A 144,179-nucleotide genomic window follows, 5' to 3' on the forward strand; every position below is an offset into this window, starting at 1 on the left:
GAAAATATAATTAAGAAAGAAATTTATAGATAGGTTGGAAGTCAGGATTTGCAAGAACAGAAAATGGTAGGTTTTCAAAGGAAACACTAGCAAAATTTTTGTATTACGATGGAAATACAGCTCAATTCTTATACAAAAGTAGATAACAAGGAGAAGAGAGTTTTATATCCTGTACTGAAATTTGATTGATTATTGTACCATCAAGCCCATATTGTTTTTTAGGGAACCGCATAAATAGATTTTTTTTTTCCAGGACAGTCTGTCCCATTTGCTCCTTTAGGTCTTTCAGTGGTATATGTATAACCACTAAATTGAGTCAGTCCAGCTAGCTGTTGGTCATTTTCTCTTTTCTTTTACTTATACCTTTGCTAGAATTATAAACTTCTCAAAGGAGCTAAGACTTCACATCATGTGTGCAAAATATAGTAATCTGAGACTGGTTATTTGGGCTTGGGTGAGATTCTGTCCTGCTAGTGCTTTTCAAAAATAGTCTCTTCCAAAAATATGTCTTGAGTTTTGGGTCTTTGCAAAAGTGAGTCAGCAAACTCTGCTTCAATAAAAATTGCTGAACGAACAGCCAAGGTCTTTCAAGAATGGAAAGAATAGGCATGACAGAAAATGAATGAACCACTTCAGAAAATAGATCAACTTCCATTAAATGTTTATCCAAGCCTCTGACATGTAGTAGGACAGATATAAAGTTCAAAGAAATGATATCTTAGGTTGATGTGGGCAGGGAGGAGCTGCAACAATTCAAACTGTTTTCTGGCATAGGCATGGTAACAGGCCTCAACATATGCATTGCCTGTGTCACAGACATCTATTGCATTGCCCCCAGAATCACAAGGAAAGAGTTGGACTGTTTAAAATACTCAAGACATAACTCTTTAAATACTACTGACCAAAGCTGAAGCAAAGAGTTGCTTAACAAGATAACAGTATGATTGGCTATTATGGAAGATTGCTCCATAATTCCTAAAAAGAGGATAAAAAGTTAAGGGGTTTTATTAAAGGTAATTTATTCAAACCTGTACATATGGGTCCTGCTCTTGCTGATGCAGACAGGGACTGCAGCCAAGAAATTAAAAGACGCTTGCTTCTGGGGAGGAAAGCCATGGCAAATCTAGACAGCACACTAAAAAGCAGAGACATCAACCTGCCAACAACAGTGTGTATAGTCAGGGCTATGGTCTTCCCAGTTGAAATATATGGCTGTGAAAGTTGGACCATAAGAAAGGCTGAGTGCCAAAGAATTGAGGCCTTTGAACTATGATGCTGGACAGTCAGTCCTAGAGGAGATCAACCCTGACTGCTCTTTAGAAGGTCAGATCCTGAAGTTGAAACTCAAATACTTTGGCCACCTAATGAGAAGGAATGACTCACTGGAGAAGAGCCTAATGCTGAGGAAGGTTGAGGGCAAGAGAAGAAAGGGACGAAAGAGAATGAGGTGGCTGGATGGAGTCACTGAAGCAGTAGGCGTGAGCCTAAATGGACTCCAGAAGATGGTAGAGGACAGGAAGGCCTGGAGAAATGTTGTCCATGGGGTCATGATGGGTCGGACACGACTTCGCAACTAACAACAACTTGCTGAGTACAGATCAATTAGGTATAGAAGATTCTCCCAGCCATCCCCAACAATCTGGGTGTTAGAAAGACACTTTGGTACTAGAAAACAAAGTTTTGTGGAAGGAGAATGGACAAGGAAGAAGGGTCATAAGGTAAGATTGATTCTTACATAATAGTCTATTCTCCATTTTCCCCCCACAGTAAATTTCCTGTGACATAGAGTGGGAATGAGGTTAGGATGTTCACTAGGTTTCCATGGATGGGGTGAACTTGAAGCTGAATCTTGCTGTCTCTAGTCCAACTCTAACAATTTTACCAAACTCACTCTCTTTGCAATTAAAGAATATATAGTTGTTAAACTGAAATATATTTTGGAAAGTATAGCTATTAAATTCAATGATACATTTACCTACACCAATTAGAACTAGTTCCATTTAAAATACAGCACACAGAACATTTAATCTTCATGTATCATTTTTTGTTAGAATTTACATGTCAACAAGATTTATTTCTTAATACACATTTAGACAATAGGTATTCTTTTGATTAATCAGGCTGCTAATTGAGTGCTGAATGTACATCTACAAATACCCTCTAATAATGTTCTCAAGGATAATCACTAAATGTACAGTGTTTAGAAATAACTAGTATGCTTAAATAAGCTTTAAGCTCATAAGTAATGTTTTCTTACAATTGTATTGGGAATCTATGGCTCTGGTGTATAAATCTTATCAGTTAGTAAAGGAGTCTGCACCTACCATTATACACTATGCTCTGTTCTAAGAAACATACGACTGCTTTCCTGATTGACAGCACTTATCAGCCATGAGAAGATGGAAGAAGATGCCTACATTACAAACATTCACACAAGTGGTCAGTATTAGTAAAGCTACATCAATCATCTTTTTGGCATCATACATATGGTGCAAAGTACTTTTTCACCATGTTTGGTGTAAGATTTTTTCCCCTCATGACATCTATTTGCATATACAGTATAAAAGAAAATTCATAACAACACCTGTGCAAAAATTATAAAAATTATAATTACTAGTATAAAAATAAGTTCCATTTAAATGTTTTCAGGATCAAGAGTTGGCAATATATACCTAAAATGGTTTATTTGATAGTGTGTCCTTAAGGTGAAGGGCATTTTGTGGATTAACCTCACAGCAAAACAGATATCATGTTAGAAGCTTACTATGAGGTCTGATGAGTGGATTGCTACTGATTTCAGTGTAAAAATTACTCACTATCCATACAAAGTATATTTAAGAAACATAGTTCAGTTATAAGACAAAAGGAATGTTTATTACTTCAGTGTGTATTTAACAAAAAGAGTGCTCGCTTCGGCAGCACATATACTAAGATTGGAACAATACAGAGAATTTAACAAAAATAATAAAAATACTAAAAGAAATGAGACAACACAAAGTCTTTGATAGCACATACATAAATCCCAAGTCTTTGAATTTTACATCTGATTCCACATCAATATGCATATATGACTTGGCCAAGATGAGAACAATCATGTCGTTGTAGGAAAAGAAACTGTATATTTCTACACCTCCAGCTCTGTAAGTGTGTCCCTCTTGGAGTGAGTATGTGTGTTTGTGCAGGAATTCTTCTTGTCTTCTTAGTTTAATTGATACATGTCATTAGCAAGATCTGCATGGGTGATAGTAAAAGCTGTTTATCCCTAATAGCTTCAGAGGCATCTTTTGTTCTTGAAGACTTTTATTTTAGGAGGCATATAATATGACTAGGTTGTAAACAAGCAAACAACAGAGACTTTGTTTCTTCCAAGAATTGGTAACGTCTTTGATTCAACCAAATTGTTTATTCATTCTCTTAGTGTGCCTCTTGCCTGGCTTAGCTATGAAAGGCTAATTAATTGTCATTTTCTAATATGTATTATGGCATGAAAAATATTTCTAACAGTAGTCAGTAGAGTCAGTTATCTAGGGAGCTCACACTTGAATAGTAATAGGCAAGGCAGAACTGTTTTATTTCCCCCTTTTTCCCTGTCAGTCCCTACCTCATATATATCTCTTCTCACTTTGTCAGATTCAACCCAGTTCTTTTCCAGGTCAAATTTAGCTCTCAGCCCACTTCCTCTGGGCTAGTCCCAAGTCTCAATTTTCCCCTACCAATATTAACATAGCCTTTTCCTGTGGCCTTTCTTTTTCTTCCCTTCTCCCTACCTCTCTTTCTTGATGTCTGCTATCAAACCTATCCTGACCAATATCAGAATAGAAATCTCACACTGCAACAGCCTCCAGAGAAGCCAAAGAGACAAGATGGTAGATGCAGACATACATTTTAATATAATCCTTCTTGTAACTTCTGTCAACACTGTCAACACTGAATGCAAGATGTAGGACTCTGATCAGAATGATGCAACTGCCATTTTGCTTGTTTTAATCTCCATTGCGCTATTGCCCTATATTTCAGGATTCAAGGATGGATTGATAACTTCACGCTTTGGGGAAGGAAAATGACTCAAACCTATGCATTTTTATTATAGTAGACCAGTCTGATCTCAATCTATTTGCTTCTGGTACTGCCAGGTCTAGCCTTTATATTAGTAGTGCTTTGAAGCAAACCCTTTTTTCTTGGAACACCTACTATCTTTATTTTCCAAAAATCTATACATGATCCATCTGGGATCTAGGTACAGTGAACCAATCAACAATGGCAGGCTGAGCATTCTATGAGCATGGAAAAAGGTCTGCATCAATTGCATTGCTAACTTACCTTACTACCTGAAAAACATAACCGTGGTAAGATTTTTCAAAATATATACTGAACAAAAATGAAATAAATTGCTGTTTCATAGCTAGATCTCATTATTACATTACTTTGCAGTTGTGTATCACATTAACTATATTATAGAATCTATGCTTCCTTCCTTATATAAATTTCAAAATACATGAGAAGATGCATTTATTTTTATACAAACTGTTATGGTCAAGAAGGCATTGATCCTTCTTTCATGCCAGAACTCTATTGCTAATATGAAATTTCCATTTTCCTCTTATTTGGTCCTTTATTGCCTATTTCTAAGTGGTATGACTGTAAGAAAATGTCAGTTATTTTAAATTATGTTATATCCCTGAGCTTGAGTTATAACCTTAAACAAGGCACTGAAAAACTCGAGGGAAAAATGAATGAAGAACCCAGTGGATTATGTACCTTATCAGACCTTTGTTACAAATGTACATTTTCAGGAAATAAGTTCACCGTATGGCAGCATTCAAGCTATCAAAACATCAATAGAAAGGAGACTGAATGGAATATGCAATGGCTTTGCTCAATAAGAAAGGTAATAAAAAAAGCTATTGCTGGCAACCACCCATTTTATAAGGTAATGTGGCTGCTTGAGAGCTGAGTGTTTTATTTTTCTCTCTTTGTTGGAAGAAAGTTCCCTGCTGTTGAGTTACTGAAATTAATTACTCTGTGGCAACATTTCTACTAATCTTAGACCCTTTTGAAACTGTATTCTACTGAGTTTTACGTAGAATAAGCTGAACATTATACTTCAAAAGCTATATATGAAATGGGGAGAATTTATTTTATGCTTGTCTGCTTGAAAAGGAAAAATTATGAAGTGACTGTTCCAGTAGTTATTTAAGTAGGGAATTGCCTTTTTATTGCTTATGCTTAATAGAGGCAGAACATGGGGATATGGTATAACAATGTGCCTGCTAGCATATTTCTAAACTGCTTCAAGAAATATCTTCAGTTTTTTTTCTTTTTTATATAAGAAGTTCATATGTAGAAATTCACTTTTTATGATTGATCTCATAGCATACCTATATGACATGCTGTGATGTGTGTTAACAATATGTATTAACAATTACCAATCATCTTTCATTTCATGCCTGTATTCAGTTATCTCATGACAGCAGATCATATCTTTGATCTCTAATGGTTCTATGATGTCTGTGTTCTTGCTTCTCCTTTGACTATTTTGCCAATGCAGAGCAGTCAAATGTGGCTATCTCAAGGTTAGACATGTGATATCTCTACAAACATCTATTTGTAAGATTCATACATTTTGGTTTCTCTGCTGTACTCCTCACAAAAAATAATCAGTCTAACAACTTTTATTTGCTCCTGTCAAAGACTTTCAAATATATTAACTAAATGAATGTCTTCCAAATATTTCTAACATAATCCAGAATGATTAGTCCTATATTGCATAAGAGGAATACTGAGGTTGTGAAAATGGTTAAGATTACTTTGCATAGTGACCACAATTGGAGCTGACAACTTCCATGGTCACTAAGCAGAAAATCATGTGTCTACAGCAAGCTTGCCATGTCACTTCCCATTTAGGAATTAAGTGAATCATTGCAGTCATTAAGTAAAACATCACCTGCTGACAACTTGCAATTTTATTGCTGGCTTCTCCATTACTTCTGCTTGTCAGAAGCTAGTTTTGGAGCAAACAAATGGTGATCACATGACCACAGGACACTACAATTGTTGTAATTTTTTTATCCCATTTATATCCCGCCCTTCTCCGAAGACTCAGGGCGGCTTACAATCTAAGAAGCACAAATCAATGTGCTTAGCAATAGCCTTCATTCTATGTATATGCCTGCTTATTAGGGCTTTCAGACCCCCCCCCAGCGGCATTTTTACAAAGTCAGCTTATTACCCCCAATAATCTGGGTCCTCATTTTACCTACCTCGGAAGGATGGAAGGCTGAGTCAACCTTGAGCCTGGTGGGGCTCGAAACTGCACTAATTGCAGGCAGCTGGTGTTACTTAAGGAGGCATTAGCCCACTGCTCCACCAAGGCTTCAATTGCAAACTGTCAAATGATAATCTTGTGACTGTAGGATACTAGATGGTCATAAATATAAGGATTGTTGCGAAGCATGTTTTATACCATCATAACTTTGAATGGTCATTAAATGAAGCAATTGGTAAGTGAAGACCATTTGTAGTATATCTGTGAATAGCCAGCAATAAATCTACCCGGGCAAAAGTCAACATTAATGAAATATAAGGATTCCAGATATAACTTTCTTCATTCTGAAGAAAGCAGAACAATGCAAAAGCTGAAAGAGTTGCATATAGTCGGGCTATTTCAGCACTAGTGACATGTACTAGTAGCATCTTCACAGCATCACTCCCCTATTGTTAAAATGCTACAAAGCCTATCCTCGTTACTGTTATTTTGTCAAGATAGTTGGATGACTATAGAATATAAGTTATTGTTGGGTAAATGACCTCAGCTGGCCTCCACATTTTAGTTGCATGATATCTCATTATACAGGGCCTGCATTGCTATTCCAGTCTATGTTACACTACAAAATGTTTTGCTGAGAAACAAATCAGTCTATTGATGGCACTATTTCAATTCCCTGTTCCATACCATCAACTTTCACTAATAGCCAAGGCAGGAGAGGCAGATTTCAGAAATTGGAATATATTTGTCATCAGCCTATTGGAAAGTCTTAGGCTTCTTCATCCAGACTTGTAAAACCTCTAAACAAAGCAATAGCAGCACTAAATTCTTAGCTTAGTGAATTATTTAGCAAAAACTTGTATCTTAGGAAATAACTTTTGAAATCAAATTAAATTTATTTTATAATATGAAATATTTCCAGTTCACACCTGAAGCAGATGGAAAGGTAACTAGCTCAGTAAATCAGACCTTTCAAATTACAGAGGTTTATGAAGCTCATCTACATTTTAATCAGTCATAAGGGGTTTATTCCAGGAAAACCTCAAGAATGCCAATTTTTGCCACCTGGATATACATGGGAAAGCTCATAGTAAATCAAATAAAATATGTTACCCATTTTCATTTTGCATATATTTCTCTCTTGAGCATATTGTATTGTACAGTTATGGATATCAACAGATTTTACTAGTAGTAATATAATACTGTCAAAACTAGACATGAAGCTTATTTTACATTCTTAGAACCCTTAATTGGAGTTAATACTATTTCAATTTAAAAATATGTATATGCATGTTGAGTTCTCATATTAACATTTTTTAAAAACTAACCAGCTTTTGTAGTATCTTTAATCTGAGTTTGGAGAGGCTGGTTTCATATAATCTGAATATATAAATTTTTCTCTGTTATAAATGTGAGTTATTCATATTATGACAACATATTTTTCAATTGGGAATCAGACTTTCTTATTGTATCAGCATTGCTGAGGACACGTACTATATATTTCAGTCCTATAAGCAGGGTAAATATTCTAATAAATTCAGTCAAATTAAATGAAGCTCCCCATCATACATAACTTAATGTAAAATATAACATCTTATTATCTGTGATCATGTGTCAAATAAAAAAAACACTAGCAGCTTAAATTAAAAGTTTAAATTTTTACTATAACCATGTGAATTTCCACTGACTTGACTCTTCCTGGTTTTAGTTGCACTTCTATTTATTTTTCCCTACTTAAATGTATGGGTGTCAAAAATATGTATTAATTAATTATTATTTTCCCTTTTTATGAAATGGTGATGCCTTGCAAAATGGAATCCTTCATAGCACAATAAACCACCTTGAAGCATTTATCATATGAAAAAATATACAGAAAAAAATCATGTTTGAGGGTTATAAAAAATAATTGTGAAAACTGTATACAAATAGTATGCACCAAGAGCCTTGGTGGAGCAGTGAGCTAATGCCTCCTTAAGTAACACCAGCTGCCTGCAATTAGTGCAGGTTCGCATCCCACCAGGCTCAAGGTTGACTCAGCCTTCCATCCTTCCGAGGTAGGTAAAATGAGGACCCAGATTGTTGGGGGCAATAAGCTGACTTTGTAATAATGCCGCTTGGGGGGGGGGCTGAAAGCCCTAATAAGCAGGCATATACATAGAATGAAGGCTACTGCTAAGCTTGTAAGCCGCCCTGAGTCTTCGGAGAAGGGCGGGATATAAATGGAATAAAAATAAAAATAAAAATAAAATATTTGGGGAAGCTATAAAGGAGAAAAATGATGTTACATTTTGGGAGAAAAGACTAATAAAGATACATGGAAACAGGGTTAGAAATAATTCTATATTCAATACATGTTAATATTAAAGCTACTTAATTAGTCTTTTCTCTCACAATGTAACATAACTTTTTCCTGTATAGGAGAAAACCTTTTGTAGGAGCCCCACTCCATTAATTCTCTCTTGACAACTTTCCAGCTGTGACCTCCACTGTGGACTAGTTAAATGAAAAATAAAATACCCACCAAATTCTACTTCCTCCTGTCATTTCAGGCTAGATGGTAACAAAAATGGAATTTTTGTCAATATTACATAAAAAGAAGGATTTTTCAGAAGGAATTATGGAAAAAATAATGCATACAATTCACAAGAGAATTTCACTTCATTTATTTCCTCCTTTTTAAAAAAAGGAAAGTATTATTTTTTCCTGAGAAACTGAATGAGTAACATCCATCCATCCATCCATCCACTCATCTACAGAATCTATTATAAATCATTTTTGGCCCATACTATAAATTTATATTCCGACATTTTTAAGTTACAAAGTGATATGTCAATAATCTTAAATAAGGTTATGATTGGGGAAATGAATTCAATTTGCTGTTATGCAGCAAAGAGAAGCAAATTTTTCTGGCTCTGAATTTTTTGTTTGGATGTCACTATCACCTCATTATCAAAGTGTTTAGAAATGCTGAGGTTTAAATATTTAATGCTAATAATCACATTAGTCAAACAAAATTAAAGGTTTCTATGATGAAGAACAAAGTCTGCATTTATAGTTGTATCAAAAATGATAAATGTTCTTGGTCATTTTTGCTATATACTATTTTATATCGCTTCATGCTTGGGTATGGTTATATGCATTAAAAAGGCTTTAGGAATATTGTAAAGAAAAGTATAATTTTCAGCCAACAAGACTCACAGTCAGTACATGTTAGTAGTAGATTCCTGACTGCCATTGGCAACTTTTCTCAAGCCAGATGGTTATTAAATGTATGAAAAACAAAGCCATATGCATATTTGGTTTCCCAATTTTTCTTTACTAAGAAAACCAAATTCATATTTAGCAGATAAATAACTAGTAGATAGATAACCTTTAAATAATTGCAGAAGAGACTCTTTAGTAAAATTGAGTCATGCCACTACTTTAACACAGATGTTATGAGTCATAATAAGCAGCGATTCTCCTATATCCAAGGAATGCTCAGCATGCTGATTAGTATGCATCCTTGAGTGTGAAAATGTTTCTAGAATTGGTTTAGATAGATTAGGGAGATAAAAGAATATCAACTTGGAATTAATATGGAGGTTTTATCCTGAAGAAAATTATGTTAGTAAAAACAAATAAGCATTATTCTTTCTTCCAGAGAGGAAAATAAATCCATGGAGTAACTAGGGAAGTAGCATTTTCTTTGGAAAAATAATAGAGTGGCTAAAGGATCTTTCACAGGTATTTTTTTAATATTAAAAAGCCAGGGAGCGAGCTTCTTGATTTGAAGTACAGTTAGATATAAGAAACACATACAATGGAAACCTCTCATCAAATATATGAGTTTTTTAACCTTTTAACAAATCTTCTCTATGTGACAAATTCATTAGGTGTCCTTGGGGAAAACTGTACTTATCTTCACATTTAATTCTCCACTTTCACTAATGAAAATAATAATTCCTCTAAAGTTTAAGGTAAAAGGTAAAGGTTCCCCCGCACATGCGTGCTAGTCGTTTCCGACTCTAGGGGCCGGTGCTCATCTCCGTTTCAAAGCCGAAGAGCCAGCGCTTGTCCGAGGACGTCTCCGTGGTCATGTGGCCGGCATGACTGGACGCCAAAGGTGCACGGAACGCTGTTACCTTCCCACCGTAGTGGTCCCTATTTTTCTACTTGCATTTTTACATGCTTTCGAACTGCTAGGTTGGCAGAAGCTGGGACGAGTAGCAGGCGCTCACTCTGCTACGCGGCACTCGGGATTCGACCCGCCAAAGTTTATAAGACTGTAATTAGATAATGCATGTGAAAAATATTGAACATATGGAAATACTATGAAAGTATAATTGTCCATCATCATCCAAATATTTTCATCAATGTATACAGTATGGGTCCACTTCATGTCCAAGGATAAGAAGATGGGACATCAAATATAAAGAACATAAGATAAGGATCTCTTGTCAACTGTCCCAGCCAGTCAGGAGCAAAGAAAGATTCTCAAGGCAATGACTACAAAGAATACAGTTTACTAAGCCACATTGGTTAAAGCCTAGCAAAGTTGGTTCTGATTTTTTGCGCCCAAAGCATATGGTTAACTTTCCCCCTTTCTCCCTATCTCACTTTGATTATCTATGGTCATCCAATTACATTCAAACACATTGTTTTGGTAACAGTTCCTGGGCTGATGGGCAATATTGTCTTGTGTTCCATGATGTGACCTTGGCACTCTCACAGGATGGCACAGTGAATACTTTTGAATCTAGACCCCCCTGCAACTCCCTCCCCCCATTACTCTTGGCAGACACTGGCATGTAGCAAAGCATAGCAGGTTCAGCATGGCGATTCTGACATCTCTACTCTGATATTTAAAAAGAAATGGCAAAATTAAGAGTGAAGTCCCAATAGATAAGAATAAGAGCCTTCTTCAGAGTCCCAAAATAATTTTTCTTAATAATAGAGGTAGTTCTTGATTTAGTACCATTTGTTTAGTGGCTGTTCAAATCACAGCATTGAAAAAAGTGACTTAACAACCAGTCCATTGCAGCATCCATAGTTATGTGATCAAAATTTGGGCATTTGGCAACCTGCATGTATTTATGATGGTTGCAGCATCATGGGGTCATGTAATCCGTATTTGTGACCTTCCCAGTTGGCTTCTGGCACACCAAATCAATGGAGGAAACTGGATTCATTTAACAACTGCATGATTTGCTTAACAACCATGGCAAAAAAGGTCATAAGTCAAGTGCAATTGACTTACGAATTGCCTTGCTTAGCAACAGAAATTTTAGATAGATAACCTTTATTGTCATTTTTTACTGTGGGCACAATGGCACACATTAAAAATGAAATTTAGTTGCTTGCTCTCAAAATGTACACATACATAACACACATTTAAACATACTATATACAACATATATATATAGACCTACGCTGTCCATCTTGAATACATAATGGAAGGAGGAAGTTTCAGAGTTCACAAGGTTAATACTGTCAGGCACAAAACTGTGACTGAATCTGGATGTTCTGCTTCAGATAAAATGGAGCCTTCTCCCAGAAGGCAACAAGAAAAACAGGTCATGAAAAGGATGTGTTGTGTCCCAGACAAACTTACAGACCCTGCTCAAGCAACACTTATGCGCTATGTCCTGGATGGAAGGGAGGGAACTGCCAATGATCTTTTCAGCCATGTGTGGGGATGCATTTGAGAAATGGCAAATAACTCTTTAAGGGAGGGATAGTATTTCCTGAATAACTCAATCCAGCCTTTTCACATATTTGCTTTTTTGTGGATGGTTTGAAGAAAGTTATGGGGCTTTGGTCACAGATGGTCTTAAGGGAAATTGAGTTTCTATCCCCTTACAGTCAGATTTCTGATTTTGACAAAGGACATAAACAACTTTGGTCAACCTGGTGAGTGACCCTTTCAGGGTCAGGATGGAGGTAATTGACCTTCTGACTTTTATTTGACTTCTCAGAGGTATTCAAGATCATCAACCAAGGTCTCTAGATTAGCAATGAGAGCTGAAGACTGGGTAGACAGTTTTGTAGTGGATCCATTTCTTCCTAAGTAGGCAGTTCCAGTTAAGTAGGGTGGGGGGAATGGTTGAGCCCTTGGTTGCTTCAATTTGGGGCATATCAGATTTCAAATCTCTCCCTTTACCTCCCAATGTGCAAAATTTCCATAACTTCCTGGCCTTCAGAAAGATTTGTAAGGCTTCCGGTTTTGTGGAGTAGCATGGCACTGAAGGATCACGGGGCTCCACACCCTATGGCCAATTTCTGCCTGCTAGGGGACCCTAATGGGCCTGAAGTCACCCCATAGAGACAATAAGGAAAGAGGGAAGTCTCTCTGAGTCCAGAGAGATGGCATTCAATCTGATCAGTCTGGGAAAAGCCCTCCAGAAACCAGCAGGAAGACTCTTTGATTCAGAGAAACATATTGATCAGGAAAGATGTCTGGCAAAATAAAAAGGCTAAAGTGAGAATCAAGAAATTAGATGATGGTATCTATCAGAGGGAATATTTTAAAAATTAAACATCTGAATATGGTTAAAGAAATAGAAAGATTTTGGGTATAAATGAATTTTAGTTTAAGAGGGATGAGCTCCTCAATAATATAGTATTTTTCCTTTCTTTTTTTCCTTTGTGTTTTGTTTTTTGACATGAGAAATATAAAAATGTTGGAATGGTTTTTATAAAGGAAATGTTTTAGATATTTAAATGAAATTGATTTTGAGAAAACGTTGAATGGATAAAAGTGCTTTGATTATATCTAAAAGATTAGATAATTGGATTTATTTAAATGGAACACTTAAAGATTAAACATATGCTTGAATATGGATAAAAAGAAGAGAAAAATTCTGGATATAAATGTACATTTGTCTAAGAGGGATATGTATTTTAAGTAGTATACTATCATTACTTTTTTTTTACTTTTTTTTTAAGATATGAGAAATGTAAAAGAGTTGGGATGGCCTGTATGAGGAAAAAGACTTAAATACTTAGGTGTAATGTAATACTTAGGTTAAGTGAAAATCTTAACCAGTAGGAATGTTTTGAATTTAAATAAGAATTTTAAACAGGATCTATGATAAGGCAATCAAAATGATCAGTTAGAAAAGATGTTTTATATCAATATGGTTATCATTTGCAGAAATGTTAGAAAAATGTCTGTATTTAATTGTATATTTACCCAAATAATAAGAATTGTATTAGTTTAGTTAGTTTTCTTTTATATTATGTTGTGCATATCTATGGATGTTTTGTTTGTTTAAAAGTAAGCAGTCTAAAAAAATTGGTAGTGTATAAATATTTCTATAAATAAAGAAATGAGTATAACATCCATATTAGATCTGAATTGCCTACCTTACAAATAGTTTTACAGTTTCCATTTTCATGGACAATCACTAGATGGAAAAATAGGACTGTTTAAAATATTATATTTTAAAATTTAAATAAGTAAAAACCTTTTAATACAGATGCAAATCATATGCTGGTGTTTTAAATTATTGCAATCTGGAAACTTAAATGGCATATAGACAAATATTCTAATAAATTGCACATGATTTGTGTGCAATTTACTGGAATATGTGAATAATTCTTTGTGATTTTGATTTTCTGCAAGAGATCTAATGATGTTGAGAGCCTAGGTATTGATCTTTTTCTTTTGCTAAACAAAATATGTTTAGCACTTTTTAGAGAGGTAAGAAATTTGAAATGGAAAAGGCTAATGGAAAATACTAATGGTTTATTTGATTAGTATACAATCTGCAAGGTGACAAGAGTTCACTGCTATATGAACGTGATGCAGCTCTAATTGCTTCCACTATTTTGTACATAAAATATCAAACTCTGTAGTATTTCAAATAATCACATTTTTCTGGTCAAGAGGGAATAATTGGTTATTATCTTATTAACAGATTTCAAGGCAAATAATTGCTTAGTATAAAATGAACAACAGGCACCATTAGTAGTACCTTTTAAAAAATTCTGTATATATGATTCAAGAGCCAGTTTGGTGTAGAGATTATGAACTGAGGCTAGAAACTGGGAGACTGTGAGTTCCAGACTTACATTAGGCATGAGGCTACTGGATGAAAGTCTGTAAGGACCCACTTCAAATAACCACTCAAGAAAGCAGAACTCTTGAAACAGGCATTGTCTCAAAAGGATAGTTTTATTAGGGGTCAGCGACAGTAGGGAAGTCAAGGTGAGATCTGGGGAAAATCCCATGCAAACAGTCTGGTTAAGCAAGCAATATTCCTCCTCCCACCAAAGTCATAATGTCCATTTGAAATTCAGCCAATCCACAGGTGGTATGATGTGCGGGTAACTGGCACAGTTGGTATGCATCTCAAGGTCTTCTCCAGCTTTCATTTCTCTGTAACTGTCTCCCTGATAAGGGAGACACATTCCTTTCTCAAGGATGGAGGCAGGAGAGGGAAAGTAGAAAGCAAAAGTTATCCCAAGCTCCCCCTCCCCCCAGCAGAATGGCAGGCCACAAAAGTAGAATATATATGTAAAGGAAACAGAGGTTTGGGGGACCTGACACAGTCACTCTCTCTCAGCCCTAGGAAGCAATTGCAAAATTTCTGAAATCTTCCAAGAAAGCTACAGGGACTTATCTAGACAATTCCCAGGAGTTAACACAGACTCAAAGGCAACAAACAAAAGAAATTGAATTTGCGTGCAATTTTAAGATTTGTTCTCCCATGGACCAAAACCTATATAGATAAGTTGTACATTGGATTTGATCATGCCATTGAAATTCTATTCCTTCCTTTGTAGTTTCATTTTTATATGCTCCACAAATAAATACCTTAATTGTCTCTATCCTATATTATGGAATACTCAACATTTAATTATGAAGAATGTTTACAAACTCATATTGAAGAAGTGATGAACATATCAATATCTCAAAATAAGAGTAGAAATTTCCAGTTTGAGAAATATAGGAATTAACTTCAGCAACACTTTGCCAAATCAAGACATTAAAAGGTTTGTTGCAAAAATGTCTTTATTCAGGTCACTATATTGTTCTCAATGAGAAAATTGGAAAAGAGCTATTTTACCATTTCTTAAGATCAGAAAACTGACAGAGGGGCAGGACAAAGAGTATTTGTCTTTTTTTTTTTTGCTCTTAAAAGAAAACAAGAAAATATACTTCCTTTATAGTTGAACTATAAAGTAAACCCTGTAAACCGCCCTGAGACCTTCGGGAAAGGGCGGTATATAAATATAATTAATTAAATAAATAAATAAATAAATAAAAATAAATAAATAAATAAATAAATAAATAAATAAATAAATAAATAAATAAATAAACTTTTCTATCTTCAGTCAAAGAGATTCCTGTATTTATGTAATTTTTTGAATAAGTTATATACAGGTAGTTCTTGACTTACAACTGTTAATTTAGTGATTGCTCGAAGTTACAGCATCACTGGAAAAAGTGATTTGTGACCATATTTCACACTTACAACCATTGCAGCATCCCCATGGTCATATCATCAAAATTCAGATGCTTGAGAAGTTGTTCATATTTATGATGGTTAGTGTGTCACAGGATCATGTGATCACCTTTTGCAACCTTCTGACAAGCAAAATCAGTGGGGAAGCCAGATTCAGTTAGCAAGCATGTTACTAACTTAACAACTGCAGTGATTAATTTAACAAGTGCGGCAACAAAGGTCATAAAATAGGGGAAATGTCACTTAACAAGTCACTTAGCCACTTAGCAGCATAAAGTTTGAGCTCCATTGTGGTTGTAGGTTGAGGATTACCTGTACTAAGTGTGTAAGTTCCCTTCAGCTGAGCTGCTCCCTTGCACAAACAATTGCATCACAGTGGTAATGGTGATATTCTTTGTCTTCATTTGTTTCCATTTTCTTTAGCTATAGACTTTTTGTTTCTCATAATTCTTCCAAGTAATTCTCCAACTATTACAGGGGCAAGTTATACAGTCTGAGCATTCTATAATCATATATGTTCCTTGTGTGCTTTAAAATTATAGATTTATATTCCTGAAATTGACTTTGCAAATAGACCTTACACAAGTCTGTGGGGTTTTTTAGCTCTCAGTGTGTTTTAGTTAGTGCTAGTTCAAGGATTTGTGGCACCCATAAGTCACTGACTGCTAACTCCATTTCTCACTAATGTATATAATTTTATTTTTGGAATGATTTGGAAGATGTTTCGGGGCTCTAGGTGAGTGTGTCCACTCAGTCTTATTATTAATTGGCCAATTCCACTCATACCTTACTCAGAAGTATCTGCAGCCCAATATATTGCTTAGATCACACTAAACAACTTCTTAAAATTTGCATTTTTTTGAATCTTTCAAAAAAAACCCACAACACTTCTCTTATATTTACAAGAGAACCAGATTTCTATATCTCTAAGCGTTGGGGCACTTTGGACTAGACCAACAGCTTACGGCCTGCAGCACAATTTCATTAAGGGAAGGCACAGACATGTATCGCTTGACTGCTTTAGAATTCCAGTTAGAATGCCACACATACCAGATCAATCAAATGTCAGTAGTTCTATATCTGTCCTTTTCTCAGCTATTATTTTTCTATAGCCAGAAGTTGAAAATATTCCCAGAGAACTACTTTTGTCATAAACATTGGGCTCAGTTTAGTCTGCCAACAGATTGATCTACCAGTTTCAGGCTTTAATACTTCTTCCATTATTCTGAGAGTTAAGGCCATCATATTAAGAATGAAAATCCATATTCTTTTTTCTTCTTTCAGGTTTGAAAAGTAAACTTCATAAATTAAGAACACAATCCTATGAAACTTTTTTATTCTGAATGAACTTGTTTGAAGAATTTAGCAACATAAAAACAATTTAAAATTATTCTTTCATTTACTACTTTTCTACATAAAGTGGGACCCACAACATTGCAAAAAACTTTGACCTATTTTTTCCAGCTGCATACAATATGTAAATTTTATAATCCATATGGATGAGATGGGTAAGCTAAAATAAATATTAATAGCTTGAGAGGGAAATACACAGATGGACCCATGGATATGTTTATGCTTTGAATATATAATTTTTACTCTAGATAATTTACTCCATTTATTGTTTCCAGATGGATTCACCAGAATGAATATGAATATATTCAGGAAACTATAGTCTGACTGATTTTCATCTGGCTATAGTTGCTTTAAGCTGCGTTTGACAGTATGAAACTAATTGAAGTAAGCAATGCACAATAGGGTATCATTACAAATTTCTAAGGAATTATTCTGTAATATGGTTTGGAAGATGTAATGGGAAGGTTTTCAGGCTGATCACTTGAATTTTTAGTTAAAAATGCATGGTGATATACTATTATGTTATAAGGTCTATGAACTAATGTGTTTTTAATATGTTGCTTTTCCTTTAATATCCTGGGAAATGATGCAGCCTTCAAGGCTTTTTATGATATTATGATTCATCATATTGTATATTCCTTATATGATGAGGAAACTATCAAGAAATTTGCTTACTGGAGAGATAATACATACTGATTACCTAATTCTATTATTAGCAGGACAAAATTAAGATTTCTCAAGTCTTATGTTACACAGAGCACTTCCTCGATTTTCCAGTTGGTTCCAGTATTCTCAAATAATGTAATGTTATGTGGGAATGACTTTGGGAGACAGAATGAACAGCAAACAATCATCAAATAAAAAGCAACTTTGCAGTAGGAATGTGGTTGTGACAAGCAGCTCAGAAGAACCCTCCCTAGTTTCATGGGTTGTAAAAGGGACAGAGGGATAAATGTTCTTTCAAACTGTCAAGATTCTGTTAATATAACTTTACAATAAAATAGAATTAACTCATTTGGCCATGTTTCTTGTCTAGTCTACTTTACAAGATTAACGAATAAGTAGCACTGCAACCAGATATTAAGAAACAAGGGGAAATATTGAGAGATTTTACTGAATTACAAAATTGTGTCACATATAATGCTGAATATTTACTGAATTCAATGTTTGATCTGCTAGTGCAGTGATGGCGAACCTTTTAGAGACCGAGTGCCCAAACTGCAACCAAAACCCCACTTATGTATCATCGGGCGCCGGATGGGCATGGCCCTTTGGGTGAGTGTGGTCCATTGGGTGGGCGTGGCTGCAGTGGTAACAGCAGACTGGGTGTGGCTAAAAAGTTCAATCAATCAATTCCAACTTTGAGAGATCTTTTTTTCCTGTGAGGCGACATTGATTGATTGATTGAACCTTTTTTTTTTCTTGCACACAGCAATGGAGGCCTAAAGCAAAAAGGTTTTACAAAACCCAGCTGAAGGCCTAGGACTGGGGCGATGGCCCACGTGCCCACAGAGAGGGCTCTGCGTGCCACCTTTGGCATCCATGCCATAGGTTTGCCACCACGGTGCTAGTGAAACATTACTTAGAACATAAACAAATCAAAGATTGTTCCAATATCTCAGGGGCTGTCACAAAGAAGAGGGAGTCAAGCTATTTTTCAAAGCACATGAAGGCAGGACAAGAAGCAATGGATGGAAACTAATCAAAGAGAGAAGCAACCTAGAACTAAGGAGAAATTTCCTGACAAAACAATTAATCAGTGGAACAACCTGCCTCCACAAGCTGTGAATGCTCCAACACTGGAAGTTTTTAAGAAGAGACTGGACAGCCATTTGTCTGAAATGATATAGGGCAGGGGTGTCAAACTGCTGGCCAACAGGCTGGACATGTCATCTGGAAGTCACGCCCACTCCATTGCCAGCAATGGCAAAATAGTCCCGATATGTCTTGCAACATCACGTGACATTGCGAGTTTGACATGTCTGGTACAGGGTTCCCTGCCTAAGCAGGGGGTTGGATTAGATGATCTCCAAGGTCCCTTCCAACATTATTGTTATTGTTATTAAGTGGATGCAAAATTTGAATATAGTTATAAAAATGTAACAGTGGAAATTTCAATGCAAAAAGAATATTAACTTTTACCTCAAATGTTATACTTAGGGAGAAGTAGAATAAGATGTTTCATCCTTAGTATATTACACTAGACATCATAACTAAGCTTAATAGCTCCTTTTCCCAAAATTACTGAAAATGGAATGAGTAGAAAAGTTCTTCATATGTGGTAGCAATATTGCAACATTCAAAATATTGGAAATTAATTCATCGTAAAATGGAACAAATTTTGAAAATGATAATTCCCTTTCAGCCTTAGACATTTTTAATCAGCTTTTACCAACCCACACTTTGCTTCAAAATATGTGTATGATAACAGCTGCAAGGATTTTACTGTTTGCATTTAAAAACCACACTGGAAAAAGTGTCTGATCCCTTCTGTAGAAAAATTGTAAAACTATGTGAATATGCTTTGAAGTATAATATAACTTGAAATCTAAAAAGTAAATCTGATGCACAGTTCGTTGTTATTTAGAAATAATTTCTAGATTACAGTTCTATATATGGAATTGTACATCTAAAATTTGTGTTCTGTAATATATAATTTAATCTGAAATATAATTTACACATTATTTACATTAGTTTTCAATGTATTGTATAGCTTTTTTGTATAGCTTTTTTCCCTTTATTGATTTCAGTTGTGCTACTCCAGGGGTGTCAAACTGACAGGCCACGGGCCAGACACGTCACCAGGAAACAGTGCCCACCCCATTGCCAGCAATGGAGGAAAAAGCTCTGATATGTTGGATGACATCATGTGACGTCGCGAGTTTGACATTTCTATGCTATCCAAATAATTTTACAGTTCAGTAGAGACATGTCTTCACAATAAATTGGGAATAAAATGGTTTATAGTAATTGACATTGTTAATAGTTTATTTTAATATATTAGCTATAAGATATTAGAACAGCTGGTTATTCAAGATTTCTTGGTTATCCAAGTGTTCAATTATTATATTACTATATTTTCTTTTCCGATGCTGTAAAGACTTTTTCTCCATAGGAACCTGGAATGTAAGATCCATGAATCAAGGCAAGCTGGACGTGGTCAAACAAGAGATGACAAGATTGAACATCGACATCTTAGGAATCAGCGAACTAAAATGGACAGGAATGGGTGAATTTAATTCAGATGACCATCAGGTATACTACTGCGGGCAAGAATCCCTCAGAAGAAATGGAGTAGCCTTCATAGTCAATAAAAGAGTAGGAAGAGCAATACTGGGATACAATCTGCAAAATGACAGAATGATCTCAGTTCAAATCCAAGGCAAACCATTCAATATCACAGTAGTCCAAGTCTATGCCCCAACCACCAATGCTGAAGAGGATGAAATTGACCGGTTCTATGAAGCCCTACAGCACATTATAGAACTAACACCAAAAAATGATGTCCTTATCATCATGGGGGATTGGAATGCTAAAGTAGGAAGCCAAAAGATAACTGGAATAACAGGCAAGTTTGGCCTTGGAGTACAAAATGAAGCAGGGCACAGGCTGATAGAATTTTGTCAAGCGAATACGATGGTCATAGCAAATACTCTTTTCCAACAACCCTAGAGACGGCTCTACACATGGACATCACCAGACACTCAACACAGAAATCAGATTGACTATATACTCTGCAACCAAAGATGGAGAAGCTCTATACAGTCAGTAAAAACAACACCAGGAGCTGACTGTGGCTCAGACCATGAGCTTCTCATTGCAAAGTTTAGGCTTAAACTGAAGAAAGTAGGGAAAAGCACTAGGCCAGTCAGGTATGAATTAAATCATATCCCTGTTGAATATACAGTAGAGGTGACAAATAGATTTAAGGAATTAGATCTGATAGACAGAGTGCCTGAAGAACTATGGACAGAGGTTCGCAACATTGTACAACAGGTAGCAACCAAAACCATCCCAAAGAAAAAGAAATGCAAAAAAGCAAAATGGCTGTCTGAGGAAGCTTTGCAAATAGCTAAGGACAGGAGGGAAGCAAAAGGCGAGGGAGAAAAAGAAAGATATGCCCAATTGAATGCAGAATTCCAGAGAATAGCTAGAAGAGATAAGAATGCCTTCTTAAATGCATAGTGCAAAGAAATAGAAGAAAACAATAGAATAGGGAGGACCAGAGATCTTTTCAAGAAAATTGGAGAGATGAAGGGAACGTTTTATGCAAAAATGGGCATGATAAAGGACCAAAATGGCAGGGACCTAACAGAGGCAGAAGAGATTAAGAAGAGGTGGCAAAACTACACAGAAGAACTATACAAGAATGAGCTTAACGTCCCTGATAATCACAATGAGGTGGTCACTGACCTCGAGCCAGACATCCTAGAATGTGAAGTGAAGTGGGCCTTAGAAAAGCTGAGCAACAACAAAGCTAGTGGAGGTGACAGTATTCCAGCTGAGCTATTCAAAATCTTAAAAGAAGATGCAGTAAAAGTGCTACACTCAATTTGCCAGCAAATTTGGAAAACTCAACAGTGGCCACAGGATTGGAAAAGATCAGTTTACATTCCAATTCCAAAGAAAGGAAGTGCCAAAGAATGTTCAAACTATCACACCATTGCATTCATTTCTCATGCTAGTAAAGTTATGCTTAAAATCCTACAAGCTAGACTCCAGCAGTATGTGGATCAAGAACTACCAGGTGTACAGGCAGGATTTCGAAGAGGCAGAGGAACTAGAGATCAAATTGCCAACATACGCTGGATCATGGAGAAAGCTAGAGAGTTCCAGAAAAACATCTACTTCTGCTTCATTGACTATGCTAAAGCCTTTGATTGTGTGGATCACAACAAACTGTGGGAAGTTCTTAAAGAGATGGGAGTGCCAGACCATCTCATTTGTCTCTTGAGAAACCTATATGTGGGTCAAGAAGCAACAGGGAGAACTGGACATGGAACCACTGATTGGTTCAAAATTGGGAAAGGAGTCTGGCAAGGCTGTATACTGTCACCCTGTCTATTTAAGTTATATGCAGAGCACATCATTAGAAAGGCAGGGCTAGATGAATCAAAAGTTGGAATTAAGATTGCCAGGAGAAATATCAACAACCTAAGATATGCAGATGATACCACTCTAATGGCAGAAAGTGAAGAGGAACTAAAGAGCCTCTTGTTGCGGGTGAAGAAGGAGAGTGCAAAACTTGGGTTGAAACTTAACATTAAAAAAACCAAGATCATGGCATCCGGCCCCCTCAATTCCTGGCAAATAGATGGGGAAGAAATGGAGGTAGTGACAGATTTTATTTTCCTGGGCTCTACAGATGGGGACTGTAGCCAAGAAATTAAAAGACGCTTGCTCCTCGGGAGGAAAGCCATGGCAAATCTAGGCAGCACACTAAAAAGCAGAGATATCACCCTGTCAACAAAAGTCCGTATAGTCAAGGCTATGGTCTTCCCAGTTGCAATGTATGGCAGTGAAAGTTGGACCATAAAAAAGGCTGAGCGCCAAAGAATTGAGGCCTTTGAACTGTGGTGCTGGAGAAGACTCCTGCGAGTCCCTTGGACTGCAAGGCGATCAAACCGGTCAGTCCTAGAGGAGATCAACCCTGACTGCTCTTTAGAAGGCCAGATCCTAAAGCTAAAACTCAAATACTTTGGCCACCTAATGAGAAGGAAGGACTCACTGGAGAAGAGCCTAATGCTGGGAAAGATTGAGGGCAATAGAAGAAGGGGACGACAGAGAATGAGGTGGCTGGATGGAGTCACTGAAGCAGTAGGTGTGAGCTTAAATGGACTCCAGAAGATGGTAGAGGACAGGAAGGCCTGGAGGAATGTTGTCCATAGGGTCGCGATGGGTTGGACACGACTTCGCAGCTAACAACAACAAATATTTATTATTTTAAATGTGTATCATTGTTTCTTTTTCTTTTATTATAATTAGTTAAATTATAGTAACAATTATTTTTTAAAAAATAGTAAGAAGGGTCACTAGATTATTTTCATGTGCTGAAGTATCTCGGCAAGGCAAATAAAAGATTAACTCACTTAGGCATAGAGCTGAGAGTAGATGTGATGATTCTTGCTTTTCAGACAGATATATTCTAAACTTTCTCTTTCTCTCTCTTCCCAATACGTGCATGCTTTGACTCCTCAAATAAAGGAATAAAGCATTATTCTTTATCTGCCTGGCTTCAAAACAACTTGGCCAATTTAGTGTTCAAGAAATCTGGTGATGGTCTTCTCACATTCACAGAGAGTGAGGATGAACATACTAGATAACCCTATGTATTGTTCCTTGGGGTAGCAGAAAAAGTTGATTATTTAGCACAAAACCAATTCTGTTTGTATAACTGATTCTCTGAGGTGACAACCTGGAGTTTTTTGTTACTTAAAGCTATCATATCTGGAGTCAAAATCAAGGTGCCTGAACGATGGCAGGCTAGAGAGATTTCTGTTTTCTCTGACTTAATTGCCCTTGTTGATTTTTCTAGCTAAAATGTTTTACATCATCTCCTAAATTCCTGAACAGAATTTATTTCAATGGCATTTTTATTTCTGAACTGTTCTCAAACCACAAAGCATAAGCCGTGTCATTGCTGCCAAAGTCTAGGACAAGTAACATTCAGGGTAGGAAGATTTTTTTTTTTCTGGCAGAATGAACATCTGCCATATTTTCTTAGATTTTGGTAGGGTGTTTTGGGGGAGACTTTTTATATATTTATTTTAGGCAAAGATTATTCCTATCAGGTCCCATAGACATTGCTAAGCAATGTAATTGATTGCACTCTTTTACTTTCTTCAGCTGAAGATAACTAAGCTGGAACATTCTATCTGGATCACAAATTAGGTGCTCTGAATTAATATGCCGTGCAGACATCTTTGTTGTGTATTACATTGGGATGTGCTCAGTTCCCTATTTGAAATCTCATGTGTTCTTATCAACTGAAATGTACTTTTGTCCTTATTTCCCAGTGACTGAAACCCTGTGTAAAGTTTGATTAATATTAGCCCCTGGTTTGTTTGTTTGTTTGTTTTTTTATCTCTGGCTTTCACTCAGACCATAAGAAAGGCCCTGCAGGTTTTCATTTTCAGAAAAGTTCAAATGCCAGCAAAGCCTTCTAACATTAATGACACTTTAGAGGAGAAACTGATTTAATACTGCTGGAACTTTGAGTGCACACAAGGGAATTCTCAGAAGTCTTTCATCTGGATTGATAGTGTGTTTTCAGAGAATTTAGAGACAGCATTATGTCCTCTAAGGATTTTAAGATGTGTAAGTCCTCTTTACTATTTATTAATATCCTCAAAGAGGCAAGCCCTCTCATTTAGTATTTGTGCCTTAAGCCAAGAATAGATTGGATATATATTTTGTTCAGTTGCCACACTTTTCTGATCTTTGTTGAGTTTTCAGCTGAAAAGAAAATGCATGCAATGCATGCAAAAAAAAAGGTGACCTTTAGGGGGAAAAATATGAACGTCATTAGGAAAAATTATGTTTGCAACATTTTGTCTCTAGAGATGCCTCTGTGTTACCAACATTATTGTCCATTGGGCATTAATGGTACTTTTATTTCCTCAAGGCTTTCTAATGTAAATTAATGCATGTTTTCCCTCTTTTGGTAGTTATTTTGTTTACATGCTTGATCTTATTTTTAATAATAATAGAAGTTGTATAAGTAACATATAACCATTTTGTATGTGTGTCTCTTTCGCTGTGTGTGTGTGTATGAGAGAGAGAGAGAGAGATTTATGACATTTTTATTGTCTGTTTTGGCAGATTGGATTGAATTAGATAATTCAAATTAACGGTACATATGAAAGTGAGTCCACTCATAGGAATAACTATGCACAAAAACCAGCAATTGACTTTATTTTATTAAAAATATATATTAAACAGAGAAACAACACTTGAGGGACATGCAAATGGACATGGCAGAATTGTTATTTGAACAAAAATGGATGAAATTGACACAGAGATGCACGGGAAAAGCAGTTTCATAAATGGCTCTGTTTCCAGGTATAGCAGTTGAACAGTGAAATGCTTTTTTTTCTTCCTTTCTTTCATTTAGCTGGGTGAAATTGATTAGAATTCTGCCGCTTTTTCCTACAACCAAATGACAGGAAGAACTGTGAAACTGCCTCTCGCCCCCTCACCCCATCCTTAAAAATAAGCTCATAGAAGGAAAGCAATTGGTGCTTTTCTGGCATAAGTGGGTGGTGGTGGTGGGGAGAAGAAGTAACAAACCTGTCAATCAAGGGCTATGTTAATTGTGGCCAGTCATTTTGGCTAAAGTGGAACAAGAAGCTAAAACGAAGAAAGGGATATCTCAAGCATCTTCATTTCCAGCCAATATACATACAGAAAGCAAGCAACTGAATGCTGCTGAATAGAAAAGTCCTCAGTTACTTAAAATCTCCCAGTAAGTATTTTATCTACTGCATGCTGAGTTCTGCCCATTGCCCTTAGGATAACTCTCTGAAGGCTTATAACCATAGAGAGGCCAAGAGATAAAAAGATCAAAGAGGTGAAGTCAGATTACCATCCTCTGAAGGACAGTAATCATTTTAGGGAGGAAACCGCACAACGTTTTCCTTGAAATGTCATAAATATAAATTTGACATTTGTTCAAGTCACAGCCTGACTCTTTATTTTTGTACTAGCTTATTTAATCAATTAATTATCATATTTGTATACTACCCATCTCTGAGTGGTATACAATATTTTTTTTCTTGTCATTGACTCTATTCCCAGATAAATAACTCTCTGTGTAAACATTGTGATGAATCCTAACAGTTACTTGGAGTCCTTGAAATTGTTGAGCTTGGTTGTTTGCTTGCTGATGTTTTGTTACCTGACTAGGTAACATCTTCAATGTTTGAAAGGAATGCACTTTGTTCTCTGTTTATATACAGTTCCTTGCCCTCACAGAGTTAGTGGCAGTGTTGTTTTCTTCTTGGTAGTTTGGGTGTCAATTTCGACGTGTTTGTCTGAATTGGTAGTTCCTTGATTAGGGTATTATTTATTGCTTGATTGTTCTTCTGATATTAATCCTTGCAAGGAGATGTTCTGCTTTTTTTGTTGTTGTTTCCTTTTTAGCTATTTTGTAAGAGCCTTGGTGGAGCAGTGGGCTAATGCCTCCTTAAGTAACACCAGCTGCCTGCAATTAGTGCAGGTTCGAGTCCCACCAGGCTCAAGGTTGACTCAGCCTTCCATCCTTCCGAGGTAGGTAAAATGAGGACCCAGATTGTTGGGGGCAATAAGCTGACTTTGTAATAATGCCGCTTGGGGTGTGTGTGAAAGGCCTAATAAGCAGGCATATACATAGAATGAAGGCTACTGCTAAGCTTGTAAGCCGCCCTGAGTCTTCGGAGAAGGGCGGGATATAAATGGAATTAAAATAAATACAAATAAAATAAAATATTTTATCATCTTTCTTGAATAATGTGCAGATGTTTTGTATCTCTATGTGCCTTTGATGGCTGATTTTTTCTGAACGCCATGCTTCCAGGAATTCACTAGTATTTTTGGTTGTAGCTTGGTTTAGGATACTCACAGTTTCCCAATTAAAAATTTTGGTTAACTCTGTACACGTGCTATGAAATTAAGGCATTGTCATCGTATCTTCTGACTACTAGTTAGTGTTCGTGGATGCACACTTTTCATTTTCTGCCTGTCTGTTCTATGTAATGGCTGTTACAGTCCTTACACTGATGTTATAGATGACTCATTTTTTTTCTTCTTCTGGGGCTACTAGGTCTTTTTGTTTACCTTAGATGTTTTATTTGGTTTGTATGCTACAGTGATGCCACTGTTGGTGATTTCTGGGATGTTTTTGATGCATTGCACTGATATCCTTTTCATAACTTGTGTTGGTTGTGCTACACTGGGTTGAGAGTTCAGGACCTTTTTTATACAGTTACATGGGTATCCATTTTATTCTGTAGGGAGTTATAACAGTCACTATGTGGTCACACATATAGCTTGTTCACACATATATCCTGGACATCTTTTAACTAAATACATTGGAAAATATCCTTTCCCATTCATTAGAAATTCACTGCAATACTTTTTTCATTCTAAGGCTTTCAAAAAGAAATTATTTTTGATTTCATTTAATGACAATTTGTAGGGTTTGTTGTTTTTCTTTTTTTAAAAAAAGATGATATAAAGGTTAGATTTGTTTTCTGGATAGTCTGAACTGGTTGAGGAATTTTGAATATTACAGAATGTACATAACGTACGTAGAGGTATAGGGATGAGGAATTTTCTGAAAGATCTTCCAAAATTTCCTCATTTCAGGTAGACTAGGCAGGAGAGCCAGACCTCAACCAAGTTATCTCACCTCTAGTCTTTGAGCGATCAGAGAGTAGGAAGCACTCAGAGGTTGATTTTAAAATATAAATCCGAAGCACATATTCATTGGAGGAGGTAGATGTGGAAGCTAAAGGGAAAGGCAGCTAAAAGATGTTGGAATAGGCTTCTGGAGGAAAATATTCATTGGCATTTGCACAGGACTAACAACTGATGCAATAAAAAACTGTATCATGATAACAAAGATGTCTTCTTATTTTTCTTTTCTCCATACAAAACGTTATTTGCTTTTCTTTTTTCTTTTTTCTTTTTTTAATGGAAGGGTTGGGGGATAAAGAAATGTATGTGACTGAGATCTCTCAGTCACAATTTATGCCACTGAAAAATAAATGTTCCTTATATCTTTCTATTTTTTTTTTCATTGCATTATCCTTGCCATTGTACTCCACTTGTGCCTTTGTGTTTTAAGCACTGATCCACTGGCTGTCTGCCAAGCAAACATTATGTCTGTGCTTGTAATAATGATTTTTAATCTTTGATTTGGTTTGTGCAGCTGTTATTGATCAGCACTGTCTCATCACCTATTTGCTTTGGCATTTGAATCCTGGTAACCATATTTGTTCAACTAGCTTAAGTGCTGCAAAAACCCTGGTGGTTGTTTGCAATGTTCATCTGTTAACAGAGCTCAGTATAGATTCATGCATCAAGTTTCAAAGAAATGTCATCTATTTTTCCCACAAACCCATTCTTCTATACCCTTTGTGTCTGCTGTTTATGTTATGATCAGAAAGGAAATACTCAGATAAAAAGTTGGCCTTCAGAGTATGACTACATAAAGGACTCATCAGGAAAGAGACATCATTATTTCATCAGAAAGTAAATGTAACCAGTTTAGAATAAAAAGGCAACATGTTAATCAATTAAAAAAATTAGATTCACAGCACAAAATTTAAATTTGATTCTAGTAAACAGAAATAATACAATTAGTCTGTCAAAATATTCATTTAATATCAAAACATTTATGTATATTTCTTAGCTGTATAGCAATAGAGTTTAAACTCTAGAAATGATGCAAATAGTTGCAATAAGAAAGGACCTAGATTCTAGAGATCTCTGAAACGCAATCCATTATATTATGTACCATCATCAATGGAGCATGAAATTGTAAGTGTGAGGTCTTGAAATTGATACTCCTGATTACATTGATGTAAGATGTTAGTATAAAGTTCTGCAGGACTCTGGATATGGCTAGTCATAAACAATATAGTTACCTGATGGAAAACTCACTTCCCATATTTCTCATAAGAATTGCAACTCACCCAACCCCCAGCCAGCATCCAACACAATGTCCATCTGTCAACCCCCACATAACTGGATAAGACTGAGGAAGCAAGAATTACACAGATTTCAGTAAGGTGTCCTTAATGCTAATGTGAGGTAAAGACAGTATCTTACAAAAATAAATTTCCCAACCTCATTTATAGTGAACTTATTAAGGTAGGGTCTCTTTGCATGACTTGAAATGCTTCTCCTCAGGTTGCTTGTATCTGGTCTAAGAATATATTGTATTGTTTATGTTCAAGTCTTTACGTGGATTTTGGACAGCTTACAAAATGATAAAAAGATTTTTTAAAAAAAATTAATAGAAAATAACTAAAATTAAGAGAATTAAATAAGAAACTGAAAATCAAAATGATTGGTGACATGGAGGTGGAGAACTTCTCTAGACCACTGCAGATACCCAAGACAGCATGCCCCTATCGGGCCCAGGCCAGCCAGCAGAACCAGGTTTTCAGGCGCTTCTGGAAGGTCAGGAATGTGGGGGCAGACTATACCTCGAACTGGACAATAATCCAGAAGGTGGCAGCCCCACAAAAAAGTCTCTTCTCCCAGATTCCACCAACTAAAATTCTTTGGCAGACAGGATCAGAAGTAGGCCTCTTCTTCTGGAGAGAGTAGGACAGAGTAGGACAGAGTAGTACCATTGGAGTGAGATAGCTCCTCAAGATATTATCAACCCATGCCATAAAGAGCTTTAAAGGCAATGGCCAACACCTTGAATTGGACCTGGAAAAACCCAGAAATGCAGCTTGTGCAACAGCAGTTACTACATAGGCCACCTGAGGGCCCTCCAGAACAGGCTGCATCACTATGTTCTATGTTGCGCTGGAAAGAACTCTTTATTAATGTTTTAATAATACCCTTTTGATTTATTTTGTTTTTGTTCTAATTATGTCTGTATTCCCTTCAATAAAAAGGCATGATAGTCCCAAATTATATGGATTAATATAATCAAGAAATCATTAAGATATGTATATATATTCATGTATACTATAACTGTGATTCTTTGAATCTAAGTATAAAAACATGTTTGGTGCATTGCACAAAAATAAAGTATATTTGCAATTCTTTAAAACCTTTCTCTTATTTGCATGCTTTGAGATATTTTTTTTAATCAAATGCTGGTTAGCCCTACCTTTTAGTATTATCATAGTTGAACAAGGAAATCTTAGGGAATGAAAAATAATCATGTTTTGCTTGGTTTAAAGAATTCAAGTGACTTATAAATGGTATGTTCATAGTATATGGTAGTCAATATGAGGGAAAAAGGAATCTACAGCTTTATTTATGAGTGGCACGAGTTCATTTCAATCACATTTGGTTTATTCACATAGTTCCATTATGAAGGACTGAATTCATTCTGATCATTTTGTCAGTGTCTAGGAAAATTGAACTCCAACATATTGCAATCCCCAAAGAAATTGCCTGGTGCTAAAGAGTTTCAAGTAATTGTTAAATTCTCATGTTCCTCAGAGGAGAAAACATGTCCATGGTTAGTAAAGCAAGCCAGAAAACATAATCACAATAAAAAGACATTCTAATGTTGAATACAGCACCCCAATAAGACCATTCTTATTAATTGATATTGATTCATTTTGTAATTACTACTGGACTTCTAGATATGGGTTGTATAGTCCTCGGAATTGCTGTTTAAATGGTATAGATTTTCGTTACTTCAAAGAAAAATGATCTTGGTATGAAGATTTTGTTTCCCCAGAATACATATTCTTCTTCACTTCTCATTCAGTTATGTAATCCAGGCAAGTCAAGAGAAAATTAAATATAATGACTTACCAACCAATATAATTTATAGCAAAAGTATTAATGAATGATAAAGAATGGTTTAGATAGTTTTGATTCATCAAGTAGAACAAATTTTTCATTTACAAATATATTTTGCTTATGCATTCCATACATAAATAGCCAAGGTATATTAAATAGTTAGGAATGAGTGAAATATTATTTTCTAATATATTTATAATTTTTACACATATCCATTCATCAATACTTTTGAGTCCATTTCTATATAAATAAACTTTGTTAAATCAATGAAAAAATATTTTTTGTGGAGTTTATAAAGTGCAACTTCTGTTTTAAGTTAAAAACAAAATGTTTGTTTGCATTTTAGTACATTTTTGGAGAAAAAGTATCACAATATTTGAAGAAATGTGAAACCCCTCCCCCCAAAAAATATTGCAATCTAACAGTTATATTGGGAAGTCAAATCAGGCTGTTCTGTTACTTAATAGACAAAGCACAAAAGCTTGAATAAACACATTCATAATGTAATGCTTGATTTGAAAACTAGAAAATGTAATATATTTATGTCATAGACTTTATAGATGCAAAATGTACATGAATTGAATTCAACTGCAGTTAAATGGATGAAATAAGCTTGAAGATGAGCATTAAAATTCATAGGAATTATGAATAGGATACATTATTTCAGATGAAAAGGGGGAAAAGGAAAAAAAGTTCTTTCTTCTTTGACTTGTACGGCCTCATTAAATAGATTGTATGAACATAATTAGATAAAGTATCCTTCCCCAGTCAGATGCTGTTCATGTACTGAACTTCAGCTCCACAACACTTCAATCAGTGTGCCTGTTTATTAGCTGCTAGTTTTTGGAGCTGAAACCCAAAACACTAGTAGAATCTAGACCGAGATAAAATAGGACACTTTGTATGTGTGTAAATTAATCACTGCTAAAGTATTATGTACTCTTGCTAATACTAGATGCCTGTTATGTAGTTGGCTTGAATCCTAATCTTGGAAAGCTATTTGATGCTTAGAATCATCTACTTTTATTTATAGCAGGTGCTAATTAGCTCCTTTTTGAGGATTTTGAAATCAAAAGCTAACGTGTGTTAGAGATGTTTTGAATGTTTTGGATTTTAGGTCACAAAACACTACTGTTAAAAAAGTAAAGAAGATAGCTATCTAGAATCAGATAAACATAAACATATTTAGGTCTTTGAATCCAATCCATTGTTCAGTGCAGGTAGGCAAATTAAGGTAATTCAAATAGATGGATGTCTAGCTTCCATTTGAACATATTAATTAATTAATTTCAATTAGGAATTTGAGAGTTATGATAAAGGAGAATCCATAATCACTCTGAGCAATAGATTCCACTGCCCAACTGACCCTAGAAAATAATTTTTAAAGTTGTTAATTTACTGGCATTTGTGAAATGTTGGTAATTCTAAAGAAATCCTTTGGTGATATTAATATATATTTGTGGGTGGGTGCCTGACAGCAAATGATTACTACATTCATACTAGCAAAAAAGAAAGAAAAAAAAGTCTATTCATCTTACTATCAGTCATCCTTTTCTTATCTTTCTTTCACCATTTCTATGCCTTCTGATAAACTGCCACTTTGGCTATCACCTCATGAAGCACTACATAGAACAGAGATGATATTGGAAGGTAAATGGATGACATATCAGAACATAAAGATATTTGAAAAAGATAAAGAGAGAACAATTAGTAAGTGAAAGATTAGTTTGTGATTTGTGATTAATTATTATAGAATTTTTTAAAGATTTAAACTTGATAAAAAAAAAGTTTTGCTTTCACAGGAGATAAATCTGAGCTGGATGTCAGCTTATGTTCTGGAAATGACCACATGATTGCTAAAGTATATAAAATGTTATTCAAGATGAATATGTCAAAGATTGCATGATAAAATGGGTAAAAACTTTGGGTACAACATAATGCTGGATAAATGAGAAAATGTATGGACTAATGGACTAAAATTTACATTGAATTATAGTTTGAAAGGAAATTTTTACAAAATGATGTATCACTGGTATTTGACTGCAGAAAGACTAGCATAAATGTATAGAGGGACTTCTCATAAGTGTTGGAAATGCAACCAAAATTCAGATACATTCTATCATATGTGTCCCAAAGATGCTTTTTCAAGAGGCAACTGGACTTTCTTGTTTCTCTTTGAAGACATTTCGCTTCTTATCCAAGAAACTTCTTCAGCTTTGACTGGATGGTGGGGAATGGAAGGATTTATATTCCTTGCAGACAGCTGATCATTTGCATTCTTTTAAAGAGTCACTGAGGCCACCTGAAGGTTTATCTGTGTCTTCAGGGTCACCTGAGTCATTGAGAAGTTGGAGCTGTGCTTTCTGCAGGATGTTTTCTGCCCTGTGTCCCCTTCACTGTTGAACATAGGTGCAGGCTGTGGGGATGTGTCTGTGTTGTCTGCTGGGCTTGTCAGCTGCAAAACCAGCACCCCATGTTCAAGGCCTAAGCACCACGTAATAGAGTGAGCACCCATCGTCATCCCAGCTCCTGCAGTTCAAAAGCATGCAAATGCAGGTACAGTAAATAAATAAGTACCACTTTGGTGGGAAGGTAACAATGCTCCATGATGTCATGCTGGCCACATGTCTATGGAAATGTCTTTGGTCACTGCTGGCTCAATAGCCTTGAAACAGAAATGAGCACTGCCCCCTAGCAGGGAGATTTGCAGAGTAAAATCCACAGAGACTCCTTTTTTAAAACTAAGAATGCTAAGGAATGCAAATAAAATAAGTATTTCTAAAATAATTATTCAAAAAATAAATATTTATGAAGTATGTACATGTCTAACATGGAATACAATAGATTTTGAAATCACAAAAACTGTTTTATGAGAAAAAGAAAAGTGATTTATTTTGAGAGCCAATTTGGTCTCTTGCTAAGGCACTAGACTAGAAACCAGAAGACTGTAAGTTCTTGCCTTGCCTTAGGCATGAAAGCAGGCTGGATGACTTTTGGCCAGTCACTCTCTCTCAGTCCAATGCCACTCACAGGTTTGTTGTGGTAGGAAAAATAGGAGGAAGGAGTATTAGGTATGCTCACTGACTTTATTTATCAAAATAATAAAGATGGGATTAAAAACAAATAAATAATTTAGAAGACCACTGTTTGCAGAATTTTTGTCTGAACTTTCAACAAACTTTGCTTAAAAGACAATAAAAATGTAATGAACTTTATGTGAAATCAGAGCAAAGGTGTTTCTGCTACCTAAAGACAATGTAAAGAAAGACGGGAAAATAGGCAGGAAATACACACAATGGAATATGGTTTTATTTTGAAAAGTTAACTACAAATTGATTTATGCACTGCTTAACCTTTGCTTCATAAAGTTCCAGTAACATTTCCATTGTAATCCCAACAAACCCCTTCTTACATAGGGCTACTAACAATAAAGAATGTCTTTACACCTGTCAATCACTCTTTTTGTACACAGAGAACAGTGCAGGAAAGGTTATGATCTTGAAAATGGCTTTTTGCTGCCATTTAAGCTGTTACAGGTATATTGGCTTCAGTATAGCTTAGAGACTTCAATTAAAATAGCCTTATAGCATTCTGACATTCCACTTCTATCACTTTTGGATGCTTAATGTTATATTTAACAGGTATTAAAGAGCTAGAAAAGTTATTTAAATTGCAATCTCAGGGAGAAGAATAAAACTCATTTTGAAAATAACAGTCATCAAAGCTTTTCCTGTTACAAAAGAAATGCCAAAAAACTGTTGAATGGTTAACATTACAAATGTCACAATCCATGTACTTTCCATTCAAACAGATCTGAATGGATTCACCTAACAGATTTCATAAACAAAGGCTGTAAGCCTAAATAAACTTGCTGGGCAATGAATACTATAGAGTACTGTGAAGCATGCCATGTAAGTTGTTTGTTAGTTTTATGCCATATTAACAAATGCTTTGTGCCTTGTACAGAGATGTACATTGGTGGAGCAATGCAATGGTGGACTTTTCTTTCATGTTTTTAAATCAGCCCTTTGATATATCAATGAAACAGTAAAAAAAAGTTTAATAAATAATATTCCACATTCCACTAGTGAAGAGATAAAACTGAAGGGTGAAATTGATAAGATATCTGTCAGTATCTCTTCTTCCTTTGTAACACCTGAATTGTCTGCAGTTTTCTTTAAGACTGGTAAATATTTAAGACTGGTAAATATTGTCTGCAAATATTGTAAATATTGTAAATATTGTCTGTAAATATTCTCTGCAGTTTTCTTTAAGACTGGTAAACTTTAAATATCTGGTTGTTCTAGCACTGGGCCAGAAAATTAAACTAGCCCTGTTGGTGGATTTATTTATCTGCTCACTAATATTGGATTGTTTTTATAACCAGGCATGTTATTTTTTATCATTATCAATATTAGAGTTCTGTTATTTTATACCTTGCAGTTTTTTATTTGCTGTGTGCCATCCAAAATTATTGATGTGAGATTGATGGCTATATAAATTGTTTTATTTAAACCTCTGTCCCAAGACTGGGGAGAGTTGTGGAAAAAGATAATAACTGCATGTCTTCAAAAACTCATAGGCATACTACATAAACAGAAAAGAATATGATTGATGTTTGTTTTCCTAGCATGGAAAACAAAGCAAGAGAATCTACCATTTGCTTTGTGATGACCATTTCTAGGCAGAAAAGCAATGTCAAAATAAAGGAGCAGGCTGAAATCCTGATAGCAATTTCTTCAGATGTTTTAATTACCAGCTGGTTTCACAATTTATCTGATGTTCAGGTGAGTCTTTTATTCTAAACCTGAAGAATACCAACTTGTCAAATAAAACCTTACTGGTAACAACACATTTTTTGCCAGTTCAAAGTGAATCTGAAGCCTATCAGCATGAATCCTCTTCATATATTTGACAATGATCATTGGTGAAGGAGAGATATGGACCTGACTCTTCTACTCATAGTAGTATGAATGAGAAAAGAGTCCTGAGTGCACAGGATCATGTCATTTGTTGCACAGTAACAACATTCAGGAAAATATAGCAATGTATTTTGATATCATCAGAATTTCACAGCACTATAGGACTTGGCATGAGCAAAGCCTGAATCAGGTTTTGACAAATGGCAAAACTATGCATGTATATAGGGCCCACATATGTACTGTTTATTAAATCGAACTCAGCCATAAGGTTAATTATCTACACATACAACTCTATAAATATTTTTTGGATTGATTTTGAAGTAAATATATGTTAAGGTTTTATTAGTTTGTTTGTTTATTCATTCATTCATTCATTTATTTATTTATTTATTTATTTATTTATTTATTTATTTATTTATTTATTTATTTATTTAGATTTATATACCGCCCTTTCCCGAAGGTCTAACATAGAACAGAAATACTTACAGGCAAGAATATAATTTTAATGTTTAGCTGCAATTAAAGAGAAGAACCCAGAAAAATAAAATAGTCCATTTACATCTTTCTTGTGAATTTTTATGTATGCCTTCTGATATACTATATTTGTACAGTGGCAATGAAGCTGTATTTGGATTTTAAAAACAACGGAATATTTAGAGTCTGCCCAAATCAATCAAGACTTCTGGCAGAGTACAACAAAGCAATACTGTAGACCAAAAAAATAAAATGCAACACATATTTATTAAGCTCCCTAATGATAGGCAGTTAAAGTGCCCTAAGGGCTGAATTTCACTGGAAAGTTATGGATTTGGCTACTCTGTGACTTGCCTATAGGATGGAGCAGTCTGTATCCCTGACAAGTGAATATTCCTTAGAATAGGGGCTACCATATCCCAGATCCCTATGGTGGAGAATCCCCTATAAATAATCTCTTGTTGACAGAACTAAATGGACAGATTCAATTCTTGTTGCCTGATATATCCCAATACTGTATTATAAAAGGCTTTAAAAGTAATATCAAACATTTTGGATTGAGCCTGGAGCCCACTACTATCCCATGCATGACTTCAGAATTAGTATTAACTTGACAGAGTTATCCTATCAGAAGTGTGCTACTACATTTTTGTACCAATTTTCAGGTTATCTCAAAAGGCAGCCCCCAATTGAGCACATTGCAGCAGTCCATATGAGTAATAATCAGGTCACAATTGGTGTGTCAAAGTTGGTCAAACCTTCCCTTTCTCACTTCTGTTTAAACAAGTGTGAAGAATCCACAAGAGCCCTCAAATCAGAAACTTACTCATTCAGGGGGTAATGTAACCATATCAGAATTACTACTAGGGGCATTTTTATTAAATTTTCAGTTGTCTTTTGATGCCAAGCAACTCCTCAAAAGTTTTAATGTAGTTTCCAGATCTTTACAGCCTTCAGATAGCAGTCTAGAACTTAAACCATCTCTGGTATCACTCAAGAGTGCTGTATAACTGAGCACACTGGTGACACCTCACTATGAACCACTGAATGCCATTCCCAATTGATGTATGAGATGTTAAATAATACAACAAATGACAAAAGGAGTTCCTGCTTTAAACAAGGAATATGGTGTGCCCAGTTTTGGAATTCAAGAATACAGTACAGTATATTCACCCTCCGGTGATGATGCACACAAATTAGGCATTTAAGAGATTCAGTGCAAGTTATTTAATCTTTACTATCAAGCATGCAACAACAATGTTGATCTAATTTATATTTTGCATTTAAACTAAAAAAAGTAAGTAACAGCAGCTGTGGTTGCTCACATAAAAAAATTAAAAATGAATATAATGGGTACTAAACTTAAATAAAAAAATGATCAGAACTGCAATTTTAATGACTGCAGATACAGGGGTGTATAAAGTTATGGACATATCTACTCTATTCAATATGCCTTTTGCAGAGTACATGTGATGTGCTACCATATGACCTCAATGTACAAAATTATATTAAGCTAAGGCTTGCTTTGGAAATGCCCTTCCAAAGAAACAAGAATTCTTCACATTTCTGAACCCAGCTTGCGATTGTGTAAAAAATAATATAAATGGCTATTTCTTTACCATTTTATAGATGGTAGAATGCTTTCCTCAATCTGATTCATATTTTAATAATGATAGCATTTTATTCACCTCTCACTGTGACATATTCTCAAATTTTCCTTTATTCTTTTCCCTCCAAGTATGTAAGATTCAATCAAACCAATAAAATTAGGATATCCTCACTTAAACATATGTAAAAGCAGAGGCTGTGAAAGCAAATAGTATAGAGATTAAAACTAATATTGTGCCAATTTTTCAAAAGTTTTCTTCGGGTTCAGAAAGACTGCTTTTGTATCTTATGTCTTTGAATTTTTTGAATAATTTCTTTGGGTGGCAGTTTTGAGCTTTACTGATGCTGCTGCTGTGTTGTTCTTTGCCATTATACATCTGTTTATCCATCTGTAACCTTCCTGGCTACTCACTCTCAAAGTCCGAGAAAGCTTAGGGAAGAAGTTCTCTTGTGATGTTTCTAAAGTGGGAGAAGTCAGGGAGGTTATTAAATTTTGGAAAATGAAACAAAATAAAAGACATGACAGTCATTCCTTCCATCTTTTGTCACCTTAAAACTAAATAAAGAAAACAATTTCATCATTTCTTTACTCATGCAAAATAAATATTAAAAGCATATTAAATATTAAAGGCATATTAATTTTTCTTCAAATTAAAGGAAAACTAGTTAGAAAAATACAGGATAATTTTTCATCATGATGATAATTATAACTTTAATCTCATAAGTAACACATTCACAAAGGTCAACCATTTTTACTGCCTGCCCCAAACCATCAAGAATACAATTAGCCAAAACTCTTTTAATAGTGTATTGCACAATTGTAACATGAGAAAAGAAGTTCTTGCCAATTGAAAGTAATAAAAAGTAATACTACCAAAGTTATCACTGCCTTTTCCTCATAGATTAAGCAATAGCTGCATGGTGCTACCGTAATTACCAATAAACCAACTTTTGATACTTTTGATACTCAAATAATTCAGTATGGATTCTCATCAACTGATTATGTTGCTAATAAATTTATGTTTGTTCTTGTTTCATTATTACTGATTCTTTAAATATGGTGGAGGGAGAAAAGAAGCATATAAAAAGTTCAGAGACGAAACAGATATGAATGTTTATTTCGTTATGATTACGGTAATACTAAGACTGTGCAGAAACTAGCTAATGTATTTTGAAGGCCAAATAGGTTTCCAGAAATACTGAACTAGGAACAGTCTTTTGAAACTTTCCTTTATAGGAAATTCTGTTCTTTCAAAGTCAGAAAAAAACCTCCTTCTTTTGGGAATATTTTTCTTTTTTGTTCTTTCCTTGAAAAAGTGGTTGGAGCTGAGCTGCTCTGATTCAATTCAATTTTATATCATCCAACCTGACCAACCAACTACACAAAATTCCTTAGTGAAAGTCTACACAGATTGAAGCCAGAGGTTAAATAAGCCCAAGTATTCCACGTTTCTAGCAAGATATAGATTGGCTATTTATATAAATAGAACAACAAAGAGTAACATCCTTTCTTCAAAGTTTCATCTTGATGCTCTCCAGGTTACTAATTTTGCCAACAGTGTCTTCGATGTTTTCTAAGCCAATTATAGCTTTTACCTTGAGTCAACCAACATCCCTCAAAAAAGTCTCATAGCATATTTTTGCATTTATACCAACCATTTGCTAAAATTACTTCACAGTAATTCTGCCCATTTTTCTAAGCTGTGCTTCCTGAGAAGCCCTGTTTTCATTATCTCTTTAACTATTCAAGTTGTTGTAACAGATGTAACAAAAGACGTTTTGCATAAAGGTCACTCTGAATAGACAGCAGGTGATGATCACTAAATTCATATTGGAGTACAACATTGGTCCTTTTTCCCCCAGGCCTGTTTTAATATTGGTTCTTTATACAATTTCACAGAAAAAGTCAGATAGTTTCTCAACATCAGCAATTTGTTTGTTCTCTGGTAGGTTACCAGTGCTCCTTTAGTTTAATAAGAGCTAGAATTTTAAGAACTGAGACATTTTTAAAAAATAATTTAGTACAGAACCAATATTTAAACATAATTTAGAAGTGACTGTCCGTATATCCATGAATGCTAAAATTGATATAAAATACAATGTACAACTTTAATTCATTCTAAAATATAAGATATTTTTTTCCATGCAGTTTTTTTCTGGGATTTTTTGCTTGTTTGGATGGGCAGCCCTAGATCCTTTTTGAAGCCAACACAAGGTGAAATAATTCAAGCACTGGGTATAAAACAAAATGCTTATTTACTGGCACAGTGACTTAACAAGCTGAGGGACATTTTGTTATTCTCATTTCAAATGAGATTAATTCCTTGCGTGACAAATCAGATTGAAAAATAATGCAATAATTAGCATAAATTTTGTTCTTGAATAACATTTGAAGAACAGAGAAACATGCAATGAAGAATTGCTGAACTGGGATGTATCAAAGTAGAATTCTTGGTAGAAATATGAAGGAAAGAAGATTTGTCTGAGAAAAAAGACTGGGGCAAGAAACGAGAATGAGGAAAAGATACTATCTAGTGGACAATTGGGAAAAAAAGTTAGCTGCAAGGACCCTGAGCCAGTCACTTTTCCTCATTCCTCTCAGCATTGGGTTCTGTAATAAGCCCACTGAAGAGTGAAAACCTCATTACATCATGCACTGGGTGACTTCATCTTGTTAACTAGAAAAGCACAATACAAATAAGTGCATAAATAGAAAGTGGCAAGCCACTTTCACTTTGTTGTGAAAGAAACAACATGGACATGTACACATAATCACTATTATTGTGAGTTTAACTCAAAGGAGAATTTTTAGGAGAAGTCATTCTTCTTGACCACGAAATATAGTAAGTTTTCTTATTTATTTATAACATAAATATCATATACAGTATACAATATATAAAGATATATAATGGTGGATTGAGTAATTTTTTTCACTTTAAAACAGCTCTATTTAAAGATATAGACTACCTTAGTGAATATGTAATACCCCCAAATGTAGTTTACAGATTTTTGCAGTACCATTCATAACTTCCCTACTATTTGAAAAATATATACCAAAAAGATGCATTCCTTAAAGAAAATTTACACATTAAAATATTGCAAATATTATTTAATTAGCATCAAGATTAATTAAATATATGAAATGCTTAATTTCTCATGTATTCAATACTTTTCTTCTGTTGTATTAAAAATTACCAACTGTTGAGCGCTGTAACTGAGCTTTGAGTGCCAGATTCAGATTTCAGCATGCAAATCTTGTTTCAATAGTTCAATAGAAGCCACTGTTTAATTATTTCTCAGGGGAACAGGGTGAGATTTAATTAAGTTCAGGAAGCTTAAACATTCTCAACTGTTGGTGGCTTCTGATCTGGGAAAATCTTTTCTTTGCTTAGAATTCTAGTATTTGCTACTATTTATTTCCACAGAATTGATTAGTTTTGCCCAATAAAAAGTAAATCTTAGCCATGCAAAAGATAGGAATTATATTTTGAATTCTATAGGTTAATACCATGTTTCTTCGATAGTAAGGCCTACCCCGAAAATAAGCCCTAGTTTTGGGGTGAGGCACACTCCTAAAAATCAAGCTAGGGCAGGGGGTTGGCATGTGGATCTGCCCCACATGCCCCGCACCCACTTACCTTGCAGCCAGGCCTCTCCTTGCTGGCCCACTTCTTCTGCGGTGTCTTCTGCAGCCAGGCCTGCATTTCTCAGTCACAGGCCCTTCTGGAAGGCCACAGCAGCCAAGAAGTGAGCTATGGATAGGCTTTCTAGAAAGGCCTGACTGCAAAATGCAGGCCGGAATGCAGTTGCAGAATGAAGCTTCTCCTTCAGCCAGAAGAAGTGGACTACCTGGGTGGGGCTGGAGGTGCTGGAGGTGAGTATAAAAGACATCCCCCAAAAGTAAGACCTGGTTCCTCTTTTGGAGGTAAAAAAAAGACCCAGTCTTATTTTTGGTGAAACATGGGTAAATGTATTACTGATATGTGCTGCTTTATGCTAAGTACCAGCAAAACAGTTGAACTAAGGTCTACTCTTGAGACTTCTCTTATAAAAACTTAATCCATGCCTCTAATTTTTTATTATCTATGGCCAATATCCTTACCTCTTCCCCAAGAGCCTCCAGTCTTGCCTACCTCAGGAGGTTCTGGTAATTCATCTCCTCTTTCAAGAAGAGTTTGATCCATAGCCATGTAAATGTTATCATCAGAATGGCCTCCCATTGCAGCAGAAAATCACACTGGGTTTCTACTACATTTTTACCATATACTTGACCATCAAAGAAGTACTGGGAATGCAGGGAGAAGACAGAATGGAGAGGTGATTAGCATGAGAAGTAAACTAAGAACCAAAATTCTTAAGGCAGAAATATCAGTTATTTGACAACTATCAATGCCCAGTTTCAAAGCCAAAATCACAGTGTTATGTAGTGGGTCTGCACAAGGAAGAGACGTCAGCCGGAGTACGAGTTCAGCTCTTTATTGTGTGGGGGGGTTTGTACTGGAGAACAAGGGCTACCTGGCCTCCTTATATACCTGGCCAGGTAGGCGGCTGTTGTGACTCAGGGCCAGCCTGTGGGTCCGGCAGCCGGCTCAGATGTCTCGGATGACTCAGATGAGGGGGAGGAGGAGGGTGTGGAAGACGAACTGGCTGATGATGGCTTGGAGGCTTCGCAGAGCCCCCAGCCGGGGCCCTCTTCTCAGCTGCGTGAGCCCGATAGTGCGGAGGATGATGACCCACAGCTGGCCCAGTTCAAGGACGCCCGACGCAGGAGGCAGTCGAGCAGGAACAAACAGAGAAAGGCTGTGGGACTCCTCGGGAGGAGGCACAGGGAGGCCACGCCCTGAACTCTAAATAAAAGGAGTGTTTGGGGAAGGGCTGGTTGCTGAAAGCAACCCTTCCGTTTGAGGATTCAAGTTCCAGTGTTTTTGTTTCTTGTTCTGTTGTTTGAGTAATAAATCTTGGCAGACGCTTTCCAGCCTCAGACGCTCTCCAGTCTCTACTGTTTGAACAGGGGTTTGCCTTATTGCAAGGCCGGTAGCAGGCTGGTTCAGAACAGCGGCTAGCCAATGGGGTTGGCCCTAGGTTTCCCGCCGAAACTGGGTTTCCCACCAAAACCGTCCAGGCCAAAGCCCTCTGGTGGCTGCTGCTATGCAGATGGCTTGTACCTGGATACATAACACCCCTCCCCCCTTAGAGAAGAACCACCTTGTAACTATAACACACACATAACTATTTACAGCACACGTGATGTATACTCGTGCGTGGATGTCACTTGCACACATAGTCTGCTAGGTATGAAGGTGTCCTGTGGGGCCTGGTGGACCATCTGGGTGTGGCTACTCCCTGGCCACACTCCTGTCTGGCTCATGATGTTCTTGCACTGGGTTAGGTCCGGCTGCCAGGTTCCTGCCACCAATGATGCCCTGCTGCTGCAGGGCTGGTTGTAGGAGGCCATCTTCCTCAGGTTCAGAGTCCGTGTGGTTTCCAGTTGGTCTGGCCTCTTCTGGGGTGTGATTGTCAGGTTGGGTGTGTGAGGTGCACTCAGGGACCCTTCCTCTGAGCTGGTCTATATGACGCCTGATGTGTCTATCCCCCTCCACCCCTATGATGTAGGATAGAGGCCCCGTTTTGTCAACCACTGTCCCTGGAATCCATGTGTGTCCTGCCCCATAGTTCCTTGCCCAAACCAGGTCCCCCACGTTGAGTACCCTATGTGATGTGGGCCTGTCCGTCTCTGCTACCACACGGTCAGGGTACAAATAGTCAAGCTTGGTGATGAGGCGCCGTCCCCATCGTAGTTCTGCTGGGCTCTTCCCGGTGGCAATGAACAGTGTGGTGTGTTGGGCGAGCAGAAATTTTGCCAGTCTGTGATGCCAGTCCCCGCTGATGATGCGCTGGAGTGCGTCCTTGGTCGTCCTTACCATCCGTTCAGCTTGCCCGCTGGTCGATGGGTGGAAGGTGGTGTGTCTAATCCAATTTGCCTTCAAGAATGCCTGGAAATCATTAGTGGTAAACTGAGGCCCGTTATCGGATACAATGACGTCGGGGAGGCCATGTGTGGCAAAGAGAGCTCTGAGCACCTGGATTGTCCTAGCTGAGGTCATGTTGGGAACAGGGACTACCTCCACCCACTTAGAGTAGCTGTCCACTACCACTAAGAACAGTTGGCCCTGGAACGGCCCCGCATAGTCAATGTGGATGCGGGACCAGGATGTGTGTGTGGCTTCCCACCTGTGTACTGGTGCGTGGGGCATTTCTGGCCTGGATCTCTGGCACATGTAACAGGCCTTGACCCATTCCTCAATGTCCTTGTCCAGCCCTGGCCACCAGAGGTAGCTTCTGGCCAGTGCCTTCATCCTAACCACCCCCAGATGTCCCTCATGTAAGGATTCCAATACCCTGCCCCGGACTGCAGTGGGGATGATGACCCTGCTTCCCCAGAGGAGGCAACCCCTGTGCGTGGAGAGCTCATGTCGCCTGGTGAAATAGGCCTGGAACTCAGGCCCCAGAAACTTGTCCTGCCACCCTGTGCAAACCCATGAGTGTACCCTGCTCATGATGTTGTCAGTGGCTGTGCTGCTGGCAATGTCCTTGGCATGGACTGTGCATTCTGGTAATTCCTGCAGAGCTAGAATCTGTGTTGCTGGTGCCGGGTCCGGTTCAGTGGTGTCAAGGGATAGCCTACTTAAGCCATCTGAGTGGCCCATCTCCTTCCCTGGCTTGTGCACCAGCTTGCAATTGTAAGCTGCAAGGAAGATGGACCACCAGAGCATTCTGGGAGACAGAATTTGGGGTGTCTGCTTGTCTGTTGTGAACAGGCCCAGGAGTGGTTTGTGGTCCGTGTAGACAGTGAACTTCCTGCCATACAGATAATCATGGAACTTCTTAATTCCTGCCACGATTGCCAGGGCTTCCCTATCAATTTGGGCGTAGTTCCTCTCTGCTCCAGACAGCGTCCTGGAATAGTAGGCTATGGGAATTTGAGCCCCATTAGGCTCAAGGTGACTTAGAACTGCACCCACGCCATAAGGGGATGCATCGCACGCAATGCATATGGGCTTTGTTTCGATGAAGTGTGTTACTGTGGACTTGTCAGACAGAAGCGCTTTTAATGCCCTGAAGCTTCGATCATGGACGGGAGTCCAGACCCATGCTGCCTTTTTGTCCAGTAACCTGTGAAGGGGCTCTGCAATGGCTGCCTTGTGTGGGAGGAATGTGTGATAGAAATTGAACAGGCCCAGGAATGCCTGTAGAGAGCTACAGGCATTCCTGGGCCTGCTCAATTTCTATCACACATTCCTCCCACACAAGGCAGCCATTGCAGAGCCCCTTCACAGGTTACTGCCTTGTTCTTGGGTGTGGGTGCCAGTTTGATTGCCCTAACCTTGGACTCTGTGGGGTGGATTCCCTTGGCATCTACCCTGAATCCCAAGAATTCTGTGGAGGGAACACCTATGCTGCACTTCTCCCTCTTTAGTTTGAGGCCAGCAGTGCGCAGCCTGGATAGTACCTCCCTCAACCTACCTGCCAGCTCTTCTGCTGATGCTCCTGCAATCAGGACATCATCGATATAAGGGCAGACTCTTGGGATGCCCCTGAGTGTTTTTTCCATAATTTCCTGGAAAATGCCAGGAGCTACGCTGATCCCAAACTGCAGCCTGTTCACCCTGAACGCTCCCCTGTGAGTTACTATAGTCTGGGTGTCAGCTGTTGCCCTGGTAACCGTGAGTTGCTGGTACGCCTACGGAAGATTGAGCCTTGCAAAAATGGCACCGCCTTGGAGGGAAGCGAGAACGTGGCTTACCGTGGGGACCAGGTAAGTGTGCGGGTTTAGGGCGCGGTTCACCGAGCACTTATAGTCGGCGCAGATCCTTATCTCCCCGTTGGATTTGAGCAGGGTAACGATCGGGGTTTCCCACTCCCCCCCATCTACGGGCTCTAAGATTCCCTGGGCCACCAGCTTATCCAGTTCGCACTCGATTTTGTGCTTGAGTGCGAAGGGGACTCACTGCGGCCTGACCCTAACGGGGGGGACATTCGGGTTTAGCTTGAATGAGATGGGGGGCCCTGTTTACCTGCCCAGCATCCCATTGAAGACGTCTGCGAACTCTTTGCAGACGGCCTTGATGGAGTCTCCCTGGATCCCATGGATCCCGGAGACTGTGATTCCCAGGGCCTCAAACCAGTCTAGGCCGACTAGGCTGGCTCTCTGGCCCTCTACCACTACCACCTCCAGGTGCTCTTTGCGACCCTTAAACCCCACCAAAACGGTAGCCTCCCCCCTTACCTTGACTGGTGAATTCTGGAAATCGGTCAGGGTTAAATTTATGGGCCGTAATTTAATCCGCTGCTTGCTCCGGCTGTTGATATAGTTAAGGGTCTCATCCGAGATGACGGAGACCGCTGACCCGGAGTCAAGCTCCATGCTGCAAGGAATGCCTTGCAAGTGGATTGTTAGTCTAATTTTTGATTTGAGCAGACGGTGGCTACCCGTATGATGGGTGGCCAGCTGGCTCTCAACATAGCCAATTCTTAATTTGGTCGGGGCCCCAGTACCTTCAAACAGCGATTCCTCTGGGTGCAGCTCATGGATTTCTTCTCGGGGGCGGCGGCTATGACAGACTGCGGCTATGTGGCCTGTCTTCTTGCAGGCCCGACACGTGGCCGACTGGAACTTGCAGAGGCTGCGCATGTGGTTCCTGCTGCAGCCTGTGCACTTCTGTGAATTGGGGTTGTTGCTCGCCGGCTTGGGCTTGTCTGGGCATCCGCCTCGGTGGTCGGGGGTCAGCTTCCATCAGAGGAGGTCGATGCTCTGCTCGCCCTCCTCGTCCTCGGCTGTGGCAACCTGCTGGTGGATGCTGGCTGCCTGGCTGCCAGTTCTGGTCTCCTGGACTGCTTGGACGGCCCCGCAGGCCGCTTCATGGGCCAGGATGGCGTCCTTGGCTTCCTGGAGTGAAACCTTCTCTTTTTCGAACAGGCGCTCCTGCAGCTGCCTGTCTCATAGGCCGCAAACCAGCCTGTCCCGTAGCCGCTCCTCCAAGTTTGAAAACTTGCAGGCGACGGCAGCTTCCCGTAGGGCGGTGATGAATTCGGCTCCAGACTCGTCGGGACGCTGGTCCCTCCTTTCAAACTGTGACCTCGCGGCCAATTTGGACCGCCGGGTCCGGAGGTTGGCGTTGAGCTTGGCAACGAGGTCCCGGTAAGAGACAGTATCGATGGCTTCTGGGGTGAACAGGTTCATGACAATCTCTAGGAGTGCAGGTCCCCCGATGCAGAGCAGGGCTACCGCCTTCGCGCCGTCCTCTGAGATCTGGTTGAACCACATGTACAGCTCGGCGTGTGCCAGGTACCGGGCCCATTTCTCGGGGTGGCGGGTGTTGAATTTGCAGGGTTGTCCGGCCCGTGCCATCGCGTGGTCGGTTGTGGGTCTTGAGTTGCAGTTGCGGTGACTGGCGTTGGTCCAGGTGGCTGGCGGTCATGTCAGGGGAAAGGAAGGAAATTGCCTTTTCCCTTCAGCTCGCGGTGCGTTCCCCCTAGTGACTTCAGCTCTTCTGTCGGCAGCATCCCACCTTCGTCGCCACTGTTATGTAGTGGGTCCGCACAAGGAAGAGATGCCAGCCGGAGTACGAGTTCAGCTCTTTATTGTGGGGGGGGGGTTCGTACTGGAGAACAAGGGCTACTTGGCCTCCTTATATACCTGGCCAGGTAGGTGGCTAGCCAATGGGGTTGGCCCTAGGTTTCCCACCGAAACTGGGTTTCCCGCCAAAACCGTCCAGGCCAACGCCCCCTGGTGGCTGCTGCTATGCAGATGGCTTGTACTTGGATACATAACACACAGGATGAAAAAAATGAACAATGGAAGACATGGGCGACACTGGCATTTGACTCAAAATATAGTACCATAGTATAAAAAAGGAATTGCATTCTTATGTTGATAAAGGGCAAGTCAACCTGTGTAATAGATTCTTTTCTATCTGTGTTGTACTGTGAATCTGAGAGCCTTAAGCAAGGCATGGCCCTGGAGAAATCCATTCAAATCTGTTGAATATCTGAGAAATTCTCCTGAATTTTTACTAAAGAACCTCACAAAGTCTCCTTAGACATAGAGTGTTTTAGCCTGTATTTTATTAATCCTTGTACAAATATGTTCAGTTTAAATAGGTTATGACAAGAGAGAAAACATATTAATCTAAACCATCATACATCAATATTCATTCATAAACTCCTGGTCTTTTTCTACTGACACAAGCAATATTATCAGTCCTAAAATAATTCAGGTTTGAAGAAGAAATTTTAATTTAAATGATGTTAATACCAGTTTGGAAAACTCTCTTGCAACTTCATACAGTTAGAAGCCTAAATATTTAAGTTTGTGATACTAGCTCTCATTTAAATCTAATTATATCACTGGCACGCTTAAAGAAATTCACTCACTGATTCATTAAAGTTCCACTGAAAAATGACCACTTAGAGAATTGCAAGTGATTTAATATCATGTTATAATTTCAAAAACCTAATTATTCAACTAGTTAGTTACTAATGTATTGCAGATATTTTCAATAGGAGTTAAGAAATACTAATTATTCTCAACTCATGAAAACTTATTCATTAAAAAGGAAATTGTCAACATATATACTGTAAATGTTTTAGAAATAATATTGTCATTTAAAAAATAATAATTCATGATTTTTAATCTACCGTATATACTTGAGTATAAGCCGACTCGAGTATAAGCCGAGACCCCCAATTTCACCCCCAAAAACTGGAAAAAGTTGTTGACTCGAGTATAAGCCGATCCGCCGTTCTGCAAGCCTCTGCCGCCAGCAGAGGCTCGATCCGCCATTTTGCAAGCCTGAATACACAGGAATACCCTGTGTGGCCGCGGCTCTCGGGGAAGCCCTGGCTGTCAGCTTCCTCGCTCCACGCTGCCATTCGGGGCCCGCGCGTTCCCCGGGCAAATCGCGGCGCCCAGCAGGCGAGGAAACACGCCCGCTCCAGTCGCCCCCCCTTCCCTCAGGAGACGCGAAGCAAGTGACCGCCCGGAGCTTACCGAGGACTTGCTTCGGTGCTTCCAGGATCGCGCGCACCTCTCCCAAGCCGCCGCCGTCCGGAGACCTGCCGAAGTTTGGGGAGGTTTGGGGAGGTGCGCGCGCACCTCCCCAAACCTCCCCAAACGTCGGCAGGTCTCCGGACCTCTGCGCCCTGCCTGCCTGCTTCTTTCCGCAGCGGAAAGAAGCAGGCAGGCAGGGCGCGGAGGAACGGACACCTGCCGACGTTTGGGGAGGTTTGGGCGCCTCCCCAAACCTCCCCAAACGTCGCCGGGTCTCCGTTCCTCTGCGCCCTGCCTGCCTGCTTCTTTCCACAGCGGAAAGAAGCAGGCAGGCAGGGCGCGGAGGTCCGGAGACCTGCCGACGTTTGGGGAGGTTTGGGGAGGTGCGCGCGCACCTCCCCAAACCTCCCCAAACTTCGGCAGGTCTCCGGACGGCGGTGGCTTGGGAGAGGTGCGCGCGATCCCGGAAGCACCAAAGCCTTGGCCGCGCACAAGTCCTCGGTAAGTTTTTTTGTTGACTGGAGTATAAGCCGAAGTGGAATTTTTCAGCCCAAAAAGTGGGCTGAAAAATTCGGCTTATACTCAAGTATATACGGTAATCTAATTTTTTTAATAAAATCTAATTTCATTTAGATTTTATAACTTTAACTGGATTAATAGATAAATTACAAGTTAAAGGTAGTAACAAATAAATTCATTTCCAAGAAATAAGTGACTATTTTAGTTATAACAATGTTTTCTTCTTCTTGAGCAAAACTCTTCAGACACCCACTATCCAGGCAGATTTTAACTGTAATTTCTGGGGGGGGGGACACAATGGTACAATGGTGGATTTAAAGGTTTCGTAGAATTTATGTAATCCATGGTACTATATACAATTCAATCCAGTAGATTTATTTTAAAGAACTATCCCTTAAATGTTTTAATGCATCTTTCATATATATGTATATACATACTTATACATACTGTACACACTCATACACACATACGTACAGTACATACACAAACTACTGGAAGGAGGAATAAATCTTATAAAAGAGATACTTCTTCTGAACAGAGAATGACAGATATTTCTGGACTATATTCCTTACTGTCTTTCTGTGTAACAGAGACCATTTTGGGAGATTACACCTATTCATCACCAAAATAATCTGGCTGGGTCAGCTGTAATACATCATTTTCTTAACTGATACTTTTTTTTCTTTAGTACTCTCAATCTACGGAGTGATTTAAATGGAAAATAAAATTAACAACTGTATTATTATGTAAAATTTCATTTAATAAAGAATTTTATATTAATTTATATATTACAGTTAAAACTCGTCTCAAATAAATAAAAGAAAAGAAAAAGAGTAGCAAGATAAAAAATAAATTCAAGGGATCAAATAGTTCAGAAAGTAACTCCAAAATGACTGAGTAAGATAGGATTGAATTAATCTTACAATTTGTATCTCCAATTCTCAGAGAGCTGATAATGCTATCCTGGCTCATTAGTATATTGACCTTATAGGATGTTGGCTCAGTGAACTCTGTAATAGTATAAAGAATCCAGTTGAGTCTAGCCAGGGCTTTTTTTAATCATAGAATGCCCAGAATGGAGCTCCAGCACCTTTTTTGGATGGAACCTTGTAGGGTAGGCAAAGTGGGTTGTATGATGTGTGTGAGTTCTGGCACCTTTTTTTTAAACAAAAAAAGCACTGGGTCTAGCGTAGCTCCAAGCAAATTCAACTTTACTTAAAACTTGTTTTGTTCATCATAAAATCATAGATCTGGATGAAGAAAGACAAGACAAGATTTTAATGTGGAGTCCTTGATGCTCTCTGAGCTTGGTTATTTACTGGCAGACATTTCAATACCTAATTAAGTAATTGGGTCGGTGTTGTTAAGAAATAGAAATCTATTGGAGTTAGAATAAAACAATTTGAGATTTAGGTGGAATGAATATTTGTGGTATGACAAAGCTAAGATTAATATTTTTTTTTTTTAAAATTATGTTGGATGTGCTGTTCTGAGAATATGGAATTAATATAAATCTAGGTTGTGTCTAAAACACCTTTATGGCTTTGAGCAAAAGAAGCATTCTATACATGAGAAACGATAAGTATAAATTATTAACTTATCATGATATACTAGAATTTTTTCAAGGTGAATCCAATATATATTAGTTTTTTGTTTGTTATTTTAATATATATTTTTTAAAAAATTGCAATAAAAATAGGATTAGAAATAATTTAATTCCTGTTTTAGTTGAATTTTCTGTTCTTTGTAGCAATGGAATTGTACTTAGACTTATATACCTCTTTAAGCAGTTTATAGAGTGAGCATATTGCCTCCAACAATCTGGGTCCTCATTTTACCAACCTTGGAAGGATGGAAGGCTGAGTCAACCTTCAGTTGGTGAAAATCAAACTGCTGGCAGTCAGCAGAATTCTAACCATTTAGCCACCTTACTGATCAATCACAGCTATCCAGAAAACCAGGCTTTCTGAAATTTATTATTATTCACATATCATATTTATATTATTTTACATGCCACACAGCTCATGGTTGATATGACTCTAGGTGACTTACAAAATGATAAAAAGATAATACAAAATGCTTAAAAGTAAGAAAGAGTATATAGAAATGACAGACCAAGAGGACAGGCACCACAGAGGAGGAGATATTCTCTCTACCCTGTTAGCCATCCTCCCAGCAATGAGCACCTCTATTGGAGTCCTATTACATTACTATATTTAACAATTTTGTCATAACAGGGAAGATTTTAAAATATCATCTTCCTCCCTTCTATGTTGTCAATCATTGCTTATCTTCCATTCTGGAAGGCACTCTCTGTCCTCTAACTATTAAGAGTTTCTGTTATGTGATTATTAATTCATACATGAGGCAAATACCCAGAAAACATGTTAAAAATTATATTTATGCAGTTCAAGCCATGGCATGTATAACATAAATGTATGTTTTTCTGACAGTATTTGTCAATGTAAAGTAAATGTCCTAGTTCTAAAACCAAACATAGAAGAGGTCATTTAAATTTATCCCCAGACCTACAAATATGGCTTTAAAAATCCTCAGATAATATTCTCTTTGTAACCAATTATGATTTGTGAACAGGTTTGTCAGTGTGTTAATTTAAAGGGTATAAGACCATAAGGACTGCATGGCATTTGGATAATTTAGCTAGTTAATGAGTCTAATACTTTTTATGGAAAACTGCATCTTAATTCCCGAAGTGGAAAGGTTGATGAGTCTATGATTCACATTGTTGCTACACACTGCATTCATTAAAGAAATGGATATTAATTATAGATAATCTTAAAGAGGAAAAAAGATGTAAGCTATGAGGAACAGACCCCTTCATGGATTACTGCCTTGTCGTGGCGAAGGGGCTTGCGTAATTCAATGAAGCTATGAGCTATGCCGTGCAGGGCCACCCAAGACGGAAAGGTCATAGCAGAGAGTTCTGACAAAACGTGATCCACTGGAGAAGGAAATGGCAACCCACTCCAGTATCTTTGCCATGAAAACCCTATGGACAGTACCAAAAGGCAAAACGATATGACGCTGGAAGATGAGCCCCTCAGGTCGGAAGGCGTCCAATATGCTACTGGGGAAGAGCAGAGGGCTAGTACTAGTAGCGCCAGAAAGAATGAAGCGACTGGGCCAAAGCCGAAAGGACGCTCAGCTGTGGATGTGTCTGGTGGTGAAAGGAAAGTCCGATGCTGTAAAGATTTTTTCTCCATAGGAACCTGGAATGTAAGATCCATGAATCAAGGAAAGCTGGACGTGGTCAAACAAGAGATGACAAGACTGAACATCGACATCTTAGGTATCAGCGAACTAAAATGGACAGGAATGGGTGAATTTAATTCAGATGACCATCAGGTATACTACTGCGGACAAGAATCCCTCAGAAGAAATGGAGTAGCCTTCATAGTCAATAAAAGAGTAGGAAAAGCAATACTGGGATACAATCCTCAAAATGACAGAATGATCTCAGTTCGAATCCAAGGCAAACCATTCAATATCACAGTAGTCCAAGTCTATGCCCCAACCACCAGTGCTGAAGAGGATGAAATTGACCGGTTCTATGAAGCCCTACAGCACCTTATAGAACTAACACCAAAAAACGATGTCCTTATCATCATGGGGGATTGGAATGCTAAAGTAGGAAGCCAAAAGATAACTGGAATAACAGGCAAGTTTGGCCTTGGAGTACAAAATGAAGCAGGGCACAGGCTGATAGAATTTTGTCAAGAGAATACGATGGTCATAGCAAACACTCTTTTCCAACAACCCAAGAGACGGCTCTACACATGGACATCACCAGACGGTCAACACAGAAATCAGATTGACTATATGCTCTGCAGCCAAAGATGGAGAAGCTCTATACAGTCAGTAAAAACAAGACCAGGAGCTGACTGTGGCTCAGACCATGAGCTTCTCCTTGCAAAGTTTAGGCTTAAACTGAAGAAAGTAGGGAAAAGCACTAGGCCACTCAGGTATGAATTAAATCATATCCCTGTCGAATATACAGTAGAGGTGACAAATAGATTTAAGGAATTAGATCTGATAGACAGAGTGCCTGAGGAACTATGGACAGAGGTTCGCGACATTGTACAACAGGTAGCAACCAAAACCATCCCAAAGAAAAAGAAATGCAAGAAAGCAAAATGGCTGTCTGAGGAAGCTTTGCAAATAGCTGAGAAAAGGAGGGAAGCGAAAGGCAAGGGAGAGAAAGAAAGATACGCCCAATTGAATGCAGAATTCCAGAGAATAGCTAGAAGAGATAAGAATGCCTTCTTAAATGAACAGTGCAAAGAAATAGAAGAAAACAATAGAATAGGGAGGACCAGAGATCTTTTCAAGAAAATTGGAGAGATGAAGGGAACGTTTAATGCAAAAATGGGCATGATAAAGGACCAAAATGGCAGGGACCTAACAGAGGCAGAAGAGATTAAGAAGAGGTGGCAAAATTACACAGAAGAACTATACAAGAATGAGCTTAACGTCCCTGATAATTACAATGAGGTGGTCACTGACCTCGAGCCAGACATCCTAGAATGTGAAGTGAAGTGGGCCTTAGAAAAGCTGAGCAACAACAAAGCTAGTGGAGGTGACAGTATTCCAGCTGAGCTATTCAAAATCTTAAAAGACAATGCAGTAAAAGTGCTACACTCAATTTGCCAGCAAATTTGGAAAACTCAACAGTGGCCACAGGATTGGAAAAGATCAGTTTACATTCCAATTCCAAAAAAAGGCAATGCCAAAGAATGTTCAAACTATCGCACCATTGCACTCATTTCTCATGCTAGCAAAGTCATGCTTAAAATCCTACAAGCTAGACTTCAGCAGTATGTGGATCGAGAACTACCAGAAGTACAGGCAGGATTTCGAAGAGGCAGAGGAACTAGAGATCAAATTGCCAACATACGCTGGATCATGGAGAAAGCTAGAGAGTTCCAGAAAAACATCTACTTCTGCTTCATTGACTATGCTAAAGCCTTTGATTGTGTGGATCATAACAAACTGTGGCAAGTTCTTAAAGAGATGGGAGTACCAGACCATCTTATTTGTCTCTTGAGAAACCTATATGCGGGTCAAGAAGCAACAGTGAGAACTGGACACGGAACCACTGATTGGTTCAAAATTGGGAAAGGAGTCCGGCAAGGCTGTATACTGTCGCCCTGCCTATTTAACTTATATGCAGAGCACATCATGAGAAAGGCAGGGCTAGATGAATCAAAAGTTGGAATTAAGATTGCTGGAAGAAATATCAACAACCTAAGATATGCAGATGATACCACTCTAATGGCAGAAAGTGAAGAAGAACTAAAGAGCCTCTTGTTGCAGGTGAAGAAGGAGAGTGCAAAACTTGGGTTGAAACTTAACATTAAGAAAACCAAGATCATGGCATCTGGCCCTCTCAATTCCTGGCAAATAGATGGGGAAGAAATGGAGGTAGTGACAGATTTTATTTTCCTGGGCTCCAAGATCACTGCAGATGGGGACTGTAGCCAAGAAATTAAAAGACGCTTGCTCCTTGGGAGGAAAGCCATGGCAAATCTAGACAGCACACTAAAAAGCAGAGACATCACCCTGTCAACAAAAGTGCGTATAGTCAAGGCTATGGTCTTCCCAGTTGCAATGTATGGCTGTGAAAGCTGGACCATAAGAAAGGCTGAGCGCCAAAGAATTGAGGCCTTTGAACTATGGTGCTGGAGAAGACTCCTGCGAGTCCCTTGGACTGCAAGGCGATCAAACCGGTCAGTCCTAGAGGAGATCAATCCTGACTGCTCTTTAGAAGGCCAGATCCTGAAGCTAAAACTCAAATACTTTGGCCACCTAATGAGAAGGAAGGACTCACTGGAGAAGAGCCTAATGCTGGGAAAGATCGAGGGCAATAGAAGAAGGGGACGACAGAGAATGAGGTGGCTGGATGGAGTCACTGAAGCAGTAGGCGTGAGCTTAAATGGACTCCAGAAGATGGTAGAGGACAGGAAGGCCTGGAGGAATGTTGTCCATAGGGTCGCGATGGGTCGGACACGACTTCGCAGCTAACAACAACAACAATGAGGAACAGAAGTTTATAGACAACTCGGTATTAATAAAGATTTAGAACAGCAGTCTCTTCTGTGTAAAAACTACAACCATTTACTATTAATTAACTTAATTGATAACAATTACAACAATATCTGGCATTTTAATCATGCAAATATGTCTTCTGCTGTCAGAGCATAAAATTAAAAACAGCTAGGAGTCTTTCATTTGCAGTGCAAGCTGGAGAGGAAATTAAAGTAGGCCAAATAATAAATGAGTGATATATTCAGTTAAAAAACCACACAGATACAGATCAGAAGGCTAAGAACAAGATACCAGGATACTTTGTAGCAAGGACTGAATGACAGTTTACTAAAAAAACCCGACAGATCTTATATGTACTATATATAGTGCAAACTATATATTCATTTTGAAAGATTTTTACTCCATGCATCATTTGCATTATAGTAGATTTATTCTGTAGCAATAAGATAGTAATGAATTTCTACCAAGTAAAATCCAATCTCTACATCATCAAGAAAACATTTTAGGGAAAGCTCATCTGTTTTTAATTAGTCCTAGAAAACCAGTATTCCTTATTCCTGTTTTGCTAGAATATGAAGCAAGAATCACTGCCAGGGATACATCTGTAAACAGAGAAGCTGAATTATATATTTCCTGCATATCCATTGATCATTTAAACAGAAAATGATTGTTTTATTGTAACATAAACATATTCACTTGTAGCTGATACAGTTGTACCGACTAATTAAAATAAGCTGCTGTAATTAATCGATTTCCATGAATCTTCATAACTTGAGATGTTCATACCTTTTTCTTTTCCCTGTTTTATATCACATTGTCATTTGTTATTCCCTCTGCTTCTAAATGAAAAGTCAGTGAAGCTGTGTTTTTCATATGAAAATACTGAAAATGCATTTTTTCCCAAATGCTTGTGTTAAAGTCTAGCTTCCTTCAAGCAAGCAATTGGACTCTTCCCCGTGCCTGATTCAAGAGGAGTGCACAGCTAATAACTTTCACAATCACAACAGAGAGTGATGTCATTGATACCATGTTGTGTGAGATACCACTTGGTATGATTCAATAGTGGGAAGGTTATCAGCTTCCAGAAATATTTGAAGATTTATGTGGCTTTGAAAACCAAAATAAAGCCATGACTCCAGATTCATGAAACATAACACAAAGTGTTACACTTATAGATACCAATCAAAATAGCAGATGAGTTTTGTAAGATCTTTAATTAGTAGGTGAACATTGGAAACAGCTAAAATTGAATGGATATAGTAAGAAATACAAGAAATGCATCCTTCTGCTATATATTGGGGTGATATAAAAGTCAGTATAAGAAAATTGCCCACTTACATGCCAATAAATAATAAAAAGGGATTTGTTGTCATATTGTGCATGATTTGGCCCTTCTATTTTCACATAAACACTTATTAAAATTATTTATGATGGTATTACTGCACTATAATAAAGTATGGTGAAGAAAGTAGGGCCTTTTACAAAGAAATGAAAGGGGTATAAAATCAGGGAAAATAAACTAGATTCTATCAAACTAATTAATATAAATCTAAAGAATTTGTCTATGAAACTTAAATGCATCTGCTTGCTCTGCCAGGAATGCTTTACATGAAGCTTGACTGGAAACAGTTCAGATTGCTCATTTATACATGAAGACTGACAAATTGAACATCCATATTTCCTGGAGGTATATTTTTCATTACAAAATTTTTTTATGTGTGTATATGTCTCTGTGTGTGTGTGTGTGCTTCCGTGTGTATTCTGTGCTGCAGTTACTATTTTGCAGGAATTTTCTTGATGTTTTAAAAGCAGTGCACTATGCATCTACTTGTTGGCCAAAAACATTCAGCTTGGTAAAGTATGCATTATATGTAGCCTGAATTATAATGACTAGAGTAGCGCAAAAATTTGAAAGTGTTTCAATTTGATGAACTTCGGTGAAATCACCCGATTGAAGTAGATTTTCAAACTGAAGCAGAAATGTGGCTTGAAGCAGGAAATTGAATAGATGTTTTTGAGACTCTTAATAACCTTTTGAGCTACTTCATTATTATTATTTTTTACTGTGGCTAGGGTTTTTCTAGACAATATGCTGTGTTCCAATCTCATTTCCAGCTAAAATGGGATTGAGTGATGGGATGATCTCTTTGACATTGTTATGAATCACCAACCACATGGTTTAATATCTCATTAGGTTCTATGTCTATTAAACTCTTTTGGGGTGGAAATATTAACATTATTTGGGCTTTGTTCACTTTTTCATCTTGAAATGAGGCCAGTCACAAGCTTTAACTTTGCTTTCTCTTGTGCTTTCAGATTGTTACATTTCTATGCTGATCTTGCAACACAACCTGGAGCTCAGCTTTGAGCATTCTAATGATGGGTTCGGGGTTTCCTTTACTTTTACATTTTGTACAACTTGGGCCAAGATGAAAACTCTTGACAATTACAGAATGAATGCCAGTATAACACAGAAACAGGACTGGAGTGGCAATGCTACAAATGCTATTTTCTCAGTGCCAGTTTTTTTGTGTGTTTTTTTCCTCTTGGCTTGCCTATCTCACTGTGCCATCCACTTCTGCTGCCTCTTTGAGCTAATTAACATAGAGTATTGGCAGCAAGAGAGACTCCAGATGCAATTGAGTCCTGCCAGTGATAAGTGGACCCTTTCCAAGAAGGGCCAAGCTTGCCAATCAATTATGCTAACCTTCCTAGCATCCCAGTGATCGAAATTATAATACCTCACAAGAACAAGTCAGTAGTCATTCTTCCACGTTCTCTCAGATCATGGATTACCCTGCCTAGCATGCTACCTTACTAGAATTGGTACCAAGGAGGTCCTTACCAGATTGCCTCAAACTTATCAACTATCAACATTGTAATTGGAGAAAGAGAGAGAGAGAGAGAGATGAAAGATAGAGTTTATTTTTTAAACCAATTTTTTAAAATTATATATTTGTGGGAGTAGCACAATTTCAGCATTAAGATTAGATAGATACATACATGTACATATTCTTTTATTGGGTAATTTGGAGACCATTGTTTTGACTTTTATTATCTCCATAATCTCTGCTGATCTATTATGGGTAAACCCCTCATAACTGAAAATTATCTGGTAAATACAGGTAGTCCTCAACTTTTAACAATTCATTTAGTGATTGTTCAAAGTTACAATGACATTGAAAAAAGTGACATATAAACATTTTTCACACTTATGACTGTTGTAGCATCCCTGTGGTCACATGATCCAAATTCAGACTCTTGGCAACTGGCTTATATTTATAAGAGTTGCAGCATCCCATGGTCATGTGTTCACCCTTTATAACTTTCTGACGAGCAAAGTCAATGGGGAAGCCAGATTTTAAAATTGCTTAATAAGTCTTTTTGGTGGTGCTTCAAATTTTTAAAGTTCTTAAACGTATAGTTAAAATTTCCTTTTGTCAAGGACTGAAGGCAGACTCAGCCAATGTTTTCAGATATGTGCATCCAAAAGTTTCTAATAACTGAAAAATAGTTAACAAGAAATTTCTAATGATTAGAAAAAGAAGTATGTGAATTCTCCTTTTTAGGATGCTGACTATGGTTTGAGGAAGATGGCTACTCCCTTGCCTCTCTGTGCTCAAAACCGCAGTCACCTCATGAGGAGCCATTATCTGGAGCACTTGTGGGCAGTGCTTTTTTTGTAAAAGAAAAAGGTGCCGGAACTCACACATGTCATACAACCCGCCTTGCCTACCCTACAAGGTTCCATCCAAAAAAGGTGCCGGAACTCCGTTCTGAGCGTTCTATGAGAAAAAAAGCCCTTTTTGTGGGTAATCTCTTCTCCTCTTTTTGTCTGGACAGGTTCAAAAAGCCGATATGCTCACTGGTTCTTTGTTTTTCACTTTGATCATTGGCTCTGCTTTTCACAGAACTGTCTTCAATCTGCCACTACTTCCTCTGGGAGGGTCCCCTGTTGAATTTTTTAAAAATATTACTGTTGTTCTTTTCTCTGGCTACTGATATTTTTAAATGCATTTTAAAATTATATACTTGAAACATTGTGTGCTACCCAGACCCTTTTCAGAATAAAGTGGTCTTAAAAATCCAATGATTAAAATAAAATAATATATAAAATTTTACTTAAAATCAGATTTATATATAAAATCAGAATTATAAATTAACTATATTTTGTCACTCCAATAATCAGTAGAAATATATCTATGCGTTTGGAAGCTAATTAAAATACTAAATGATGGCAATTAAAATGCTAAATATTACTGCAATATTTTCATTGTTAAAATCAAATACAAAACTGATACATAAACAATTTATATCACACATTTCTGTGTACTTGCTTTAATAATAATTAATTCTACTGTTATCTGCTTTCAGCCTGAAGTAGAAATAATTCATCCAGTCCAATGGCATGTAGGAATCATTAGCATGGAGAGGTGGGTGGTGAGTGGGAGGAATCCAAAACATAATTTGGTTCTGTCCAAATACACATTTGTACATTCTTTGATCAAATGGAATTTGAATTGAGTCATAGCTGATAATGATCCACACTGACAAAGAACAGAAATTTAGATATAATTGCAAGTTTTAAGTTTATTTTAAATGATATATGTTTCTAGAATTGCTACTATATAACAAAGACAGTTGACAATTATATATTTACTCTTAAATTGTAGTATTGTGAAAGATTTGCTGTTTCAAGCAATTCTTCATATTAGTTTTGCAGGGATGGTTTTAGGTAATATGTCTACATGCATATAGGTAACATGCCCATATGTCTATAGTTATTTTAGTGAAATAAAAATCACAACTTTTCTAAACATTTGATGAGATATCAGTTATATTAAAAAGAATTGACCTATCAGGAATACTCATCTTAATGACTTACTATTATAATAGAAAAATGGCTGCTTTAAAATAATAAATAGCCAATTAATTGCAATAAATATGATAACATTCTACTGATGTTATCTGCCCATGGATGATAATAGAATTTATAAAAACCCTTTTAAAGGATGAGTCAATATTAAACAAAAAAACCCTGTACTTTATGCCACACAAGTTCAGGCAAACAAAATTTTGGCAAGATCTGATGTAATCAAGAACAAGAAAAAATACTGGCAACTTTATGATAATATGAATGTTAAATAATTCTAAGAGTATACATGGTGGTGTAACAAATTTACAAATATTTCCTTCTCACCCTTATGGGTGTATGTGTCTTCCTCAATCTCAGATCTTCTTCCAGAGGCCTGGAAATCTGAGAATTCTGCACAGTATGTTAGCTGCTCCTTTTATTGAGAGAGTTTAATGTTATTCTTGGAAATATGAATATATATTCATAAATGCTTAATCATTATTGAGATGGTTAAAAGTCTTCAGTGAGCCCACAGGTACCTAAGAATATTTTAGCATCTGTTCTGTTAGATTTAGCCACCTAGGTATCAATAGATGGCAATAAAGAACAAATGGATTCATGTCAGTGTTCTGACTTTAATTGGAGCAATTTGGAGCAAAAAATCTTGTATACTACAAGGTGAATGGTTTCGCTTTAGCATGTGTCTTACAAATTCATTAAATATCTGTTGGTAAACCTTCAGAATCATACAGAACTATTATGTTCACCCTGAGATTGGGCAAACAGCATGTTATTTGTATTCGCATGAACACAAATTTATCAAGTTATTCTTATACACTTTCCCCAGGCAGTTATATTCATGCTGCAATTTCTCAGCTTACACTTGAATTCAAATATCCATATGTACATATATTCTGAACAGATTGAAAACCAAGGTTAGATCTAAAATAGATCTAAAATCTAGGTCCAAGTTCAAGGATATTTTATGAATATATCAGCACTAAGCAATGTGTTTTAACCAATGGGGAATAACTCAAGTAACTCAGTTCAAAATATAAAGATTTATTTTAGATATACATGAACATAGGTAAAGGTAAAGGTTCCCCCGCACATGCGTGCTAGTCGTTTCCGACTCTAGGGGCCGGTGCTCATCTCCGTTTCAAAGCCGAAGAGCCAGCGCTTGTCCGAGGACGTCTCCGTGGTCATGTGGCCGGCATGACTAGATGCCAAGGGCACACGGAACGCTGTTACCTTCCCACCGGAGTGGTCCCTATTTTTCTACTTGCATTTTTACGTGCTTTCGAACTGCTAGGTTGGCAGAAGCTGGGACGAGTAACAGGCGCTCACTCTGTTACGCGGCACTCGGGATTCGACCCGCCAAACTGCCGACCTTCCGATCGACAAGCTCAGCGTCCTAACCCACTGAGCCACCACGTCCCTTATACATGAACATACAGATACACAAAATAAAGCAATTGTGAAAGAGAAAGTAAATGTAACACATCTAACCCTCACTGCATGGACAGATATATCATTTTTTGTGATTCTAACTATAGAAATGGCAAGGGATAGCCAATAGGACTGCAGGTTAAAATTATGGCCAGTATAGATGAGCAAAAACTATTTAGAGAAGAAAAAATGGAAAAAAAAATCAAAGCCTAATCTACTTCAAAGTAAAACTTTTTTGATATAGAGGCAAGTAGATTTTTCCAGAGAAATTTACCAACAAAATAGTTGAAAAAAAATGAGTGGAGGATAATAATTCGAAAACAGGAGATTAGCACCAGAGTATAATACCAAGCAAGCAAGAAAAGAAACAAATTGGAATCAGTCTTGGAACCAAACTAAACAGAATAAGGAATTTTTGAGAAATAAAGAGAAATCATACCTGGGCTTAGCTTAATCTAAAGGATCTTTATTTAATTTTTCAACAAAAATCATCTTAAAAATCAGAAAATAATCATATTATTTAGAATTATAAGATATATACAAAAAGAAGTTCAAATGATACTTTGATAAGCTAATTTGGATGTGGAAATGCTATGTTATTTTATTACCAGTTTTCCAGACTATATAATCATGAATTTATTTCTGGATTTATTGGCATAAGGATCTTTGTCACCTAGATATGTTTTTCATTTTCCAGGGATCTCTGGAAACAATTGCATTAAATCTAATTTCCTCAGAGGTTTTGTTGAATAACATTAATGAAAATTGCAGATAGTATTTGGCAAGAAACTTCTCAAAAATTTTAATAAGATTAACTTCTTATAAATGTATATTTGGGAGGACTGGAATTGAATTATTTTAATGTGGATTAAAAAACAAGAAAGTGACTGTGGACTTTGCTTTTGAATAGATAGAATTCTTCCTCATGGACATGCTAACACCCATTCTTCCAGGCCATGGTCACTAAAAAGAAAATTGCTATCATAAATTTAGCTATTTGGACACCCAAGATCTAAAAAGCCAGCAGATTTAATGCAGGACAAATTATAGAATTTTATAGGTTAAGTCTCCTGACTTTGTTTGTCCTTCCAACAAATGACACTATATGGTTAAAAAAAAAGAAACCTTCTTAATATGAGCTGGTGCTGGGAGGAGCTACCTCATCAGTTAAAACCTTGTCCTGTTTTCATTCAAATGTTTTATTCAGATGCATTAAAAGGTAATCACAGAGATTTTGTGCTATTTTGGAATAGTGTTTTGGGGTCACTTTTATCCTTTGGAGGGCTAATGTGAAAACAGGGTCACAGAGAATAGGAAAGAGAGATTAAAGAAGCAGGGATCTATTCAACGACTAAATAACACGTATAATATGTCCATGCAGACATTCAGCTACATACCAAGAGAAGGAAAGAAGGGAATTAAGACAATATGGAAATAATCAAGAATCTTCAATTCCCCAAAGGCCAAGCAAGAGACAAGTACAGGGAGTCCTCCACCTATGACTACAATTGAGCCCAAATTTTCTGTTGCTAAGTGAGACAGTTGTTCAGTGAGTTTTGCCCCATTTTATGATCTTTCTTGCCATATTTGTTAAGTGACTCACTGCAACTGTTAAATTAGTAACACAGTTGTTAAGTGAATCTGGCTTCCCCATTGACTTTGCTTGTCAAAAGGTCAAAAAGGTGAACACATAATCCCAGGACACTGCAAACATCATAAATATGAACAAGTTGCTAAGTATCTGAATTTGATCACTTGACCATGGGGATGCTGCAATGGTCATAAGTATAAAAAATGGTCATAAGTCATTGTTTCATGCTGTTATAACTTTGAACAGTCACTAAATGAATGGTTGAAGTCAAGAAGTACCTACCGTATTTTCCGGCGTATAAGACGACTGGGCGTATAAGACGACCCCCTACATTTCCTGTTAAATTATAGGGTTTGGGCTATACTCGCCATATAAGACTACCCCTCTTCCAACGCACACCAAATAAAAATTAAAAAACATCAGATTGGATTTTAATATGGTAATTTTAATTCAAATGCTTATGACATGCAGGTGCTTAGTAGGAAAACTGTCACTTATAAACATAAGGCTGTTTGTCATCAAACCTGTAAACATAAAACAGTGCAAGTGGATTAAACTATAATAATAATAATAATAATAATAACAAGAAGAATAACAAGAAGAATAACAATAACAATAACAATAACAATAACAATAACAATAACAATAATAATAATAATAATAATAATAATAATAATAATAATAAGTTGGAAGGGAGCTTGGAGGTCATCTAGTCCAACCCCCTGCTCAGGCAGGAAACCCTATACCATTTCAGACAAATGGCTGTCCAGTCTCTTCTTAAAAACTTCCAGTGTTGGAGCATTCAACACTTCTGGAGGCAGGTTGTTCCACTGGTTTCTCCTTAGTTCTAGGTTGCTTCTCTCCTTGACTAGTTTCCATCCATTGCTTCTTGTCCTGCTTTCAGGTGCTTTGGAGAATAGCTTGGCTCCCTCTTCTTTGTGGCAGCCCCTGAGATATTGGGTCACTGCTATCATGTCACCCCTCACCCTTCTCTTTGTTAAACTACACATACCCAATTCCAGCAACCATTCCCTATTTTCCTAATTCACTTTTTCACTTTTCCTAATTCACTCTAAAGCTTTCCCTGCGCAGAGCCTTATGTAAAACCAGCTGCCTGCAATTAGTGCAGGTTTGCATCCCACCAGGCTCAAGGTTGACTCAGCTTTCCATCCTTCCAAGGTAGGTAAAATGAGGACCCAGATTGTTGGGGGCAATAATCTGACTTTGTAATAATGCTGCTTGGGGTGTGTGTGAAAGCCCTAATAAACAGGCATATACACAAAATGAAGGCTATTGCTAAGCACATTGATTTGTGCTTTAAATTGTAAGCCACCCTGAGTCTTCGGAGAAGGGCAGGATATAAATGGGATTTTAAAAAAAAAAGACCAAATGGGAGATCCGCTCCAGGTTTTCCAGCCAGCCCGCCCAGTTCCTGAGTCAAATGTGTCCTTAGAGCTAAGCCGCTGCTCTGGCTGCTGCCTTCCCCACCTGCCTTTCAAGTTGGGATATACTACAGCTGCTCTTCAACTTTAGAAAGAAAGACGCCCAGACCCCAGCCTGTAAAAAAATCACAGACTGCAGCTTCTTCTCCAATTGGTCCCGCTTTCCCTGCACAGACTAAATGGGATATCCGCTCCAGGTTTTCCAGCCAGCCCTGTCCCTAAATTTTCAGCACCCGGCGTATAAGACGACCCCTGACTTTTGAACAGATTTTCATGGGTTAAAAAGTAGTCTTATACGCCGGAAACTACGGTATATATAAAGTATATACATCCAAGAACTAACTTTCTACCAAGATAGTATTATATCAAATTCTGTATTTTAAACAAAATGTTACCATTCTTTTTCAAAAAAACTAGTAAACTTACATTTATAAGAACTTCACATACTCCCAACAATTGTTTTGGAATGCAACAGCAAGCATTATGCAGGCAGATGCCACTCTGGCCATATGTCCAATCTTTTCTCCAACCCAAAAAAAATGACACTGAAAGAAAATTTCAGTGTCCAAAAGGAAATTGGGGAGGTACTCAGCTGTCCAAAGTTAATGCTGGAAAATTAGATATGTTGTTAATTAGATATTGTAGGTTATTCATACAACAAGACTTGTGTCAGAAGAAAATGGGGAAACGTACTTTAAAAATGGAACAGATAAAGTTGAATTTAGGCTCCCTTCACAGTGAACTGAAGATGCAATGAAGACAATATCATACTAACATACCATTTAAAAATCTTCAGCCCATGCTTATCTAGAGGGCAAGTCCTTAGATAACTTTTGAATTATGAAAAAAATCTGACTGGAGAACATTATGACTCACTTCGTGATTTAGACCTTCAGTCCTTTACTGTATTCTTCTTTTTTAACCAAAAATAAAATAAAATAAAATGAAAACTGAATGTAGCTTGTGTTGTAACATCTACTTTCTGCAGCAATTCTGCTGAATACCAAATGAAGTGTCCCTACGTCCCAATTTCAATCAAGTTACTTCTGCTCCTTTGAATAAAAAAAGATGTGGTACCTCTCATGCCATAGAGGTGAGGGAAAAGAAGTGAGAGCAAGAAAGATGGAGGGGAGACAAATTAGAATAGACAAAAATAAAAATATGAGTAGAAAGTGAAAACTGGAAATTCTATCCAGAGATATTAACTCCCTATAAGTTGACAAGTGACAAGATCAAAAGAATAAAAACAAAATTGTTGAGGCTCTTGAATAGGAAAGTTAAGGTTATAGATGATTTTAGAGAAAACATTGATAATCAGTAAAAGAATATGCTCACAGCTGATTTCATACCTGTTTCCATACCAGCAGAGATGTCTTAGGAGTAGTAATCTTGTACATTGACAAATGCATGGCAATGAGAATATCTCAAAAGCTGCACATATCAAATCTTTACTAGTGGCTAAAATAAACCTCCATTCTTATTTTCTACCAGGGGTGGTTTAGAATTAAAATTATATTTTAAATGTCTGGAATGTGTGTGAGCCCATGTTATATATATATCTATTATTAAAGAAAATGGGTTTCAAAAATAGAGCTTTCCTTTACATTAGTTCTGTTTGACATTATTTTCCATGGTTTTTTTTTATTGGCCATTATGTAGATATGGAATGTAGAAAGTCTACAAAGATTACTGTGTGAAATCTCAGCATGGCTCTCAGTTTGTATTATTTCATATATCTGTGGCTCAGTCAAGTAATTTATGCAGAGGTTGCTTGAAATAACAATATAACACAATTTTCTATGACTTTATCTGGCAGATTTTTTTTTCTGCCTATGTGGACCTCATAAAAATGAGGTAAAGTTACTATATACCTTTTTGTACTTTTCTCATTTTGCATAGCAGTATGCCAAGTATGCAGAGTCTCACCCTTTGTTCTTGAGACTTTTGATCAAATATATTTCTCAATAAATAGGAGACAGGACAGGAAAGAAAGGGAAAGGGAGGGAAAGGGTGTGCAATAAATGAAAATTATGTCTCTTACAATCAGAGGAGGGAACGATGAGGTTTTTGAATTTACATAAAAACAAATCAGAAGATAAGTTTTCCTCAAATTCTTCAGTTAAACTCATTGAACTAATTATGCACCCAGATTCATGATTTGTTATTGTGAAAAAGAATATGCATATAATCAGCATGATGCAATCTAAATTATCCACCAGAGCATAATTAACATAATATATTTTTCATACAATAGATACAAATCTTTATTGCCTTAAAAGAAATAATTGCTTTGATAGTTGCTCACTTAAGTATTGAGGAGAGTGCAATAAAATTAACAAAGAATTTTAATCTTTATGTAAAATGGTACTGCTGCACAGTTCTAAATCTTCTTAAGGTTGAAAGTTTTAAGATTTGTGACGAAGGGTTAAATGAATGTTCTTTAGGACTGGTTTTACTTAATTTGGTTATTTACAGATATAAATAAAGCATAGAGGGAGACTGGCAACTTTATCATGAATTATAATTATAATTATCGTGAATTATATATTTTTTCATCCAGTGTTCTACATACTTCTGTATCTACACATTTCTCCTATACCTATATAAAAAAAAATCAATCATCTGCTCTATAATTTAAACTAGACCATCAATTTTGCATTTCTGTAACAAGAGACATGACATGCTTAGTTGAGCCATCTTCATAAAGATATATAAATTGCATAAACAAAGAAAATTACAGAGAGGTTGAAATGATTCTACACAGAACAAGACAAATATTTTTTCTATTGCTATCTTTTAAAGTTATCTGAATCGATGGACACAACATTTATTTGAAATTAATTCATGTGTACTTGGTTTTTAGGCTCAAATCAATTGGGATAATGAAATAGGGGAGTATGTAGAATTAAAGAGCCCATGCAGACTATTATTTTGTGCTTCACTTACTTTGCTTCCAATATCTTTGGATGCTATAGAATCAGTTATTACTTGACTTTTCATACTCTCATATAATTTTATCTCCTTAAGCAATTTAGAACATTAATAATATTATTAATATCATTTTATATTAGATTTATGATAATATGAAGCTTACAGTGAATAATTTTGACATGTTGAACACTGCAAATGTCTTGATTTGATTTTTGGTCAAGTATATGAATCCTACTGTAAATAGTCTGTTGCAGGTATGTACTTAGAAAATTTCTCTCTGATATACATTGCCTTGGTATTAATTTCTAAATAAGGATAACATTTGGATTTTTTTTTCCTTTTTAAAATATATTTATGTAAAATAGAATTTACATTTAAATTATTTTTGCAGTGCTTTATTGTTTGTGTGTTTGGGTATGTGCATGCTAAAATGTTGCCTATCTTATATTTCAAACATGCTCATAGTTTACTGGTATTTTATTTATTATTTATTCATTGACTTTGGTTTATTCTTACTGATATTGGTAACGGTATACCTTCCAATTTTAATTAAAGCTTCTTTCTTTCAGATTAGAAACATAAAAGTATTTTGAACACCTTAGAATAGTTGGCTGTAATTGTATATAAAGAGTATATAAAGTAAGGATTTTGTTGTATTAGTGTGGATAGAATTGTAATTCTGCAGTGAGATTTCAAACACAATTTCTAAGTTGTCCTTTAGGAAGATGTCCTTCAAAGCCTACAGTCATTGTTTGCATAAACAAACAAACAAAAATGATACAATTTTTTAGCTTTGTTGTGTGAGAGCTGTGTTTAGTTCAACTACATGGGGTTGGGAGTGGGAGGCACAGTTTTTCAGTGGTTCTCCTCCTACCTTCTGGGACATTTGCAGTCGATGTTGGCAGGGGGGCAGAGGTTGACCTTGAGGCCTCTCATTTGTGGAGTTCCTCAGGGATCGGTTCTCTCGCCTCTCCTGTTCAACATCTATATGAAGCCGCTGGGTGAGAGCATTCGTGGTTTCAGAGTTGGGTATCATCAATATGCTGATGATACCCAGCTTTTCATCTCCACCCCAAACCACCCCAGTGATGCCCTCGACGTGATGTCCCGCTGCCTGGAGGCGGTCCGGGTCTGGATGAGGAGGAACAGGCTTCGACTCAACCCTGACAAGACTGAGTGGCTGTTCGTGCCGGCATCCCGGGAAATTCCGATTATTCCATCTTTGGCCATGGGGGGTGAGCTATTACCCCCCATAGATAGGGCTCGCAACTTGGGGGTCCTTCTAGATTCACAGCTCTCTTTGGAAGAGCATATTGGAGCTGTGACTAGGGGGGCCTTTGCCCAGGTTTGCCTGGTGCGCCAGTTGCGGCCCTATCTAGACCGGGATGCCTTGCGTACAGTCACTCATGCGCTCGTGACTTCTCATCTAGACTACTGTAATGCTCTCTACATGGGGCTGCCCTTGAGGTCCACCCGGAGACTTCAACTGGTGCAGAATGCAGCCGCGCGAGTTGTCTTGGGGGTTTCCCGATACTCCCATGTTACACCTTTGCTCCGCAAGCTGCATTGGCTACCGGTTGCTCTCCGGGTGAGGTTCAAGGTGTTAGTGATGACTTACAAAGCCCTTCATGGCATGGGTCTGGATTACCTATGGCAACACCTGCGGCCGGCATCAACTTCCCTCCGTCCAGTGCGCTCCCACAGAGAGGGCCTCCTCAGGGTGCCGCCGATCAAAGAATGCCGATTGGTGGCCCCCAGGGGGAGAGCGTTCTCTGTGGGCGCACCAGACCTTTGGAACCGCTTACTGGTCGAGCTCCGGATGGCCCCCGACCTTCGCTCCTTCTGGCGCGATCTCAAAACCTTCTTTTTCGAACAAGCTGGCCTGGTCTGATGGGATGGGGTTGGGTTTTTATAAATAGTTTTAATTTTAATATGTATTAATTATTACGGGCATAAGGGTTTAATCACTTTTATTTTTTTGTATTCTGTTTTTTATTATGTACTGCCCTGTTCACCGCCCTGAGTCCTTCGGGAGAAGGGTGGTATACAAATTAAATTATTAAATTAAATTAAATTAAATTATTGCACAATATTTTCTAATATTTATGTATTTATATTAATCAAATTTATATGATCAACCATCTCACACAAAAATGGGGTGGGCAGTATACAACAGTCTAATTAAACAGTGAATAAATAAAACAATCATTACCTAAATAATAATTATTAAAACAACATTAAAATTATAAAAGCAGAACTCAAACAGGGAAAGAGAATAACAGATGGAGGGATGTTAATAATTACTTCTCTCATCTCCTGAGGTCTCCAGGCCTGCTAGCTTAACCAAGTGTTGAAGGACCATTGAAAGCTCAGGAGTGATGAGGCTGACATTATCTCTGGAGGGGTAAGACTCTACAATGTGGGCACCACAGCAGAAAAGCTACCACCCCCACACACCTAGGGCTCACCAAATGCAATTTCCTAGGACCTAGACAATGGAACCTGTAACATGCCCATTTCTATTGGATTTGGTGAGACAAGCAGATAAAATTAGGAATAACCTAGTCCCATGCTATGTAAGATCAATACCAGCACTTTTAATTGGGCCCAGAAACCAGATGGTAACCAATGCAGCTCATGTAGCAGAGGTGTTGGATGCACCCTACAAAAATACATATAACTGCTCACACCACTGCATTTTGCACTAGCTGAAGTTTCTGGATAATTTTTAGAGGTAGCCCCATATAGAACATATTGCAATAGTCCAATTGGGAGGTGACTAAAACATGAGTGACTGTAACTAAGGTCTAAAACTAAGGAGAGAAACTAAGGAGAGATTTTTATCAGGCTGTCCTCCAATTTCCACAGAGCTATAATTATATAAACCGAGTGAAGAGAATAGACACCACAAAATGCCAGCATCTAACATACATATACATATAAATACCATACAAACACAAACACACTGATATATATTTGTATATATTTGTAGCTCAGGGTTGAATTTTTTTTATTTTTTTAAATCCCATTTATATCCCGCCCTTCTCCGAAGACTCAGGGCGGCTTACATCTAAGCACAAATCAATGTGCTTAGCAATAGCCTTCATTCTATGTATATGCCTGCTTATTAGGGCTTTCCCCCCCCAAGTGGCATTATTACAAAGTCAGCTTATTGCCCCCAACAATCTGGGTCCTCATTTTACCTACCTCGGAAGGTCCTTGGTGCTTTCTGAGCTTCCTTGTTTTCTTGCAGACATTTCATTACCCTAACTAGGTAACATCATCAGGGCTAGTAAGGAGTGCTGTTTGTTGTGGGTTTATATTCTGGTGTCTTGCCTGTCAGTGTGGGTGAGGGCGGTCTTAGGGATTCTTTGGTTGGGCTGTTTACTAATGACTCTTTGGCAGTTTCTTGATTGGGGTATTGCTTGCTTGTTGGTTTGAAGGTGACCTTGGAGTTAATCTGTGCTGATCTGAGTGCTTATTAGTGGTGGGGAGGTGCTGGAGTCCTTTTCTTATTGGGGCTGGTTGATTGTCTCTTTTGCGTTATCTATAGTTGTTGTTAATGTCTATGTGTCTAATGATGGCTGATTTGTCAGAGTGCCAGGCTTTTAGATTTGGCCTGGTGTAGGATTGTCACATTTCCCCAATTGAAACTATGGTTAAATCTGTCCATATATTGTGAAATTAAAGAATTTTCATCATGCTGTTTAACTGCCAGTTAGTATTCATGGATGCATTCTGCCAGTCTTCTGCCTGTTTGTCCTACATAGTGGTTGTTGCAGTTCTTACACTGTATGTTGTAGATGACTCCTGTTTGTTTGTTTTTCTTCTGGGGTTGCTGGGTCTTTGGGTTTACTTGGGATGTTTTGAAGAACTTTAATTTTTTAATAAGTTTTTTATTGATTTTCCAATATTATAATAGTATCTTTAAAAAGCAACGTGGTGTCTGGGTTACAATAGTTCCATTTCATACAAATACATATTATTACAAATCTCCAATTTGTTGTAACCAATATTTCCTCTCTCTTTTCCTTTAATACATATTATCTCTTATCTAAATTAACATACTTCTTATTGTTATCCATCAGTTATTTAGTAGTTTTCTTACATTTGTCAGTACTTTTTTATATTTTATATTTTAACATTCCATCTTTAAGACATCAAACACCTTATATATTTTTCCAGCTTTAATTTTGTATTGATATTAAAGTTAAACGTTTGAAGTTTCTCATTTTTATATTTCTGGGTGACCTCCCTTCCCTTTACACAATTCTCTCCAATACCTAATAACATAAATACACTTATCTATCTCATTTCCATATCAACGTTACTAATACAATATAATATTCTTGTTTTCATTATAATTTCCACATATTGAAAATTAGCCAAAATTTCTCCCATTTCAACATTTAATACTTCCTTTCATATCACTACATCCAAGTATATTAATTACATTATATAATTCTTAACATATATACATCTTAATCAATTTCATTTAAACAGCTCAATATTTCAATTTAACTGTTGATATTCATACATCTGAGTTTTTTTAAATTAGCCAATATTTTTATCTACTCATCAAAACAATCTCTCGTAATCCAAGTACAATCCAGTCTATTTTAGTCTTTTCCGTTTCAGGCCTGTTAAATATGTCCATTCTTCTTCAATCTTATTCTTATTTTTTTCCTTTGCCATGTTTCCTTGCTTCAGGGTCATCAAAGAATTCTTGTGTTATTGTATCATATTGAAGTGACCCTCCAATCTCCATTTTTGAAGGGTTGAGGTATCTAATAAAAACACCAAATCTTCTCATTATTTTCTCCTCTTGATATAATTGTCCTGGACTGTGTATTTTTTCTTCCATCTGTTTCTCATTTTGATCTTCAAGTGTCTGTGCTTGTAGAGTAGTTAAATCTTCTGTCAATGTATTTGATTGTTCAATTTCTTCTTTTATGTTCTGTCCCAATAGATTATTAGTTGTTGTCACAATTGGAGTTTGCTTATCCAAGACGCTTAATAGTTTTTTCCCAAAAGCTCTTATTTCATCACTGGCTATAGAAAGGAACTGATAAGTTTGGCAAGTTATTTTCATCATAGCATAGATTTATTTTTGTATTTCTTCCATGGTGGAGTCTCACATCTGGTGTTCAAGGTTAGTCTTATCTTGTTTTCTAAGGTATCAGCCAAGTCCCTTCTCTCTCTTTATTTTTTTTAGAGTGTCAGATTGCAATTTCAGGTTTAGCCACTGAGTGTCCCCCAAGTGCTTAAACAATTCTTTTCTTTTCTTTTAGGGAAATATCTGTTAATCTCTTTTCAATCGTTTCTTCTATTTTAGAAGAGCAGAGCCAAATTTTCAAATAAGAGTAGGAAGTAAGGAGTAGGTAGTCAAAAGCTTTTAGTCCACAAGTTATAAAGTTCTAGTTGAGGTCCAGTTCATTTTTTCAACGTTTTTTTTTAAAAAAAACACCCCTGGAGGCTCAATCGCCGCTGTTTTGAAGGGAGGATTGAACTCCCCCCTCCCTCTCAGCAGGGGGAAAGGTACTTAGCGACTTATTTAGGTGAAAGGAAGAAGATTGGAGTATAACAGAGGAATCTTACCCAGTCTCTTCCACGCTGCTTTAATGTTGCCTGGTGGTAAGTGAGACTTTGACTGTCTGCAGCCTAGTAACCAGCCATGTTGCTATGGCCAGTCTTTCATCCACCGGTTCAAAGGGAATGCAGGCACTAACGGGAGGGTTGCGGCTTCCCTGTGTTTCTGCAAAAGCCCCTTCTTGTTGGTCACCCCTGCAGGGCGACTCTTTGGTCCTTTTAAGACCCTCCCCCAGTGATACAAAACTGGATGTGGAAGATGAGAGCCGTCCTCCAGATGTCCATAATGGCAGTGTTGGTAAACCAGAAGTCTGTTTTGAAGAACTTTAGTTGGCTTATGTGCTATGCTGATTCCATGTGGTTGTAGAAGTCTATTTGTGGTTTCTGAGATATTTTGATGCATGGCAGTGTAATTCTTTTTACACACACACACACACAAACACAGAGAGAGAGAGAAAGAGAGAGAGCTGCTGGGAAGTGCTACATTCTGTAAGTTTTGGAAAGGCTGCACCAAAAAGGTAGCTAGGGCCCTGATTGGTTTGCATTGTATTTAAACTGCATTTGGGGCCCTGATTGGATCTCCATCACTTTTCAGCAGAATTTCAACTGCTCAGAGCTGCTGGGAAGTGCTACATTCTGTAAGTTTTGGAAAGGCTGCACCAAAAAGTAGTGGCCTGCACGCCTAACAGCACGTGAATTATATAACTAAAAATCAAAAACAGCAGCGGTACATTCAGGGCAAGTGCATCTAAGATTCATTGTATCTAAGAATTTCTGGCTGCAAAACACTTGTTTTGCAGCTGTTTTGCAGCTGTTTTTCACAGTACCCTTTTCAAACTTGGAAACTGTCCTATCTGTAAACAAATCACTAGTCTACAAGGACAGATTATTTATCTAGGGTCTGTAATCTGTGCTCATCAGGCAGAAATTAGGAGTCCAGTTCAGCCCTTCTACCCTATTGAGCCTCCGTGCTATCAGCCCCCTCTACCACAAAGATCCTGCAGGAGAAGGGCAGTGTGGACAACCGTGGGATCTGGCAGGGTGAGATCTGTGAACCATAAACACAAAGCTTTCGCTGTGTCCCTGTACAACAGATACAGTGCCCTTTCTGACCTTAATAGGGACATTAAGGAGACAGGTAAAGGTATCTGTGATAATAACTCAAATAAGCAGGGGATCGTGGTCCAAGATGAAAAACTTGTTTTCGACAGGGAGAAGTGCGAATCTGGTATTAAACACCAGTCATGCAAGAACAGAAAGGCATCCAAAAAGAGAAGCCACCTTCTGGTTGGTGATTCAATTATAAGGGATGTAAATTTAGGAAAGGACACAGAGGTTTTGAAAGAGGTCAGGTGTCTTCCAGGTGCTACTGCCAGTAGGGACAAGAAGCGTATTTCTAAAATAATCAAGAATGCCAGCAAGGACTGTGATGTGGATGCTATTGTACATCTTGGCACTAACAATATGTCCCAAAAAGATGTACTCTCTGTGCAGAATGATTTCCAAAGCTTGGGGCAGGAACTTAGCAGAATAGGCTGTAGGCTTACTTTTTCAGAGGTTTTACCAGTGTATTATTTATTTATTTATTTATTTATTTATTTATTTATTTATTTATTTATTTATTTATTTATTTATTTATTTATTATTACATTTATATCCCGCCCTTCTCCGAAGACTCAGGGCGGCTTACAAGCTTAGCAGTAGCCTTCATTCTATGTATATGCCTGCTTATTAGGGCTTTCACACACACCCCAAGCGGCATTATTACAAAGTCAGCTTATTGCCCCCAACAATCTGGGTCCTCATTTTACCTACCTCGGAAGGATGGAAGGCTGAGTCAACCTTGAGCCTGGTGGGATGCGAACCTGCACTAATTGCAGGCAGCTGGTGTTACTTAAGGAGGCATTAGCCCACTGCTCCACCAAGGCTCTTTAGTATAAGGAGCAAAATGGAAAAGGCCAGCGTATAGCAGAATTTAATATGTGGCTAAAGGAGTGGTGTAAAGGAGAAGGCTTTGGTTATATTAGTCACGATGTCTGTAGCTGGTCCAATGAAAAAATGTATAAAAGAGATGGTCTGCATCCATCCAAGAAAGGGACTGAGTTACTTGGCAATAAATTCACAGCTTTTCTGGAGGAACATTTAAACTATACAATGGGGACAGTGAGTTAATTGATACAGAACATCACTGTCCCTGACAATCTAAGAAAATAGGGGAAGTCAGGCACCACACAAGTTATGCAGCAAATAAACACAGGGTCAGTCATAAAGGACTCAAATGTTTATACACTAATGCACAGAGTATGAACAGTAAGCAGGGTGAACTAGAAATTCAGGTAAATGAGGGTGGATATGATATTGTTGCCATTACGGAAACATGGTGGGACAAAAAACACAAATGGAACACACAGCTAGACGGATTTAAACTATTTAAAAGAAACAGACTAAAAAAACAGGAGGTGGAGTTGCTTTATATATAAGAAATAACTTTATCTCTACAGAAATAGAGCACAACAATGATGAAAACTGTAAACTTGAATGCATTTGGGTCAATATAAAAGGGTGGAAAATGACATTGCCATAGGTGTATACTATAGGTCGTCCAACCAAGCAGAGGAAATAGATGAACTTTTTGCTAGTCAGCTAACTAAGGTATGTAAGAAGCACATCACAATAGTAATGGAGGACTTTAATTACCCTGATATCAACTGGGAGACAAACTCTGCACCAAGTGGAAGATCAAACAGATTCCTGACAAACCTAGCAGACAACATTCTCTCCCAAAAAGTAGAGAAGGGAACTAGGGGATTAGCCATATTGGATTTAATTCTCACAAACAGAGATGAAATGATAGAAAATGTCGAAGCCACAGGAACCTTGGGGGGGAAGTGATCATGGAATATTGGAATTCAACATTCTGGAAGCACAAGCAATAGAACACAGCCAAACTAGAGTCTTGGACTTTAAAAGAGATAATTTCAATAAACTTAGAGAGACCTTGGGAAGAATTCCATGGATGAGAATCCTAAAGGGGAAAACAACTCAAGAAGCTTGGAAATTTTTGAAAAGTGAGATAATAAAGGCCCAGTCTAGTACAATACCAACAAAGAAGAAAAATAACAGCTCTCAAAAGAAACCAGCATGGCTGCATAAAGAACTCTCTGATAAATTGAAAGATAAAAAGGACAAGTATAAGAATTGGAAAGAGGGGCACATAACTAAGTCAGAATATCAGCAAACAGCCCGTGCCTGCAAAGATGAAGTGAAGAAAGCTAAGGCTCAAAATGAACTAAGGCTTGCGACCAAAGTCAAAAATAACAAAAAAAGCTTCTTTCAACATATAAAAAACAAGAAAAAAGTTAAGGAAATAATTGGTCCATTAGTGGGGGAAAGTGGCAAGAAGGTGACAAGCAACAGGGAGAAAGCAGAACTATTTAACTCATTTTTTGCATCTGTCTTTACACAAAGGGAAAAAACAGTCCAAGCTACCAAAACCAGTGCCATAAAAAACAGAATAGAAATGCAAGTTAAGATAGGCAAGAAAATGGTAAGTGAACACCTGTCCAGCCTAGATGAGTTCAAATCACCAGGACCAGATGGATTACACCCCAAGGTTCTCAAGGAACTGGCAGACGTGATCTCAGAACCACGGAACTATATTTTTCAAAGAACCTGGAGCACTGGGGAACTACCAGAGGACTGGAAGAGAGCTGATGTAGTTCCCATCTTCAAAAAAGGGGAAAAAATAGATCCAGGAAACTACAGACCTATCAGCCTGACCTCAATACCTGGGAAGATTCTGGAAAAGATAATCAAACAACAAATCAGCGAACACCTTGATGCAAACAAAGTCATCACTAAAAGTCAACATGGGTTTGTCAAAAACAGATCATGCCAGACAAATCTTATTACATTCTTTAACCAAGTGACAAAATTAGTGGACCAGAGGAATGCTGTAGATATAATTTACTTGGACTTCAGTAAGGCATTTGATAAAGTAGATCACAACCTACTACTTGATAAGATACAAAAATGTGGGTTAGATAGCATCACCACCAGATGGATTCATAGCTGGCTGACAGGCCGTACTCAGCATGTGGTCCTCAATGGAACTGCATCTACATGGAAGGAAGTGTGTAGTGGGGTGCCCCAGGGCTCTGTTCTGGGCCCCGTGCTCTTCAACATCTTCATTAACGATTTGGATAAGGGGATAGATGGGGAACTCATCAAATTTGCAGACGACACCAAGCTGGCAGGAATAGCCAATACTCCAGAAGATAGGCTTAAAATACAGGAGGATCTGGACAGACTCGAACACTGGGCGCTATCTAACAAAATGAAATTCAATGGTGAAAAAAGTAAGGTTCTACATTTAGGCAGGAATAATCAATTGCACAGGTATAGTATAGGTGGTACCTTGCTCAATAGGAGTAACTGTGAGAGGGATCTTGGAGTCCTAGTGGACAATCACTTCAATATGAGCCAGCAGTGTGCTGCAGCTTCCAAAAAAGCCAACACAGTGCTAGGCTGCATTAACAGAGGGATAGAATCAAGATCAAGTGAAGTACTAATACCACTTTACAATGCTTTGGTAAGGCCACACCTGGAATACTGCATCCAGTTTTGGTCACCACAATGTAAAAAAGATGTTGAGACTCTAGAAAGGGTACAGAGAAGAGCAACAAAGATGATTGGGGGACTGGAGGCTCAAACATATAGGGAACGGTTGCTGGAATTGGGTATGTGTAGTTTAACGAAGAGAAAGGTGAGGGGTGACATGATAGCAGTGTTCCAATATCTCAGGGTCTGCCACAAAGAAGAGGGAGTCAAGCTATTCTCCAAAGCACCTGGAAGCAGGAAAGGAAGCAACGGATGGAAACTAGTCAAGGAGAGAAGCAACCTAGAACTAAGGAGAAACTTCCTGACAGTTAGAACAATTAACAATTAACCAGTGGAACAGCCTGCCTCCAGAAGTGGTGAATGCTCCAACACTGGAGGTTTTTAAGAAGAGACTGGACAGCCATTTGCCTGAAATGGTATAGGGTTTCCTGCCTGAGCAGGGGGTTGGACTAGATGACCTCCAAGGTCCCTTCCAACTACTACTTCTTCTTCTTCTTCTTCTTCTTCTTCTTCTTCTTCTTCTTCTTCTTCTTCTTCTTCTTCTTCTTCTTCTTCTTATTATTATTATTATTATTATTATTATTATTATTATTATTATTATTATTATTATTATTATTATTATTATTATTATTATTATTTTTATTCACACACACACATTCACATTTTATTTCTGTACTGGATTTTTTGTATTAATATAATCCTTAGAAAATTGTTGAAAGAAACTCAGTTCCCTGAGAGGAAAGAAAATGGTCTGTTTAGTTCTTCAGCAATGTCTAGGGTGCTTCATCCACCATTAGCAAGCTTTTTCTGCATATAGTCATTCTATGCCCAAAACAAATTTCTCAGATGTTTTCTTCTGAGAAAGAGATTTGTGTTTCTTTTTGTTTCTTTGTTATTCTCAAAATGGTTACAAGCTGCTTTCACAATTGTTCTGCTGAAGTATAAATTTTTCATTTCTGTGACATATTTCTTCATAACTCTATAGGCTCCCTGGCATCTCTTTTTCTAAGCCTACTTGGAACATCAGGAAGAAATACATAAAGTTTTCATAATTATGTTTAATATTGCAATTTTCTTAAAATGTTGAGAGACAGAAAGATAAAAGGCCACTAGAGAGATGATTATTCAGTAATTTATAAGACTGTCTCACACACATACTTCAATCACTACTTTCCAGGTGAGTGCTAGCCAATGGATTCAAACCTGGTTTTCCCGCCAAGCTGTCAACCAATCACTACTTAAAACCAAATTTCATCCCTGACAAATTTGCTAATACTAGTTACTTTTTACATCAATTAAAGATTTTAAGAAATGTTAAATTAGTCTGGGCTTAATTATGTTGGTTTATAAACTATATAAACTTTATTCCACCCTAATGTACCATTGGGTTCATTTTTTTTTAAAAGAGCTTCAGTGTCAATATTTCCAAATAACTGAAACAATCATCTTCAAAATCTGGCAGGGGTGTGTGTCTAGTATTGGTTTCCTCACTAATGAAAAAGGGTTCCATCTAAACCCAAGGGAAAATCTTAGTATTTTATTGCACAGGGTTGCTGATTTAATAGCCATAAGACTGCAGACACCGTGCATTAGATAGGACTTGTTATTTTCTTTTTTTTCTATCTATGAAATGAAATTTAAAACTGACTGTTTGAAAAAATTCACTTCCTTATTTTATTATTATATTCCAAAGCATCATTATGACATATAATAAGAACTTTTAAGTTTAAAAGCTGGGAAACTGTCTCTTGCTTAGATTCCATTATTTGTACAGGTTTACATGGAATGTATCACACACCAAGAAAGAAATTACATTTTCTTATTCAATAATTTAAGTGAAGTCACAATCACTCTTCAGTTTATGTTAATGCTTTATCTTCATTACGACATTCATATAAAAATGTAAATTTGATACAATTTAATGCAGACAAATGATTACAATATAAAAAGTAGCGGCTCATTATTTAAGTGCTGTTAATCTATGCCACTTTACTTCTGAACTTCTATTCACTTAAGTAGAAGACAAGAAAGATCAGGTTTCCAAAAAAAAAGAGAGAGAAGGTCAACATTTAGCTAATACTTTCTTTCAAGTGTTTGTAAAAAAATTCTACAGTGTTGGTGTTCAAAATTATAAATCATGTATTTAATATACAAATCAAGAATCCTTAAAAATACTAGTGTGTATAATTCTCATTATAATGGGATAGCACAGGAATATTCCAATAGCCATTATAATATTCTGGTAATCACAAACATTATTTTGTTTAATTATTCATACAAAGAAGAAATGAAAGTCAAACTTAGAGATTCTGAGAGGTATACCCTGGGTGATTTTATCTGGGATACTTTCTTTTCTTGGAGAGGGCAGACTAGAAATACTAGAAATATTTTGTTTACTTTGGGGCTTTTTTGAGATTCAGTATGAATTTTGCATATCCTTCCTCAGTAAGCTACATATAGCTTTTCATGTAGAATTTGCTTAGCAACACAAATCGAACCCTACTTTTCTAAGAAAACCAAGATAAAAATCCAGTTCAAACAAAACAAAACGAAACCAAAAGTCCCATGATGGTGTGACTGTGATTCAAACATTTTTTTAAAAAAAACAAACATCCCGTTTCTTAAGAAACGTGATATTAAGTTCAGATGGGAGATTCCAGTTGGGTTGGTGGCGACGCACGAAGGTAAAAGACATTGTTTGGTTACTGTGGCTCAGGCACGTGATTTTTATAGTAATGTGTTAAAAGCAACCCCCCTATCATTTTTGGAAGCTGCAAAAGGATACGGTGTGGGAAAGTTTCAAGATGTTGCAGATAGACAGACAGAGGACAATGGTGTTGGAGGGGATCAAGCTACAGTCTCATCGGTTGCTGCAGGAGGCCAGAAGATGACGCGTGCCGCCCTAAGAAGAGCGAGACGAGAGCAAGAGCAAGACCAGCAGAAAGTTATGGAATCTTCAAAGTGTGCTTACAGTGAAGATGTAGGAGGAGAGCGGTCTAAAGAAGTTTTGGGGGTCATGACAGAGGTGCTCCAAAAGTTTTGGGGCGTTAAGATTGCTGATTAAATTTTTAGATTAGAATGTCAATGGAGTAAAATTATTATAGAGGAGAAAGAAAGTTTTTTTTCCCTTTTTTAATATTTTACACAATTTAAGATTGATGTTATTTGCTTGCTAGAAAAGTATATTAGGGTTATGGACTTAAACTATGTGTTGAACTAAGAGTGGGTATGTAAGCTCCTAATTAACAACAAGTTGTCTTAGAGATTGCCTAAATTTTTTTTTTATATACTCTTTTTATTTGAACTTTTATTTGAACTTAAGGATGATTTGGAACTGTGAGACATTTGGCGTGATACATGCAAGAACTATTTTTGATTATAGTTTAGTTTGGTCGGAGATTATTAAGATTAACAGAGATAAGCGCTTTTGGTGCGTAACTGAGAATTTGTTTGGAAATTAGAGAAAAGTGGGAGAATGCAAATAGCAGGTGAAAGTTTTTTTTCTTTTCCTTTTTTTTGAAATTAATATGAATAAGGACTGGGATTAAGAAAATTTATTTTGAGTAAAGATCTTTTTCTGTTTTCCTCTTTTTCTTTTCTACTTTATTTGTAATATTAATATTGTTTGTACTCATTTTATATGAGCTAGAGAGAGATAGAATTTATAGTTTATTGTTGATAACATAGGGGTGTTTATGTTTGTTTTTTTATTTTATGCCCTGTATTTAGCTCTGGGAAGTCGGGGGGGGGGAGGAGGGAGTGGGGGAGAGGGATAGGGGTGGGGGAAGGGGGGATTAAAGTCAAAATGTATTGTAAAACTTTTTAAATTAAAAAAAAAACATCCATTTTGAAAAATGCATTGGAATAGAAGAATGGATTTGCTTAATGACATAATTTGCTTTAAGATCACAGTGACTTGCTTTTTGGTTGAAAAATTGAGTCTGGTCACATTGTGCTTCAGCTTATGATCACAATCTTAGGACTGAAATTTTGAACTCCATTATGATCATAAGTGAAGAACTACATGTACACATGAAACACTTAATGGAATACTGTAATCTCAATAAGGGCTAGCAAGTTAAAACAAAGAGGAAATAATTTTTTAAAATACTTCCAAACAATTTTATCATATTAATTTTAAAAAAATTCCTGTTTTTTCATCAGAAACAAAGAAGCATATAAATACATTCCATTACTGATGGACAACAACCTTTTTTGCAGATCAGATGTAGTTTTTTCTTTCCAGTATTTATTGTGTAGTACTTCTTTTAAGCAAAGAAGAACATATATGTTTTTAACGTAATGTATAGATCCAGAGTAATTTCACCAATACTGATGTCATCCCAAATTGAAATAACAATAGAACCAGGCTAAACCATATTCATGTGTTACATTTCCAGGAGCAGGGAGATAATAGCCAATATTTCCAAAATGCTATCTGAGTATCCCATATACCTCAAACAAAGCTTTTAAAGATCATTTTAAAATCAAAGGAATTCATTACATTTATAAATGCAAACTTCCATTGTCTATTAGGACAGGATATTCCAGCTCTTTACTACAGATAAATCTGTATGCACAGGCCTTGACTTATGACCATTGATTTAGCAACAATTCAAAGTTATGACGGTAGTGAAAAAAGTGACTTACAACCAGTCCTCACACATGATAATCACAGCATTCCCCACAGTCACATGATCAAAATTTGGGCAGTTGGTAATCAGCATATATTTACAGAGTTGCAGCATCCTGGGCCAAATGATTGTCATTTATGATCTTCCCAGGTGGTTTCCAGCAAGCAAAGTCAACAGGGGAAGCCAAATACGTTAAACGATTGCGTAATTCTCTTAATGACCATGACGATTCACTTATTTGTAGCAAAAAGGTCATAAGACTTGCTTAATGACCATATTCAGTGACAGAATTTCCAGTCCCAATGGTGATCACAAGTCAACAACTATCTGTAATTAATACGGATGTCATCAGCTTTCTTAAATTTCTTATAAAGAGGAGATACTGGCTACGAACAGGGTGTCAAACTCGCAATGTCATGTGACATGTTGCAACATATTGCAACTTTTTTGCCATTGCCAGCAATAGGGTGGTCACAGATTTGCTATGATGCATCCGGCCCACGGGCCGGCAGTTTGACACCCCTGGCCTAGGATGGTGCAGATAATGCTTCCAAAAGCTTTAAGTATTTTTAATCTTAAGAATCTCATTAAGTGTTTGCGGCTAACCACAATGATGGCAAAATGATGAAATTCTGTCATAATATCAAAACTCAAGCTCTACTCTTTTGTATTGGCATAGTCATGCTACATACAAGTACAAAAGAGATTGGATTAGGGTTTACAACTTTACAGTATAAATTTCATCCCTTACTATATCCTTGCCCTGTTAACATACTTGTGAGAGCATCAGAGGCAGACATAACTCAAATGCTCAGTAAGATACTCTAGATATTGGCAAGACTATAAATGTTTTAAATAAAGTAATCATTTGACTGTATTTGTGGTTTAAAAGTCTCCTGATAAATGGAAAATTTACCAACTTGGGAAAATATTTCTTATAATTGAAGAATAACAAAGGAAGGTGCTTTAAATTAGATTGTCCATTCGGTCCAATGTTGACTATTCTGACTGCTCTCTAGAGCTTCAACAATTTCCTATCATCTGCCAGGAACTGAATTTGGGAATTTTGACACATATGAATACAGAACACCTCACTTAAAAAAACACTTACTTGAACGCTGACCATTTCCATATGTGAGTCCAGAACATATTATATGAATGGGACTGTGCAGCATTTCACATTCAATCTCCAAAACATAATTTTACAAGGCACAGATGCACAAATGAAGACCTTATCTGAAACACCTTCAACTAGGTGATGGAATAAGAACGTAGTCATTAGTACCAAAATTTTGGTGGGGGATGAGTGGTTTTCCCTTAGTTTAGTTGATTGAACAATGAGTAAAATAACATAAGAAAGAACTTGTTGTGAACTTATGTTTTGAGTTTTTAAAAGGAAACATATCAAGCAAAAATATATGGCATTTTTCTTTCTTTGTCATATGTTCTATTGCCACAATACATATGTTAATTCTGCAATCCTATGGCTTTTTACCTAAGAAGTAAATGAATCAGTCAAATTTACATACACATACTCATATATAGTACTGCACTGTTTTTTCTAGTAAAGAATACAGTTAGTGCTTAGTACCATACAATGGTATAGTACTGTTGCTTTATGACTAACATTTGGTGACTTAGTGCTACATAGCAATGATTAAATGAGAAAAAAATGTGGTATAAGCGATGAATATCTATTTAGAACAAATGATTCATAATGTATTATAAATGCTAAATCTTAAGGGAGCTTCCAAATAATCAACTTTATTTATTAATTTTTTAAAATAAAAGAGCCCAGAAGGTGATACAAAGGAAAAGAAAATAGAAAATACATTGCCAAAACTCATCTAGGAAAAGTTTGATTAAAAATTCTATGATATCAATTATCAATGTCACGAATATTTGGAAAATTGAAGCAGAATGGACATATATCCACCTGAGGGTTTTTTTCCTATCCTTTTTTACATCCCAGTTTCAGCTGTTTTCTAGCTATTATATGCCAGAATATAAATAAATAAATCTTTCTTTACTTAATTATGTGTCAGGTGTTAAATATATAATATAGACTTGAATAGAATATTCTTTATTGGCCACAGAAGGAATTTTTCTCAGGTGCATAAGGTCTCAGTATATATACAAGCAACAATGTGATAACATAAATCATAATCATAAGATATAATCATAAATCATAAGATACAACCAACAAAGTGATAGTCATAAGATACCAATAGGAGTAGGTAATAGGAAAGATGATGATGATGATGATGATGATGATGATGATGATGATAATAATAATAATAATAATAATAATAATAATAATAATAATAATAATAATAATAATAATACGGCCCTACTACTACTACTAAAATATGCTTAGATATTTAATAGAAAACTCAACCTTATGTGTTCACTCAGGGCTTTCACTCATTTTATTAAGGTATTTAAACTAAACATACCATACATGATTCTCTAATATTTCTGTTTACCTACTATGGTTGAACATATGCTAACTTGCACCTAGATGACTGTTCCTGCCAGGGCAAAAGTCATGTCAAGGCATGTATTTAAGAGGCAGGACAGTAGTATGCCGAATTACAAGAAACATCAATATTACCTGTTACCTAATGTTTTTATTTGAAAAATATTAGTATACCTTTAATATAGTAGCAGCATGGGCTTCTTTCAAGATTTGATCCAGTATCTCTTTGGCATGATAAAATTTTAGCAGGTAGACACATACTGAAACCAAAAATGTCACATCAAAAATAATTTTGAGATGAGTCTATCTCAGCCTGAATAAGTTATAATTTTCAGCCATTTGTTAGTGGATCATTTTGAACACTAGCTCCCTGACACAGAGAAAAAGGTAGTGTTTCTCATTAGTACAGGAATACTCAGTCCTTTGGTCTCCACCTATGGAACCAACCCAAAGCATGAAAGTCATCACTCACTGGCAATTTTTGACACTCCAAACTCTCATTATCTACCTCCCCAACTAGTTTAATTCATTCACAACCTTGATCCACATAACTTTCTATCAGGAAGATTAATTTAAATCACAAATGAACTGATTTATAAGAACATACTGAAACACTCAATGTATTAGAGAAAGCTTTTTAATCTTAAAATATTTACGTGTTTTATTAAACCCATTGATATTAGGTACAGTGGATAGATACTCACTCTTCAGTCAGACACAAACATAATACTCTATATTTCACAGAAAAATTCCCAGGGCAGCCAATAGGAATTTAGAGTAGTACTGTCTGCAGACTTGTTGGTATGTGTATGTGGGTGTGTATGTTTGCTGACAGTGCACTTTGTGGTAGTGTAACAGCTTTAAACCAATAATTAAAAAAATCAGAGTATTTTAATTGTAACCATGCTGCAATAAAGTGCTATCATCATTCAATTAAAAAAGGTTCCTTAACATTTTGTCTAGTGTATTTGGATCGCCAGCCCTTGAGATAATTTTCTAATATATTATTTTCATATACATGTGTGTGTGTGTGTGTGTGTGTGTGTGTGTGTGTGTGTGTCATAGTTAATGAATAGAAGAGCAACTACTTACCTTCAGGATGAAGATGCCTGATAACAATAATCCATTAAGAAACTGGCAAGGTCCTCTGATCTATCGCCTGCAAACCAGGGACTTGAGGAGAGTTACATTCCTTCCAGTCAGTCCCCAGAAGAAAATCAGCATGATCAGAATATCTCTTAAGCTGTGACACTCAGGAGCTCTTGTTACATTCTATTTACCACAGGACAGCCGTCCGGTATTCCAGGGTATACACAGTAGTGAAGATAAATGGGAAAAGCTGGAGATAAATTAGGGATGGCTAAGTTAAAATTGTGTCTCTGCTTCTGACTCTCTCATCTGCAGTCTGAAAGTCTATTTTGCTGTGGAAAAGCTAGATGGCAGGCTGCCTCAGCAAGTTGTTTGGAAGCTACAGAGAGAATTTCCAATGAAGATTTCTTCTTTTTGTTTTTTTCTTTTCCATTATCTAAGCTAATGTGACTGGAAAAAAATCTAGTTTTTCAAAAAGTGCCTCCTGGCACGGAAGTCATTTCATTGTTGCTTTCTTTCAGTTATAAAAAAAAAAAACAACAACCCAAAAGCATGCCACTGGGCTCCATATTTCCATCTGAATGGAACACTCCAACTTTTCAGACAGCAAAACTAAGGACTCACTAATGCCCTGTTTTGTTCAGTACTTTCCTCACAGATAATTGTTAAGTGAATTACTGCAGTTGCTAATTTAGTAACATAGTTGCTAAATGAATTTGGCTTCCCAATTGACTTTGCTTGTCAGAAGGTTGCAAAAGATGATCACTGCAACTGTCATAAATACAAGTCAGCTGACAAGCCCCTGAATTTTGATCCCATGACCATGGAGATGCTGCAATGGTTGTAAGTGTGAAAAATGGTCATAAGTCCCTTTTTTAGTGCTGTTGTAACTTTGAATGGTCAGTCAATGAACTGTTGTAAGTCAAGGACTACCTGTATTAATCTTTCCAGTGCAGTTTGAATTGTCATCCCTTGTGGCTGCTCACCCTTGGAGTTCGTTGCTTCCCATAGTGGAAACTTAACCTGCAAAAGACTCTGCTTCGAAAATTATGAAGCAAGCCTTCTCCTTGAACAAAAGAACTTTTACATAATCTGCATTACATACTTTATTTTTATAACAATAAAAATATAAAGTAGAATGCAGAGTGGATGATACTCAATAACATAAATAAATTAATATAAAAGAATTTCTATTTGACTACAGCTCAGATAACCCTAAAATGTGGGAATTATCAGTTATAGGGGACTCATTCATACTTCAAAACTAACAGAAAATCCTCTATCTTGGCATTAAGGCCTGAGGCAAAGGCACCTTAAGTGTTTATTAATCTGCTATGCCGTAGAAAACTTTCTTGTACTACACCCATTAGGAATTGTGTTTGGTTTTTATTCATGGATAAAGTGTGATATATATATATATATATATATATATATATATATATATATATATATATATATATATATATATATATATATATATATATATATATATATATATATATATATATATATATATATATATATATATATACTGGTAACTTTCTCCAATATATTATTCCTGTATGGAATGCTGGAATGCTTTGCTTTCTAATATATGGATAAAATATTTGTACAAGGATTGCAATATTTGAGAAAGAAACACGTAGCTAGTACCAAATACTTAGGGGAGATAATGAAAGGTAACTCATTATCATTGCTGTTATGAAACAATTGTAGGAAAACATCTCTATCAGTCTGAAACGAAGTTTGTGGCAGTAAAAAAAGTTCAGTCAGACCTTCCAATTTCTCACAGGAAAAAAAAAGATCTCGCAAAATTGGAAGGTCTGACTGACCTTTTTTTAGTCCCATAAACTGTCAGAATCCATTTATATCACATTTCATAAATGTATAGGTAGAACAATGTGCTTATTCTGGGGATTCTGCCATCTCTCCGAAGGGGGGGGGGAGAGGTCAGACTTTAGGCATCTTCAAACAACAGGGAACATTTGAACAAAAAAGGAAGCAATAACCATAAAACCAAGGAGAGTTCCCTTTCCCATGGAAGGGCCTGACATCTGACCAAATGGATGAGGGGAGGGGCTGAAATGGGAATGCTTTATATAGGATTGAAATGTAACTTTGTTAGATTCCGTCTTGTATTGCCACAATCGATTCCATCCTAGTAAACATTTTCCTTTTGGACTAAACTTGCATCCAAGAGTTCTTATTTCCTAAGATGTGGATTGAGGTGGGTCCTGACAGTAGACGGAATCTGCTTTAAGAGTCAACCTGGAAGGGAAAACCTTACCGGGGGACTTTGCAACAAATACAATGTCTGGCGACGAAGCAAGAGAGGAGGGAAGCCCCATGGAGGGGGAGTCTTCCCCCCAAATGGAATCCCAGAGACAATGGGAAGCTGAAGCAGAATATTCCCCCGGGGAAGAAGCGGTGGAGCAGTATGACCGAAAACCCCGATGGTCGATGGGCGTTGGAAGGAAAAGTGAGTGGGAAAAGGCTTCGGGAGAAGCGACCCTGAGGCAGAGTAACCACCAACCGGAATGGAGGCAAGAGATGGAGAGTTCCCTGCACGCCAGCGAGGAGGAGCGGATCCTGGAAAAGGCCATTGATCTGATGGAAGCAACCCTGAGTTCACTGAGGGAGGAGAGAGCTGAAAATCGCAACCGAGGCAGCGCCTGGGGACGCAACTGGAAAGGTAACGGAAGGGATCCAACACCTGAAACCCCGGGGCCATCCAATGGAACAGGAATTGCTGCCTCAGCAGTACCCCCCCCCCCAGAACCACAGACGGGGACCAGGATGAGGAGCGATACTGGCCCCGGTGCAGACAACGCTCCAGCCAAAGACTCCCGCCCCTGGAAGTCAAATTCAAGGGGGAGCCATCACGACTGGGATTTTTCCTAACCCAAGTCCTCAGCTACATGGAAGGGTACGGACGGGACATCCCCAGTGACAAAGCACGCATCCGAATTGTGCAATCTGCCCTGGACGGGATGGCTGCAGACTGGGTGGTGAACTTGCATGACTCCAACGCCCCAGAACTCAACAACTTCAACCGATTCATGTCATCTTTGAGGCGGCGGTTCGAGGATCCTTTGGCTAACCATAAGGCCCGGGAGAGAATCAAAACGGTGAGGCAGGGAAGGTGAGCAGTGGCTGATTATACCCAAGAATTCCGAGCCATTGCCAGCAAGCTGAACTGGCCAGAAGACATCCTCCTCAGCAACTTCAAAGACGGTCTGAACTACGACCTGTATGATGCTTGCCTGCCTCGAGGAGACCCACCCCATCTCAACGACTGGTACATCCTGGCGGAGGAAGTGGAAATAGACCTACTGAAGAGACACCGCAGAGGAAAACCATGGGGCCGCCTGCCACCCGAGCAAACACGCGAGGGGGAAAAACCACCAGCCACAGCCAAAAAATCAACAAGTTGCTTCAACTGCAGGAGAGAGGGCCACCGTGCTGCAGAATGTCGTTCAAAAGCCCCCCCCCACAAAAACCAGAGGCATCATCCTCCAAGAAGCCAGGGAAGCCCCAAGGAAACACAAAAGAATCTTCCATGAAGGGGACAGAGGCTGTAGAGTCCACATTTCCTGCCAGGAACTGGGATTGGACTCCGGCCTGCACCGCAGGGACGGTGGACAACTCAGAAGACAGCTCAGAGGCTGAACCATTGGTAAGTGGACCCCTTCCACCCATACTTAAGACAGTGACTATATTAGCTTCCCCTATGCCTGAAGCAGCCAAAATAAAAGCTCTGATAGACTCTGGGTGCATCCGCTGCCTTATCAGCCCAACGCTGGTGGAGAGATTGAGCATCCCAGTGAGGAGGTTAAAACAACCAATCTATTTTAGTCAATTAGATGGGACAATAGCAGGGGGAGGACCAGCCACCCTAGCCACTTTACCAATCCACCTATCACTGGGGCCCCATGAGGAGGACATAACGTTTATAGTGGCCCCAGGCATGGAATGCCCAATGATTCTAGGACTGGAATGGCTGAAGAAATGGAACCCCAGAATAAACTGGAGGACAGCAGAACTCAATTTCCCAAAGGGGGGGGCAGAAGAACTTAGACTCCAAAAGCACCCCCCAACCCAGAGGGAGGAGACAGCAGCGGTGGGGAAAGAGAAGGGATTACCAGAGATACCGGAAGAATACAGGGACCTTGGTGAGGTTTTCAGTGAGGAAAGAGCAGATGAGCTTCCCCCCCATCGCCCCACAGACTGCACCATAGAATTCAAACCTGGGGCAAAACTCCCAAAACCCAGGATGTACACCATGAGCCCAAGGGAAATGGCAGAAATGGAGAGATTCATAAAGAAAAACTTAGAAAGATGATTTATTGAGCCTGCCAAACCCAAAGTGGCCGCCCCGGTTCTGTTCAGGGAGAAGAAGGATGGGTCTTTTCGCTTGGTTGTGGACTATAGAAATTTGAACACAATTAGTGAATGTAATCTGTACCCCCTTCCCCTAATGAAGGATATGCTATCCCACCTATCGAAACGAAAGATTTTTACCAAACTAGACCTGAGGGAAGCATACTACCATATTAGGATTAAGGAAGGAGACGAATGGAAGACTGCATTCAACTGCCCAATGGGGTGCTATCAATTCAAAGTATTGCCATTCGGACTGCAAGGGGCCCCCGCAGTCTTTATGCAATTAATTAATGACGTGCTGAGAGAGCACCTATATAAGGGGGTCCTGGTTTACCTCGATGACATCCTTATCTTCACAGAAACCAAAGAGGAACATATCAAACTAGTCAGAGCAGTCCTGAAAAAGTTGCGAGCTGCCCATTTATATGCTAAATTATCGAAGTGTGAATTCCATCAGGAAAAAATCAACTACCTGGGGTATCGCATATCTCCAGAGGGCATCGAAATGGACCCTGAGAAGGTCAGGGCAGTACTAGAGTGGGCACCCCCCCCGCACACGGAAGCAATTACAAAGTTTCCTGGGGTTTGCAAATTTCTACCGCCAATTCATCCCCGCATTTGGCCAAATAGCCATGCCCCTCACAAATTTGTTGAAAACAAAGGGGGGGGGTCACCCGTGAAAACCAGCCAGCCTCTGAAATGGTCAATGGAATGTCAAGCAGCATTTGAGAGGCTAAAGAGACTTTTTTCTGCTGAACCTGTCCTAAAACACCCAGATCCCGACAAACCTTTTGTAATACAGGCAGATGCGAGTGATGTAGCGGTAGGAGCCGTACTATTACAAGAAAATGATGGGGGGACGTTGCAACCATGCGCATACACATCCAGAAAACTCACAGAAACAGAACAACGCTGGCCAATATGGGAAAAAGAGGCATTCTCGTTGAGGTGGGCATTACTAACATGGCGCCAATTTTTAGAAGGAAATAAAATACCTTTCCAGGTCTGGACAGACCACAAAAATTTGGAAACACTAAAAACGCCCAGGAAGCTCACTCTTAAGCAAGCCCGCTGGTCCCAACATTTTCACCAATTCAATTTCACTCTCAAACACTTACCAGGGGAGAAGAACTTCCTGGCAGATGCATTATCCCGCATGCCCCAATATAACAGCACAAGAGTTACTGACTTTAAACTACTTGTACCGGAACAACAACTGGCAGCACCAGTCACCACCAGGGCACAAGAAAAAATGAAGCCGAAGGTAGATAGCCAAACTGGAATAGAATTCAGGAAGTCTTTGGAAAGTGATGAATGGTTCCAGAAAAATAGACATGTGTGCACAATTAAAGATGGACTGCCATGGGTGGGGGAGAAGCTATATATACCTGCCACACAGAGAATCAATTTCATGCAACTGTGCCATGATACAAAATCAGCAGGACACTTTGGCTTTGTAAAAACCCTACACTTAACTAAAAGGCAATTTTGGTGGCCATCTATGAAAAAGGACATAGAAAGCTATGTGGGTAGCTGTCAAATTTGCGCGATGGCCAAAAGACTGCAAGGGAAACCGCCAGGTCTGTTACAACCAGTGGCAAACCCCTCAGCCCCATGGAAAGAAATAGCCATGGATTTTATCGTAGAACTGCCAGAAAGTAATGGAAACACCGTAGTCTGGACTGTCACAGATCTGTTCTCTAAGCAAGTACATTTCATACCTTGCCAAAAAATCCCGACCGCAAAATCATTAGCAAAACTTTTTGTACAGCATATTTACAGATTGCACGGGGTACCACAACGCATCATATCTGACAGAGGGGTGCAATTTACGTCGGCATTTTGGAAAGAATTTTTATCCCTCTTAGGAACCACCCAAAGACTGTCATCTAGTCACCATCCTCAGACAGACGGAGCTTCTGAAAGACTTAATAATATACTAGAACAATATCTGAGATGCTTTATTAATTTTCAGCAGTCCGACTGGGTGGACCTACTGCCTTTTGCAGAAGTAGCATATAATAATGCAGTCCACTCAAGCACAGGTTACACTCCTTTTCAAGTAGCTACAGGCCAGAGTTTCAACCCAATACCAGACCTAACCCCAAAAGAACCGGTTATCCCTGATCTGAAGGAATGGATTGCTCAATTACAAAATACATGGCCAATCGTTAGGAAAGCGTTGGAAGATGCCAGAAAAGCATACAAGACACAGGCAGACAAAAAAAGAACCGATCCCACACCATTTAGGGTAGGAGAGATGGTATATTTATCCACAAAATACCTGAAATCACTCCAACCCTGTAAAAAACTAGGACCAAAATATATTGGACCCTTTCCAATTAAAAGAATCATAAACCCAGTAACAGTTGAATTAGAACTACCCAAAAATCTTAGACGAATACACCCAACCTTCCACTGCAGTCTATTAAAGAGAGAACAACAATCACCACTACGAGCAAAAATCCCACCACCACCACCCCCCATCATGATGGAAGGAGAACAACATTTTGAAGTGAAAGAAATCTTAGATTCCAGAAAACACCATGGAACGATACAATATTTAGTGGCATGGAAACACCTCCCCTCCTCAGAAAATGAGTGGGTTAACAAACTCCATGTTAAAGCACCTAAGTTGCTTAAGAGGTTTCATACAGAATATCCGAACAAACCAGGCTAACATTTACGTTTTCTTTCCCCACAGATGGATTCATCTTTTTTCTGAAAGGAGAGCCGAATGTAAGAATCCATTTATATCACATTTCATAAATGTATAGGTAGAACAATGTGCTTATTCTGGGGATTCTGCCATCTCTCCGAAGGGGGGGGAGAGGTCAGACTTTAGGCATCTTCAAACAACAGGGAACATTTGAACAAAAAAGGAAGCAATAACCATAAAACCAAGGAGAGTTCCCTTTCCCATGGAAGGGCCTGACATCTGACCAAATGGATGAGGGGAGGGGCTGAAATGGGAATGCTTTATATAGGATTGAAATGTAACTTTGTTAGATTCCGTCTTGTATTGCCACAATCGATTCCATCCTAGTAAACATTTTCCTTTTGGACTAAACTTGCATCCAAGAGTTCTTATTTCCTAAGATGTGGATTGAGAAAGAAACACGTAGCTAGTACCAAATACTTAGGGGAGATAATGAAAGGTAACTCATTATCATTGCTGTTATGAAACTGCTTTAGCTAGTAAGCAGGCGAGACAGCAAGTTTAACAGTTAACTTCATTTATTCTGAACCAGGCAAAGAACAAGAGAACAAGACATCTATTTATACTTGACAGCTGCCGACGGTTTGACCAATCAGGGGTGAGTTCGTTCCCGCGCCGTTGTCTCCGCCAATCGGGGCCGTCCGGTTTTGACAGCTCGGAGCTGTCAGCGGTAGCGCGTGTTGAGCTGTCACTTGCTGGCGCTTGCGCAGTTTCGTCCGGCAGCTTTTGACAGCTGTCAAAAGCTGCCGCGCTTTTACCTCAGCCTTGTTAACTTCTGTTTAACTTAATGTGTGAATATATATATAACAATAAGTGAATACACAACACCCCTTACCCCTCCCTATGATTGCGTTGATTTTTCCCCAACTGTTTCTTTTTCGGGTTTCCCCATTCGAAGTCTTTTAGGTAGGTAGGAGGTCTTTTTATTCTGTCGGAGCGCCGGGGGGTTGTCTCGGTTGGTTGCTCCCTTTCTTCAGAGGCTTCTAGGGTTGGCTCCGGGGGCAGGGGATCTGGCTCCGTAGGTTCCGCGTCACTTGGAGCGGGGAGTTGGAATGGTGTATTCCGATCGGGGGAATTTTGGCGTGCGGGGCTTCATGGCGGTGCTTCTGTTAGCAATTCGTCGTTACCCCTTCCCCCAATGTTTTGAGGACTGCGCCGCCGAAGTTGGTCTATGTGTCTGCGGATATGTGAATCTTGTCCTATGTCTATGATGTATGACAGGGGGCCTGTTTGTTCGATGACCACCCCTGGTGTCCATTTGTTGCCCCCCCGTAATTCCTTGCCCAGACAGCTTGTCCTGTGTTAAGAGTTCTATGTTGGAGTGGTGGTTCTGGGTCTGGAGGGGATCTGTCTGGGTGAAGACGGTCTAGTTTGGTAGTTAATCTTTTGCCCCAACGAAGCTCTGCTGGGGACTTCCCAGTGGTTGTGCATGGTGTGGTATGTTGTGATAAGAGAAATTGTGCCAGTCTTCGGTGCCAGTTGCCGGAGATTATTTTCCGCAGTGCCTCCTTGGTTGATTTCACCATCACCTCTGCCAAACCGTTCGCCGATGGGTGAAAGGGAGCCGTGGTGGTGTGCCTAATAGAGTTCGCCGTGGTGAAACTCTGGAATTCGTAGGAGGTAAATTGGGGGCCGTTATCGGAAACTATAACATCAGGGAGCCCATGTGTTGCGAATAATCCCCTTAAAACTTGAATTGTGGCTGATGAAGTTGTGCTAGCTACTGGTGCTACCTCTAGCCATTTCGAATAGCTGTCTACTACAATTAAGAATGATTGTCCTTGGAATGGACCTGCGTAATCTATATGAATACGAGACCAGGGTGTCTTTGTGGTTTCCCATCTATGTATGGGAGCCTGTGGCTGGGCGGCTCTAACCAGTTGGCATGAATAGCAGCCGGCTACGTGTGTCTCAATCTGTTTGTCTAACCCTGGCCACCAGACATAGCTTCTGGCCAGAGCCTTCATCTTGACGGTACCAGGGTGCCCTTCGTGGAGGCTCTCTAACACCCTGAGTCTGTGTTTGTTGGGTATGATTACCCTGCTGCCCCAAAGTAGACATCCTTGATGGGTGGATAATTCCCTTTGTTTTAAAATATAAGGTTGGAAGTCTGGGTCTGGGGGTGTGCATTGCCAGCCAGTCGTGACATATCCTAAGACTCTGCCTAAAATCTTGTCTGCAGCGGTCGCTGCAGAGATATCTTTAACGGATAATGGGCATTCAGGCAGTTCAGAGATAGCCAGTATCCTTCCAGCTGGTGCTGGGTCTGGGTCGACTATTGGTTGGGGTAGTCTGCTTAGGCCATCAGCATGGCCCATAGCTTTCCCTGGCCTGTATTCAAGCTTGTATGAATAAGCTGACAGGAAGGTGGACCATCTCAGTATGCGGGGGGATAATATCTGTGGTGTTAGCTTGTTTACTATAAAAAGTCCTAACAGGGGCTTATGGTCTGTAAAGATGGTAAAGGGTCGGCCGTACAGATAATCATGAATTTTTTTTACGCTAGCTACTATAGCTAAAGCCTCTTTGTCGATCTGAGCGTAATTGCGCTCAGGTTTTGACAGCGTTCTGGAATAGAACGCTACAGGGGTCTGTATTCCTTCTTTAGTTAGATGGCTTAGGACCGCTCCGATGCCGTAGGGGGAGGCATCGCAAGCTAGACATAAGGGCAGCTGTTCATTAAACAGGGCCACTGTTGTGTTGCTGGAGAGTAAGTTTTTTAATAGATTAAAACTTTTGTCATGCTCAGAGGACCAAGTCCAGGGTTTGCCTTTGTCTAATAGCCTATGTAAGGGTTCAGCAATGGAGGCTTTATGAGGCAGGAAGGTGTGATAAAAGTTAACTAACCCCAGGAAGGCTTGAAGTTCTTGTTTATTTTTAGGGGTTGGTGCTGTTTTAATAGCTTTAATTTTTGTGTCAGTGGGGTGAATTCCCTTAGCGTCTATTTTAAAACCTAAGAACTCTGTTGAGGGCACCCCGATGGAGCATTTGTCTCTTTTTAATTTGAGACCAGCCTTCCTGAACCTTAGGAGCACCTTAGTTAATTTGTCAGCTAGGTCTTTTTCTGATTCCCCTGCAATTAGGACGTCGTCAAAATATGGGCAGACCCCGGGAATCCCTTTAAGTGTTTTCTCCATAATTTCCTGGAAGATTCCCGGGGCTGCAGAGATGCCAAATTGAAGGCGGTTAATTTTGAATGCTCCCTTGTGGGTGACAATAGTTTGAGCCAAAGCGGTGTCGGGGGTGACAGGCAGCTGTAAATACGCCTGCGCCAAATCTAACTTGGCAAATATGGCGCCTGACTTAATGGCCGCGAGGATGTCTTTGACAGCCGGAACCGGGTAGGCATGTGCATTCAATGCGAGGTTGAGGGTCGCCTTATAGTCGGCACATAATCTTATTTGGCCGTTTGGCTTAACTGGGGTCACTATGGGTGTCTCCCACTCTGCCCCTTCTACCGGTTCGAGGACCCCTAAATTTGTTAATCTGTCAAGCTCCGCTTCTATTCTTTCCCTCAAGGCGAAGGGAACCCTTCTTGCCTTGATTCTGACAGGCATTACATTCGGGTTTAGTTTAAGGGATACAGGCGGTCCCGTGTACTTTCCAAGCGAGCTGTCAAAGACGTCCACGAATTGAAGGCAGACGGATTCCAAGTTTGACAGCTGAATGGCGTTGACACCTGTCAACGCGATCCCTAGTGCCTCAAACCAGTCTAATCCTAGCAGACTGATTCTGTTTTCTTGGGTCACAAGAATAGGGAGGGATCCTTTAAATTTCTTGAACTCTACGGGGACAGAAGCTTTTCCCCGGAGTTTAATGGGCGTTTTCTGGAAGTCAGCTAGGCGGAGTTTGGTGGGTCGAAGGGCGGGCTGTTTCCTACTTCTGTTACAAATGTCCCTGTACGTTTGCCATGAGATGAGTGAGACGGAGGACCCAGAGTCCACTTCCATCTCACAGGGAATTCCTTGAATCCGAACGTCCACTTTGACTTTGGGCTTAAGCGTACTGTGGACTGTATATTTCTCCGCCCTCCCTCTTACATTAAGCACTAGGGTTCCGGGACTGTGCCTGGCTCTGGGTGTGTGTAGGGTCATACCTTCGGCTGTCACCTCCAGATCATGCAGGTTTTCTCGGCTCCGGCTGCGGCACACGGCTTTGAGGTGACCGGTTTTCTCGCACCCGTGGCATTTGGCACTGCGGAACTGGCACGTCGCTCTTGGGTGGTTCCCGCCGCAGCTTGCACACTTTGCTCTGTTTGGCGGGACGTTAGCGTCCCTCTGATTGTTGGCAGGCCCCCCCCGTAGTTGCGTTGCAGCCTGAGTTTCTCGAACCGCCGCTGTACCGCATCTATGTCTGTGGGGCCGTCGTCCTCTTCGGGACCGCTGAACCCGCCGTCCTCCTGGTGCACGGACCCCCTGGGTCCGCTGTCAGGTGCACGTCGGTTGTCTCCGTGGCAGTCCTCGTATGCGATGACTTCTCTCGCCACATCGGTCATCGTCATTTCGGGCTTGGCGATCAGCTTCTTCCTCAGCCGTTCGTCTTTGAGCCCTATGACGATCTGGTCCCGGATTCGGTCTTCTAAATCCGGGAACCGGCACCGACGTGCGGCGTGTCTGACCCGGGTTATGAAATCGTTTGCTGGCTCGTCAGGTAGCTGAAGTTTCCGCGCGAAGTTCACTCTCCAGTAGAGTTCTGACTTGATGGGCATGAAGTATTTGCTCAGCCCCTCGGTAAGGTCGGCGTATGAGATAGTGGCGATCGGCTCCGGGGTGAAGATCCCCACAACGGCATCGTATACGGCGGGGCCGCTGAGCCAAAGGAGGGCGGCTGCCTTGGCCCGGTCGTCCGTAATCTTCTTGACTACCAGGTATCCTTCTACCTGGCCCAGATGCGATTCCCAACCTTCTGGGTGGCGGGTATCGAATTCTCTAATGTGGCCGTGGTTCGTCATGCTGTCTGTGATTGTGGGTGCCGCTGCTTGCGTTGAATGGAAGTTCGGCTTCTAGTGACTTCAGCAAGTGACCAGCTCGGCTAAGGGAAAAAATCTCTTCTCCCCTTAGGTAGTGACTTCAGCTTAGGCAAGCGGGCATCCCACCTTCGTCGCCAGTGCTTTAGCTAGTAAGCAGGCGAGACAGCAAGTTTAACAGTTAACTTCATTTATTCTGAACCAGGCAAAGAACAAGAGAACAAGACATCTATTTATACTTGACAGCTGCCGACGGTTTGACCAATCAGGGGTGAGTTCGTTCCCGCGCCGTTGTCTCCGCCAATCGGGGCCGTCCGGTTTTGACAGCTCGGAGCTGTCAGCGGTAGCGCGTGTTGAGCTGTCACTTGCTGGCGCTTGCGCAGTTTCGTCCGGCAGCTTTTGACAGCTGTCAAAAGCTGCCGCGCTTTTACCTCAGCCTTGTTAACTTCTGTTTAACTTAATGTGTGAATATATATATAACAATAAGTGAATACACAACAGAAACAATTGTAGGAAAACATCTCTATCAGTCTGAAACGAAGTTTGTGGCAGTAAAAAAAGTTCAGTCAGACCTTCCAATTTCTCACAGAAGAAAAAAAAAGATCTCGCAAAATTGGAAGGTCTGACTGAACTTTTTTTAGTCCCATAAACTTCGTTTCCATGCAGCAAGAGAGAAATGCACCAGAGCTGGAAAGCAGGTCAGTGAAGATTTATTTATTTATTTTTTGCTTTCGGGAAGAGAGAGGAGCTGGGTGGTGGTGCACTAAACTCTACAGCAGTGCCGGAAGGAGAAGCAGCAGAAAATGGGACTGCCATTTCCAGAAGGGAGAAGAAAGATGCAGCAAGCAAGTGTTCTCCTCTCTGCTCTGTATTGCTGTATGGAGCCATTCCCCTTCCTGTTCTCCATTCTCAAGTGGCAGTGATGGAGGGCTCGCAGATGGAGGTGGCAGGGAAGGCTTGAGCCACCCAGTCATGGTGCAAGCCACAGTTGAGTTGGTGGAGGAGAAGGAGGCAGCGGCTGCCACCAGGCAGGTGATCTTGGGGCAATGCACAAAGAAAGCCCTTCCAGCAGCACACAGTGGCAGTGGAGCCTTTCACCGCCACTCCCCCCTGGATTCAAAATGGCAGAGGGCGACTAAGCCTACTCCTCCCATCCTCCATAGCATGGCAGTATGTCTCAGGAGGGGAGTGAAAGGGAAGGTCACTGAGCAAGGAATGGCCAGGCTAGGGGAGCCCTGAAGTAAGCGGGTACATGTGGGGCAGCTCCATCCCCACCTCTTACCTGCCTCGCCTCATTGTAGTGGCAGCAGCGCAATATGCTGCACAGCTTCCTGCCATGAGCAGCTGCAGAGGTGGGCTGGCAGCCACGCGTGCCCCTGCTGGACGGGGCTGCTGGTGCCACCACTGCAAGGCAAGGCAGGTGTCATGGAAAATATAAGACATCCCTTGAAAATAAGACCTAATGCCTGTTTTGGAGGCAAAAATAATATAAGACAAGGTCTACACATTTGTGATGCAAAGAGTCATATTAGCAATATAAATTATTCAGCCATGTAAATAAGGGCATGGTGGCCAAGTGGTTAAGACACTGGCCTTGTTGGCAGTTTGAGACCAAGTACTATATGATGGGGTGAGCTCCCTTTATTTGCCCAAGCTCCTGCCAACCTAGCAGTTTGAAGGCATGTAAATACAAGTAGATAAATAGGTACCAGTTTGGTGGGAAGATAATAGCATTTTGTATAGTGATGCCAGCCACTGATGCCAGTATTTGGACAATACTGATTATGACTCTGAGATAAACACTATCTGCTAGATTGGCATAGGAAAACTTTATCTTTTTTAAAATATATAAATTGATTAAATAGATATATGACAACTAAATGGAAAATTGCCACAGATAAATCCATAGATGGATTTTGTTTCCCACAAAAGGAAATAGGGAGCAACAAGGTAAATATTCAATGAGAGGAAGTAGAGCACCTCCAGTTCTAATTTTTTTCCTGTCAGAAGGATTTTTCCATGGATAAGGTAATTACTTAAACATACTGATAGCTGATTGGGAGGGAGCAAGAGGGGTTCAATATTAAAAGATGAACCATGTACAATAATCTGTTTATATTAAAATGAATTAGCCCATGCTAAACTTAGTTTTATACTCTGTTGCTGCTGCAAAATAAATTCCCAAAGCAATATTATTCTCTATACTGAAAACCATTTTTCCAGCAACTATTGACTTTGTATTTAATAAACAAAGAAAATCTGATAATGTATTCTGAATTGTAGAAAGGTTTAAATGTTAATTAAATAATAACCCCCACAGAATTTTGGCACATTAAAAAAACAATATTTAAATAAAAAGGTTCAGTATTGTCAGGGCAGAATTTAATACTTGAGTCGTTGAGAAACACATTAAGTTGGCAAAGAAGTTAGCCATTTCCTGTGCTGAACAGAAGCCTCATCTTCTGATTTAATGATGCTCTCACAACAGCAAATAAAAAGGGTCACCAGTTTGCATTAACACCATTAACAGTCATTGACAATTTATTTTCCCAAGTGACGGGATCACATAACAGCATCATCTTTTTCAATGACTCCCAATAAACAGAAGCTTATTGGTTTTCAATCTGTTTCATTTAATCTGCAACTTATTTGGAACACATAACTTGATAATATAGAACATGGGAAATTTAATTTAAGGTGCAATCCTTTGCACCACTTGCCAAGAATCAGCTTTGTGAACACAATGGAAACTCCTTTATAGTATGCACACAATTATGCCATGAGAGATATGCAGAATTTCCCTGGGCAGGAATGCTGAAAATGTCTATAAGGCATGTCAAACTGTGAGAAGTAATATTTCTATTAAGCCACAAAAGGAGCAGGAGTAAAAGTTGCTGCACAGTCCTGATTAAGTCCTGAAACCAAAGGGAGGCCAAGGCTTGGACAGGATCGTGCCTGTGGAGCCTCCATTACTTTATTGCTCCTAACACTCCCCATAGTTCGTGGAGGAGCTGTGGGTTCTAAAAAGGGTTAAGAGACACCTAGAGTGCTGCTGAAGGAAAAACAAGGGATGTATTTGACTTGACACAACTTAGAGTTGCTATTAAGGCCTATCTCACATGATAAGCATAGGAAACTCCATTATTTCTCCACCCTTATTTCATCTGTACAGTGTCACCTTGCTGCCCTCTTCAGAATCAACTGGCCTCCTTGGACAGGAGGGCTTGGGTGATTATCTTCATGTCCATGCCAAGGAACACCTGATGGACAAAGTTGCTTAGATTCATCTCCAACTGGAAACTATGCTCAATACAGGACCACTAGAAATGCCTAGGAAAAGGTCTTACCTGCTTATATTGGAAAGGTTTGAGCCTGTTGGACCTGATAAAGTGGACAGGGTCCTCAATGCTGTCAGTGCAACCACCTGTCAATTAGATCCCTGTCCCCCCCTGGCTGGTGAAAGCCTCCAAGATGGTGACAACAGGCTGCTTCAGACATGAAAAATTCCTCGCTGCAGGAGAGTATGTTTTCAGGACCTTTTAAGGAGGCCCTGATTCATCTCCTCCTCAGAAAAAAAAAAACATCTTTTGATCACACCTTACTACACAGTTTCCATCCTGTCTACATCTACCCTTTTCAGGAAGATAGAGAAGGTTGTTGCATGGCAGCTTCAGAGAGTCCTGGATGAAATGGATGATCTGGACCTGTTCCAGTCAGGTTTCAGGTCCAGTTACAGGATAGAAACTGTATTGATTGCACGTATTGATGATATCTGATGAAAGCAGGATGAGGGTAGTAAATCCATTCTTTCTCCACTTGACTTCTCAGCATTGACCATGGTATGCTTTTGGGCTGACTGTGGCATATATTTAATTTATTTAATTTAACTTGTATACCGCCCTTCTCCCGAAGGACTCAGGGCAGTGAACAGGGCCATAAATACCAAAATAACCAAAATACAAAATTAAAAACAAATTAAACCCTAGTGTCCAAATGTAAAAATAAATTTCATTAAAACAATAATTAAAACCCAAACCCATCAGGCCAGGCCGGCTTGTTCAAACAAATAGGTTTTTAGATAACGTCGGAAGGAGCGAAGGTCGGGAGCCATCTGGAGCTCCACCGGTAAACGGTTCCAAAGGTCAGGTGCACCCACAGAGAACGCCCTCCCCCTGGGAGCCACCAGACGGCATTCTCCAACCGGTGGCACCCTAAGGAGGCCCTCTCTGTGGGAGCGCACAGGGCAGAGGGAAGTTGATGCCGGCCGCAGGTGCTCCCTAAGGTATTCCGGACCCATGCCATGTAGGGCTTTTTAGGTCATTACCAGTATCTTGAATCTCACCCGGAAGGTAACTGGAAGCCAATGCAGTTCACGGAGCAGAGGTGTAATATGGGAGTATCGGGAGACCCCTAACACAACTCGTGCGGCTGCATTATGCACCAGTTGGAGCCTCCGAGTGGTCCTCAAGGGCAGCCTCATGTAGAGAGCGTTGCAGTAGTCTAACCAAGAGGTCACGAGCGCATGAGTGACTGTATGCAAGGTATCCTGTTCTAGATAGGGCGCAACTGGCGCACCAGGCAAACCTGGGCGAAGGCCCCCCTAGTCACAGTTACTATATGATCTTCTAAAGAAAGCTGTGAATCTAGGAGAACTTCCAAGTTGCGAGCCTTATCTACGGGGGGTAATAACTCACCCCCCATAGTGAGAGATGGAATGATCTGAATTTCCTGAGATGCTGGCACATACAGCCACTCAGTCTTGTCAGGGTTGAGCTGAAGCCTGTTCCTCCCCATCCAGACCCGGACCGCCTCCAGGCAACGTGACATCATGTCGAGGGCATCACTGGGGTGGTTTGGGGTCAAAATGGAAAGCTGGGTATCATCAGCATACTGATGATACCCAACTCCAAAGCCACGAATGATCTCAACCAGAGGCTTCATATAGATGTTGAACAGGAAAGGCGAGAGGACCGACCCCTGAGGAACTCCACAAATGAGAGGCCTTGAGGTCGATCTCTGTCCCCCTGCCAACACCGACTGCGAACGTCCCAGGAGGTAGGAGGAAAACCACTGAAGAACCGTGCCTCCCACTCCCAATCCCCTGAGATGCTGCAGCAGGATACCATGGTCGTGACCATGGAGCTACTCTTAAAGAGTCTGCTTCCAGGTCCAATTCAAGGTGGTGGTTATCACCTTTAGAGCCATCATAGAATGGATCCAGGTTATCTGAGGAAGTGTCTCATCCCAATGGGATTAGACTGTCACACCTGGCAAAAAAGCTGTTCTAGACCATGCTACCCTCTGGAAAATTGTGACACCCAAGGTGAGATCTGCATCCAACTTTTGGCCTTCCAAAAGGGCTTGAAGACTTCATTTTGCTAACTGACCTTAAGTCTTGGTTGAGATTAATGGATTAATAGACTAGACAGACCCTATCTCTTCCCCATGTGCACTTTGTTCTCTTTCTCTCCATCTTGGTCAAATGACTTTTAATTGACTTTTAAATTTATAGTCTTTATTCTTTTAAAGTTGTATATGACATTTTTATTGAATAACTGTAAGCTGCCCAGAGTCACTCTGTTAAGATAGACATCATAGATGTTTTAGATAGATAGATAGATAGATAGATAGATAGATAGATAGATAGATGATAGATAGATAGATAGATAGATAGATAGATAGATAGATAGATAGATAGACAGACAGAGAGATAATCAAAATTGGATCAGAGAGGCTATAGAAGGGACAGCAGTTTTAACTATCACAAGAAAACAAATTATTGGAAATGGATCTAATTATAATGTTAAAATAAATAGACATTATTTAAGCACGTCTTACCAAGTTTCTAGGAATATTTTGGTCATGTTTAAACCAGTGAAAAAGACTCAGAGCTGCTATCCAATTGCTAGCAACAGTGATGCCACATACACAATCTGTTCAGAACTGTCCTTCTTTGGCAGCAAAGCATACTGTTTCCCTGTACTGAGATGTGGCTACTGTATGTTAATGAGCTAGACCATTCATTGATATATTATATCCTTCTCATTTTTAAAAAGTCTAAATAATAAAAAGAAGGTTTACAATTTGGCCTCTACCCTATCAGAGGGGCTGGGATTCTCAACAGAATTCTCTTTATGACTGGACTGGCTAGGCAGAATCATATTTGGTAATATGGTGCCCAATATTTCCTGGTCCCATACTGTATTAATTTTTTAATTTAATTTTAATTTTATTAGATTTATATACCGCCCATTCCCGAAGGACTCAGGGCGGTTTACAGGGCATTTTAAAATCACACCAATACAAAGTACAAAAGTTAAAAGACAATTAAAAAGATTAAATTATCCCTGAAAATAAAACCCGTTAAAATTCTCAGCCTGGGCCACAGAGCTCAAAGAGCCAAGTCTTCAGGTCCCGGCGGAATGAACGCTGGTCAAGGGCAGTCCTGAGCTCCACAGGCAGCTGGTTCCAGAGGCCAGGCGCACCCACAGAAAAGGCCCTCCCCCTGGGTGTTATCCGCCGGCAATCTTTTACTGGTGGCACCCTGAGAAGACCCTCCCTGTGCGAGCGCACTGGATGAAGGGAACTTGATGCTGGCAGCAGGTGTTCCCTCAAATATCCCAGACCCAAGCCATTCAGGGCTTTGTAGGTCATCACCAGCACCTTGAATCTCACCCGGAGGGCAACCGGAAGCCAATGCAGCTCACGGAGTAGAGGTGTTACATGGGAGTATCGGGAAACCCCCATCACAACTCGCGCGGCCGCATTCTGCACCAGTTGAAGCCTCTGAGTGGTCCTCAAGGGCAGCCCCATGTAGAGAGCGTTGCAGTAGTCTAAACGGGAGGTCACGAGCGCATGAGTGACTGTGTGTAGGGCATCTCGGTCCAGAGAGGGTCGCAACAGGCGCACCAGGCAAACCTGGGCAAAAGCCCCCCTGGTCACGGCTCCTATATGATCTTCAAAATTGAGCTGTGAATCCAGGAGGACGCCCAAGTTACGAGCCCTATCAATGGGGGGTAACACCTCACCCCCCCCATCGTTAAAGGTGGAATAGTTTGGTTGGCCCGAGATGCCGATACGCACAGCCACTCAGTCTTGGCAGGACTGAGACGAAGCCTGTTTCTCCTCATCCAGACCTTGACCGTCTCCAGGCAACGAGACATCACGGCGAGGGCATCGCTGGGTTGGTTCGGGGTGGAGAAAAAAAGTTGGGTATCATCAGCGTACTGATGATACCCCACCCCAAAACCACAAATGACCTCGCCCAGCGGCTTCATATAGATGTTGAACAGGAGGGGCGAGAGAACCGACCCCTGAGGAAGTCCACAAACGAGAGGCCTCGGGGTGGATCTCTGCCCTCCCGTCAACACCGACTGCGAGCGGCCCAGGAGATAGGAGGAGAACCACCGTAAAACGGTGCCTCCCACTCCCAGCCCCCTGAGACGCCGCAGTAGGATACCATGGTCGATGGTCGATGGTATCGAAAGCCACTGAGAGATCTAATAGGACTAGGAAAGAGGAGCAAACCCTGTCCCGAGCCCGCCAGAGATCATTCACCAGTGCGACCAATGCCGTGAAGATAGGAAGCTGGAAAAAATTGTGGAACATCCATCTGCCAGACAGCATTGGGAAAAGAGAGGGGGGAGGAGGAGCAAGAAGGACAGGCTGAGATAATATCACAAGCCTGAGAAAGTGGAATGTTAAAGGTAGCACGAAGAGATTTAGCATTCTGGTGAAAATAGGAATGGCTAGTCAAAGGGTCAGTAACCACCTTAAAAGAGTGGAGAGCACGCAGGAGAGTTTGAAAAGTAAGGAATAGAGAAAGCAAGTTACGGTCCAAAAGTTGGGATACATAAACAAATACAATATGGTTAAAAAGATTGTAAACATATTGTGAGTCCACAATAAGATTAAAAGGAATTGAATCATGTAATTTAAAGGCTAAAATCACTGTAGCAAGTTTAGCACACTGAGTGGATGTTTGAGAAGCTGTGAACTTAGTTTGCCATTTGCCATGAACTTGCCAAACAACCACCCCATGGGTACGAGATCCATCTGTAAATAAAGTAATAGCATTAGGAAGAGGGGTAGAAACCTGTGCAGATTGAAAAAACAAAAGGCAATTCCTGTAATAAAATTAAACTTTGGTCCTGGGGGGGGGGGTTAAACAATACAGCTCCCACATAATCTACAAAGGCAACCACATAAGCATTAGACATTTGCATAAAGAAATCATGCTGATCCTTGGTGCAAGGCAAATTAATGACTAAAGGATCAAAGCCAGTTAACTGGAGCGCATGATGTCGTACCTTCATTAAAAGATCAGAATATAACATATCGATGGAAAACACATTTTTAGCTGGTGTGTGTGGCAAATACAACCATTCTACAATGCATATAGATTTAAGTGTTTCAGGAAAAAATGAGATAGCAGTTGGCTGTAAAGTAGTATGGAAGAGGGCTGCTGACAATGATCCTAAAAAAGAAGCTCTGTTAACCATAACTTTGTGAAGGGCAAAATTGATTTGATGAAGGCAATGCTGCATCACCGTGGAGACTGGAATCCGTGCGTCAGGGGTTAAATGAACTTGCAAGGCAATAAAAAGTGGATGCAACAAAGCAGTAGTTAACCCTAAAAATGGTCTAGCCCAATTCAGATGTCCTAAAAAAATTTGCAATTGTAGCAGAGTGAAATGAGATGGAATGCGCAGAGCTGGAACAAAAGGAGAAAAAGAAAATTGAAGCATCCGATGACCTAAATATTAGAAAGGGAGGTTTTATTTGAACCTTTTCAGGGGCAATGACAAGTCCCGATTTAGCCAAGATTTCCTGTAAAGTTAGCAAGCAGTTAACAGGTAAAGGCTTTCCAGCTAGCAAGTTATCATCCATAAAATGGTAAGCAAAGCATTTTTTGTCTTTGGCTGGATGAACTACAGCTGCAAGAGCTGTAGCTAAAAGTTCTGTCTTATGAGATTCAGTTTCAGTGTTCTGACACAATTTAATCATCGGAGCAATGGTAGTCTTAGGTTTGGAATAAATTGCTTTCAGGGCTGTTTTGCAGTCCTGATTAGTATTTTCAAATACCAATTGTTCCATCAGAATGTCAGCAGCAGTTTCATTTTGAGCCTTCTCAGGGAAAAACCCTCGGGTGAAACTGCTTTGCAACCCATTTTCTGTAACACTTCTTTTCAGCTCTTTGTAAACTGCAAATGGGACAGACTCATGGACTTGCTGATTGCTGAGCGTTTTGGACCATGGGGCAGACAGCCATTAATGGCAATGCCTCCTGGACATCCTCTGAATTTCCAGAGGCCAATGCAGACTGCACCATTTGCTGAAAAGCAGTCTGTGTTTGAGATTGTTGAAGGTCCAAATTTTGCTGACTCTCAGAGCTCCACTGCCGTGAAGAATTATTATAAGACAGTGGTGGCTGAGGGTCTGGGGGGTACAGGATTGGTGCCTCAGGAATTATTAATTTTGGAGGGAACAAGAGAGGATTGGACCACTCAGTAATAGCTTCACATCAGAGTTGCCAAGTGTGTAGTACTGATACTGGAGTGATTGCAGCCCGATGCAAATTTTTCCCAATTTCTTGCCAATCTTTGGGATTAAGAGACCCATCTGCAGGATACCAAGGGCATAATTTACCAATAATCTTAACCAGCTCCTCTACATCCTCTTTATAGACTTTAACTGTTTGCGTAGTCCTTGTCAACAAATTGCAAAGGTCAGATACCTGTTTTTTCTGTCCTGTTGAAAGACAAGTCCCGATACTTACCTCGTTGATTCCTTAAACGGAATGAATAGTTGAACATGTTCGTTTAGCTCCTGCCGAGCGAAGGTAAGCCAGAAGTTACAGTTGGCCTCACAGCCTCACATGCATCACGTCGGGGTCACCAGATGAAGGGAAAAGAAATTCAGATGAAGGGAAAGGGAAAGGAATTCAGCCCCGGGTCGATAGAGAGCTCTGAACCAGCCAGGCAGCCTCATCTCCACACACACAAAAACCCCTTGAGCACTGCCTGCTGAACTTTTATTCACCTCCAACATTACAAAAATTCCATCAATCTCATACATAGAAATAATTGGATACATACATAGTGAGAACTTCTCAGGTGCCTATGAGATCAATACAAAAACAAGATACTAACGATATATGTGAAAGCTCTATCATAGCGTTTCCCAAACCTCCCACATGCCAGCCTGCCTGTGAGCCAGGAGAGTTTGCTCATTCACTGTAACCCACATGGAGGTCAATTGAGGGGGGTTGGGAAAGCTGAAGGCTGAGAAACCAAATTCTTGGGAGGCCAAATTCTGGCCGTTCCCACAGTAATCCTCAAACAGTGAGTTTCCCAGGCTATCAATGAGATTGCTGCATTCTAAACAAGTTGTAGTTTCTAAATAATTTTTCAGAGTGTATTGCAATGATCCAATCATGTGATGATCAGTATGAGAATCACTGTTGCTAGAGGCAGAGCCAATTAACTTTTCAACCTCCACCAGTTAGAAGATAACTTTATGCAATGAACAGGCATTTTGTTGATTTAGCATCTACATCGCTCTCTCATTTATGGGCAATCAGCCTCTGATTCAAGAGTGGGCAATCTTTAGGAGCTACCTATTTTCGAATGATGTAAAGGTTGAACTGAATGAAATAGTAGTGCCTTGTCATAACACAGATAGGGAAAGCTTATCTTGTTCCCTTTTTTTGGAGAAAGGGACAGGCACTCTGTGTGTGTGTGTGTGTGTGTGTGTGTGTGTGTGTGTGTGTGTTTAATAAGATTATGTTAACTATGACATACACTAAAATAATATAGTATGAGTTCTCCTTTTTCAACATGGCAAGAAAAGCTACTGCCAGTATTGAAATGCCAAGCTCCTCAAGTAAGATTTTCAGAAGACCTAAGTGGTTACGTATTCTCAGTCTAACTCATGTGGGATGGAGCAAATCATAAATCTATGATCTCTTTAACTGATAGAGGATTTTAGGGAACCAAAACTTGAATCATGGCTATAATTAGGGAAAATTGTGGTGTGAAATATGCCAGTATGCCAGGATTCCACAAACCAAGCAATATTTATATTAAATATAATTATTTGGTGACAGATAGCAGGGAGTGAAATATTTCACAGGCTCAGCCTGCTATCTTTCATCCCTCTTAAAATTATTTTGTTTTCTCTGAATCACACAAGTAGTTTCTGAAGTTTCTATTACTGAAATATGTACCATGTAATGGAAAGGAAAATAGAGTAGGTAGAACTTTTGCTGACTGACTGTATTCCCCCCCCCCCAATATATCCTGCTTTAGGTAGCATTTTCATAAAGAGTAAGCCTAGTACTTCAAAACAGGAAGCCCAGAAAGGAAAAAAAATAATGAGGAGAAAACATAATACAGAAAATAGAAGACAAAATCCCTCATTTAAATTGTTCTATTTTAAAAAAAAACCTACTTGGCAGAGATATGGACTAAACTTTTCAAAGGCTTTCATTTCAAAGAACTTTGCTCAATGCATTTCAAAGATTATCTGCAGAAATATTCTAAACCAATTTTAGTAACTCCAAAATGGCAGCAATGGTTTTTGCAGGCATCAGCTGGAAACACAGAAAACAGAAAGGAAGAGATCTTCTTGCATTAGTCCCAATTAGATCAGACATCCACACCCTCAATGCCTTTGCCTAATTTAGTCTAATTTGATTGTAGAAACCTGATACCTGAGCTAAATAATCTTATTATTGCCAAGAAAGAAAATTATGCAGGATGTTTCAGTGGATAAAAGGAAATGAACCAGTGATATATTCTTTAGTGGCTAGATATCTGGAAAAGCACTGGTATTTGGAAAGGTATAGCCCATTTGCAAAAAAAATGATTAATTCTTTTCTGTAAAAGTGCAAAGACTCTATACATTTTGGGTGATATATGTATCTGGCTTTCATAGCTCAGGACTCATAGGGATACAAAATTAATTGAGGGTTCAGGCTTGGAGCTGTTGCCAAGTTCCATGAGCTTCTCATTTAGACTACAATTTTCAAGGAATAATGCACACCAGTGCATACGATGGGCTCAAACCAGAAAAGAGAATTAAGACATTTAGTAATGGGCATTATCAGAAAAAGGAGTGAGAAACTGTTTACCTTGGCAGATAGAAGCAGTTTTTTTAAAAAAAATATATCAGAACATGTTACCAACAAAATGGACAGAGCTTTGTTTTATCACTAAATACAGGGGATATGGAGTAAAAATAGGGCTTTTAATGCCAAAAATAGTGTCTTTGAGAAAACAAAACACTTTCTATAGTAAGCAAGCAATCTGGCAGTCTACAGTAGACGTTACCACTGAAGAAATAACTGTAGACTTCTTTCCTTCCTTCCTTCCTTTCTGATGTTTGGAAATGTCAGTAGGCTGCTTCTTAGAAAGGAAATAGCCAGGTTGCACATTCAGCTATGTCATATGTGACACTCAGTGCTTTTTTTGTAAAAGAAAAAGGTGCCGGAACTCACACATGTCATATAACCTGCCTTGCCTAACTTACAAGGTTCCATCCAAAAAAGGTGCCGGAACTCCGTTCTGAGCGTTCTATGAGAAAAAAAAGCCCTGGCACTAATCTCTAATGCACAAAACTACTGTATTGCACTTTAAGCAATATACTTAGGATTGTTTTTGGAATATTGACAAATATTCTAGGAATAAACTTTATATGAATGATCGGTGCTATGACAAAAATCTTTTCTGTATGTTTCTGCAGTTCTTTCAATGAAAAGGACATTGCATTTGATTTTTTTTCCCTATAGGGATGAAACTTTCATGTGTGTGGCACAGGCTTTTTTATTTCCCTTAGTTATAAAATATGCACACATGTGTCAATGTCTTGTGTTTATAGTGTAATCATTGCTCCTACAATCTGCAGTCTCCCTGGTTCAATTAAATCCCAAAGGGTATCATTAGGGACTCTCCCATGTAGCTTTTTCAGATCAGGAAGCGTGGACACCCCTAGAGCTCCAGAGTGGTGAACATAATAAGAGAAGAAAACACAAATGGAAACAGCACCGCTTACCACCTTCAAACAATAAAAGAAGCTGAACAATACTATGCAAATAAATTCTAGCAAAGTTCTAAAGCTTCCAATGAATGAAGCTGTGAAGCAGGATAACCATTTAGCAAAGAGAACTTTTAAGTACAGAAGATGAGCGTATAAAATTTTTCTATGTATTCATTGGGACATTAATTATTTTTTTCCCCATTATGTAATTTCTATTATGTATAGATCTTGCAACACTGTGTAGCTTCTTTGCTTTGTGTATGTATTTTATGTGGGCAAAGTGCACAGATAAAAGCAAGTTTATAAATCCTTTCTGATGAGGTTCAGCTTAATTCCCTGTGGTCATGTTATTGCATAATTGCTCATTTCATTACTTTGCCCTTCTCTGAGAATAAGAACAGGAGGATGCAGTTGTTAACAACTGTTGGAGAAATGATCTTGAGTCACTGGACTGGCCTATTAGTATGGTATTAAGAGTCCCAGAAGTACCAAATTCCAGCAGAGATATAAAACAAATTTATATTAGTATGTGCATGTGCTATTATAATAGAATTATCTTCTAATAACTATTTTTCACTTGATACTTTTGAGCTACCAACAGTTTTCTATTGTCCCTTAAGCACAGCCATGCCATGCAGACCAGCTATGAAAGGAACTAAAAATATTGATCCAGCTCTTTATTATCATGTTAAAATGTTGTTGCTATATTGGCTATTAGGAAGTCATAACCCTAAACAGAAGCATCACTTATTAAAATATGGGTCCTAATCCCTTACAGGTCATTTTATTTACATTTTGAATACCAACTTTGCACAAAGAAAAGAACAAACCAAAAAATGGAGTTTTCTCTTTGAAAAGGAGATTAGAAAATGGTTTAGAAATATGAAGAAAAATCCTATACACTGTTCAACTTCCACATCAGTCAACATCAGTTGCCTTTCTTCTGAAATATCAAACAAAGGCAACCCACATTTCTGTTATCCTTCCACTGTCAAACAGAAAAGGCAAGCCATAGTGCTTATTTTATTTTTCTCTGACGGTCCCACATTAACCTTCCTTGCCCTTCAAAATAGAGCAGACTAGGTCAAATCAAAGTTATGAATGCTAATCCTATTTTTATAATAAATTTAAAGTAACAACATCTTGCAAGTCTGAACATGATCCTGCCTTGCTACCTTTATCTTCAAGAGAACTAGGGATAGCCCTGTCATCTGTGTTCTCAAAATATATTTCAACTCTTGAGCCAGATTTTTCTTTTATCTGACCCTTGCCACAGTGGCAGCTCTTTATCTTGTTCCTCAAGGTTATTCTTCTGGTCATTACAGAGTCCTGTGGTAAAGGTTACAGTGTTGGATTAGAAGCCAAAACTTTCAGGTTCCAATCCACCATTAGCCAATGGAAGTCTTTGAGTGACTTTGACTCAGCCACACTCTTTCAACATAACCTATCTAAAAGTAGTTATTCTCTTGGGGGAAAAGAGGAGAAAGCACTGTGTATACTGCCATAAGCTCCCAAATGAAAAATATGATATCTTCCATTTGGTGAACATTATAGAATAGTTCTTCCTCCACCTCCTTATAAAATGTAATTATTGCATAAGAATAGTTTATAGTTTATATTAACAGAACATTCATCTACCTCTATATAAGGTATGAATTTCCTGATGCTGACATCAAGTTACTCAGATTTTAATATAATGATAATAAAAAAAAAATTATTTCCACCCAATATTTTATTTATAAAATATTTTTATTTTTTATTTTTATTTTTTATTTATTTTTTATTTCCACCCCAGATCAACTCAGTGATGCCCTCTCCGTGATGTCCCGTTGCATGGAGGCGGTGAGGGTCTGGATGGGGAGGAACAGGCTTCGTCTAAATCCCAACAAGACCGAGTGGCTGTGCGTACCGGCATCTCGGGTTGTCCATTCTATTCCATCTTTATCTATAAGGGGTGAGGTGTTACCCCCTGTAGATAGGGCTGGCAACTAGGGCGTCCTCCTTGATTCACAGCTCAATTTTGAAGATCATATAGGAGCTGTGACCAGGGGGACTTTTGCCCAGGTTTGCCTGGTGCGCCAGTTGCAGCCCTATTTGGACCGAGATGCCCTACGCACAGTCACTCATGCGCTCGTGACCTCTCGGATAGACTACTGCAACACTCTCTACATGGGGCTGCCCTTGAATACCACTCGGAGGCTCCAGCTGGTGCAGAATGCAGCCGCGCGAGTTGTGATGCGGGTTTCCCGATACTCCCATGTAACACCTCTGCTCTGCAAGCTGCATTGGCTTCCAGTTGTCTTCCGAGTGAGATTCAAGGTGCTGGTGATGACCTATAAAGCCCTAAATGGCATGGGTCCAGGTTATTTACGGGAGCACCTTTTGCCAGCATTAACTTCCCATCGTCCTGTGCGCTCCCACAGAGAGGGCCTCCTCAGGGTGCCATCGGTCAAGGAATGTCGACCGGTGGCCCCCAGGGAGAGAGCATTCTCTGTGGGCGCGCCTGCCCTCTGGAATCAGCTTCCGGTTGAGCTCCGGATGGCTCCCGACCTTCGCTTGTTTCGCCGCGACCTGAAGACTTGGTTGTTTGAACAGGCCGGCCTGGACTGAGGGATTGGATTTTAGTGTTTAAATTTTAAAATTTTATAAATTTTAGATTGTATTTATTACTTAGGGCTATTGATTTAATCTTATTTTAATTTTTATACCTTGTGTGTTGTTAGCATTTTAATTGCCCTGTACACCGCCCCGAGTCCTTGGAGAGGGGCAGTATATAAATCTAATAAAATAAATAAATAAATAAAAATAAAATGAAAGCATGTAAGAAATGTATGCATCTCATGATACACATAGAATTATTCAATATTTTTATTATGCTAATATAAATAAGTTTTAATTATCTAAAATCCATTAATATTTCCTAACATGTTCACATTCAGTTTTATGCTATTGGGATGGATCAAAATAGAACTAGAGACAGCTGGTTAAGAAAATTGGCTTCTAAGTTAGATGCAGCATCACCACTTAATGCCATATTGAAATATGACAATCAACCAGTGCTAAAGATTCCATGAAAGAATCATGTCTAAAGTAAAATAAACTATCTTGCACAAAATATTAAAATATATGATATGAAAAAATGATATTCAGTAATAGATTTTTTTAAAAAAAAATCTGTAAATTATAATACAATAATAGATATAAAATGTCATGAAATAAAATTTCTATTGAATTGCAATGCCTCTTCCTTCCTTAGTAAATTCATTCAGTCCTATAATATCTATGCAAGTCCTGAAACTTTTTTCCAACATGGTTATACACAGAAATAGCATTCTATTTTACCTGATGTTATTGGTGAAATAATAGTAAACCTGCTTAATGTTGCAAATCACAATAACTTCCTAAATTATCTGCCTATCCCTGCAAGTTGACACACTGTTTTTTATTGTTACAGGCCATAAACCCCGTGAGAATCTGACAATATTTCTTAAATTATTGCTTTGTATGCCTAGCAACAACCCATGGAACAACTTTCTTGCATCTGTGCTCAGTTTAACATCCTATTCCATGACAAAAATGTAGGACAACAATTAGTACAATTTGGATCATTAAGGAATGTTTCACTTCATCAGAGGTTCAAATTGTAAAGCAACGTGGCATTCTGCTTGTAAATAATAGCATAATTTGCACCATTTCATTTTGCTATATAACCTTTGGTAAAATGTAGTCAGGTGCTTCTGTGGGAGCTGATACACAGACAATTTTTGGTCAATACAATTTGTTTTACAGATTTGACAGTTTCATATAATTTGTCAATGGAGAGTCTCATAGTGTAGAACATGGGTGTCAAACTCGCCATGTCATGTGATGTGTTGTGATGTATCACAACTCTTTTTGCATTGCCGGCAATGGGGTGGGTGCAGCTTCGGTATGATGAAACTGGCCCGCTGGCTGGCAGTTTGACACCCCTGATGCAGAAGAATGCATAAAGCTTCCTTCTACCAAGATAGACCATCAGTATTAGCTACACTGACAAGTGCCAGCATTCTAGGATTTTGAAATTGTTTTTAGAGTTCATTTTATTTATTTATTTATTTATTTGTTTATTTGTTTGTTTGTTTGTTTTGTTTTATATACCGCCTTTCTCCCGGAGGACTCAGGGCGGTGTACAGAGCAATAAAGTAAGAATACAATAAAGCAATAAAGTGAGAAAATTTTAAAACCCAAATCCATCAGGCCAGGCCGGCTTGTTGGAATAGATAAGTTTTTAGATCACGCCGGAAGGAGCGAAGGTCGGGGGCCATCCGGATTTCAGCTGGTAAGCGGTTCCAAAGGATTGGCGCACCCACCGAGAATGCTCTCCCCCTGGGGGTCACCAGCCGACATTCTCTGACCGGTGGCACCCTGAGGAGGCCCTCTCTGTGGGAGCGCACAGGACGGAGGGATGTTGACGCTGGCAGTAGGTGCTCCCGTAGGTAATCTGGACCCACGCCATGTAGGGCTTTGTATGTCATCACTAGCACCTTGAATTTCACCCGGAAGGCAACTGGAAGCCAGTGCAGCTCACGGAGCAGAGGTGTAATATACTAAACATACTAAAACCAAATTTATACAACCTTTCCTTCTCCTAATGTATTATACAACTTAAAATACCATACACTACCTTCCAGGCTTAAAACTTTCCATCCAAATAACAAAGCATAACCTACAGAATATCAATAAACACTACTACAAATCTTCCCAATTAAATTTTCATAATCATCTTAAAACTAAAGCAACACAAAATATTATATAATTATTTTATAAGGGTGAAAAATGAATCCCCACATACTTAATCCTTCTAGCATCCTTATTACATTATTATCTCTTGCAATTATGCAACTAAATCCTCAGGTTTGCTTCATTCTTCCAGAAGCAGCACACCTCTTCCAATTTCTGGCCTTCTCCCGTGGTGATGAAATTTGACCCACTCCTGTAGCTTTCACATCTGTCTGCGTTAACCCTTCAACATCTTGTGGATTCTCTCTGGAACGTTGAGGCTCTCTGTCACCTTTTTTCTTTGTAGACTCCAAAGACGATATGGGGACTGCTTTTAAAACATTACTGTAAAAGTCACGTGCCTGAATCACCATGGTAAGACAATGCCTCGTACCTTCATAAGTCACCACCATACCCTCTGGTATTTGCCATCTAAACTTAATATCACGTCGTCTCAATTCTTGTGTCAAAAAAGCAAATTCCTTCCTTTTTCTTAAAATTCTTGCAGGAATCTCTTTTAAAATCAAAACTTTTTGCTCATCCATTACAAAATCAATATTATAGGAGGCCTGGATAACTTCATTTCTAATCTTTCTCTTTGTGAAATAAACCACCACATCTCTGGGTAATTTCGTTTGTCTTGCAATCCACGAATTAACACGGAAGATTTTATCTATATCTTCCATTATTTCATCTGCTGGTCACTCCAACACCCCTTCCAAAACCTCAGAAACCATTTTCATCAAATTTTCCTTAGGATTTTCTTTTAGGCCTCTGATTCTCAAAGCAAGCTCCATCTGAGAATACTGTGTTGAAATCAAATCATAATCCATTTTTGCTATCATATTTTCAGTTTCTGTCATTTTGGCTTCCATTCTAGTATCATTTTGAACAAGATCTTCCACTTTTTCATCCAAAATCTCAATGCTTTTAGCCATATTTAACATTGCAGATGTGATGTCTGCTCTCATTTCTGCTAATTTCTCTGTAAACTTCTCCTCCAACTTTTTCTCCATTATCTCAACAAATTGTTGCATTTGCTTTTCCATAGTTTCTTGGAGCAAACTCTGCAAATCTTTTACTGTAAAAGCTGATACAGATTCAGATGCAGAGGACAATAAAGTTTTCACTGAAGACTGCTGCCTCAGGGCAGGAACTTTAGAAGATATAGCCGCCATTTTCACCCTCTATTGTTAACTACACACTTTCACATGCAGATTCAGCAAAGTCCATTGAGTTAAAGATCAAAACATCATCTTCACCAAAATCTCCTGCATCGCTCTGCCTGCGTCCTCATTCTCATAAGCTCTTCCTTGCTAGCAGGGATGGTTGCGAATGCCCTGTTCTGCTCCAAAAAACCCAGATCAGAGACGCCTCGCAGTCCAGAGCATGCCCAGGTTTCGGGGGGGCTCAATTCTTCCGCCACCAAAACTCTAAGTTCTGGCGGCCCCGGAGAGCTCTACCCCTACCTGGACGCTCACCCCCTCCTCTTCTCCCGAGGTGGGGGCTTCCAAGCCGCCGAACAGCTGATCAGCGCTGTTTTCGGTGACTCTACGGAGCCGCGAGGCTGACAGCCAAGAAATGGCTGCCTCCGGCGTCCGTACAGCCATTCAGTCTTGTCCGGGTTGAGTTGAAGCCTGTTCCTCCCCATCCATTCCCGGACCGCTTCCAGGCAACGGGACATCACGTCGAGGGCATCACTGATGTGGTTTGGGGTCGAGATGAAAAGCTGGGTGTCATCAGCATACTGATGATAACCCACTCCAAAACCACGGATGATCTCACCTAGCGGCTTCATATAGATGTTAAACAGGAGAGGTGAGAGGACCGACCCCTGAGGAACTCCATAAATGAGAGGCCTCGGGGTCGATCTCTGGCCACCCGCCAACACCCACTGTGAACGTTCCAGAAGGTAGGAGGAGAACCACTGAAGAACAGTGCCTCCCACTCCCAATCTCCTGAGACACCGCAGTAAGATACCATGGTCGATGGTATCAAAAGCCGCAGAGAGGTCTAATAGGACCAGGACAGAGGAATGACCCCTGTCCCGAGCCCGCCAGAGATCATTCATCAGAGCGACCAATGCCGTCTCCATGCTGTGTCCGGGCCTGAAACCCAATTGGTACGGGAGTGCTGTTATCTATCAAAATTTGAAACTTAATGTGTATAGTATCAGCAAGATGCGAGATTCTATCTGTGTGGTTTTATAATCTCTAGAGTTCAGTTTATTCAGTGAAAAAATATGGAAAAATTCTGGTATTAAGAATTAATCAAGATCTGATTGTTCATTTACTAGATTAAACAAATATGATTAAACTCTTTTCTGATTGCATTTATTCCTGAAGGTGTCAAATCAAATTACAGTAGGGTTTTCCCCATTTGCAGTTTTTTTTTCTGCTGTGTTCCCAAAATGTTGTCTTTATTTCATCCCTAATCCATGTCTGAGACAACCTTGGCTGTTCCACTGTCAAAAGTAAAATCTTCCCCTTAAACTGGCCACAGTTGCAGCACTTTAGACTGTGTTACATATGATTTCTTAGCTGATCACCCTATGGCAGTAAATTAGCAAGTGAAGTCATTTGGCACTTGTTGTCCACTTCAGACTGGTTTGAGCATATTGAGTCCTTTCAACTCCGATTTTGATTATTCAGAAAGTCTGGCTCCTTCTTCTTCCTAATTAGAAGATCTTGAATAGCATTATAATATTTTATGGAGGTGAGAAGGTTGAAGAAATCTTTGTAAACTATTTTTAGGCAAAGGCCAACAGTGTTCAAAAAAAAGAGATCAAAACAAAAAGAAAAGGAAAAAAGAAAAAAAGAGGAAAATCTCAGTCAGCAAGAATGTGAGCACAGTCTGACAGCTGGCAATCAATGGTTTCAAAGACTCCACAAATCAAATAAAATATCATCCATATTTTTAATAATAAAGAACTTTTTCCTTGAACAGCAATGTCCAGACAGGATATTCAATAAAGAAGCTTTGTGGGCACTGCCAATAATACTGTATCATACAGCCAAAAATCATTAAGCTGTGGACAAAAGGAATACACCTTTCAGACAATAATATCAACATCCCACTTTTATTACCAGATGTTTCTCATAGCTAACCCAATTCCTAGCCTCTTTTGCCCCAAAAGGCACCCTACAATCCAAATCTGAATTATCCCATGCTGATTTAGCAGCTGTGTCTCTAATCCATTTTCAAAAATACCATATATTATGGAATCCATCAAAATATAAATGAAAATTCTGGGAAGAAAAAATATTATTCAAACTCCAAATTGCAGTTACCACTGCAAACCTGTCCATTTGTATAATCTATAAATCAGAGAGAAGATCCAACAGTATCATAAATTTCCCAGGACACAAATGTAATAACCAGTCCAAAGTTAAAAAGTTATAGTTAATTCAGCCATAATGACATTAATCTCACTCATCAGCCAAAATACTTTTTCCACTTTCAGCCTAGGAACAACAAATGAAGCCAAAATCCTACCAGCATGTGCGCTATTTGATCAATCAATATATATTTTACAAAAATCTAAATCCAAAGAAACTTAAACGTAAATTTAAACTAAATAACAAAATCTAGTCATGAAACAGAATTCTTCCACAAATCCTGGTTAAAAGGGAGGGACCAGACCCAGACAAGATACAAAGAAGCCACATTCTTAAAGTATTCAATTTAGGCCAAGAAGCCTATTGAACAAAATGAGATCCATGGCCATCCAAAATTAACTATTCTTAACTCCAAGTTCCAAAAAGTCAATATGTTTAGGAATGTGGTAAGAGAATTACCAGATGCTTTCTTGACATCAAGAAAAGTCAATCACTGTAATAGTTTGCAGCAATTAACTTTTCTTGATGTCAAGAAATCCCCTGGTAATTCTCCTACCACATTCCTAAACACACTAAAAGGGTAGTAACAAATGCACCATATAAAATACAAAAGGCTCAATTTGAATTAAATTTAACTTGCATAAAACTGTCTTATAAGACATCTTAAAATGAAGGCCTAAGGGCATAATATACTGTATCACTGAAAGACACTTTTAATCTCCCCCCACCTCCAAGTCCTAGAAATACTGTTTTGCTTGAATATGCGATTTATACTTATTCTCAAAATATTGAACATACAAAATCCAAATCAATTTACAATAAACAATTACTCCCAAAATGTTGACTAAAGAAGCTAATTGAAGAACTATACAAAAACAATTTGCCATTTGTTACAACCTTATTCTTTGTAAAAAGGAATAACATCCCCACAATTTTAGTTTGAAAAAAATTAAACACCCGCTCATCCAGCCAAAGTTGAAGGGCAGTTAATGGTAAACAGAGCTTCAAAATATGATGGACCCAGCGTCCTATAGCTGTTAGATGAGCTTCTTATTCACTAATAGGTATGGTTGCAAGTGAATGGGGAAAGGTGGCCTTTCAAAGCTCCTTGTCTCCAAATCCTAGAGCCACTGATGCATAGTATAAAAACCCTGAAAGCTTAAAACTTTTCTGGATGCCTGGATATTTTGAAAAAGGCTCTTTCCTCATCCCTTTCACCTATTACTTCACCTAGTCTGAGCAGACTGAGGGAGGTGAAAGATGAAGAGGAGCAGAGCATCTATACTTGCCAGGTCTCTACGCGTAGATCCATTGTTCCGTGTGATTACGGAACTTGAAAGGTTTAAAAGGTTCAGAAGCCTTTTGTCAGAGTCTAAACTGATGGGTTTCTTTCTTTTTTTCTTTGTGTTCTTGAATACACTTTGATTGCTGTCATGCATTATGTTATTATGCTAGTTTCTTAAACTGCCTGAGAATAAAGCCTTAAGTGTACTGTACATAGTGAGTAGTCCTTGCTCCCAAATGCAAAAGAACCTGTGACCCAGCCAAACAGGGCTGGAGACAGAGCAATTCAGAGACTGGTCCCACAGAAGAGATAAATCCTATTTCTGACTACTATTTATATTGTAAATTTTAGATATTGGCAAGATGGCATCCACAGGTACCAAAGCCTAATTAGCACCACCAGACCAGTAGTGTCTGAAAATCCATAAAATAGAATGAAACTGAAGTGTAAAAAAATAGAATGGTAGAAGTGCTAGCCTTTTCATGATTTTAGAGATGATATTGCCAATATTTTACAAGATATGATGATGATCACAGAAGATTACAGACCTACTGATTTATTTTGGCATGTGGTGTTTGGAAACGTTGCTAGCCCGTTTTACATGTTTACTGAGAAATAAATGCTATCCAAATTAAAGGAGGATGTTCTCAGAACTGAAGCATTACTACCCTATAAATATGCACAGAGATTCAGCTTTTGAATACACTTCTTTGTGGATGTCTAGTACCCTCAGAAAAGTTTTGATGATCAGATTGCTTTGAGAGGCCATCGACATTGCACATCAGATGAATGAATAGCTCTTCCATTCCCTTCACTTCCACCCCACTGCTTAATTTTCAGTTTTTGCCTGTCAATTATATAAGCGTCAATTTAGAAATCCATTGTCTGCATCTTTATCTATTTAAGTAATGCACCAACTTGGAAAAGTGGGGCTGGGGTGGAAAAGTGCAGTGTATCTTCCAGCTTAGTAAAAATGACATTATTTTCACAGAACAGGTCAGTGCATGTATTTCTGGCTATTTTCTCCCTTCTTTTTAAATCCCACTTTGCCACCTTAATAGAACACTTTTCTCCTTTGTTCACCAAGTAGAATATTAAAAAGCTTTATCTAAGGTTCAGTTATACGCAAGTACAAACTATACTGCAGTCATATAAAACAGCACTTCTCTTTTGAGCTCTGCAAAATTCACTGAAATTTGAATGCCTTTCACTTCACCCTGTGCCATTATTTCACCAATACAATCATCACTGCATTAGCATTCAGCTAGTAATTATTTAGAACCTACAAGGTCATGTGGTGTGATGGTAGATATGTCCAGTGGTATTAGGTTGCACATTAATCCTGCTAATTTATTTGTAGGGGAACTGAACAAGTGCTCTTCCAGCTGTATTCTCTCCCTCCCTCCCTCCCCCCCTCTCTCTCTCTTGCAAAAGAGAGAGGCAGAGTACTGTAGGAAAATAATTATTCTGAAAACAGATCTATAGCTATTTAAAATATACTGCTCCTATTAATAAGGCATATAACCAAAGTCAATAATACAAGATATAAGCAAGATATAAATGTCACTAATTAGATGTATAAGTAAATGTAATTATCATAATTTAGTATTTGCATTTTAAAAGAAAGCAGATAATTTGAAGCTACTCTATCAAAATGCAGACATTATAAAATGCTTAAATCTGAAGGTATCCCTACATGTAACACTTGCACTGCTCCTAGATAATTCCAATCCTCTGTGATCCAGCCCAGTTGTGTTCATTAGGCATCAGAGTTAATTAAACTTCTAATCTTTCTGTAAAACAAGTGGAATTTTTGTGGGGAGAATTTTGCTTAGGAGCACCAGTATTTTGTAAATGATTTTTTTAAAAAAATATTTTTATACCACCCTTCTACAGGGCAATAAATATAAAAACGAAATACAAAAGTTAAAAAACAATTAAATATTATGCCCAAATTTAAAACAGTAATTAAAAGACATATTAAAACCCCAACCCTAACCCATCAGACCAGGTCAGATTGCTCGAATAAATAAGTTTTTAGATCGCGCCGGAAGGAGTGAAGGTCGGGGGCCATCCGGAGCTCAACCGGCAAGCGGTTCCACAGGTCTGGCGCACCCACAGAGAACGCCCTCCCCCTAGGGGCCACCAATCGACATTCTTTGATCGGAGGCACCCTGAGGAGGCCCTCTCTGTGGGAGCGCACTGGATGGAGGAAAGTTGACGCCGGCCGCAGGTGTTGCTGTAGGTAATCCGGACCCATGCCATGTAGGGCTTTGTAAGTCATTACCAACACTTTGAATTTTGCATTGATAGAAGCTCTTCCTCCAATCTGTTTCTTGGTTTGCTAATTCTTATCCTCCATACAGCACTTAAACACTATAGTAAACTTACATCAACCTTCTGATTGACGGTAGCAGTGGCTTTGAATCTCCCTTGCATTGTCATTGGTCAGGAGAGTTTGTGTTTTTTCTGTATGTCTCGTGTGTGTGTGTGTGTGTGTGTGTGTGTGTGTGTGTGTGTGTTTTAAGCCACTAAACAAAATGGAGCAAAAAGTAAGCATATGGATAAAGTCATCCCAAAGATGCTTTTACACAAGACAACTGGATTTTCTTGTTTTTCTTTGAAGACGTTTCACTTCTCATCCAAGAAGCTTCTTCAGCTGAAGAAGCTTTTTTGATGAGAAGTGAAACGTCTTCAAAGAAAAACGAGAAAGTCCAGTTGCCTCATGAAAAAGCATCTTTGGGATAACTATGACCTGGATGATTGAGAATCTCCATAGACATATGGATAAAGGCAACACAACCAATTTTTCCGGTACTTCCTTAAGACAACTGGAGGAAGTATTGGTGAACAAATTCTGCACTTTAAACTCTTCTGTCTGTAATGAGCATAGCTGAAGGTTAGTCTGAAAGTGTTTGTGAGATGAGAAAATGGGAGTGATGTGAAAATTCTCTAAAATAAACTATTAATTATATGTCACGTTTGTAGCTAACTGGAGGCTCTTTCAATTAACTTTAAGAGTGCAGGATCCTGATTTTTCCTGCAACCAGCTTCAGAGGTTCAAAAGGCTTAAACCTTCCTTGTTTCATTTGCATTTTACAATTCTACCCCCATGTTTTCATTATGGTACATGTTGTATGTTGTTGTTCCATTTTAATTTGTTGTTTTGTTTTTCAAGATACAAGAAAAGGACCTGTTTAAAGCCCCCTCATAAAGAACATTTAATCAAATCATAAGCAGGAAAATAAGAATAATTCACTAAAGGTATTAGTCTACCTTAATATGTTTCCTGGTGTGCGATGGAATTATTTATTTGCTTGTTTTAAAGGAAAAGCATAGATAAAGGCAAGTGTCTGTCTGTCCTTATTGCTGTCTTGCCAGCCCACATTGGCCTAGTTTTCACCTATTTCAGGGGTAGGCAACCTTGGCTCTTTTATGACTCGTGGACTTCAACTCCCAGAATTCTTGGGCCAGCATGGCTCAGCTTGGAAACCTCTCCATTTCTCTTCAGCATGGCTGGCTCAGGAATTCTGGGAGTTGAAGTCCATGAGTCATAAAAGAGGCAAGGTTGCCTACCCCTGACCTATTTGAACAATTCCAACTTTTAAGTTGATGTTCCCTGTGAGAGAAAAATCACTGAAAAAAAAAACATCTATAAATGGAAACCCTTTGTGGGCTTTTTGCAGGAGACGGTGAAAAATCAAATTTTGACATGGATTTCATTATCCTTAAAATTTAAAAAGAGAAATATTTTTTTATTTCCTCTTTTCTTTTGGGGGAAAATGGACATTTTTTTACAGTCTTAAACTAAGATCGAAAGTAAGCATTCTTTATATACTTGAAAGAAGTCAGAAGTGATTCTCTGAATATGTTTCTGTTTTCCTTTCTTTTCCTTTCACTTTTTCACACTTCTATCCCTATTCTTTTACTCTTTGTTATTTCTTGCAATTGTTAGCTTATGTAGTTTTTTTATATGTATGCTTTGTAAAAATGCAATAACATTTTTGAAAAGAATTCCAACTTCGTAGTGGTCTGCTGAGGTAATAGAATTCCATTGCTAAAGCAATTTCTTTATACACTTTCACTGTGTATAAAAAGGTCCCAGTGAAAAGACGTTTAAATGGTATTGAAATAATAATTGTTTTAACTGCTTTTTCATGTCTTAATAATTTGAAATTTTTCACAGTGGGAAGAATATTGAATAATTTTGTCTTTTTAAAAATGTATTTTAATATTATTTAGTAATTAGAGTATTCCCCCATCGTTCCCCCATAAAAAGAACATGAATGGTAAATGAATTCACATTATCTGCAATCTCTTGGTTAAGTCTAATTTAGTCTAATTACTTTAAAATTATTTTCTTAAAATAGTTGATTTGCTAATTTATTTTTTAAAAAACAGAAAGACCTCATTTGGGACTGTTAGTATGTTCAGGTTTTTTTAATATTAAAATATTCAAAGGAAGTTTTCAGAAGAAATAAAATCAGCAAATGAAGTATATTCAACATTTTTCAATATAAATTTGTAAGATAAAGGCTAACATTCAAGCACAATTTTTACATCTTATTCCTCCTTCAGAATATGACCTCAGTATTTAAATTTGGGAATTTGTATTTGTGATGTTTCTAGTGAAATCCTGGAAAACATTTTCAGACTCATATTGCATTTTATTTATTTACACTATTTAAAGACCATCAATTCCAAGCAGTTGATCTTGTTAAAATAAGAAACAATAAAATAAATAACATAGGTTTATTTAAAAAACAATATAAAATAAAATAGAATTTCTACAGGAGCTCAACAACCACCTTACTCCAAGGTGACTGGGGGCACAGCCAAAAATTTAGTGAACATTATTGTGGTGAAAGCCATATGGATCTCAGGGAAATGTTGGTCCAGAGGGCAGGACTATGACAGAGAAAGCACGTTTTCAAGATCTTGATAGAACACACTGTTTGATCAAGGGGACCTGGAGTTTATTTATTCTGCAAGATCTATATTGACACCTAACAATGTTTTTTTTAACTCAGTAGGTTAAGGATTGGTCTCATCTTTGTACCGATTCCATTTCATTTCAGATTTATCACAACAGATCTCATTATAAAGAAATCTAGTTGTTGTGTAGTGAGTTGTTTGGAGGCAGTAAGCAAGACAAGAGGTTGCAAACAGGAACATTGCTTTATTGAGGCAAACAGGAACAGAATTGAAACAGAGGCTTCTGCGCAGCTACTTATATGGTTGGCCATTAGGCGGCGGCCAATAGGAACCCATTCCCACCCCAAATCCTCCAATTATCTTCTTGGAGACAGCTAGTCTGGCAAGTCAGTGACTGTTACACAGACACACCAATAGAGCAACCTTAATCAGCATGCAAAAGACACATGAAAGCAGTTCAAGTAAACCCCAATACATTACACTAGTCACTTCAAAAATTAAAAGTAAATTAACCTGTATAACTTTACTCATAAATTTATGCTGGGTATGTAGGTACATGATGGTTTGAAACAGAACATATGGGCACCCTCTAGGGAAATCTATAGTATTAGAGATAATGGTGGTGTAAAGAGCACAAAGTTAAAAATTAATGTTGGTTTGTTATAGATTCTAATTTTTTATTATTTTTTATTATGTACATTGAAACATTGCAATACTGATTAGAAGTTGTTGTATTAATAACTTGTAAATTTTTGAGGAATATACTGTAGTAATGCTGAGGAATAGGTACAATTTCACTTCTAGGTCCACATAACACACATTCACGGACAATTTTTTTCAGTTCCAGCACCTGCTGTGATATCATTCCATCACTCACTATTCCCCTTGCAGTTGAAAATAAAAATAAAAATAAAGGTGTCACATTCCTACAAAATTTTGATTCACCTATGAAGCTCACAGAGGGATTGTGATCCAGATATTATTTGTTTGCCTTATCTACTTCACCAGATTTTTGTGATGGAAAAAATGGGGGCTGAAACCATACTCCATGTTAATCAAGTCCATAGAAGAAAGGAAAAATGTAAATGTAACAAATAAGAAAGGAAAGCCAGTAAGGTTTAAAATATCACCAAATATTAATAAATTAATTTCATAACCATTGCACTGTTACGTAGTGAAATTCTACTTTTCATAACTTTTTGCATGTCTGTATATGTGCTCAATTTGTTGTTTTTTACTTACTAATTTTCAAGGAATAAAATACTATGAAGTTGAAAATGAAGTTCATTTAAATATGTTATCTAGCTTTTGATACAAATCCCAGGGATCAACAATTAAAATAAATATGATCATATGTGAATATGAACTGAAAAACACCACACAGGATAGACATTGTGAAAACAGAGAAACTCCCATCCCATTGGGGCGGGGAGGCTGGAATTTATGTAAAATCCCATACAGTACATACTGAAATATCTGTATCTTTCTGCTTTAAGAACTTATGAGAAGGTCAAGTACTGTATATATGCCACTCTGACAGATATGAATATTAAAGAATCTCCATCAGTGTTACTACAGTTCTCATATTTTATTATTTAATTATTATTCATTCATTATTCTCTGAGCTTATGAGTTGGTTTCTGAATGTTTTGTTACCAGGCTAGGTAACATCTTCAGCAGAGCTTAGGGGATGTCAGTGTCAGTGTTTCTCTGTTTATAAGGGTTGTATTCATTATTATCAACTTACTCCAGGAATTCTTACATGGGGAAAATATGAGAAAGTATGTCTGGCCTAAGTCAACTAGTTGGTACCCAGAGCTGGCATGGGCATCAGATGCCACTATTTTTATATGAACATAAATGTCTTCCTTTAAAGCATAGAACTACTATGCACAGTCTCTTCTATTTATATAAATATTTATATTCATAATGACTATATATTAGATAAGAAATGCATTTCCAATATAACCAGCTATAGCATTATGTTTGTCGTCTTGTAATATATTTATATCCAAAAATAAAGACCCTGCAGATATGCTGTTTATAAGTGCCTATACATTCTTAATAGAAGTTGTAAAAATTTAATGTTTTAATATTACTAGGTTCTTTCCTTATACACGAGCATTTTGGATGTATTTTAATATTACAATACCACATGGATTTAAACCAGTTGCAGGCTGATAATATTCAAAATATTATATCCTTTGAAAACACATTGAATATTATACAGTATTTCTAATGGTATACAGTGAAAGAGTTTTAAGTTCTATATAACATGTAAATAAATGCAATTTATTGTTACGATACACAAGCCAATCATTATTTATGAGCAAATTCCATTTTGACTTCTACCCATCATCAATAGTCCCAGTACAGTATTTTTCAGCCTTGTCAACTTAAGATGCATGGACTTCAACTCCCAGAATTCCCCAACCAGCATGGGTTAAGTTTGAGAATCACTGCCCCAGCATAGTAACATAGTATGTTAAGTGAGGGAAGCGTATATGACACTACTGTGCAAAGCAACAGGGAGTTGGCTTAACACTTTTGTTTGCAATATTTTCCTTTTTCTTTAATTCAATGAGTTGAATCATTAATCATCATTGCTTATATCAACAATGTTTTCAAAATGATGGAACACTCAGGGAAGAAACAACTGGAACTTCATGTATCATCATCATCTTGCTATTTGTATTTTTTTTAAAAAAATGTTTAAAAGAACAGAAACAATTAACTATTTTTTGCCATCTTTCACATATTTTTATTCTTTCTGAGCCAACAGAATGTTAGACAGATGTTATAAAAGGCATTCATGATTCTGTCAGCAGGATAAGATAGAACAGAACAGAGCTGGATTGGGCTATATTTGATAACAAGACAAACTGACGAAGAAATTACTGAGTTTAAAAATGGAGCCGAAAACAATCTTCCAGTGCATCTCAATGGAAGATATAGTATTTTGGAACAGTTGCAACTCTTCCGTGCTGCACTGCCCTTGTTGCAGCTTGTGTGATCCAAAGCAGTATATATTAATAAGGGGCTTGAAAGAATTCAATAAATTACACTGTGGATGCCTTCCTACCTTCTATGTACATGTATGTGGCTGGGCCAGAGGAGGCGATGGGTGCTGATCTTACATGGTTAGCTGGAAAGAGTTTGATCCTCTTAAGTTTGAGGAAGTAGACAAGAATTCTTGCAACAGTTAGTTCAGCAACATTTGTATTAGGTGCATGCCCTTCCTGCCCTGAGAGGGGATGTGAGATTGAGATTCCTCTTTGATGAGGGGGCAGGTCCACCTGTTCTTAATGAGATGGTAGTGTTTTCTTTCTTAATTGAGGCATCACTTGATCCAACTAATCTGCACAATTTTTGCCAAGGTGCCAATCTTCCCGTTTTAGAAAAGGTTGTGAAGAAAGTGGTCACACTGCAGTTTCAGAGGACTCCGGGTGAAATGGATTATTTGGACCTCTTTCAAATGAGATTTGGACTTGGGTATGGAACCAAAATGGTGTTGACTACACTCCTATATACTGTTCGACAGGAGTAGGATGGTTTAGTGTATCCATCCTTGCTTTTCTTGATCTATCAGAGGTTTTGATACTATTTATCATGGTATCCTTTTGGGAGCTGAAGTGGGAGGGGGCGGTGGCACTGTGTAGTGCTAGTTCTCCTCCTTCTTCTGGGTTGATGTCAGGTCTAAACCTAGAGGTGGCACAATGAAATCTAATTGAGTTCATTTGTTAAGACAAAATCTGGCCAGACCAAACTTAACCTAATAATATACTAGATATATCTTGAGAGATTCCACGGTTTGGCTATCTTGAGCCTTTTCCCCTCCACCTCCATCCAGATTGGAATTGCACAGTTTCTTCATCCGGCCCTCTCTCTAGGAAAATTCCATGTTGCCCAAACTCTCCCTCACTGCTCCTGCAAGTGCACATTCCATCACATGTTCCAATCAATATTGATGGGATGCCACAGGACTCACTTATCTTCCCTCCTTTTAACATCTACATGAAGGTGCTAGGTGAGAATATGCAACAAATTGGATCAGTGTGCTAATGGTACCCAATGTTATATCTCCACCACAGACTGCCTGAGTGATGCTGTGGACATCTTTTCCCAGTGCCTGGATGCTGTAGGGCTTAGATGCGGCTAATCCAAGAAGCACTGAGTAGCACCTTCTAGTGCCAACAATCTTCCATCTTTGGTTGTGGACGAAGTAGCACTTTCTCAGAAGATGTGGTATGCAACCTGGAAAGTCTCCTAGATTCATGGCTTGAAAATCAGGTGGTAGCTGTGGTTAAGAGAGCCTTTGCACAACATCATTTGTGCCCAGTCCCTGGACCAGAAGCCCTTTTCAATGGCACTCATCTCTTATGATCTCCCATCTGGACTACTACAATGTGTTCTATGTAAAGCTGCCTTTGAACAGCATTCAGAAATTTCAACTAGAGCAGAATGTAGCAGCATGGATAGCAAATGGTGCCAGTTACTTGATGCATGTAAGATCATTGCTTTGTAAACTACATAGGTTGCTGATATGCTTCCATGCGCAATTCAAGGTATTGGTTGTCATCCATAAAGCTTTCATGGCTCAGGACTAGGTTATTTAAGAGACCATCTCTGTTTGTTTTTTCTATATCTTCAACTCAGTCTACCAAGTTGAATATGTTTCATGTCCTATTGCCTAATAAATGAAGACTGGTAGGGCACATAAGGAGAGTTTTCCTCCATAGTGACCTCCTCTGGAGATGAGTTTGTTCCCCTACTGGTCTTTTGCAAGACACTACAGATCTGATTCCGTGCCTGGGCCTGAGATCATCAGTGTGTCTCGCACCTCTCCCAGGTGTGTTATTGATTAATGATACTTTTCTCTTGGCTGCTATATATTTTAATTTTGTAGTTGTCATTGTTTTTATTTTTACTTTTAGTATTATTCACAACCTAAAGTTATTTGTTGAGATGGGTAGCTATTTAAGTTGATGAAATAAATTGATGTGTGTATTTAATCTATATACTTTGGCAAAACACTTCATGAATCAATTTTTTTTTTAAAAAATAAAGGATATTTTATCTAATCTGTTGACTAAGTGCCAACATTGTGAGACAAAATCTAAAATATCTGAACAGAAATGTTTTAAAATTATATTTATTTTTACAGATTTGGGCTATCATCATTTTGAGGGTTACTTCCCCAGGAAGTAGTGATTCTTAGTGATTCATACACAAATTGCAGTGAGAATTGACTCTCTATTTGCAAATTTGGTTGCAAAAATTTAGAGGTATGCTTAAATTTATGTCCATAAAAACATAATCTAATTTAACCATGGCAATATTTTAGGTGATATATCATATTTCTACCCTGGAGTGTATCTCTGCAGGGAGTTCTCTATAATGACAGCACTTGAAAGGTTAATGGCATTCATTGTTCTACTAATCTATCCTTTGAACCACTGATTAGCACTGAATTTGATATGGGGCTACTTATAGTTGAAAGGGACGTGGTGGCTCAGTGGGTTAGGATGCTGAGCTTGTCGATCAGAAGGTCGGCAGTTTGGCGGGTCGAATTCCGAGTGCCGCATAACAGAGTGAGTGCCTGTTACTCGTCCCAGCATCTGCCAACCTAGCAGTTCGAAAGCATGTAAAAATGCAAGTAGAAAAATAGGGACCACTACGGTGGGAAGGTAACAGTGTTCCGTGCGCCTTTGGCGTCTAGTCATGCCGGCCACATGACCATGGAGATGTCCTCGGACAAGCGCTGGCTCTTCGGTTTTGAAACGGAGATGAGCACCGGCCACTAGAGTTGGAAACGACTAGCACGCATGTGCAGGGGAACCTTTATCTTTACCTTTTACTTATAGTTGAAATAATATTAATCTAGTCTTTGAAGTTGAAATCTTATGTTAACAGATGATGATATATTATGAACATACACCTAAAAAGAAAAACATCCATTCTTTTCGGAGAACATTACAAACAGTTAATGCTAATTCCTTAACAATTCCTTAAAAAATCTGCATGATTGTAAAATACCTGAAAGTTATTAATACCAACACATAATATATTCTCTTCTTTGTATAGGTAGGTTTTAAGATCATAAACTTAGATTCCCTGAAGTATTTGTGGAATGTTTTGCTAGTTTGTTGCTGTTTCTAATCTAGTGTTAAAAAATGTCTTAATGCAACTCATATTGCATAACAAGCAATATTTATTTAGCAGAGCAAGCCATTAACCAGGTTTTTTTGTTTAGCTTTAAAGTAAAGGTAAAGTTTCCCCCGCACATGCGTGCTAGTCGTTTCCGACTCTAGGGGCCGGTGCTCATCTCCGTTTCAAAGCCGAAGAGCCAGCGCTTGTCCGAGGACATCTCCGTGGTCATGTGGCCGGCATGACTAGACGCCAAAGGCGCACGGAACGCTGTTACCTTCCCACCGTAGTGGTCCCTATTTTTCTACTTGCATTTTTACGTGCTTTTGAACTGCTAGGTTGGCAGAAGCTGGGACGAGTAACAGGCGCTCACTCTGCTACGCGGCACTCGGGATTCGACCCGCCAAACTGCCGACCTTCTGATCGACAAGCTCAGCGTCCTAACCCACTGAGCCACCGCGTCCCTTGTTTAGCTTTAGATGGAATTAAAAATCAAACCTTAATAACACAGCAGTTATGGAAAATCTGTAATTGCTATCATATACCTTTTACAGTGGATACATCTTTCATAATATTCCATGCCATTTTTTCAGTACAATGTGCTCTCATGTATATCTCTTTCCCTATGCCTTTATCCAATTTTCCAGGTATTTTCACAAGTATATGCTGATTTTAATGCAACATTTGCAAACGAATAAAATGAGCATGAAGCTATTGATAATGGTGGATATTAACAAACAGCATTTACTTCTGCTGAAAGTTTTGCTATGGAATTATGACATTTCAAATTTCAAAACAAAACAAAATTTGTGACTTCCCTTAGGGCAATGGAACTTCATAGAACTTTCCATTTTAGCTTATATGATCTTTTTGCTTCCTTCATTTTGGATCAAATCAAATTATTAATAACAAAATTGCTTAATGTCAACTAACCCTGTTTTATGGTAGCAGTGAGTCATAAGATACTTTTCCAGACAAAAAGAGCCATCAGTTGTTATAGACCAATTGTAATATTGTAGATGCAAGACTAGAAGGCCATCTCCCTAGTTCTTTAACAGTGACTTTGGAAATTCATAATATTTTTCCTTTTCTTTCCTTTTTGCTTCCTTTCTGGAATATGTATGAATAATAAATTAATCTAAAAATAGATAATACTGAGCTCTTAATAGCCCATCACTTGTCTTTAAAAGAGAGAAAATTACCTTTCTAGCTTTCACTGTATTGATCCTGTAATTTTTACCCTGTATACATAGTTGTAAATCTAACCTTCATAAATGGGAACTAACTAAATTGTATTCCTAAATTTCATCCTAAATTTCATCCTGTTGAATATTACCCTTGAAAACAGCTCAGAGGCATTGTGGTTAGTCTGCTGAAGACATAGGACATGTAATTCTCCTATTAAAACAGCTTCTCTGTTCTGGCTACTGTTCTGCTGCTTGACACATTGCAAAGTATTAGTTATGATTTATGAAACCCTGCAGAGTTAGGATTAGACTATCACATTTTCCCCTTACAAAACTGCTTTAATATCTTCAGGAGATATTAGTTCTCACTATCAGAGAAATCCATCACAATGAGTTATCAGTAAACAATTGCCATATTGGTCTCTATGGCAACTTTATCACTTTGAAGAAGTTGGAACATGTTGCACACACACATACATACACCATTTCCAAGAATGTGGTATGGTTTAACATAGTTTTAGCACTTGTTTTCAGCTCTCTATTCTACTGTCCATTTCATCTCTTATTTCATCTTGAATGTAATAAATTATTTTCTTTCAATCTGAAGCTAAGTTTTCTCACGTTTCAGACAATTCTAAAATCAGCTTCTCTTCCTCAGTGCCTTGGCTTTTGCATTTTCCTTATCCAATTGTATGCAAGAAAAAGCAAGAACTCCCTCACTTTCAGGAAAGGGAGATTGAGGAAAGGTGGGATATATCTATTGATAAAATAGAAGAATGCACAGCAGTGTTCTTACAGGGTAATTTTTTTATTGTCTGGAAGCAACAAAATCTTCTTTAGGGAGCAAGAGCAAAAGGTCAGAATTAAATTAAGGATGTGGAGTAGCATTGCTAGATATCTAAGAGGTGCTGCATTTGTAGCAAAGTAGGTGAAGAAAACCATGCAATTTGCTGTGTGACACAAAGTGAAAGTGGATAAATAATTATGAAAATCTAAGATCAAGAGAATCTTGTTCCAAGAGGAAAAGGCAAAATAAAAAATCAGCATAAAAGATAAAATAAAGCCTAGACCCAATTAAATAACACCCAAATCAATGAGACTTTATAGTCTACATGACAATAGCAACTCAGATTTTTAACTGGGAGGATGTAACAGAAGAGCAATAAGAAGGAAACCTACCTGAAGAAGAGGGTGGGACAAGTACAAAACTAAAATATTGGCAATGTAAGCATCCTTGGATACTCTCATATATGCTCATTGAAATAACTTTGCTAGAGTAGAATATTATTTATAATCTTTACTCTTTGTGCATATTATTAAAAATCAGCAATAACAACAATGCAATAGTTATTGAGATAAGAATGGAAGAGAAAAACTTGGATGACATGATACCTCATTCTTGCATTAATAGCTTTCAGGTCTGAGCAATTTTGGTAAAAATAAAGGTACGTCAGACTACCTTAGGTGTTGATAACATGAACTGTCCAATTTAATGGATGAACAGTTCCGAAAAGAGCCTTCTCAGTCCCACTGGAGGGGTGATTCTGCTAAAATGTCAATTAAGACTGAAGAGCCTTCATGTGTTAAATTATTTTTCATTTATCATAACTTTCTGAACCCAACCTTCATTCTTATGAAAAATTGAAGATTTTGTGCCTAGGAGTCATACATATAATATTCTCAGAAGAATTTCCTAAAAGACTTCCATCAAAAACACAGAAACAGTACAGAAGATGAAGCAAATTGACTCCTCCCTTCAGTAGAATATTACTATTCTACTTCGGAAATATGTGATGTGTTACTAGCTCTAGCTACTTATCTGCTACCTGTTCATTTTTATAAAACCAAACTACTTTATATATACAGAGGGAAATGTTTGACTTTTGCTTTTAGTGGGAGTGGGAAATTGCAAAAATATAACTGCTGCTCTTGCAAACCTAATCAAACAACAAACATATATATCTGAATCTATTAATCTGAATTCTTGCAAATTAGATTTCCTAAGAAGGTGAACCAGTCTGCAATTACATTATTTTTATGGGATGTCACACAGTCAGCCAGATGTTCAGACTGGATTTGGCATTTGTATCCACCTATTGAGTTCTTCCCAAGGACTCAGGATAAGCAGATGATGGTGATGGATGCTGCTTATTATTATTATTTTAAATGTAGACCTATCCTGCATCCAAACATCTCTGAGAGACTTGCACTTTAAAAAAAATAGGAACAATAAAATATGGGAAAGATCAGAAAGAAAACATACAGAAAATAAAAAAGAAACATCAACAAAGACTGAACTACTTTATCCCAAAGTTTTCAGATGTTTTGAGAACATCAGCAGAGTAGAAGCCATACATAATTCTGCTGCTTTAGAGGGCAGGCATCCTCACAGAGAGGTATGCTTCCTAGGCCTCAACAAATGACATTATTTAATTGACAGAACCAGTAACATACTCACTCTGTTTAATTTTATTGTCTGGGCAGAAACTATCATAGTTAGGCAATCCCTCTTATAACTAGGCCCTATGCCATGAAGGACTTTATAGGTAATAACCAGCACCTTGAGTACAACTGACAAACACTGCATCTGGGAAAGCAGCAATGGCACATGGGCATACTATGACATGCCCATCATTGCTCATGATTCTAGACCAGGAGTGTCAAACTTCTGAGTGATCTTCAAGGGTAGTCTCAACTACAGAGCATGGCATAAATTCTTTTATGAAGTTTAATAGGGCACGACAAGGCCTCCCAATTTAGGAACAGAAGCAACATTCTGCAAGTCATACTCTCCTGTTTTGTAGACCTCTTCATACTTATTTTTTACAAAATTATGACTGGTTTTATGTATTTATTGATTTTATAAGTATGATGAATACATAAACAAACTGGCTAGTTGATTATTTATGTCACACCTTGATTATTTTTATAAATATCTCAAGATGGTGAACATATTCAACACACCTTCCTTCTCCTATTTTCCCCACAACAATAATACTGTGAGGGGGGTTGGACTAAGGAAGAGTGATGGGTCCAAAGCAACCCATCTGGCTTTCATGGGTAAGGCAGGACTTGAACTCACATTCTCTTGTTTTCTAGCCTTGTGTTTTAACCATTTGACAAAACTGGCTCTTGTACTAGATATATCTGTGCAAAGGCTCTCCTGAAAGCATCTGCCACCTATTCTACCAAGAGGAATATAAAACCATACCTGAATTGATTTCCGGTTTGCTGCCGTGGCCGCCGCAGACACTGGAAGGTGAGCTCCATCTTCCACATCCGATTTAGCACTGCTGGGGGACCCTGGAAAGTGTCAAAAGTCACCTTGTAGGAGTGGCAAGGAAGGAGGGGACCCCCGTTTAATTGTGGGAGGGCTGTAGCCCTTCTGCTCAATCCAGGCCAGCCCTCCAAACCGGTGGATGAAAGACTGGCCATAGAAATATGGCCCGTCACTAGGCTGCAGACAGCCAAAGTCTTACCACCAGGCACCTATAAAGCAGCACAGATGAGACTGGGTGAGAACTGAACTTTCTTCAATCCTAACTATTTTTTCCACCTGTACAAGCTGCCCAAAGTATTTTCCCTCCTGTGGAGAGAGGGAAGGGAGATTATATCCCAACCTCTAAAAACAGCGGTGACTGACTATCCAGGGGAGTTTAAAACACTGAAAAAATAATCTGATTCTAACTGGATTTCTATCTTTCTAAAATTTGAGGACTAAAAGATTTCTTATTCTTATTGAAGCTTTGGGTTTTTACTTACAAAAAAGAAGTAAAATTGGAAAAAGGATTATAAAAATTTTGGATTTAAAAACTTAAATGGTATGGGTGACATCTTGTGGCTAAACCTGATATTATAATTTGTTATTGTCTAAAAGAGACTTGGCTTGAACCCCGGACTAATAGATAAGACTTTTGCAACCTAGGCAGATATCAGCTGTGAGAAGCCCAGCTGTGTTCTATACTCAATGACAAAATTATTTTCATTCTCTGATTGTAAAGCTTTTATTTTAACACACCACTAAGAGAACATGGATGAAGATTAGGAAGAGATTCTCTTTATGTTGAAAGCAATTTATGAAACTATTCTTAAAGCTTCTGATGAAATAAGAAGCTACAGAAAAGAACAAGATGTCAGCCTAGATATATGAACCCAAACTTTGATTACAACTAAAGAATCAACTACACAGAATATAATATAAGAAGTGGAACAATCAAATACTATGATAAAAGATTCAACTGATCAACAAACACAGTTAATGGAAAATCTAGAAAAGGGACTGACAACACTGAAAATGGAAAAAAAAACTTTCTATACAAACCAGAAGAAAACTGAGGATCAAGAAGAAGAACAGACCGGCTTCCGGTTCCAGAATTTCGGTGCTCCCAGATGTGCGAGGGATTCGGTCCTCATGTCACCTGGATTTTTTCATTGGGGGGGCCTGTAAAGGGGTCAAAAGTCACCCTGGAGGGGTGATGAGCAGGGGAGAGGTCTCTCCAGTCGGTGGTAGAAGGGCAGCAGCCTTCCCATCAGCTTGGAGCTACTCTCTGAACCAAGGAAGAAAAGATCGGCCACTCCTATGGCCCATCATTTAGCCATTTCCTGCTGAAGCCAAAAGCACAACAAAGCACTTGAAAGCACTTGAAAACTGGGTGAGAATTGCCTTCTTGTTTTCCTAATTGTCTACTTTCCCTGTCAAAAGCTTCTTGAATTTGCTTCCCCCTGCGAGGAGAGAGGGAAGGGATTTTTTCCCCACCCTCAAGAGTGGCCTTTGTCTACATTGGGAGAGAAAAGAAACAGCCTTCTATTAAATTATACTGACTTATTGGACTTACTGCCTTTCTACTTTTGGCCCAAAGTTCCTATATTTACAGAAATTGACTATTCTACCTATTAGTCTAAAAGGGGGACTAAAATAAATAAATAAATAAAAAGTTACTGTCTTTTGAAGTACTCTGAGGATATTTAGTGAGTACTATTGGCAAACAAGCTTGCTTACATTTTGGACTGACCTTGGCATTAAGATAAAAACCTGAAACAGCTGGAGATGAATTTGGTTTAGACTTGTGTAGGTGGACTCTTACTGATTTTTGTTTGAAAAATAGCCTCCAAGGAGTATTTATAATTATTACAAAATGGAGAAGGATCAGCCACAAACCTTGTTTGATTATAACCACATACTTGAAACAATCTACAGAATCACTGAGATGTCTATCTCCAGATTTAATAATTTTCATGCCAACCTTAAGTCACAAATTGAAACCCAGACTGCAACAAAAGAATTTACACTTCAGAATATATTAAAATTGGAAGATATTACTATTGAGACATAAGCAACAACTATCCAAAGAACCGACAACTTTAAAAGTACAAGGAACTATCACTATGGCAAATAACCTTTAGGACCAACAACATACTATGGGAAAACTTAATGTGCAAGATAGTGATGTTAACATAGATGACGTGGAAGATAAAAAAAGACAGTTTCCTGAAAGCCTGGATAGCCAAGTGTTAATTACAAAATTGGATAAGACTCTCTATTTAAAGCAGATGAACCCAGATGGAAGAGGAATCCAGACTGAACTGAAGATAAAGTTTTTAGAGCAAATACAGAGACTAGAACTAACAGGGAAACAACATAATGATTAGAAATGGTTTGGTTTTTGTGGACCACTGATGGCTAAATGGCCTTCTTTGATTCAAATGATATGTATTTGAGCGAAGAGAGACCTATCTGGCAATTCAAAGGCCTTGGTCTGGAAACCTGATTGGCAAAAAAAAAGCCCAAGTTTGATTTAAAAAGTGAGTTCTCAGAGAACCATTAAAGGTTATCCTTTTACTAATCAGTGATCTATCAGGATCTAAAATAGAAAATGTTTATGAGATAGAACAGGAATGTGTTTATGTATTAGACTTATTTTAGACATTATAATTTGTGCACTGACATAATGGAAATTTGGTTTATAGATCCCACGTTTGATGTTAAAAGATGTTTGATTATTCTATTCAAGAATTAAGAATTAGCTAAAATTTAAAACAGAATCTGGTTGTGTATAAATAATTCTAGATTGATAAACATAGGCTGTGGTCCTGTCAATAATGTGTGATGTATTAGGATGTGAAACAGACAATGTTTATTAGGTAGAACATAGCTACTCAGCCACTGTGTACATGTTAGATGCTATAGTTTTTGCTGTAATGAAATAAGGGAAATTTGGGTTGTGAGTATTATTTGGGATGTTAAAGGCTAAATTTGAATAATATAATTAAAATTAAAATTAGATAAACTTTAATAACAGGACATATATGTATCTCAATGAAATTGAATTGACAAATTTTTCAACTGACCATGCTATCTCTAGAAATTTATTAGTTTAAACTGGTTGTATGAAATGTTAAGGAAAATTGAGAAGGTTGTTTTGTTAATGTAACCTGAATTATGTACTGAAAACTCTGTTACTGAATCTCTGATTCCCAGTCATCATGATGCTTTCTAAATATGTAGATTTTAACTGAAAAACCAATAAAACTTATTTTTTTAAAAAATAAAAAGAACAGAACAAAGGGAAGATAAACATTTCAGAACAACTATGTTGATATGGAAAAATGGAGAGATGATTTGTTAGCCCTTCCCCCCAAAAAAAGGCAACTGGATGGCCTCTTTTATCTCAAACAATATATATAATAACAGAGGGAGATCTATTTGATGACTTAAAAGTACGGATATGGAAGGTGAGTTGGCAAAGAAAGAAAGCTAGAATAAAGCTGAAGAAAATTGGGGTTTTGACTTATTTGTTGTTGTTGTTGTTGTTAGCTGCGAAGTTGTGTCCGACTCATCGCGACCCTATGGACAACGTTCCTCCAGGCCTTCCTGTCCTCTACCATCTTCTGGAGTCCATTTAAGCTCACGCCTACCGCTTCAGTGACTCCATCCAGCCACCTCATTCTCTGTCGTCCCCTTCTTCTATTGCCCTCAATCTTTCCCAGCATTAGGCTCTTGTCCAGTGAGTCCTTCCTTCTCATTAGGTGGCCAAAGTATTTGAGTTTTAGCTTCAGGATCTGGCCTTCTAAAGAGCAGTCAGGGTTGATCTCCTCCAGGACTGACCGGTTTGATCGCCTTGCAGTCCAAGGGACTCGCAGGAGTCTTCTCCAGCACCATAGTTCAAAGGCCTCAATTCTTCGGCGCTCAGCCTTTTTTATGGTCCAGCTTTCACTGCCATACATTGCAACTGGGAAGACCATAGCCTTGACTATACGCACTTTTGTTGACAGGGTGATGTCTCTGCTTTTTAGTGTGCTGTCTAGATTTGCCATGGCTTTCCTCCCCAGGAGCAAGCGTCTTTTAATTTCTTGGCTACAGTCCCCATCTGCAGTGATCTTGGAGCCCAGGAAAATATGACTTATTAGTGAGGTTTAAAATAGAATATATTCAAATAGACAAGATGTGTACTTTGAATACTAGATTTTGTTACAAACTGAGATAAAGAAAACTTTGGTCATTTAAAATTTGGAAGTATAAATATTAAAAGTTAAATCTGAATATTGATTTGTTTGTAAAGGTTGAGTGTAAAAGTAATTAAAAATACATAAGCTAAAAATCTATTGATAAATGTAATAAACATGTTTTTACTTACAGTAGTTGATATAATAAGAACTGTACTAGCTTAAATATGAGATAGTAGACATTAAGAGAAAAAGAGAGGGAATATTTGATGTTGAAACAAGAAATTTTGGTTACTAAATTCAAGACATTTGGAATTTAATAGAAAATAAGAATGTTATACTGGACACCAAACCAAGGAATAACCTTACTCAGACATTTCATGTAGATGTTAAATCAAAGGCATTAAAGTGGCATTAACAAGCCCAGCTGCAACCAGGGTCTAAAAAACAGGTACTGTAACAAAATTAACAATTTGAAAAATCTTTTGCACATTCCTAGGAGTCACAGGATCAAATTCATTCTAAATAACTCCACAAGTCTATGCCCTAGAAACCTTAGCTGGGCTTGTCCATTTAGAATCCAATTCTCAATGGACCTGAGAGATTTTTTTATATATAAATATTTTATTGGTTTTTAACAATAACAAGCTCTAGTGCCTGGTGTACAGCGTGTTGTCTTGGTTTATATATTTGAAACAATAATACTTAATTAATGGTCAATAATGATTGAATTTGATAATTCCATAATTAGTATATTAATTTGATCTTCCCAGTCCCATTTGTATTCTCCTTCTTCAACCTTAAACAAACATAATTTTTAATATTTTCAATGTATAAATGATTAAATATAGACATTTTTTTCATATTTGTACAGATAATGATAACATCTATGTATATTTTTATCATCTTACTGTATATTATTCTTATAACCATGTATCCTATTTTTGTGATTTTTATTTGAACTTAATTTCCCCTTTATATTCAATCCATTCTTATCAGTCATGATTTTCTCAATGTTAATCATTTAACTATTCACATTTTTCCATTTAGGTACGCCATCCCAATTTTTTCATATTTCATGCATTATAAAAATACTATACTTCTAATCTATTTTATAGAATCTGGATATAACATCCTTTCTGATCAGCTTAAATTTCACTTATATTTATAAAAGTTACATCATCCCAATATTTTTATATTTCATACATTGTAAAACACACTATATTACTTAAATCTCTTATCCCTCTTGTTATAGGGCCCCTTTATGTTCAGAGTTCTCTATTCTTTTAACCAAATTCAAACAAGTGTTTGCTCATGTAATACTCCATCTGGTAGGGCGAGTCAAGTCTCTTAAATCTGTCTTTAACCTTCTTCTTTTTCTTTATGTCTTTCCAAGTTGATATATTCCGCTTACCTGGCAGTTCCTGTGTTTTTTGCAAGTATTGTTGGCAATACAAAAAATAGAATAGGTAGAATATGTACTTTCTGTCTCCCAAACTCTGATGATTCTCCTGGAAATTCTGTAGTCCATTCCATTTTTATTGTTATATCAAAGTCTTGTAGATTTTTTCTTGTTTGTGTTAAATTTTAATTCTTTTCATTTGTAGCTTCGTTGATTTGATTATGTTCTTCTAATTTCTGTTCTGTTATTTGATTTGTTTGTTCATTTGCCATCATTTCCTGGGTGTTTTTTGATTGTAGATTTAGATTAGAGATGTGCTTATTTATATCATCAAAGTTGTTTTGGATTTTCTTATGGTTTAAATCTATTGTCATTTGTATCTGTCATAACATTGGAAAGTGTTTGTCTTGCCTTGAAATGTTTCTTCTGGAAGTCTTTGATATTCCAGGCTGAGTCCTTCAGAAGCGAATATTGAGTGTGGTGACCTGTCGTTTTTTGATAGGTGTATGATAACCATGTTTTCCCCCCCTTCAAATAGTCTTTCATCAATATTTTAGTTCAGGGGTCAATAATCAATCTGTCAAAATTGCAATTCAGTGTGTTAAGTCACCTTAAGTCTTTCCTGTAGATTCTTCTCTAAAAGATTAGCCAAGAACCAAAGTTTTTTTTTCTTTTTCTATAAACAATACTTAAATTTAGACAACAGACTGAGTATTTTTTCTTTCAGATACTTTTTCATCTTATGAGTGGCCCCTCTGTCTTTGTTCCCAGCTGTCTTCAAGTTTATTTAAAATTTAAGGGAACAGATTATTCTTTGTTTCTGAGCGTCTTGCCAGTTTCTGAATCATTATTGTTAGTGTTCTGTGCTCTGATTCTCCACTAGGTGTCAGTAGTTGTTCATTTTTCAGTTTTTCCAGACAAAAAATTATTATTGTTATATATATTTTTTATAATTTCATCAAAACCCTTTAAGGTGTAGTCTTAACAGGGTTTTTTTAGTTTTTAAATCTGTCCAGACTGTAGTATTTTAAATTTAGTTTTAGTGTATTTATTTCTCCCTTAGTATTAATTCACCACTTCCATCTATGAGGAAATGGGGGTGTAGTCCCCTCCCTTCACTTTGGGAGGTTTTCTTGCTTTGGGAGTGTTTCCTGAGCATTCAGTTAAGAGACATAATAGAGAAGATCAATACTCTCACCAGTTCCAAGCATGCTGTTCATCAATATTCTTGTTCATGCTCTTGGACTTCAGTTGCAAGTAGCTTGGGCTAGACGCTGATGTCACGCTAGCTTTTCTCCTGTCAGGTTGGAGGGCTTTCCCCAGATTGAACGAAATGACTGCTGTCATTTTGTGATCAATGGAGCACCCTTCCTTCACGGCCACCTCTTTGGGGCAACTTCAGACCCATTTAGGGTTCCCCTGGCAGGACATAACTGGTCATGAGGAGCGGAGCTCCACTATTCTGTGGCCATATGCTAAAGTGCAAAACCAGAAGTCCCCAATCCTGAGAGATTTTATCCACGAGATAGCTTAAATCAGACATGCCAAACTCGTGATGTCATGTGATGTCACACAATGTATCGAAGCTTTTTCACCATTGCCGACAATGGGGTGGGAGTGGTTTCCCGATGACGTGTCCAGCCCGCGGGCTGGCAGCTTGACACCCCTGGCTTAAATATTCTCCAGCGCAATCTTATAGATATTCCTGTGGCTTGTTCCTTCCAGCAATGCTATTAACAGAAACAATAAGGATGAGAAATAACATTTAGCTACTCTAGCTATTCATAGTCATAAACATGGGCTCTTGCCTAAGCATAAGTATGGCACTGAAATTCTCCTTGGGGGTAGGGGGGAAATAAAAGGAATTTCTTTTCCATCAAAGTATATGAGAATGGATATTTAAAGTTCAGGGAAAAACTCTTTTTTAAAAATATTCAGAATTCCAAGTAGGTGTTAGCATAATAGCTTTATATTGGAGGTAAAATTTAATAATTTGATAATTGCCTATAGAAAATATGTTAAGGGTTACTCTCTACTCTCTACTTGCAGCAGCATTCATTTAGAAGTCCAAAATAATATAGATATACTATATATGCCTGGCTGTAATCATTTTGTACTAAAATCTCTTAACCAACAAGTTCCTCTATAACAGGGGTGTCAAACTCAATTTCATTGAGGGCCACATCAGCATTATGGTTGCCCTCGGGGGACCGGGTGAGTGTGGCTAGGATGGATGTGACCTACTGGGTGGGTGTGGCTAGGATGGGCATGGCCTAATGGGTGGGCATGGCCAGCTCAACATCACTTGCTTCAGGGGTTCCTGGGTAGGACTGGGGCAGATCTGAGGGTCTCTGGCAGAGGAGAGTGGGACCGGGGCGAGTGCTGGGACATGGTCCCTCCCACCTCTCTCCCTTCCATCCTCTGTTCTTTCCTTCCTCCCTCCCACCCTCCATTCCTTCCTTCCTCTGTTCCTTCCTTGGTATATGATGGTATATGGTATATGACATACAGTTTATCAATAAATGATTGGAATCTATTCCTGAAGTTTCGTTGGCAGCATCACTTACTGATAATTCTAGTCTGTGATTAGCACAATAACCAAACTATAATAGACGGAAAACGTTCTGACAGCAATTTTTTCACTCCACTTTTACATCCCATCATCTCAGCGGCACAATTGCATGCCAGAGAAATCAAATATTTTTTTCCAA

The sequence above is a fragment of the Vipera berus genome (assembly GCF_964194415.1).
Source record: "Vipera berus genome assembly, chromosome: 6".
NCBI lineage: Eukaryota > Metazoa > Chordata > Lepidosauria > Squamata > Viperidae > Vipera > Vipera berus.